Genomic DNA, 126,964 nt, shown 5'->3' on the forward strand with positions numbered 1-126,964 from the left:
GCATGCCTGGAAATCCTCCAACTGCATTGGCTTGTTCAACGAGTTCTTCTTGAAGTGTAGGACACATATCAGTTGAATGACCCATATTGTAACAAATGCCACAAGTCTTCACCTGTTGCACATTACCTATAACAAACTTTTCCACAAAAGAAGTAATTTTATCTAAACGTTGTTCAATAGAAGAAATATTTACCTCATTCACCTTCTTTGAAGTGAGATATTGCCTGCTGCCAAATTGTTGTGCGTTGGCATCCATATTTGATATCATCTCCCTTGCTTGAGTAGGGGTCTTGTTCACCAACATTCCTCCACTAGCAGCATCTATCATACTCCTACCCATCAATGACAGTCCTTCGTAAAAATATTGAATAAGAAGTTGATCAGAAATTTGATGCTAAGGACAGCTGGCACATAATTGTTGGAATCGGTCCCAATACTCATACAAAGTCTCCCCAGGAAGTTGTCTAATCCCACAAATGTCTTTTCTAATGTTGGCAGCTCTTGAAGCAGGAAAGTACTTTTCGAGGAACTGCTTCTTCAAATCATTCCACGTTGTAATCGATCCAGAAGGCAAGTAGTACAACCAATCTTTAGCTAACCCATCTAAAGAGAACGGAAAAGCACGCAGCTTAATCTGCTCTTCAGTCACGCCGTGTGGCATCATACTTGAACACACAACATGAAACTCCTTAAGATGTTTATGAGGATCTTCACCTGTAAAACCATGAAACTTGGGTAATAAATGAATAAGACCGGACTTTAATTCAAAATTTACCTCCAAGTCTACATATTGAATGCAGAGTGGTTGCTGATTCAAGTCTGGTTCAGCTAACTCTCTAAGAGTTCTTTCTACAGGTGCAGCTCTATCCATCACTTGTTCTTTCGAATCGCTAGATGATTCAACTAAATCAGGCACCGTATCTGTTTCAGAAAGCAAAGGTGACGAGGATCGTTACTTAGCTCGCTTCGTCTGCTGTCTCAGCTGGCGAGCTGTCTTCTCAATTTCAGGATCAAATGAAAGTGTACCTGTACGAGAAGAACGAACCATACACCAAGTAAAACGTAAAAATGATTAAATAAACGATACCAATCCCCGGCAACGACGCCAAAATTTGATGGTTGTCGAAGCCAACAAAAATAAATTCTTACTCTAAATAAATTGTGTATTGATTGAGCAGAGTCGTGTCCAAAGAGATCGGTAATTATTTAAATCCTTTTAAAATGCAAAACATAAAATGAGGGTTTTGTTGACAATAATAAAAATCAAATTAAAATAACAAGAATGCAAATTAAAGCTGTAATTCAAATTGGAAAAAGCTCTGGTTGAAGGAATTAACTCAGCTTGATTCGACTACTGATTATTGATTCAAATATAGATTATTATTACTCATGAATAGACCGGTTATAGCTACTGAGACCCTCTAATAGCCAATCTCTCCTTAACTAGTCGATAACCAAGGTACGACCGTTGGTTATTTCCCTAATCAATAGACAACCCTAGATACGATCATAGGATTTAATCAATTGACAGCCTGAAAAACCAGAGAGACCTAAATCCTAATCAACACATATGATGATTCATTTAAATTAGATTGTTTATTCTCACAACACAACTCTCTGCTATCTTATTTGTCACAAACATTAAATTTTTCATACGATGAATCCTTTAATTGACAATAGATTAAATTGATAATTAAATAGTGGTCAATTACCTAATTAACAAACATAATCATGAAAATAATTCAAAAAATAAATAAATACCCAAAAAGTAATAAAACAATTAACACACAAGAAATATCTCACAGTAGTGATGAATCAAAACTTCATTATCCTTCAACCAGAAAAATAAGTTTAGTTCTTCATAGAGAGAAGAGAAAAATTAGATCTAGGGTTTCTTTCTTTTCTCTAAAATCTCCCTCTTTCACAATAGATTCCTCCCTTAAATACTCTCTCTCTCTCTCTCCTCTTTTAGAGTTCTATTTAAAATAAAATACTAAATATTAAATTAGTAATTACAAAAATAGCCAAAAATACAAAACACGTTAAACTAAAAACTGCAGATTCGCAGTTGACAGCACGCGCCCACTCCTTATCAACAAAGTTCTTCTGTTGCTCATAATTTCTCCAAGAGAACAATCATCCTTAAACATCATATTGTAGCTCAATTTTATCACAAATCAATAGAATTGCACCTACAAAAGTAAAACACAAGTAAATCACTATTATTAAGTGCAAAATATCGATATTAAGATAAGTAAACAATGTAAAATTAGTGCATAAATTACACTCTAACAAATATCTATGATCTTGTCACCTAAATGAAATTACTTTTTTTCCACGTCACTGTTTAGAATATGATTAATTCCATTCATTGTCCCGTACTTGAATTGAGTCACAGCGAGCTGCCCGTGAGGTACCACAATCCTCAATTTCAGCATAAACCAAGAATTTTTTGAGAACAAGATTTAAGTCTAAAAATTTTAACTTTTGACCTGCAGACATTTCACATTTGACACTTGAGAGGGGCTCATATTCCGTCTGAAGTTTCAAAGCTTTGGAATGTCCATGTACTTGTCTTTCTATACTCATATTTATGCCATTATCGTGAAAATTCCTAAATTTAGCACACAAATGTAATTCCTTCACCATTGATTCAGTGCTATATGCAATGCACAAGCCACAAGCATCTTCTACTTATTCTGCTGCCAGCTAACGTGGACCTGGGAATGGCATCTTCCCATCGGTTGAGAAGATACAATTATTTAAATGGCAAGCTCTCACCTGCTACAAATTCTAAGTCTGTTAACACAGTTGAGCTCTCTTCATAATCATTTTTACACTCCTAATTTCACTAGAAAATAACAGAAAAGCCCCTCTAACTCTTACTTCCATATTCACCGTTAAATAACAGCAACCGTATGAATGTTTTTCATATACACATCAATTTGCTTGAATTTCATTGTCAAACATTGACTTCTTGATGGTTCTAGGTTAGAATGATCAATTAGTACAGAAACTCCTCCACATCATCCAGTTAAAAGAAGAAAAATAAGTCCACAAGAATGTGACTCTCCAACTACAGGGCATTATATTCCTGCGAGACATACAAGTACTACCCCTTTTGAGACTGTTGATAAGCTAATAGCACTTTTAGCATCCTAATGGCTATCTACAATAGCCAATTATCTGACTCACGCCTCAGGGGTAATTGAAGTTCACCTGTTCAAGCAAAACAAAATCGAATATCGATGACACTCAGCAGATATTGTAGAAAAAGCAAGCAGTAGCACTAAACATGTACAGGAATAGCTTGTCATACAGAATACCTGTAAAAAGATCAATGGCGAAGGCTTTTGGCAAGTAGCTAAATGCTCGTAGAAGATATGGGAGTATGCGACTATTTTGAGCACAGGATCAAGTGAACAATGACCCTTTTCCACCAACAAACCGTTCTTATGAGACTCTGCGAATCGAATTCACAGAAGAGCAATGATTTGCATTCTCATAGGTTTGAGCTTGTTCTATGAACCTGTGAAAGATTAATAATACTATAATTGCTATGAAAATAGAACATAGGAGCTACCCAACAAGCATATCAATCTGACTTTTGCAAAAAGGAAAATGAAACATTTGCCATACCGTAACTTTAACTACTATAAAATACGAAATATTAAAAAAAAAAGGTATACCTGTCAATAAATTGGACTAGCATGGGATAGAAGGATAACTCATCGGCAGCAACTGCCAAGTAATTACCATTAGATCACCAATCCAGCTGAATACCACTGGTTATCTAAAACATGAAATACAATATAATCACTTATAAAGTTTCAGATAAAGCGATTCAATATTTCATGGAAGGAATCAGGTACCCAAAAAAAATTTCAAGAAAAACTGCTTCACCTGCATGCCATTGCTTAGATATACGGCAGCTTGGGTGATGTGATTTTCTGATATATTGAACAAGCCACCCTGATAGCACTGAAAGCTATCTTAAAAACAATACTCTACCAATAATCACCACAAGAACATTGCCCATTTTTAAAATGGTGCAAGCACTTAGAGTCTGCCAGAAATATTTCACAGTGATGCATCTTTGAGACATATTTAGCAGTCTTGTGGCAATGCACACACATTCTAATGTTTTTCACAATTCTTATAGTATGAGGTGCTTGAGATGAGCCAATTAAGGCAAAAGCTAATGCAAGTTTTTCACTGTGGATGCCGCTAATTTCTTCCTTCTCTTCTTCCTCAATGCAAAGGCCACTGTGACTACTGCGTGCTGTTACATTTTCTGGCACGTTTTGTAACCAAGAATACAAAAGATCTGAGTAGGATTCAGACCAACCACCTGTAACAAACGTATACACTAGATTTTTAACTTCAATCCAGCTCTGCCCAAAAGAGTTTCTCCTCGTGTTCTCTTTTTCAAGCTTTCTCACTTTTAAAGCATCCTCAGGTTTACCACATATAGCATAAATCTGTAAGATTAACCTTTGAATCAATACATCCCCTGGTTCCAAGTCAAACAAACGTTCAATGGCAAGAACTGCTAAGTCAATATTCCCATGAATCCTGCAGGCAGTTAGCAATGCCTCCCAAATAGAGGAATCGGGTTCTATGGGCATATCTTCAATAAACTCCATGGCTTCTTCAAGCTTACCGGAGCAACCATATAAATCGATCATAGCTGAATAATGTTCTATCATTGGTATGATTTGATAGCATTCCGTAATGCTACAGAAAACTTGCTTTCCCAGGTCCACCATTCCAGCCAGACTGTGTGCAAGGATAATACTCAAGAAAGTTCCTCTATTTGGCTTAAGTCCAAAACTCTTCATCTGATCAAAGAGATCAAGTGCAGCATGCCAAAAACCATGTAAAACATAACCACAAATCAGTGAGTTCCAGGTAATGATGTCCTTGGATGACATTCCATCAAATATGGTCCTGGAATATACAATGTTTCCAGACTTGGCATAAGTGTCTATTAGTGAATTCATAACAGGGAGAGAAGACTCCAAACTCCTTCGCAATACACAACCATGTATCTCTTTGACCTTGTTTGATGCAACTAAATATGCACAAGCAGGTAAGACACTCAAAATTGTAACACAATTTGGATAAAAGCAGGAAGACTGCATTTTTCGAAATACCCCCAATGCGTTGTTTTTCTGTCCAAGTTGCTGGTAACCAGCAATAAGAGAGTTCCATGATGCCGTATTCCGCTTAACTTTATCATTCTTTCCCATCCTTTGAAAGAGATCCACGGCTTCATCCTCGTTTCCATTTTGTATATATCCCGAGATCAGTACATTCCATGTGATGACATTAGGTGGTACATCAGATTCCTGCATTTTTATGAAGAGTTCATAGGCCTTACCACAATAACCAGCTTGACAATATCCAGCAATCATTGAGTTCCATGAGTAAACATCTTTGTCCTTTATCATATCAAAAACTCTCTCAGCAGCTTCTAACTCCTCACACTTGGAGTACATGTTAATTAGTGAATTCCCAACCAGTACATCATCAGTGAAACCCATCTTAACAGCAAGGGAATGAATTTCCATCCCCATTGCTAAGGCTTTTAAATCCGTACAAGCAGAAATGGCACTTGTAATAGTAACCCCATTTGGCATAACACCAACAAAAGACATCTCCTTGAACAAATCTAGCGCCTGACTGGTCCTCCCGTTTTGTGCAAACCCTGAAATCATACAAGTCCAAGTGAATACATCAGGAGTAATCCCCAAACTCTCCATCCTCTTCACCATTTCCATTGCAACATCACATTGCCCTAATTGGTTATAACTACGAATCAAAATATTAAATGTTACCACGCCCAGTTTAATCTCTTCTCTGCACATCTTGTCGAACAGTCTATGAGCCTCATCATTCTCCCCAATTTGGAAATAACCTGATATCATCGAATTCCAAGCGACACCATCCTTCTCATCCATGCTTTCAAAAAACCTCCTTGCCCAGATCAATTTCCCACATTTGACATACACAGCCAAGACTGAATTTCTGACTCGTCTAACGCAACTCATCCCCAATTTTATCACCAAAGAATGCATCAATTTTCCAGCTTCAAAATCCCCACAGTTGCCACAAGCCTGCAAAATCTTAGGAAACAAGAAATCATCAGGAAACAGGCCATCTTGTACCATCAAAAAGAAAAGCTCAACGACTTCCCTCCACCTCTGATCTCTAGAATAAGCACCGATCATTGCCGACCACGTGTACAAGTTCCTCTCACGCATATCTTCAAACACCTCACGTGCATCATCTAAACAGCCGCATTTTGCATACACGGAAAGCAGCTTCGTTTTGACAAACACGTCTATTTCTGTGACTAAATTAAGAAAGGCGTGGAGTTTTCGAGCCAGATGAATAGAATTGGAGTCGATGCAAGCTTGGAGTAAGTTGATGTAAGTGTTGCGTCTTACCTTGGCGCCTTGTGTGGCAATGGAATCCAGAACTGTGATGGCTTCATTAAGACGTCCGTTTCCGCAGAGGAAGTCTAAATGAGTGTCTCTGAATCTTGGGTTACTTTTCTTGGTCAAAGAGCGAGTGTAGTTGTTGGAATGTGGTGAGAATCCAGATGAAGAATCTGGTTTATGTTTTTGCGGGATGATTACAGGAAGTTTTGATACAGACATGCAAGGCATCATCAAATTCTCCGTTCTTCTTCAACTTCAAATATATTGAATTTGTACATACACTTTGGGATGAGTGGACAAATTGAATTGTACAATATGTGTGTGTGGAAGTGGAAGCCAGACACAGTGCTAACGTTTGGATGTGAGGTGTAGGTGAAAACATCTACAACTACAACCGTACGATTGTACCAGTTTCGGCGTCTTTCCGATAACAGTAATAAAGCTGACAAAACAAACACAATTATAGATAATTTGAAGTGTGGCCCAATGTCTGAGCGTGACAACAATGCTCATGGGTAAAATAATGCGTGGGCTGGCGGGTTACGGGACAGCCCAACATCTTCGGCCCATATTAATGGAGTGACTTTTTCATTTTTCCCAGTGAGTAGGGACGGAATGACTGGTGATTGTTCTTCAAGTAACTTGCACACAAATCATTGTTGGAAAATTTACCTTAAACCTTAAGCTTTCATTGCCATACCAACGGATAATTTTTCGTTTTATCGTGTCAATGGATGATCTCTCACATCATATATCATCCTTACTTGATTACAAATACTTTTGACAATTACCATCAACGGTGCAGTTGCATATGGACACCAATGGCATTCAAGTAGCATCCACTCTTTCCATGGAACCCAACTATCTTCCCTTCAATCTTCGTCGAAGTAAAGAATGTTCCTGATTCCGCTCCAACCGGCCCATACTTGCCTTTATTCGTGAAGAACGTCAGAGATTTTATGACATTTGCACCTTCATCCCCCGTAAGCGATTCATAATAGCCACAGAAACTTGTAAGAACTTCAAGCGGATACTGAAAAATAATCTGCATCGGGTGAGTTGAATTAGAAATAATATTAACAGAAATGAAAATTTTCTAGTCTCCGAAGCACTATTAATTAGTAATTACCGTGTGAGAGCTTCCTTCGACGCCTCCTCCATGTCTAGCAGACACAACAGATAGGCCATTTCGGTCATACTCAATTTGTATAGAATATATGGCTTCTCCTTTGAACAAGAAAATTTTCTTCACACCGGAGAAGATTCCATCGTCCCAAAGCTTACCTCCATTCCCACCCCATGGTCATGAACTAAACCAAGCGGCAGGCTCCTTTACCATTCCCGGAAAAACCTGAACGCAGACATATTTTGTATTGTATACATTAAAATAAATATAATATGCACCAGAAAGTTCTCAGGTTCATACCTTCATTACTTACAGAATTAACTTGATACAGATGTCGGCAACGAAAAAAATAACTAAAATAATTACTCCAATTATATACTCAAGTAAGTGTAAAACATATATATAATGCGAACCTGAGAAGTTCTCCTGTCATTCTCATTCGTGTTAAATGAATCACTGAAAGGCTGAGAAATTTTCCTGCCATTCATGTTGTTGAATGAATCGTTGAGAGGCCGAGGAATAGGTGGTTTCTCTTCTATGAAATGGGGTCCAATACTATCAATAAAGCGTCCTTTTCTTGCCGGTAATCCTGCAATAATCCCATTGTTTGAGAAGAAAATCCCCTGCTCATCTCCAGCTCCAGACGGCCCATGCATTCTTCTGTTGGTGAGAAATGTGACAGACTTAACGACAGTAGTTGTAGTTCCCCTAAGAATCGCTGATCCAGAATAGCCACTTTTGTGAATCAAGATTTCAGGTTGGTAAATGCTGTCCTGCTTTTCTCTTGTAGTTGCCATTTCAAAGCCTCTAGATTTCTCAGGAATCTCATTGCTTACATAGTTCTGTGATGCACTACTTAAGTTAATGGGTGGATTTTGTATCAAGAGAGGCTTTAAATGCACTCCAATGGATTCCAGAAACCAACTGCTTCTGCCATGAAATCCAGCGATCATGCCACCAGCCATCGGTAATGAGAAATGGGTTCCCTGTTGAAGACCAAAGGGTCCATATTTTCTCTTATTGCTTTCGAACACAAGTGATCGAACAAGAACTGGGCCATAGTCAATGATACCACCATAGTATCCACCAACTGAGACTAGAAATTCTTCCGGATAATTAAACTTGACCTGCAATTTTAATTGATGAACTATTGTTGCAAAACGCAGGAGCAGCATGTGAAATGGCTGTAATGCACGTGCATGCTTATAAGCCGCAAGTGGCTGGTTTTCAAAAGCAACAGCAAGCGGTTTGCCTATCATGCTTGTTTGGAGCCGGTGGGCATATATAAAGTGAAGAATTGAAGCAGCTCCCTCGTTGTTTTCACAAGTTAAACCGAAACAGAGCAATTGAAAGAGAGAAGAAGAGGGAGAAACCGAGAGAAAAAGAGAACGAAACAAGAGCAAAGAAAAAAGGAAAAAGAGAACAAGGAGAAAAGAAAAGAGTTGAGAGTGAGGGAGAAGAAAAGGAAACAGGAAAATTAGGGGAAGTCGAGTTGAATACTCAAAGCTATATTGTGTGAATTAGTGTGTAATAGATTTTTGAAATTTAAGTACTTAAGTTATTTAATCATTTATGATTTTGTTCATATCATTTGTATAAGTTTTTCGCACAACGAATTTTAGAGTGAAACAAGATTTTTGAGTGAATTATTATTATTATTATTATTATTATTATTACTACTGCTGCTACTACTATTACGATGTATTTCATGAAGCATTATATTTGATAGTATGATTTAGGATCATATTATGATTATATGTATTCACAATTATAGAATTGATTAAGTTATAAGATGTGATTACCAGTCACATATGTGTACCTTTTTCCGTTAGGTGTTTTGGTTATGCATATTGAGAGTTAAATTATTTTGTTTGTGTGATATGTTAGTTCCTTAGGTATGAGAGGTTGTTATTGCTTTGCTCACACGATGATGATCTCGACATGTATGACTTTTATTTCTTCTGGGTATTATTTAGCGCAATTTGTCATGTATGCTTTGTATGATTTTACATTTGCTTATGTACTTTGATCAAAGTTATGTCATGTGATTATACATAAGCATTATTTTTATATAATTTTTTTTGTATATAAATTATATCCATTCATTGAACCGCAGGCTTATTATTTTTTCATCTATCATATTTCTCTCAAGTACCTGCAATATTTTGTGCAGTTTGAATTTTTCATCAATAAGGTTAGGCCACAATATGTATTATTGCACGACTTATATTTTGAGCATGTTTATATTCATATGTATATATTTAAGATGTATGTATGTATAGTGAGATATAAAATATGCATATTTGAAATATATTTTTGAAGAAGGCACTGAGCCTCTTTATATATTTGCAGTGAAGTTCTGAGGCCAATTTTATACCTATTAATGTATTCATGGATTAAATCATGTTATGAGCTTTAAACATATGCATAAAACATGTAACACAATGATTTTCCCACAATCCACCTCCAATCCAACAAAAGGGTCGGGGCGGGTCATGTCAATGGCAAACTTCAAACATTTTAATTGTACATGAATTGGTTGCTGACCTTATTTGTTTTGAAACCGCCCCTGCCGCCATGCTTGTCAGACCAAACAGAGGAACCCTTCTTGTCGTACTCAATTAGAATAGAATCAATGCCAGCTCCATAGCTGATCACAACTTGCCTTACGCTGCTGAAAACTCCATCGTCCCATCTCGCTCCATTTTGGCCTCCCCATGGTCCGACCGTGACGTGGTCATCCTCGACCTCGTATCTCTCATAACTCTACATGTATCACACCATGCCTATTAGTTTAGTTCTCAAACATCTTAAATGAATTTAAATTTGCAAACAAAAAGCAGAGCGTTATGTTTGTTACCATCATCGTTCAAGAGTGAGAAATGCTGCACTGAAGGGTGACTAGAGTCAGGGCATGTAATATGGAGAACTGAGCGGCAATGTTAAATGGTAGCCCCTTAGAATTTTATATACGAAAAGTGATTCAAAATTTGAGTGGTGATCACTTATTGTTCGAGGTTCTTTAACCGACAAAAATTAGCGAACCCAATCCATTAAGAACCTCAATAAAAAGTGACTTTATTTTTGCCGAAAATGCTCTACGCTAATATGATTACCCAAGGTCCAAACGCAACCTGATCCCGATGATTATTAACTTATTATCAACCATGGTGCTCAAAAAATCCTAATAGATTTCTTGGATTGGCATGAATCATCTTTTACTGTTTTGACGTTTTCTCTGGGTCGAGATAAAAATATAGGCCTCGGCCCAACTCTTTGTTGGGCTCGAAGTCTGATGTTCCATTGAAGCGATTGATTTTGTCCCAAAAACGGAATAATTTGATCTCGCAGGCAACGTAATCGGCAGCAATCACGCATTACAATCACATTTCGGACCGCTAAACCCGCTCACCGACGTAAACGGAACGAAGATCTAGCGTCACGGAAGTCGATGGCAATTTAAATTAACAAACAGAGAGACACAAACGGCAAGAACGGCGTCCCCTTGCTTTTTGGTCACTGCACATAATTAAAGGTTTTTAAGTAATTAAGAGCCGCTTTCTTAAAGAAGCCAAAAAAAAAAAGTAACTAACACGAGCCCACATATCTAATCCTCATTAAAAAAATTGGGAGAGTGGGTGCAACTTCGAGCTTTAGTTATTTATTAATAATTTTTTTTTTTTTGTCTAAAGTCTTTTTTCTTAATGAGCTTTTTACATATACGTCGATGGTTTAGTATTAACAAATAACAACAAGAGCAGTAACAATTTACTGTTATTCTTACCGTTGTTAAAATGTTAAAAGAAAGTTAGACACCTTAGAACATCTTCAAAAGAATCAATTAATCTTACTTTTTAAATATTTATTTACTTCCCTATGTGGCAAAAAAGATAGTGAAAAAATATATTATTCTTTTAAAAATTCTTCAAATAAAAATAAGTTAGTGTTATTTAATTAAATAAACATTTTTTCAAAGGAAAAATAAATGAGAATTAAAACACTTATTCCTCTTTCTTTTCAATAAAAAAGTGATAAATGTAAATTGAAGAAGAAGAAAATCACTCTACAAAATTAAAGAGAGATAATTATTTTTATTTGAATAATCTTAATTGGAACGAATTTAATTACTGATGTGACCCTTTAAATAAATAATAAAATCTTATTTAATTTTTTTTTAGATGCTCTGACAATAATATTTGAATGGCCTACATGAAAAAAAAAAAAAAAACCCTATGAGATGAGAGAGACTCTTGTGCATATTGTAGTTTCTTAATTGCAAAGGTAAAGAAGAGTGCACGACTTTGTACCATGCTTCTTCTTGCCAAAACCTTTATTAATTGGTATCACTTGTCTTTTGGCAGTGGGTTTGGGTTTGTCACCCTTCTTTCTTTAAACAATTTGGTGAAAAGCCCTTGGAAAATGATGTTTAACGCTTTCATTAATTACTATTACGTGCCATCATAAAACCACATGCGATGTCGATAAGTAACAACTCTTATGCCAATTAATATATCATTAATTTCAAATGGAAAATAATTTCTTGTGTAAAAATTTAGTTATTTTCACTAACACTAAAAAAGTTGATATGCCATCTTATAAAGATATTATTATCTAGAGTATTCTAGCTAACTTCTAATAATTATTACAAAAACTGTCATCCATCCACCTTAAGTTTGTCATTTTATGAAAAATACCATAAAGTTTTGAATTCATTCATTTTTTATATTATAAGTTTATAATTTGTATCAAACTCCTAGTCCTGATGGTTTTGGTTTAATTATTGAAGATTGTCAAGATTTAGCTGAGTTAGTTGGAGAAGTAAGATTCTCTTTTGTACGTTAATTTGCGAACATTGCTGTCCATTAAGTAGTTAGGGTGGAGGGTTTTATGTCAAGTCCTAGAGAGTGGAGAGTTGTTCCACCTTCATGGTTATGTCCAATGTCGACAATCTCTTATGATTAATAAAATTTCCATTCATAAAAAAAAAAGTTTATAATTTATATCAATCATTTATTAAAAAGACATAATCATTCATACAGAATGACAAATATAAAAATAAATACAAATTATAATAGTAGTTATTTTGTAAACATAATTATATTGTATTGGTAGACGATTGATTTACGCATTATAAATAATAGATGAAACATTAAACAAATTCAAAGTTCTATAGTATCTTTTATAATAATGATTATTAAGAAGTCGATTTATAATTTATTATATCCTGATATTAAATTTTAAATATAATAATAATGGTTTAAACAGGTTTTAGTAGATTATTGAGTATGCTACCAACCAATAATTGTGCGCACGCATAAACTTTATAATAGTGAGAAAGTACTTTCTAGGATATGAGGATGCTACTTTTTTTTTTCCCCGAATGAGTGTATGACAAGAGTTTTATTTTAGGACATGGGATTCGAAATTTGCACTGCAACTAATTATATAAAGTGTTTTTTTATAACAAATATTAAGAAAATATTATATATTATAATTCTAAAATCATTCACCTCGACCGTGGTTTTGTTTGTATATGATAAAATAGTATAATATTTATGTTTTTGATATATATATTATATATATTATTTATTTTACATTCAAATTTAGTAATATGTTTTTAGTTTTTAAAATTTAAAAAATAACTTAATACTTATTTTAAGGGATTCAAATAAAACATAAACTACTACTTAGATATAGATATTTAAATTATTCAAAATTTATAACAATTATGCTCTATTTAAATTTCAGATTGAAAAAATAAAAAATAAAAGGAAATCCCCCTTAGTGTGGAAAGCAAGAAAAGTTGTTGGCTTATCTCCGAAACGATTTCATCCATAAGTTCTTGCCGTGTGATTCCATAAGTGACACTTTCACGTGTGCTTGGATGGGATGGCCAATCCCCAATCATAATCTTCCACTTGTTGAGCCATTGCCACTATTATTTTTATTTTTCATTTATTAAGCTATAAGAGTCCACCGGTTCTTCATTCATGCCATAGCGTATTTTATATTTGTGCATGGCGCCGATGGTTCTCCGCAAAGCACCAAAATCCACCTGCCAAAGATGATAATGCATTTAATGAACTAAAAAATAGAAAAAGGGGAAAGGAAGAGCAACAAAATGGAACTTAATTAATTATAGACATATCACATGGTTACCAACGATCCATACACAAGTGCGCGAGACGATACAAAGGCCGCAGAGGATAGCGTTCTGTCGGTCATCGGACCCATTTCATTTTCGTTATCGCAAATTATTCGCAATCATAGTTCAAAAAAATTTAAGGGGAAGCAAGATTTGATGTGAGATGTGGGTGCCATGCCAGCCAGGCGAAGTTTCATTTGCAATCTCGTGGGGCCCTCATTAGGCCCACTATTTGTTAAAGCATGCAACGTAACCCTTGGCTTGGCTCCACTGTCATCTTCACCCTAGCTTTCTAAAGCTATTCACACACCGGTCTATTGTATACCACTAATATGCCGATGAAATAATATTAATCATGGCTGTTTTTGACAAATGTTATTGATAACAACTTCGTGCCAGCCAACGACGGATTTTGATATTTTTATCACCGACAGATTTTTCATGTGATATATGAAGACATAAAACAAACAGCGTGAGTGTGACTGCAGAAAAAAAAATTATTTTATGCCAAGTTTACCATCGTTGTCCACAACGCAAGTCTTCTTCTCCCATGTGGTCATTTTTTTTTTTTACAGCAATAATTCAAAACATACCAAAATATAAAGGGGCCGGCTTGCTCCATAGTAGTGCATTCACATCAATAACTTATTTTTCTATTGGTTATAAGACTATACTCTATGCTAAAATAATTCTACCGTAACTAATGTAAAATGAATAATAAAAAAAAAAATATACTTCCTAAAACAAACAATAAATTATGGTATAAAAAATTCCAACGTGTTGCGGTCGCAACCTGCTTTAAGTGAAAATCCACGTGTTCAGGTTAAAACTTTAAAAAATTCAAACAAAGTTGTTCAAATTCAAAATTTTTTGTTTTTCTAGCCTCAGATAAGAAAGATTAATAAAATAAAGCAATCAATCATTCGGGAAAGTGCAATTACATTACTATAATTAATTATTATAATCGTAAAATAAATCCAAATTCAATGAGCTTTCATCCTCTCTTTGATCACTTTAATAATTGAACACAGACATGGGCTCTATATAAATGGTGTGTGGCCAGCAGCTGTACTGATGAGTGACGGTGAACACAATCCAGTACAATGCTTGTTGTTGCTGCAGAGTTGCAGATCCAGTAACCCACAATCCACATTTCAGCTCCCTGTTTAAACTTCTCCCCCCAAATTAATTGTCACCCACCAAGCGGGAATATGGAAACTAGCTCAGTTTCCAGGCTACTCACATGGCTCTGGATGGCATTGTTACTGGGCACTGAACTGATTCAGTGCAGCACTGTAACATACGATAGGAAGGCCATTCTCATCAATGGCCAAAGGAGAATCCTCATCTCCGGTTCCATTCACTATCCCAGAAGCACCCCTGAGGTACTTGCTTCATATTAAGTTTCATTTTCACTTTCATATATACACTTTTTCGGGTTTCTGTGTTTTTGTTCTATTTGTAGTTTTCTATTTATGGTAATGTTGACAAAATTTATTTTTTTATTTTTTATTGTAGATGTGGGAAGATCTTATAAGGAAGGCTAAAGATGGAGGCTTAGATGTTATTGACACCTATGTTTTTTGGAATGGTCACGAACCTTCTCCTGGCCATGTACCATACTGGAACTTCATTTTTTTTTTTCCATTTAACAAAGCTTATACATTCTATTTCCTATTTGATTTTTATTCTTTTCGGGTGATTTTTTATTTTTCAGTATAATTTCGAGGGGAGTTACGACTTGGTGCGGTTCATTAAGACCGTACAGAGAGTAGGGCTGTATGCACATCTCCGCATTGGACCCTATGTTTGTGCTGAGTGGAATTTCGGGTACTTACTTTCCTAAATAGAAGATCATTTTTTTTTCTTTTTCTTTTATGTTTTTTGAATTAGCCTAGATCTATGTGTAATATATATATATATATATATATATTTATCACTAGAGGTGCTGTGCTAGTATGGTAATTTTGTGGCTTTTTTTTTTTTTGTGTGTGAAGGAAATTTTCCTTTTGTATTGAGTGGAGTTAATATTATGTTCGACTGGTTCACTTTGTTTTGTGCAGAGGATTTCCTGTTTGGTTGAAGTATGTTCCTGGTATTAGCTTTAGAACTGACAATGGACCTTTCAAGGTTTATTCTCTTTCTCTTTCATCTGCTCTGTGGAATTAATTACATGTAAAGGAAAAAAAAAACCTGAAAATTGTTTGATAGAAAATTTGGGAAAGTTGGAAATGCTGTTTTTGATTAAAAGCTAAATGTTTTATTGATTTTCTTGTTTCTGAAGGTGGCAATGCAAGGATTTACCCAGAAAATTGTCCAAATGATGAAGAATGAGAAGTTATTTGCCTCACAAGGTGGCCCCATCATCCTCTCTCAGGTGTGGGTTCTTGATATACAGCCTTTCTAGATTTTGAGTATGATGAATCATGTCTTTGTCTTGATTTGTTATGACATACATTTTTTTTTTTCAAGCTAAAATGCTTGATTTGAAATAAGACCCTGAAAGAGATTACCCTTGACCATACACACCTCTAACATGGACTGTATAAAGGGTGCATTTGGGGCAGCTGTGCTGTGCTTCACCCCTTATATTCTCATTTTAAACCCATTAGAATATCAGGGGTGGAGCCCCAAATGCATCCAAAGTAATGAGTTTTTTTTTTTCCCTGCATTTGATTTCTTCTTTAATTTGGTTTTATGTAGATTGAGAATGAGTATGGACCTGAGAGTAAGTCGCTTGGAGCTGCTGGTCATGCATACGTAAACTGGGCTGCAAAGATGGCTGTTGGATTGGATACAGGAGTTCCATGGGTGATGTGCAAGGAAGATGATGCCCCAGACCCAGTGGTTAGTTTTCTTCATTGAGTCTCTCTCAGTTCTGCTATTCACTTTGAAACTTGTCTTGATATGGGTCAAGAAACTTTTCTTACATTGGAAATTCTGAGTGTTGCTCTCACCAAATCTTGGGAACAGATAAATTCTTGCAATGGCTTTTATTGTGATGCTTTCTCTCCCAATAAACCTTACAAGCCTACTTTGTGGACAGAGGCTTGGAGTGGCTGGTAAATATCGGTTTAATTTATACCTTTAAGTTCCCTATGTGAATCAAGTTTACTCTGATTCCGTTAAATCTTTTTTCTCATATTGAAAAGGTTTACGGAATTTGGTGGAGCTGTTCACAGAAGACCGGTTCAAGATTTGGCATTTGCAGTCGCTCGTTTTATACAAAAGGGCGGCTCATTTTTTAATTACTACATGGTTGGTTACCGTACTTGATTTAGCACTCTGGTTAAATAGACTTCTTGTTGATTGCGTTAAACTCAACTTCTTAGTGTATGACATATGGCTTATGACAGTATCACGGAGGGACCAATTTTGGGCGCACTGCTGGGGGCCCTTTCATTACAACCAGTTATGACTACGATGCTCCACTTGATGAATATGGTAAGAAAAAAAAAAAACTCATTTATTTTGTGTTTGATGTCATTGAACATTGGATGTTTTCAGTATATCCACAACTTTGGCTTGCACAAAGCTTTGGGATTTAGATTCATGATCCAAAAATTATCGGGGTCATGATTATGTTTCAGGAATCTACAATTTGCATCTAACAACTACGCCTTATACAGGTTTGATGAGGCAGCCTAAATATGGTCATCTTAAGCAGCTACATGAGGCTATTAAGCTATGCGAATATGCTTTAGTTTCTTCAGATCCAACTGTTACTTCATTGGGAACCTATCAGCAGGTCAGCACTCAGCATTTTCTGATATCTGTAACAATTTTGTTTTGGTAGAAAGACTATCATAACTTACAAACTAGCCTTCCATGAAGAGATTCTGAATTCAGTTTGGTCATCTTTCAGGCTCATGTATTCTCTGCAGGGCAGCAAAAGTGTGCGGCTTTTCTTTCAAATTACAACACAAAGTCTGCTGCTAGGGTGACATTTAATGGCAGGCATTATAATTTGCCTCCATGGTCCATTAGCATTCTTCCTGATTGCAAGAACGACGTTTTTAACACTGCAAAAGTAAGTATAATCAGGCATTTGGTTGGCTATCCGTTTCAAAAAGTAATATTAACTTCCAGCTCAAAAACATATTCTGAGGGAAAATTTTGTTTTTCTTCTTAATTTTCTGATCAAGTTATCGCTATGGTTGTCTTGTGCCCATCTAGGTTGCAGTTCAACATACAAAGATGCAAATGTTACCAACCGGTTCTAAGTTGCTTTCATGGGAAACATATGATGAAGATATTTCTTCTCTGGGTGAAAGTTCAACATTGACAGCCATTGGACTCTTGGAACAGATAAATATCACTAGAGATACTAGTGACTATCTATGGTACATGACCAGGTAAGACTAATGTGTTATGAAATCCTCTGCTTATCTACTTTCTGATTTCCAAATAAAACTTGGTTTCTACAAAATAATATAAAAAGCTGTTGGATAATTATGTCGTTGGACTATGGTACATGTGTTTCCCGCCAATCTTACATTTGGCATTCTAATTTTAGCTTTTCTGGTTTGTTTTCCATCCCAGTGTTGAAATTAGTTCTTCAGAATCATTTCTGCGAGGTGGCCAAAAACCCACTCTCACCGTGGAATCAGCTGGCCATGCTGTTCATGTCTTCATCAATGGGCAGTTTTTGGGTATGCTTCTGGACTTTATTTTTCTGGAGCAGTTGAATTGGAGTGTGTCTAGCTGGTTAACTCTTCAATCATGTTCTCTCTTTGTGGCCAAGGAAAGAAAGATGTCCAATGATATTGTTTTATACTGAAATAACAGGGTCAGCGTTTGGGACAAGGGAGAACAGAAGGTTTACTTTTTCAGGACCAGCCAACCTACGTGCTGGAATAAATAAGATTGCACTCCTCAGCATAGCCGTTGGATTACCTGTTAGTTTACTGAACTTTTGTACAACTGAATTCAAGTGTAGCAATTTACTTTTCGTCAAAGAGCAGCTTGACTCTCTCCATTCCTTTACTCTTTAGGTCTGTTTGCACGGGACACAACTGAATCATTAATCATATATATTATGTAAGTCTATGGTATTATTGCAGAATGTTGGATTGCATTATGAGACATGGGAAACAGGAGTTCGGGGTGCAGTCGTGCTTCATGGTCTGGACCATGGAAATAAGGACTTAACATGGCAGAAGTGGTCATACCAGGTCAAGAAATATGCATAACTGTCCGCAGATTGCTTTCGATATTGTTTCCTACAATGCCAAAAGTTTTCACAGAGACTTTCTTGGGCAGGTTGGATTAAAAGGGGAGGCAATGAATTTAGTATCGCCAAGTGAAGCCACATCTGTTGATTGGACACGAGGCTCACTCGCTGCTCAAGGCCAGCAGTCTTTGAAATGGTACAAGGTAAAAAAGAAACTGGGAAACAGTTTTAACCAATGAAAACAAATGTTGCTTTGGTCTCTAGAAGCTAAATGCCAGCTTGGAATTTGCAGGCATATTTTGATGCACCTGCAGGAAATGAGCCTCTGGCTTTGGACTTGCGAAGTATGGGTAAGGGTCAAGTTTGGATCAATGGGCAGAGCATAGGGAGATACTGGATGGCTTATGCAAAAGGTGACTGCAAAACCTGCAGTTATGCTGGGACATTTCGCCCTATAAATTGCCAACGTCGATGTGGCCATCCAACCCAACGATGGTATTACCTTAAAACTAATGAATATTGCACAGATATTTGGATTGATGTTCTAGATGAGCCTTGTTCAAATAACGTCTTGGACCTTGCAGGTATCATGTTCCAAGGTCCTGGCTAAAGCCAACAAAAAATCTGTTGGTGGTTTTCGAAGAACTTGGTGGTGATGCATCAAGGATATCTCTTGTTAAGAGATCAGTGGCCAGAGTCTGTGCTGATGCACACGAACACCATCCCACCACTGATAATAATGATATAGAAAATAAGGGCAACAGTAATTCTACTGGCAATGCTAAAGTTCTTCTACAGTGTGCGCCAGGTCAATCTATTACAAGTATTGAATTCGCAAGTTTTGGGACTCCTTCTGGAACTTGTGGGAGTTTTCAGAAAGGAACTTGTCATGCTCCCAACTCTCATGCCATGTTAGAGAAGGCACTTCCTTAACTATCCTCTTTCTCTTCCATTATATTTCCTGCATCTGGTTGCATTTCTTGTAAACATGGAAATAGAAACTGTTTATGGAGTCATTTTGGTAAATTTTGTTTCCTTGACAGGAATGCATAGGGCAGGAGAGTTGTTCCATTTTCATATCCAGTGGTGTTTTTGGGACAGACCCGTGTCCTAATGTTTTGAAGAGGTTATCAGTCCAAGCTGTATGTTCAACAGCTGATGCTAACACTCAATCCTGATTCAATTCGTTGAATGATCCACTGCAGTCATCCTACACAGGCTTTCTTCAAGGTGACATTGGAAAACTTGTTATTACCACCAAATGCCCCAGGACAAACTACCAAGTAAGGGGATGAATGGGTATACATACAAAAAGTTGAAATTTGATTGTTTGAATACCATGCCGCCATTATTTATAAGTTATTATCTATGGGTATTAGATTTAGATTTTGTTGTAAAATTTTTATGGATGATCTGTATTTCGGTAAGGAGGTGAGATTTGCACAGCAATGCTTCCTCCAATGTAGTAAATGTGGAGTTGTGTGATGCTAGTCTAGTAACTTATGTTATGCTCAAGCCACAAATAATCAGTGTTCAAATACATGCTAGAATTGTGCAGGAGAAAGGAAAATAACCCAGTTGAACCTTTTTAAAGGGGTAATTGGTGGTTGTTGTGTAAAGAGGAGGTTATCGATTGAATTCAAGCTATATATTTGGAAGTTACTGTTGCTTCACCTAAATCAGTGATATCGGTTATTAGTACAGCCAATAATATAAATTTCATTTGCTACTACAAACATGCCTACGAAATAAACTTTCAGAAGCCAAAGACGGTGTGGTAGAAGATTGTCATTTATTCATATATACAGGCCTGTTAAACATGGTACCATATTCTTACATTAAGCAACCACAAACACACATCTTACAATAAAAGACCAGTGAGATTCATGTACGCATCAATCAAGCATTAGCAGTAGTTGCATTCTCAACAGTTGCGTGCTTTTCGACAGCCAGCTGCAGCTCATCTTTCTTCGCTCCCACAATCCTCTCCAGGACTTTGCCTTCTTTCGTCAGTACAAAGGTCGGCATGGCTTCCACAGCCCATTCCTCAGCGACAGACTGCCAAAAGAAAATACAAATTAATCAATCAACTCATGAGTCACGAATGAATGATTGCATGGCAATTATTAATTATGGTACCGAAATGTGGTAACAGATTCGGTTACCTTCAATTCATCAACATCCACCTTCAAGAATATGACAGCGGGCAGCTTCTTCGCCAATTCACTCAAAATTGGAGACATCAACTTGCATGGCGGGCACCATGAAGCCGTAAAATCCACCACTATCTGTGTGTTAAATAAAGAAAATGGGCATGCTTGTAATTGCTCTGCTTAATTTTGACAACACACAAAAATGAAGAATAAACAAAGTGAAATAAAAAATATATATATACCAGTTTCTTTGCCGCAATGCCCTTTTGGAGCTGCTCGTTCCAGGATTCAACAGTGTGGCAGCTGATCACTTGTCCCTCCTCGGCCATCTTAATTATGATCACAAGTTAAATTACTTCTCTGTTCTGATTTCTTTATATTTGTTTCTGTGTTTGGTGACGGAACTCTTGCAATCTTGGATCTCTATAAATAGCGAGCAGCACGCCGAATGTTCAATTTGATATATGTATCGGAAATATCTATTTCTTGGTTATGAAGGGAGAGAGTTCCAGAAATACGTGACGCATTCTCATATGTCAGTTGTGTTTTTTGTGTGTGAACATCATCGATAAGAACACGTTGGGTTTCCAGGTCAAGAAGGTCGGCGCAGCGCAAATGACACACGGTTTCTGAATTCTGATGATGAAGGAGGGCACGTAACTGTGATGCCAGAAGAATTCGGACTCTTGTTGATGGGTTCAGACGAGATGAGCATGTAGCTTTAATTGGGTCAATGCTTTGACAGTCCATTGACCGCTGTAAGCATAGCCGTTTGGTTGGGCTTCTCAAGAAATTGTTTCCAAGTTAATGTTAGATTACTGAAAACGGCTCGACAATATTCTGATTACACCATTTTTTTATTTTTTGGGTTTTAAACTACCCAACAGGATAGCAAATAAAATGACCCACAGACCCAGTGGCCCGAATCAAGTCTATCGCCCAGAATTTTCTTTTCTTTTTAATATCCCCCAAAATTTTACTTAAATTTTTGTTGTCATTAATTCCAGTAACCTCTCATGCTGAGAAGGTTGTGAGTAGAAGTACAAATTTCAAGTATAGTTTATTGGTAAAAGTTAGAGCAAACCTCACAGCAAATTGTTGAATTTATCACTCATTTTAACAATTCGCATTAATAATTTGCAAATTATTGAATTTGCATATCTACCCTTGTAACCAAGTGCCTCCTGTCCTACGAAGAACTAGATTGAGTCAATAATCGCAAGTCACCATAATCATATCATATAACAGCCAGGAATTTGAATCTTTGATTTGCAGCAAATTGCAAACGTTGTTTGCAGCTTTGAAACCTCTCAAATTACACGATATAAAATTTTATTTTATTTTTAAAAAATATATATTTAGAATTAGAAATTTGAAAAAGAGACTCTCACCAAAACGAATGCCAGTGCCAATGCCAATAGGACGAAGATCAAATGTACCACAAAATCACCAGATAACTGAATTCCCAGTCCCACGTGGCGAAATTTGAAACCACACCCCAAAATTCCTCCGCATATTATCCACATCCTCTTAGGCTTGGCCACTAGATTTGTCAAAATAAATAAATAAATAAATAATTTTTTTTTCAGTTATCAATCATTCAGTCGAGGAAACCACCAACACAACACCTAACGCTGCTAACACTTGATCATACTCACTGAAATGGCAATCAACAGCGGCTGTGCCCTTGACACACCTTATTAAATAAAATTCCATTAAGCATTTACAAAAAAAAAAATGGCTCTCCCTCAGCTCATTCACCATCACCCCCCTTCTACTTCGTCTTTACCTTCCTTAAACCCTAACACTACCTTAAATCTTAAATCATACAGACTCTTATCTAAATCATCATCCACTCTTTTTCACCGCCGTAAAAAACCTAACTACCTGCGCTGCTCAGCTTCCTCGTTCTCCGAAAAGCACCACACCAATTCCCCTAAATCAGACGACGTCGTCGAGCTCCCGCTTTTCCCGCTCCCCCTCGTCCTCTTCCCCGGTGCCATCCTCCCTCTCCAGATCTTCGAGTTCCGATACCGCATTATGATGCACACCCTCCTCCAAACCGACCTCCGTTTCGGCGTCATCTACTCTGATGCCGTTTCAGGAACCTCCGAAGTCGGCTGCGTCGGCGAAATCGTCAAGCACGAGTGCTTAGTCGACGATCGGTTCTTCCTCATTTGTAAAGGACAGGAGAGATTCCGCGTCACGAGTGTTGTCCGCACGAAGCCTTATCTTGTGGCGGAGGTCGCGTGGCTGGAGGACAGGCCGTCGGGGGAGGAAGATTTAGACGCCTTGGCGAATGACGTGGAGACTTACATGAAGGACGTGATTCGGTTGTCGAATCGGCTGAATGGAAAGCCGGAGAAAGAGGTTGTGGATCTGCGCAGGAATTTATTTCCGACGCCGTTTTCGTTTTTTGTTGGGAGCACTTTTGAAGGTGCGCCCAGAGAGCAACAAGCGTTGCTTGAGTTAGAAGATACGGCGGCGAGGCTGAAGAGGGAGAAGGAAACTTTGAGGAACACCCTTAATTACTTGACTGCTGCATCGGCTGTTAAAGATGTGTTCCCTTCGTCAAGTTAGTGACGAATTTTAAAATGGCCTGCTTTTTGTTTTTTTCCCCCCTTTTTCTTGTTCTATTGCATGATATTTGTACAAAGACGAGCTGCCAAAGTTGTAAATTTTCTTTTTTAGATGTGCAATGTCTTTTAGCAATTAGATGTTCATAGACAGGTTGAAATTAGCAAGCAATTGATAATTGATATATGCTTTATTTCTTTGATTAAGTTTGTAGTTTTTAGTTGTTCTTGTTTCTTGAACTTGATTGCAGCTGTTCTACATGTTCGATGTTAAGTTTCAGTTAATATCAGTTACCAGTTACATTTTATGATCAACTCATATAGCAAGAGCTCAGTGTTTCATCTGCATTAATTATATATGTGTGCTATGTGTGTATTAGAGAATTGACCTTGATGAATCGATTATTCTGGCTTCAGTTTTCTGAGTTGATCTCTGAAAGTCAAGTATTTGTCTCTGGCATCTACTGTGTTGATTCGATGATTGTAGAAAATCCTTGTGATCCATTGAGCCCTAATTCTGAGTTTGCGCAAGACGATATGATTACATGAACTTAACTCATTCGTCAATCAACTCTCTTTTAAAAGGTGAATGGATCATGTACCAAAAGTATGTGAAAGATGTGCTTTATCACGCAGGGTGGTGCATTTTCTTTCATTATCCACTTGGATGTTCTGAAAATTGTTTACTGCCTGCAAATATGTTTGACATTTCAGGTGAGAATTTTTTTTTTTTTTTTTAAACCATTTGTTCAACAACTTAGATTGAAATTAGACAATCTACATGAATTATCTTTTTCCCGTGGCAAGAAGTTATACTTGTTGCTCCACAATTGAATGTTTCTTTTTCTTATCTTTTTTTTTTTCCTAATGAATGATTGTGGTGCGTACTTGCCTTGCGGAGGTTGATGAATGCTACAATTTCTTTTTTGAGTGTTTCTTGCTTGTTTGTATTATTGTATACATTTGTAGTTTTTTTTATTTTTTTCCGGGTGCATCCGTCTTTTGATATGGCAGAACTTGGAACTCCTGCGCGGTTTAGTGATCGTGGGTCGTGGCCTGTTTCATAGCCTGAAAATGAATAATTGACTGGTGAATGAGAACTGATGTATACAAATGATTAAGGTCATCAAGCATGTTTACCCTGTGGGATGTGCTGCTGTGGCCTGTGCACCCCAGCGCTCGACATAATGCGAGAAAGAGTGAAGATTAATCCATATTTCGAAAAAAAGAAAAAGAGAAAATGCGCGGCATTGTTACTCAGGGTGTCGAAAGCCGGTGTCTGCCTGTGGATGATAAGAAAAACTGCTGGTACTTACTATCAGAAATAAAGTACCATTTGTTTCACAAACAAAAGATATGATCCATTTCATTCAATGACCACTAAGATCAAGATAAATGTTTCCTACTACCACCCACCAATTACAGTACTGAATACCTATTAAGGGGAAGCATAAATTTATAATTCAAACGGACCGCATGCTGCTGGACGCTGGTTACTCTTTGGATAATTGGAGGGGCAACATTAATCCATATTACAAGTTTACAACACACGGCAGAATGTAAATCCCAACAATCAGACGAAAGACATATTACGAGGGGTTAGGCTGTGGAAAAAAAATACTGACATGTTGTGTCTTTTAAGTATGTAATAAATATAAGGGAGCATTGTTTTTCACTTACGAGTTACAAATACTTCAATTACACTCCAGGTTACAGGGAATTACCGATGAAAATCATATTTATTTATTTGAATACAGGAAACTTATATTGTTGAGGCTGCCATAAGTAAAACAAGGGGCACTGCATTCTTTCAAGTTTCAACTTAAGCTTTGCGATGTCAATTGTCAAAGCCATATTGGATCCATTAACATTATTATGATTAACGACCACAACAACATGAAGTTCCATACTTTTCTGGTAAAATTTATTTGGAGGGGCATGGATGTGATTACTGATTATTGATCATTACACGAACGCGCGTCAATAATCATTACAATTGATTTAACATACCCTGTTCCAAGTGTTGGTACTTCTACAGTATTTAGGTGGCAATATCGAGTTCAAAACAATACCATTTTGTTTTATCAAAGTTGAACAAGCATTCCCATTGACAATTTGCGAAAGCGCCTAGCCCTCTTGCAGACATACTTTAATAGCCAATTTAACATAATATTTTCTCTACTCTATATATATAATCATTAAAAGAAACCTCGCTATCTTCGTTAAGTACAGAAAACCTTGGTTCTCCACTTATAATATGAAAACTGGAAAATCGTTGTCACAAATTATAATATGGACACTTAATACGGTTGGCCAATTCAACAAGCTAAAGAATTCTGTTTTTTAATTAAATATTTTGTGGTTGTTACGTTATTTATAACAAGATGAAGAAGAAACTGCAATATTGTAAGAGTAATGATATAGCCACAAACTCTTGTACAAATTTATTTTGTACAAACTGATGTGACATGATAAGATTGGTTGAATTAAATATCACTTGGCCCACATGATTTATTTTTATTAATTTATATTTTCATTCAACCAATGAATTAATGCCACGTCAGTTTGTACAAAATAAGTTTGTACAAGAGTTTATGGCTGTATCATTACTCATATTGTAAACAAAAAGGTAAACAATCAATTGCACACTTGTTACATTAACAATGAAAGAACTTAAAACATTTTTGTCTCACGACTTAAAAGAATTAATTCTTTCCTAACAAAAGAAAAATAAGAGTCCCACGCTATGTGACTCGGTGTGATGAAAATCAGTGACTAATTCATGAAATAGTCGATTTTAATGATTCAATGCATTAAGATTATGTCTTACTGAATCTTCAAGATCTGCCCATGAGGATAAAGCAAAGAGAAATTCAACAATACATATAGCAATACTGGGATTTTATCTAGGCTGTCCTTACAACACGTTCAACAACAGAGAATACAACTACAGTACTACTACAACATTCAGAATTGTTCTACACCAAGTGACCAACCAATTACAGTCATCAAGAAATAGGTTTTGATTGTACAGAACATGAACTTTAAGCTAACTTTATTTGGCATCACATATAACAAGTATGGTACTAATAATGACCATTAACACAGATCCAAGTTACTTTATACAAACCAAGCATCAATGAAGGAACTCCAACTGCCAAACTTCCATGATGAGCCTCTCATCTCAATTGCTTCAGCTGCAGTAACATTCCCTGTAAACCGCTGCAAGCATATTATGTTATATGTTAGACCATAGTAGCTAAACCTTGATGGCAGACTACCATAATTTTTCAAGTTAAAAGAGTTCACTATAATGTTTCAAATTAAAAGAGTTCACCATGTGTATTTGCAAATGGAGCTAATTCTATCATCATCAATTTTAGATAAAAGTTGGGCTGTCTAACTGGCAAGATCATACCTTGCCTAGCTTTACTATACCACAAAGAGCCTAATATTTAACGGTGAAAGAGAATTTTAAACTGACCGTAAGGCACTGGTGTCTGACAGAATCACAAATTGGATAGTTTGAGGGGCAGCAATAACGGTGATCCGAACAACACACAGCGGAACTGAACCCACAACATTTCCATGACAAGCATATTCCTAAAATGCTGCTCCCACAACAACAGGTTTCTCCTGCTGCACAATAAGTAAGAAGACTGCATCTTGTCGGACCAGGAGGAGGGGAGGGAGGTGGATTTTGGCCGGTCTTAGTCGGATATGAAGCTAGCATGTTGATACCACAGATGCCTAGTGAATTGCCAGTGTTACGTTGCATGTGCATATAACCATTCATTCCCCAACTTCTTCCCCACGAATTCTTAATAATCCAATAGTCTACTCCATTTTCTGAATCATATCCGACGATTAATACAGCATGATCTAAAGAAGTTGAACATGGTCCTGTGAATATCCCCTGTCACACAAGTACAAGACAATTTTAATTATAATGATGATGAATTAAAAGGAAATCTTATACATTTAAGATTGATGGTATGACTAACCGAGGAGTACAACTGAAATGCTCTCTCACTACCACATATGCCGACACTCACAGGCTGAGCTACTACAGCTTGAAGTAACTGTTTCTCATTATTTTCTGGCACATCTTTGTAACCATCAATTGTTACAATATGCCTATTCAACTGCAACACAAATGAAGTGAGGAAGTGAAGTACCTATCCGATCAAAGAGATTAAAACATACATAGTTTGTTATAATGAAGTCTACAACAGCCAAGTCCTAGATCCATGGGAGACTGTAAAAGAATTGATCTCCAGAAAAAAATTTAGATATATGGAAGTGATGGAGAAAGCTTAAGAAACTGAAACTAATCAACAATTTACCTTTTGCTTATTGCATTGCCCAGCCTGACCTCGATATGGGTAATCTTTTTCAGTGTCAATTCCATGGTTTTTTATGACAAACTGATATGCATAGTCCATGAGTCCACCCCCACAGCCACTATTATAAGATCTATCACAATCAATCAATTCTTGTTCGGAGAGGCTGACGAGAGAGCCAGTAACAATCTTGTTTATTCCTTCAATAGCACCTGTGGCTGAAAATGCCCAACAAGCACCTAGCAAATACAAACAACTTGATTTATTTCTAAATTGTATAAGAAGTATCATCTGCAACTTGTGCCCCGTAAAAGAAAGCAGAGCAAGATCTTCCAATACATAATTTGGAGGCATTAAACTGATGCAAGGGCACAAACCTTATATATATGTAAGCAAAAAATCTTCAATAAACTGAGCCACATCTTTGTATCTTCTTCTTCATTGGATACTAACTTGCTAACCAGTTTGATAATTAGAAACGAGAAACAGAACATATATAACCAAGTGAGGGGAAAACATACGGAAGTATAAATCCTAGGACTGAAGCCCATGAAGAATAAAAAAGCAAGACAAGTGAAAGTTATCAAGCTATATATGCAAGTTTTCATGCCACTGTTTTGCTCATAAAGCCAAATTAACGCATAGGAAATGGGTGAATATTCTTAGAGCTGAAAGATTCAAGCATGTCCAGTTTTCAAGAACATCAGAGAATACTTATAAAGCACTATTATTGCAGACAAAAAAACAATAAATAAGCCAGCCAGAGGGACATAAACCCAGGGGAAAGAAAGAAACTTGTATAAAGGTAAAAATGTCTAGGTACCATATTATTACTCATCTCTCAAGCTTTTTTTCAATCTAAAATGATCAAAAGTGAAACAATAATAGGGTCTTATTATGTCAAAAACCAAAAATGGATCAGATGCCGTCTTATGGTTAGAAGTCAAACTAATATATTGCACGTCAAACCAAAACTCAATCAGTCAAATACCTATAATGAAAACACAAGACAAGGTAATCGATGAAAGAAAGTTCAATAAACATACCGCAGCTCGCTTGATCTTTGACCTCAGTCACTGCTCCTTTCTTTCTCCAATCTATCGAAGCAGGAACATCGCGAAGGGTACCGGGCGATTGAACAGAAGCATTTCTCCTACGATCATGATCAATAGAAGCAGCAGAGAATCCTAAAAAGGATGCCTTGAACTCCTGGTGAGTGAGATCAGCAAAGGCATTGAGTGAAAGAGTAAAAGAAGAGTTGCCCATGTTGTTGTGTTGAGTAACAAAAGCGTAGTTGTCTTCGAAGATTTTGAGTCTTTGTTGCTTTTCTTGCTCTGATGAGTAGGCTTTGCCATGCTGCTTGCACCAAGTTTCAAAGAGTTCATTGATGTCTGAACAATAATTGAGAGGAAGGCTAGACAATAGGAGAATGGAGAGAAGAAAGAAAGCAAGGGAGTTCATTGGTGAACTTGAAACTCAAACTGAAACAGTGACAGACTGCAGTGATTACCGAAGGCAGAAGGGCTTTTGGGGCTTCTTTGGAATGGTTGCCATTTTACAAATAAAATGAATGCGAAGGGCCAAGATGGATGAGAACACGTGGCTTTAATTTTCTGAAATGTCTCAATGGCTTCGGCCTCTATGTTCTGGAAACGTAAAGTTGTATGACTCTCTTCTTTTTTTCTTTTCTTTTTTCCAAAAAATGAGGGCTGACGTGTCTCCACAATGTGGTTTGTTTGTTTGACAATCTGGTGAAGGATTAGTATATTTACACGAGACACGTGATATTATTATGGAAATTTTATATAAATGACTCGAAAATTTTTGTGTTTTTAAAATATTGGTCACCCTAACTTTGTGTTGGTTATATTTAGCCCAATATTTAATTTTTAGACCTAAATACCCTCAAACTTATCAACAAATTATCAAACAAACAACATTCTCAACAAAGCATTAAATCTCACTATTCTCAACAAATTACCGAAAGTGACCATCCTCTACAAATCACTAAAATCATGAAACAAATATAGTTATACATAATGAAAATAAAATCATCAATTGGAAAGTAAAAAGTTAATGTTAGTATTTATTCTTCACAAACATGAGTCTTTTTTACTTCAATTGTTTGAAAACTATGTAGGTATTTTGAGTAAAAACGAAATAGGAGATGAAACTAGCACTTATGTCACTTAATAACACTTTAATTCTTTTAATTATGAAATCATTATAGGTGTCTGTCACACCAAAATATAATCGGTACAGTGGCACAAGTATATGGTATGACACATGTCACGTCAATATATGAGTCCTATGAGTGTTTATTACATCTAATTAGAGACTCATTTTTTTAACTATATAATCATTACAGGTGCTTGTTACACCAAAATATAGTCAGTATGGTGGCACTAGTGTATAGTATGACAGACACATGTAATAATTACATGCTCATTTATTAATTGTGTAATTATTATTGGTGCTTGTTGTACAAAAAATACAGCATTGGTGTAATGGGTGCCACCCCCACATTATTTCCAATATTTTTCTGTGTACACCTATCGCATCAAATTCATGCAAGAATGTCATCCCTTCTAAATAAAAACACAAATTCACAACAACTAGACAAGATCATCAACACGACAACCACATAATACAAATAAATATTACAAGTCAAGATGCTTAATATGACATTTTATCAAACAAAAAATATTTTTGAGCAACAAATATTCAACTAATTGTTAAATTCTTAGAAATTTGATAAAAAAAATTAAAATACATCTTTTAAAAAGGCATTTCAACAAACACTTCATACACCATATTTATCAAATCTTAATTTCATTAAACATTTTTCACTCTCCATAGAAAATCAATCCTAATGCTCATTTGTGATCCACCGATTTTAGGAGAAAGAGAAGCTACTATTTTGACTGTTTGGAATGACAAGGGTATTTTGGTCCAAAAGATTATAATTGGCTAGATATGGTTGAAGATGTCAAGGTGGTTCGTTTTGAAAACACAAAAAATTTTAGGTTATTGGTGTAAATTTTCCTATTATTATGGGCTCGAAGGCTCGATGCCTGGCTTTTCTTTCCTATAATATCTTAAGTGGAGCCTGACATTTTGGAAATAGCTTTTGGGCTATACATCATCCGCAAATTTGTAATTGTTATTGGGCCTTGGATGTTAATCCCAACATTAACTAAAAGACAATTTTTTTTTTATAAATTATAATCAAAGAGTTATTGATATTTACAATCAGAAATTATTCGGGACTCTTGTTGACCCTGTGCTGGGACTTGAACCTTGAGGGTATGGGCGTACCAATAGGTTATGCACTCATTGGCTAACTGAAACACAACAATTGATTACAATAAAATTACAATAAATTAATCGTATTCGGACCATGAAAAATCTTTTGATTTAGTAAATATTAATATATCAATAATTATTAATTTATGAAGAAATATTTTATTGTTTGAGAAAAGTAATCATGTTGTAGTACTTATTTACCTTAATTTAGTATTCATTATGCTTAATTTAAACAGTAGTTAATTATCTTTGGTATTAATTAGATTATTTTAGAGTTTTATTTTTATTTTATATTAAAGATGATATAGAGAACCTGTCTCGCAATTGTTGCAAAGCAGAAATACAAAATAAAGTTTCACATTACAAAAGAGTTAAAGATGAGATTCAATTCCACATCAATTTCAAGAAGTAGCAAACAAAACTAAGAAAATATTTTATAGAAACCACATGAAATATCATATTGATTTGGTTTTAAATTAAGTAATAATTAATTTATATAGTAAGTGGGTCCTATAAGAAAATGTAATTTTTTAAAATAATATTATCCAATAAATTTATCGAATTACTAATTTAACATGTTAACCCCAAATCAGAACCAGTAAAATTTATTATTAAATAATTTTTTTAATTTATCAAAATTCTTCTGCATTTAAATTGGATACATTCTTTGAAGTGATTGTTTCTGTTTGATTGCATTATTAAATCATGGAATTGGACTGGCCTATGTTTGGACAATAGTAGAATAGGACAAAAATTAAAAATTAATTATGCACCCACCCTAAAGTGCTCAAATAATGCCACAGCTGCTTTGGGATAAGTTGGCAGTGGAAGAAGTAAGGTCTCAAATTAATTAATAGCTATCTATATTATAAATTAATATTATTAAGAAATTATTTTAATATTAAAATATTTTAAAGAAATTAGATAATTAAATTTTTATAATTAAAAATAACTAAACAGTTATTTATAAAAACTTAATTTTGATATTGTATTTTAGTTAATAATAACATAAAAATTTATCTTTTGCAGTATTAAAAAAAGGTATGTTATTAGATGTGAAAATTATATAAATATATATTACTTAAATTTAATAAGTTGTTGATAAAATTTAATTAATATTTTGAACAAATTTAGTTAAATTAGTCATTACTTTTTTTGTTAATAAATTAAAAATTATAATCATATTCAATGCTATGCCACACCAAACAAAGGACAAGTCATTAAGTAAAGTTAATTTGATGGTATAGCACTACTATGGGCGCTTTTGTAATATGATAAAGAATATTTAGAATTAAAGGGAGATCAATTAAGAATTAAGACAAGTTTATAAATAGTAGTATTAATGTGCGTTGTGCACTATTTATTATTAAATAAAGACTAATATTAAGAAAAAAAAGGAAAATTATCATTCGTATATCCTATATTTGCTCTGTTATAAAAAATACTACAACACTTTGAGGGTGTATCAATCGTCCACTTTTAGTTGACAAATGTATCAGTCGACCATCAAACCGTTAGTTGCCGTTTGAAAGTTAACAGAATTACAGTGAATTGACGATTTTACCCTTAAAAATTATCACTTGTATACCATTAAATTCTCTTTTTATCACTTGTATATCCTTAAATTATCACTTATATTATATGAAAAGACTAAATTACCCTTCTGACGTCATCATACTTAAACGGCAACTAACGATTTAGTGGTCAGCTGATATATTTTGTCAACTTAGGGTGGACGATTGATACACTTTTAAAATATTATAGTATTTTTTATAATAGAATAAACTAAGGGTATACAAATGATAATTTTCCTAAAAGGGGTTAAAATATGATTAATATCTATTACTAAGGCTCCGTTTGGTACAGTTTATTAAATAGAGCTTATAACAGTAGAGCTTATACCAATAGAATTTTTGGACAAAAAGTTATTGGGTGTTTGGTTGTTAATAAAAAAAGTACTTTTGAACCATTAAACTGTGTGATATTTTTTATATTATATATTTTTAAAAATGCTCTATAGCCTCTACTTCCAAAAACTCAAATTTTAGACTTTTACTAGTTGAGGTAAATTAACTTATTTAAGCTAAAAAAACTCTATTAAAAAAATAACTAAATAACATAAAAAAATTTAAAAAATACTTATACGATTAAATAAGTACTTATGGCTCTTAAATAAGCCATACCAAACATGCACTGATACCTGACGAGATTGAGGAAAGAGGAAGATATAAAGGCACGTGTGGAGGCGCAACGCAGACAGAGAAGAGAAGAGAAGAGAAGAGAAGCGGTTTGGGATCAAGATAGATAGATAGATAGATAATCTCCCAGTCGTTCCTTGTTCCTTTCTTTCAGATGCAAAATATCTTATTTGTACTAAAAAATCAAGATAGCCAAAACCTGGATGCAACCCCCGATCATCCACTTGATACAATTTGCAGAGACAGTAACGGCAGCCAGTCAGAATCCGCCACCTCTAAAAATCTTTATTGGTTTAAAAAATTAATTAATTAACTAACTAACTAAATTGTTTTCAATAATGGACGTTGATCCTCGTCAGTACGAACATATTGTAAGTCGTTACTTTTACTCTTTTTTTTTCAGCAATAATTTAATAAAATAATGAAGATTTTTGGGTTTATGATGGTCTAATTATTACTTTGTATTAATTTTAGTAATGTTTGTTCAAATCGCATGTGATGGTAAATTTGCTGACTTCTTGTTCTGGTTAATGATTGAAAGTTAGAATCCCTACTTTCGTGTTTATTGCTTTGCTTCAATTTGAAATACTGTTTACATTTTTATTTTGTTCTATCATCTGTGAATGTAGAGCTAGGGTCATGTTGCTGGTCGATGAAAATGGTTTATGTGGATTGCTATGTTATTTTGGCAAGTATTCGAAGCTTTTGAGAGGAATTTGTCGATATTTTTGAAACTTAGATAAGAGAAGTATGTATTTTGTGTAAATTCTGATAGTGGTTTATGTGGCTTACGGTAGATGAGCTTTGATGTCAGATACTTAGATTGAACATGGGACTTAAGAATTACCAATTGTGTAATTGAATCAATGTGTAACAAGACTTCTCAAAAAAAAAAAAAAAATACTTCAGATTATTTCTATCGATCAGTATTTGGTTGTGATTTACTGCTGCATTTGTGCCAGCGTAAGGCTTGGCCAATTATTGGAAAATGCCTTCTTGGTTTGGCAAGGGGAGTGTGCATAGGGAAACTCAGTGGAAATGTTCTTGGTACAGTCACTGACTTTTGCTCATGTCTATGTGCTGTTACCATGAAAAATTCCCATAAAGACACAGCTAAAATGCTTGTTAATGTATCCTTATAACCAGTTAATGTGGCATACTTTATCTCTTTGGGGTTTATCTGTACTTGTCACTTGCAGGCCATTAATGACAATGACATCCACAACATTGTCCTATCATATCTCGTGCATAATTGTTATAAAGAAACAGTGGATTCGTTCATTTCCTGCACTGGGATGAAGCAACCTGCTAATTGTCTTGAGGACATGGAAATGAGAAAAAGTAGGTGAAGCTTTTTCTTTTGCATTCAGTGCATTATACATTTATGGATTTGTCTGGCTCTGTCAGTTGTGACGCAATATTTCTTGCTGGGCTATGTGATTGTTATTCCTCACATGCTGCTACTGTATTGACAAATCAATTTACTTCTCCATGTGTATCATGTGTGCAGATATAGTGAGGTCTAGATCATTTCCTTAACAGATCTGTTCGACAGCTTATTAATTGTTAGTGCAAATTGCATTTGATTTGATCAGGAATTCTTCATTTTGCATTGGAGGGGAATGCACTCAAGGCCATTGAATTGACAGAAGAGCTGGCTCAGGATTTACTGGAGAAAAACAAGGACTTGCATTTTGATCTTCTGAGTCTTCATTTTGTTGAGCTTGTCTGCTCTAGAAAATGGTGAGTAAAAGTTAAAGGATATCTCCTGAAATATGAAAATTCAGACCGTTTCTTAATTTCATATCTTTTCTTAATGTCTATGGCAGCACAGAAGCTTTGGAATTTGCTCAGACCAAGTTGACTCCTTTTGGGAAGGTTCAAAAATATGTTGAAAAGCTTGAAGTATGTTTCTTTCTGATGCAAAATTTAAGTATAATTACTGTATTATTTATTTTTGTAGTTTTTCCAGATTCTTGTCAGAGAATGAACGTGGTTTATTTCACTGTAGGATTTTATGGCTCTGCTTGCTTATGAGGAACCAGAGAAATCCCCAATGTTTCATCTTCTTAGCCTGGAGTACCGGCAGCATGTTGCAGATAATTTGAACAGAGCTATTCTTGGTTTGTTATTTTAGCCAATTTTTGAATTTGCTGGTCATTCTTAAATTACATTGTAATACTCTATATTTAAATCTGCCCATTTCGTTTGGTTCCTATACATTGTCAGCACATGCAGAACGTCCAAGATATGCTGCAATGGAAAGGCTGATACAACAGACAACAGCAGTTAGACAATGTTTAAGTCAAGAGCTTGGCAAGGTATTGAAATGTTTTTAAACTGCATCTATTAACTCCATGTTTTGCTGATATCTTGACTGTTTTGAATACTTCCGGATGACTTTGCTCTTAAATAATATTGGACCTTTGATATTGTTTTGCCTTTGTATTCCTTGTGGTTGAGACCACAGATGAGTATGTTGGGATCAATGAAATGGAAGAATGACAAATAATGCTTTTCGTTGATGTGCGTGGGTGGATATCTCACTCTCTTGATTTGTGCTTCTGTAGGATGTGCATCCTCCATTCTCTCTGAAGGATTTTATGAAAAGCTAAATTGTTAGGCTTTTGTAACTTTGCTGGCTGAATGATCAAGGTCACTGAAGGTCTCGCTGCTGCTTATGATATTGTTGTACGGTCTAGTCAAGGATAGGCAGAATCATTAATGCCTGCATAAGTCTGAAAGTTGCAGTGTCAACCATATCTCATGTATTGGGCTGTTCCTGCACCTGGAGAGGAATGCTTCTTATCATCATAGGCCAAAGAAAAGTGCTCTCAGGTTATACTCAGATTGGCTCCGTTTTAGTGGTTTAATTGATCCAAAAGTGTGGCTTGTATATTTTTGCTTGATTATCTCAAAATGGGTAGTTATTCAAATTATTTTGTAGTGTGATCTCAGGTTTTGATTTCACCCAACCAAGGAATTATGTTTATCCAATGGTTTAGGGAGAGTTTGATCTTTATTGTGCTTGTGGTATTCCTTTGATGATGAAGCAAGGTTGAAATTGGGAGGGTATGGATCTGATTTTAGTCTTTCTCGTAAAAAAAAGTTGAGAAACTTGTAACATTTTCTCAGTGGACAAGTAGTTATGAGGATTGATAATACAAATGTGCACAATTCTACGTCAATTGATGATTGGTTTACTATTCTTCTCTTTGGTTTCTCAATACAATTATTTGCACTTCAATGGCGGCAAACATGTCCAGTCCACGTAAGCTTATCCTATCCAGCAAAAATACGCGCTGTGCCCGGCCCAAGATAAATGGCAGTATCCGACAACAGACCAAATGGACACTTGTCAACCGTTTGGTGCAAGCAAAATCCTGAATAAAAAATTTGAAGGGCTAAAGCAAGAGTGATGATTATTGGCCCTTCATTTAGGTAGCGTTTACTTTTTAGATTGGATTGGGAATCTTGAGGAGTGAGAATCCTAGGATTGGGAGTGTAGAGTGGGAGTGGGAGTAGGTTGTTTACTTACACTGGAATGGAAATATAGATTAGAGATCAGAATCCAATTTATGTGTTTACTTTGTCTTGGATTGGGAGTAAATAGTTTCAAATTACAATTTTATCCTTATTTAAAGAATTATAGTTTTTAATTACAAAACTAATAAAAAATATATTTAATGAATAATATTTATTTTATTATATTTGTAAATTTATTATAATTATTAATATTCTTAATTATGAACAATAAATTATTAATTTTAATACAAAATGAAACCTTATTTTATTTTATTTAATATAATTATATTAAATTTATTATTATATAAAATAATAATATAATATTATTTAGTACAAAATTAATATTTTCTTAGAATAAACTATTTATTATTATTATTATTAAATAAATATAATACTATTATTTTTAAAATAAATATAATAATATTACATTTATTAATTCTCTATTAATATAATAATATTATTTTAAAATAATTTTAACTTAGAATCAATGCAAATTATTATTTAGTTAAATATAATATTATTATTCAAATAAATATAATAATATTATTCAAATAAATATAATAATATTTATTTTATTTTATTAATTATAAAATATTAAATTAAATTAAATTAAAAAAAATAAAAGGGTAAAAAAGGGAGAGGTGGGAGTGGATTCCCACTCCCACCTCCCCCAATGGGAGTCCCACTCCCACTCCCCACTCCAAAAATGGGTGGGGCCCACGGAGTGGGATTCTCACTCCCTTCCCATTTAGAGCAAGTAAACGCTGGAGTGGGAGGAATCCACACTCCTCACTCTCACTCCAGCAAGTAAACGCTGGAGTGGGAGGAATCCACACTCCTTACTCACACTCCAGCAAGTAAACACAACATTAGTTCATCAGTCTCTATTTTTCAATCAACTCTATTAAAAAATTTAAATTATTTTTTCTCTCCCCTTACACTATGTCATGCTCAATATACCTAGAGATGGCAAAAGAGTTCACCAAATCAATTTTATATTGTATCAGGTTCGTGTCGATGGTGTCGTATCAAATTTAGATTTATCCAAACACGATTTATTAATAATTTTGTTAAAATATTTAGATCTTAATTCAACATGAAAAATAAACTGATTATTTAATAACCTATTTAATATTTATATATTTAATAAAGTTTACATAAAATATTTGCACAAGGTTTATATATATATATATATATATATAATATTATATATTGTGCAAACATTAGGATCTAACTATTTTAATATTATACATTGAATTAGAAATGGGTAATGACAAAGCTTACCCTGGAATGAGTGAAAATGAATATTCCAATGCACGGCATGACATTAGAATTTATGCACTTGATAAAACCGAAATTTCACTTGTGAAGTGAAGCCCACAGTTGACCCAACGGGACATGGACTCGGACTTAATAAACATCTGAACCAGTCCCGCCTAAATTAGGCTGTGTCTTCCGCCACATTTTGTCTCATTTGGCTCTAAGGTGAATGAAGATAATGCCGTCTCTAGCATATCCTCTGTCATCGTCATCTTCATCGTCATCTTCATCGTCATTTCTAACTCCGCACTCTTACAACAAAATACTATTCAACAATCAACTTATCTTTTTTTTTTTTTTTGAGAAGAACAATCAACTTATCTTAAAAAGGTATTCTCTTCAATTTCTCATTTCGCTCGTTTGTTCACATTTCTCTTTGCATTAACCGCTCATGGGCTTCTGGATGTTTTAAATTATCAATTCATTTGAATTTTTGTTTGGCTTTGTTTTATCTTTTGTCTTAGACGGCTAAGTCTTCTTATTGCAGTAATGTTCTCAAATATGAGAACTTGAGATATGATTCAATCAGCTGCAGACATACAAGAACCAGGGAGTCCAATTCCACAAGCCCAGCTACATTAGTTAAGGAACCACACAAATATTTTGATCGCGTGCTCATCACAGTTCGTTCAGGAGATGGTGGGCACGGTGCGGTCCTTCGCATGCCCACCCAAAGTGCTGTTGCTAAGTCGCATGGCAAACTTGCCAAGGAGAACCCGTGGAAAAAGAGCTCATTTAAGAGGGATTTTGATGGATCACTTATCCTTCCTATGGGTGGCCATGGAGGCGATGTTGTCATTTATGCGGATGAGGGAAAAGATACGTTATTGGAATTCCATAATAAACGTCGTTATAATGCAAAACGTGGCGGAAATGTTGATTCCGTGGGTGTTTTGTCCTCACAGCTGCGTGGTGGACTTGCTGCCCCAACTTTGCGAATACCTGTGCCCTTAGGTTTGTATGGTTCATGGTTACTATCATATAAGGCACCTGACTTGGAAATTTTACTGCCAGTTCTAGATAATATGCATGAATGGATCTGGCGAGTAAGCATGTTTTTATTCCTTTGTATATACTTTTCTCCATGCATATTCATGTGACAGGTACAGTTGTAAAACACAAGCGAGGGAAGTTGTTCTCTGATCTAGCACATCCGGGTGATGAAGTGCTTGTTGCAAGGGGTGGACGAGGAGGGGTAAGGCTTTGTTCACTCGCAATTGATGAAATTTAAGTCACACCTTTTCGGACTTTTATTACCTTGGTTATGGTAGATCACATGTCTTGTTCTGTTTAAATAAAAGCTGCCAGATTAACAAGCACACTGTTTAATACTTGATGTCTTGTTCGATACTTCTATTTTATTTTCTTATGTTTTCTTTTTGTGGCAGATTAGCTTGTTAGAGGTACCAGAGAATAGAAGGAAAAGGATGACGACTCTAACCACAAACATCATGAGGGATGACACTGATAAGGTGGTGATAGCACACTTAATTTTCTTCCTTTAGTTATTTGCATTTCAGTGGAATGAAACTCTGTTTAGAAATGGGACACAAATTATTCTTGTTGGTTGCAAGTGCAAGTGTAATTGTCTTTCACTAAAGTAATCCTTTTTGTTAGCATCTTTTTTGCATTGTTTATGTGAATTGACTATATAGTCGGATTCAATGACATAGGCCTTTTCTTCTTTTTGATAGAAAAGAACAAGCTGATCTCTTTCATATTGTTAGTTTGATTATACAACTTTCAAAATATCCTGTCAATAAAGTGATTATCAGATAATATATTCATCCTGTACTTGGTTGAGTAGAAATCTATATATTACCATGGAAAAAATATGGATGTGTGGCTGTCGAGATTTGTACCCTTTCTTGTGCTAAAAACTATTACGCATCTTTTGCATATTGCAGGTTTTAGTTCTTGGTCAGCATGGAGAGGAAGTCAGTTTGGAGTTGATCCTTCGAGTTGTTGCTGATGTTGGTCTAGTTGTAAGTTTTGATTCAACTTTCAATTAAGTCTTTATTGATTTGTGGGACACTGCCAAGATTAAAAAATTTCTGGAGACTAGTTGGCCTGTGTCAATCTGATCCTTATGGAGACTGGTTTGGCTTATACTTTCGACCCTAACTTGATTTATTTGAGCCCAATCTATTTGCCTACTGTAGCTCTTGAATGTTAAATCTGTCAATTACTATTTAGCTGAAGGATATCCACGGTATAGTTTTCAGCCTATCAATTGAGGTCCACTAAAATAGTATGCTTGGATCTGTCTGGTTAGGAGTTTAATTTAGATGGAAAAAGGGACACAAAAATGCTGTTGACATAGTTGGCTATTGACTTATGGCAAGTTGATCAAATGGGAGTGTTTTATTTGAGGGGCTTCCTCAGAGCACTTGCTTCTGTAACTAGCTTTCTCTACATTTGTTAAATACTTATTCGAAAGAAAGAGGAAGAACTAACTTTCACTTTTGTGTAGTGGAACCTACTACCAAGTGGTAATTGAGTTTTGTAATGTGTAGTTTTCAGATTACTAGATATTTACTTGCTTATGTAGGGACTTCCAAATGCTGGAAAATCAACACTTCTTGCTGCCATTACACATGCAAAACCTGATATTGCTGACTATCCTTTCACAACATTGATGCCAAACCTTGGACGCCTTGATGGTGACCCTACTCTTGGTGCAGAGAAGTATTCTTCTGAAGCAACACTAGCAGATTTGCCTGGTCTTATAGAGGGTGCTCATTTGGGGAAGGTATTATGTGATTTCTATCCCATTCAACTTGTCACTTTGACGTTTCATAGTTGTAAACCTGTTTGTTCTATTCGTCCAGGGTCTTGGTCGGAACTTTTTGCGGCACCTAAGGAGGACTCGTCTTTTGGTCCATGTCATTGATGCTGCTGCTGAGAACCCTGTCAATGACTACAGAACTGTCAAAGAGGTAATATTCCCTGAATCATACCCTCTTGCTTAATTATATTAATGTTCTCACAAACTGCCCCTGTTGGTTCTGTTTTCATTTTGGACATATAGGTTTGTTTTTTTTTTGTTTGGGGGGGTGGGGGGTTAACCACGACTCTTAAGAAGTTTTAACAAGTTGATCTGCATTAATTTCACGTACATCTTAATTCTGTTTATCTCAACATTACCACCTTTCTATAACAGCAGTTTGTGATTTTGTAGGAATTGCGGATGTACAATCCTGATTACCTTGAACGTCCTTTCATTGTGGTGCTCAACAAGATTGACCTTCCTGAGGTTTCTGGCACTGTTTTTTTTCTTTTTTATTTTTGAATTGTTTCTCTGTATTGGTACTTAGATCTCTGTCAGAATGTGTTAAGACTGTTCATATAAAATGTCTGATCTTATAAAATATTTCCTATATTTATGTTAAGATGTATGACGATTCCTCTTCCAGGCAAGGGATAGGCTTCAATCCTTGACTGAAGAAATGCTGAAAATTGGATGCGATAAGGTAACTTCTGAAACAGAGTTGAGTTCGGAGGACGCAGTTAAATCATTGTCGACTGAAGGTGGCGAAGCAGATCTTCTATCTTCTGTGACGTCTGTAAAAGATAAAAGGGATAAAGAACTTGAGGACTATCCACGCCCTCTGGCTGTTGTTGGTGTTAGTGTCTTGTAAGTTCAGTACTATTATTTTAATATTTCTTTGTGGAAATAATGTATATCTATGTCTTAGCAAATTACATACTCAATCTTGGCACTTTGCAAAGTTTTTAGCTTCTGTTACACTCAACTGCTGCTTTCACTTTCCTTTCTTTCTTTCTTTCTGAGGGCAATTTACTCCTATTTTTGCTAAAACCTATTAGATTCATTTTACAGCTTGTGTTTCTTGAATGAGAATGTTTTTCCCTGAGATTAGAAACAAACTTCGTGAAAATTATGTTGTGTTCTTTTTGCAGGAAAGGCATCATGATTCAAGAGATGCTGAAGGAGATTAGGGCAGCCTTAAGAAAATGCTGAGATTCCAATTTAGTGCCGGGGCTAAGTACGAGTCGATGGCTATGTCAAGAGTTGTAAAATGTTTTTAATCGTGGTCTGGCATGTGTGGTCACTAGTTCTCCATGTAAAGGATACCATGTTTCATTGTAACTAGAGCATGGTCATTTGAAACCATTTTAGCCCTTGCACCACTCCAAAGCTTTAGGGTGCTAGAGTGGAACATCTCTTCCGGGGTTTTAACCTGCAACCAACATAAGTGCATAAAATTATGGTGCTTACAATCCTTTTTTTTTTTTTTTAATCATTGTATGTTCAACACTTTTGAGATACACTGACGCCAAAATATTTCTTTTGCTTCATATGTAACCTTGTAAATATCTACCAGTTCCTGGTTGATAATGTATGTTTTTAAATTGATTACTTGTACCGTTACAAGAACTTTGGCGTGGATCCATGGTTGTCGACAACTGCGTGTGTGACTGCCTACAGGCCTTGTGTCAGTGGTCTCATGCTTCAAGCATACCGACAAAGGTAGAGATGGCCAACGGGCCGTGCTGTGCCGGTCCAGGCCCATCAAAGGAAGTCCATGCGTGTTCGTGCTCGTGCTCGTGCTGTGCCGTGTCCACTCGTGCCGTGCCCACACGTGCCGTGCCTAGGAAAAATAGCTATTTTCTTTTTTCTTTTTGTAAGAGCGCATGTCAAATTATCTTATTTTTTTCAAGCTTATGTATTTTTTATGAATCCATGTGCCTTTATTTAAATTTAATAAAATAAAAAATTCAAAATTCAAGTACATATTCAATAATAATAAATTAATAATAATAATAAGAGAATGTAATATGAGTTACTAAGTTTGACTCTATGGTATTAAAATTTTTTTTTAGTACTTAACAGTTAACAATAACAATAACAATAATTTTTTTAAAGGCTAACTTAATTGTTAACTTGGAATTACGTAGAGTCATATATTATAGTTTATAATAATATTAATACATATTTATAAAATCATGATATTTATAATTTTATTTATTGAAATCATGATATCAATTATTTATTTAATAAATTATAAACATAAATCAATTATAATTTTTTTGAAACTAAGAATTAAATAAATTTAAAAAACTTGAGCTAATAAAATATATTAAAAGATTCAATTTCAAGTTATTTATAAAATCATAAAATTTTAAGTTTACTTTCATTAAAAAATTGAAACGTGCTTATTGCGTGCTTTTTCGCGTGCCATGCTTTGGTTCATCTCTAATCGTGCCGTGCCGTGCTGTACGGACACGTGCTGTGTTCGTGCCGTGTCTCGTGCCGTCCAGCCTATTGGCCACCTCTAGACAAAGGTAAGGACTTGAGGTTATTTTGATTTTTGAAAGTAAAATATTCGGAGTCCTTTTAAATTTTACTATTAAATACAAATTACAAAAGAAAAGTAATTGGGGATTGCCACTTCTTCGTCCCTTTTTATGTGGGTCAAATTGCAAAAGCCATTCGAAAAATTTCTACTGAAATCGGCGGCTTGCAGTATTCAATTAGCATTGGTTGAACATTGGAATTCTATCCGCGCAGAAGTTTGTGCAAGCAAATCTCGGAGCTAAGCTTTCGCATTCACAGTAATTCAGCCTGGCTAATGTCAAAATTCATCATTTTAGAGTTTTGCTTTTAGTTCCGTTCAGTGAGTGCTACATGCATTGCATTGCAAATTCCACTTTGTTCTCCTACTCGAATCAGCATCCTGACACCTGAGAGATGTGATCAATTATGTAATGTGAGCAGCCGAGTTGGATATATGAGTCTATAAATCGGGGGGATTCAGAGTTCCTCGAAAGTCGTGTAAACTGTTAAGAGTGGGGTCCAAAACCATATAAAAGATTTTATGGTTCCCAGACCAGTTTTTTTTTTTTTTTTTGTGCAAAATTCCACGTACCCACGTATCAAAGTAATCTTGCTAGTTGTGATGTGCTCGTTTTGGAAACGCCCGATGTATATACATGTTCTTATCCCCAACCGATTGCATCCAAAACACAGTCACCGCCCCCAATAGTAAATGCCCATGGCCATTATCCAATTACTCTTTAAGAAGCAAAAAATTTTAATTTCCATATTTCGCCTTTGTCTTCGCCAGCTGAGCTTGTGTAAAAAGACAATTGTGTAAGCCAAGTGTGTCTTTGAGAAATAAACAGTGAGCTTTGCTGTGGACACGATTAAACTAGTTCTTCTCGCCAAGTATCAACGCACACTCATTCTGAAAGACACGTTTCAAAGTGTTTCTTATTATGCCACTTTTAAGCTCTTATCCCTCCGCGTTCTCACATATATACAGCCACCACCCCCCGTACAATGTACTTACTTGAACCACAAATACAAAGACGATCTTGTTTTCAGAGTCCTGTCTTAGGGAATGTCAAAAGCACTTATGGGTGGTATTGGAGAGAAAAAGCAGCTTAAGAAGCCTGCACAGGCTAGCTCAAGGAAAGGTTGCATGAGAGGCAAAGGAGGCCCTGAGAATGCTCTTTGTACTTACAAAGGTGTTCGACAGAGAACTTGGGGCAAATGGGTGGCCGAAATCCGTGAACCGAATCGCGGTGCACGTCTCTGGCTTGGGACATTTGACACTTCCCATGAAGCCGCCATGGCTTATGATGCTGCTGCTCGTAAACTTTACGGCCCAGATGCCAAACTCAATTTGCCAGAGCTTCCATCAGCTCAATCTCATCACTTGCCAGCTTCTTCAGTCAATTGTACCCAGCATGTTGCTCAAAGGCGAAATCAACCGCAAATGATCCACAATTCAGGTATCACTTGTTCATCAAACAGCCCGCTTCCCAGGAGTAGTAATAATGATGCAACACAAGTTTACAATTTCAATTACAATAACTCAGCCATGTCTTTTCTTGATAATGGGAGCGTTGGGTCTCATGGGAAGTTGGCTGAAAATGAAGTCAAATTCAGTCTGAATGAACAGGAGACGGATGGATTTTGGGAAAATTTGAACGTGAATTCGCCTGTATTTGATGAATCAATATGGGCAGAAGCAGCAATGTCCGTTGATTATCCAGTGATGGGCGAACAAGGACTTCTTAATGCCAACTTTGTTGATGCAAGTTGCTGTGGGTGGGATATGTTGCCGACTCCGTGGTGCGTTTGAGTATCTGACTTGGTGATTGTCCATTCCAAGTTAGATATGCCAGCCTCTTCTAGTCATTCACATGTAGATATCGTGTGTAGATGAGCTATATATAATTGCAGTCTATAATATACTACTTAGTCTCCCAAAAGAAGAAGAAATAGGATGTGTCCTTTTATATAATATACAAATCTGTAGTGTAACGCCCGCGACGCCACATGGGTTTACTGGGCTTGTCGTGGCTAGTTTATGGGCTTTGTAAATACTAAATAGCAGTCACGTGCTAGCGCTAGCTAGTAGCTTTGCCTAATTGTATCTGAAAAATACTACAATCTGATGTTTATACTCTATACAAGATGTGTAAAACATGGCATGCAAATGTTTGTGAAGCAGAGACCTATTTTTCTTTTTCTTTTTTCCATTTTTTTAATATCTGATAAGCAAGTTATATTCATTTTCGGTGTGCTATGAATGACTGGTATCATTTTCGGTGTGCTGTGACTGAACTCCCTTCCTTCCATCTAAAATTGAGTTCCCATGACGACCCCAGAGATATAATTAGTTGAACTTCAGATTATATAAATATAATTACTTTCTTTGGATTGGAAATCGTTTCTGTTTCAGAATCAAATATTATTTTCACACATGATTCACAAGCACAGAAAGTAATATCTGTTGGGCCCACCATCCGGTACCAAGACCTTATTCTGGATAAGTGATAATATGAAAGAAAGATTCCAGGTGACTACCTATCCAAATCCTCTGTCTGCCTAACAAGAGCGTTTACATGTTTCGTATCAACTTGGCGTAGAAATAACCCTGGCATTATATTGCAGCTCTGGGCAGTTCCCCTGAAGGTTTCCAGTATCTGTTATGCAGCCATACAGAATCAGCTTCTACTGCATAATCATCTTGATTGCGATGCCAGCCAAAGTAGGCATGAGTCCTGTTCTTTACATCAAGTATCCCGTGGCCGAAGCTAGCTTCACGATATGCTGAATATCTAGGCTGTGGCTCTGTCATTCTGCTCAATTACAAGAGACATTTGGAAAAAAAATTGTTAAAAAAATTTCCATTCACTGAAGCTCAATTCCTAGCTACTTAATGTTAATCATTGAACATACTCTTTTGCCAATCCTTCTTGATTTCCTCCATCTCCAATGGTTATGTAAACTGGAGCAGATTGATTGCTAACTGGGCTGCATAAGGCATTTGTCACATTGTATACAATGTTGGACATCCGTTCCTGCAATGCAAGTAATTAGGCTGTAATCTGACAATAAAATACAAATTTCTGTCTTTCAGTTATTGTCCTTTTTCCTGGGAAACCAAAATAATGTGGCAAAAAGGAGGCGATGTAAAGGAGAATAGCAGGTTTAGAGACTATAGATAGCAACAAGTAGTAATTCCACTTTCAACTGATGTGTGAAGATAAAATTCAATGAATATCCACAGCCAGCTGTAGCCAAGATTGGATAAAATAAATCAGTGGAAAACACGGCATTTGTAGATCAATATTTTGTATAGGAGCATTGAGGCATCCAACTGTGATTCCTATAGAAGAACAAGTTTGTATAAACTGAAGAAGTTGCTACTTCTTTAAAAGGAGAAATGTCAACTTACAGATCGCTCATAGGCATGAACATGAGCAGCAAAGACGACATCAACTTTGTACTCCACAAACCATGGCTCGTACAGTACTCTCATAGGTTCTCCTTCCATATAATGGTGTACATAACTATTGTATAGAGGACAATGCATGAGAACAATAAGCCATGGTGTCTCACTTCTGTTCACTTTTGGGAACTCCTTTTCCAGCCATTTGTATTGAGGCGTGTATTTCCCTACAAATAAGAATTTTAAGTAGATTTTGAGAGACCTCCAGGTTATTAAATCTACTACAATTAAACAATCATAAAAGAGAATTCTCAGTGACATTAAAAATCACTAAATCACCAAGCAAATTGAATTTACAAACCAACTTACCAGGCAATTTTCCTAAGATTGATGACGCTAAACATATGAGAGCCTAATGCCTATGATTATTTTTGTTTAACTTAAAACCACACAGGACCATAGGAAAGTATGGGCGAGAACTAATTTACTTACCAAAAGCAGAATAAGATGACATGACAATGATATGTACTGAAGCTCTTCTAATAGAGTACCAAAAAGGAGCAGTACTATATGATGCTCTGTATGGTAAATGAAAACAGTTTGCAAAGGGCTTGAAGGATATAGCTTCACCCTAAAACAAATTCAACACCATTCATTTTATACAGAAGTTGCATAACTGGCTGGAGCCTTCTCAAAAAAATGCAGGATCTTAACATAGGCAAAGAATAAGTGAAAACCATAAAGTCAAAACATCTAAATTTTAAGCTACAAATTAGCAAAAGTTCAAAATAAGATGCATACAAGTTGAGGAGCAAAATCAATTTCATGATTTCCTGCTGTCCATATCCATGGTTGATATGCAGCATTTCTCTCGATGAACCTTCCCCAAGTATCCCATCTGTTATTATCATGAAATGGATAATCATCTGCATAAGAGAGGTCTCCAACAAACAATACTGTCTGTCCTTTTATTGGGTTTAACTCATAATGGGTTAGAGTCCTATTTGAGTCATAAGTTTGCCCAAGATCCCCTGCTCAACATGCAAGATAAAGTGAGATCAAGATACAATTTTGCAGCAAGCAATATATATACAATTTGTTTATATGCTTTCAAGTAAAAGAGTGCTAGAAATGCGTACATTGGAAAATTACCAGCAAGTTGTTAGTCAAATTAAACCAACATGAAGAAGATGCATCGAAGAAATAATTTTCTCAAGCAAACACCTGAAACAAACTCCAAGCAAAAGAAATACCTGTGAGGCCGAAAGTATACGGGACATCAGGGCCAACTCCTGGAGGAGTTGTAAACGAAAACTATCGAGTTGTGTTTCCAACTCCAACCTCATAGTAGTACTTTGTGTCAAACTACAATAGTTACAAAATTGAGCAACTTAAGCATCGAATTGATTGTCAAATTTATCCCATAAAATTTTTAACTCTAACCATTAAACTAACACTGAAAACAAAAAGGTTAACAATGAATGAGTGAGACGACTGACAATGAGTACACTACGCACCTCTAGATCCTCAATGGTACAGTGATGAATGTAATTAGAAGTGTAATTGAAGTAGTTGTAGGTAAGAACAATGCCATGTGCCTGTTGTTTGAGTGTGGAATTCTCAGCCCAGTAAAGCACTGTGTTTGAACCGGGTTCGTCCGGAGTAACCCAAGAGACAATAACGCCCTTCCCCTCATGATCTCCTTGTGTTATGTGAACCTTCAGTCACGCAAGATAATTATTAAAAGATATATCAGTAAGCAAGCATGAATGATGAGCCCTCCTCAGTCAATAGACTAACGAGCAATTCGATGAAAACAAAGTAATCAGAGAACAATCAAGAATCATTTCTACAATAATTAAAAGATCAAGGAAAAAAGAAAAAGAAAAAACTCCATGACGTAAAATACGAGAAAGAATCAAACCTGTGAGGAGCATTATAGCCAGGAGGCACTTGAAACACATACTGTCCAGCGGCATATCAGGAGAAAAGCTGCTGCTTCTTACAAAACTACTTGTTCTTACAGCTGTAGAACTCGACGATATCATTATCAATCCCACAACAGCAACAGCAAGAACAAAAGAGTCCCACCGAGCTGCCATACTCACCGTTACCAACATATGTTCTATTGTTAATTAATCTGATAATGGCACTAGGAATATTCATTCACTTCCACGAGCCACGTTTCAAATAATGAAGTTATTGTTTTAACTTACTACTTGAACTGAACTCGATTGTTGTGGACGATGTGTAACAAGCAACGTGGCGGGGCTACGAGTTCTTGTGATTGAGAAAAAAGAGCAGAACTCTCGTTCAGTTGCTGCTTCTGGTAGTTTAGTTTCTGACGCGTGCTGCTAACCGTCGGGCGTCAGTCAAATGACCAAAAACACATGCCATTTGTCCATGCAATTTAATTATTTAAACCACTATTCTAAGACACATGGAATATTCAATATTCGATGCCTGCTTAAATCACTGCCAGATATACGCCCTCGATGCGGTTATGCGGGACTGGGATCTATAATTTCAACGGATTAACAAATAGAAATGAGTTTCTAATTATATATATATATATATATATTTGCTAGATTTTGGGTACAAATTTAGTTAATCTTTCTTTTCTTTCAGATTTTTATTGCTAGTGCTTTGCAATTCAGAAGCAATTAAAAAAGCAAAAATTCATTAATCGGCTGCTGTTGCGTAAAAATAATTGGACCGATGGGGTTACACTGTGTGCGCGCGCGCTTGCAGGGGGAAGAAAAGCTATTTGTTTGAGACATCAAATGGGCTAAACTAACGAAAATGAGATCCAATTAGGTTTGGGCTGACAGCATCCCCGAACCTCCGCAGGGCGACTAAATCACGAGTAGAGCTATTAACATTTAACACCCCTCTGTATTTTATTTCCTAAAATACCCCAGCTTAATTGATAAAATATAAATCTATAAACTAATATTAATATCATACTATAAAACTTCACCCTACAATTTTTTATGTCCTACTTGCAAACAAAAACTAAGGATCTTATAAGAACAACGACTTCACTTAAATGTTGGCTTACTTGCAAGTAAATTAAGGATCTTTTATGAAAAGAAAAATGGTAAACAACCAAAAGAATAAGAGAAGGACGACAGAAACGGCAACATATCTTTTCTTTTTTGTTATCATTCTCTCTCTTCCGTTAAGCCCACAATAAATATTAAAAAAAAAGTTAAATATTTTAAAAAAATAAAACTAATGTAAAAAAGAGAAGGAATCGATAGAATTGATGTATATCGCAAACGTTATCTCTTATCTCAAACTTTATCCTCTCCTTTGACCGCCACCATAAAACCGGCCATTTTTCAATCAGAGCAACCGATTTCTTATCGAAAAAAAAAAGGGAACAAAGTCACAACCTTACATATTACATGAAAATATCTTCATTTAAATGTTACTAATTACATCATCAAGAGAGCTCTTAATTAATATAACTTTATATACATGAGAAGGTATCTATAAGAGAGCTACTGCATCCATATATAATTGACCAATTGGGTGAATAATTCCTTTCATCCGCTGGCCCCCATGGACTGTACATTTGGAGGAAGCCGCGGGCAAATTAAAAGGGTTTAATATTGTTTTTGTAAAAATTATTAAATATTGCAATCTAATTGTGCGTGCTAGCTTGTTGTATCAATATTTTGATTTGACGTTTAATTTCTTAATTTCAGGAACTAAATTGTACCCGACATTTGTAACCAATCGCTATGTGGACTGCCGAGGGGAAATTGCGGATAAGCGAAAATCTGGAGCATCCAAGGCTCTTGTCGTTTCAAAGTTCAAATCAATCATTATTTTCTCTTACGTTGATTCAGTGGTAACTTTATATTATAATATAATATATTTACCGCGAATCAATCGGACTTTTTTTTTTTTGTTTAACAAAAAAACAAATCCATTGAAAAATTTAGTATAAAAAATATATACTTGTCAACGATTCGTTGACTAATAAATTATTTGCATGCAAATATGGTAACATCATGCCTCATTCAAAATAAAAAGAATATTCCATATCAGACAAATTAAATCTTCTTGTAGTAGGAAGAGAATCCTAAAACTATGTCATTATGTATTATCTGCCTTTCCAGCTTTTTTCTTTTTTAATTTCTTCTAAAACTTGAAAATTATAATATCACAGCTTCTTGCTGAGAGCTGCTGACCCATTTGATAAGTTGTTCTGCCATGGACACAAGAGAAGAAATGCAAATTAATGAGGTAAGTATAAGTATTGCTTTACTTGATTTTTCTATGCAATTAAACATTTCTCTCATTCAATTGCTAAGCAATTGTATCGATATTAAATTTGAATTTGATGATTTTTCTTGCAAGCAAGAAGCAAATATATCGACTTCGGTCAGCAATGGGTGCGTCGACTATCGAGGAAGAACTGCAGATAAGCGAACAACTGGAGGTTGGAAGGCCTCTCCATTCATCATAGGTTTTTAATAAAATCTAAAGCTGGCTATATTCATATGGATCCCGCTATGTTACGTTAATCGTAACGTACATCCACATACAGCAACAGTTCCCATGGTGAGACCCACCACTGTTGCTGTGTGTGGCGTACGTTACGATTAACGTAACGTAACATTGGCCTATTCATATATATATATATATATATATATATATATGCAAGATATGCAATTACTGATTTCGAGAATGATCTTAAAAATATTGCTTGCAGTGAATGAGGTGGCCGAAAGGTTAGCATTTTTCGCCATTACGGTGAACATGACGGCTTATTTGGTTCGTGAAATGCATCAATCGCTTCCAACTGCTGGTACTCACGTGACTGATTGGATTGGAGCTGCATATGTGCTAACAATTCTTGGAGCATTTCTCGCTGATGCTTATTTGGGTCGATTCAGAACACTCGTCGTCTTCTCTTGCATCTATTCAGTGGTGAGCACATATGCAGAATTACAATATTAATTATATGAAAAGTATCTTTTAAAATACCCAAATATTAAAAACAAGGTTTAATTTGATGACATAATTAAGTAACCCATTGATTAATTTGAATTTAGCTTTTAATTAAATACCTTATAAATCCTGATAATCATAATGTTTTCTCATATACATACCTTTGTTAGAATAAACAGGCGATTATATTATATATAACAAATTTTTATTTATTTATTGGTAAAGTATTGCAAAATTTTAAATAACAAAAATGACAGTAGAAATTTTATTGAAATATACTTTTTTATATTAATAAAAAGGGTAATGCAATATGTTTGAGAGAGTAAAATTTTATTATTATTATTTTGGTTTAATTTGTCTCGTGCTATATATTGATGATTAATGCTATAAATAAATGTCGTCAGGGAATGGTCCTGTTGACTGTATCAGGCTCCTTAGACAGCCTACGACCACCTGCATGCAAGGAAAGACCATGCGTCGAAGCAAATGGAGGCCAAAACGCGTTCCTACTGTGTGCATTGGGCCTTATTGCCCTGGGAACTGGAGGTATCAAACCATGCGTCTCATCTTTCGGGGCAGACCAATATGATGAAGCTGATGAAAAAGAAGCCATACAGAAATACGTATTCTTTAATTGGTTTTTCTTTGCAATAAACATGGGCGCCATCTTTGGTATCACTGTTTTGGTTTACATTCAAGAGCAGAAAGGTTGGAGTGTGGGTTTCGGAATCCCCACTGCCTTCACAATATGCTCCATTATAATAGTAGCCGCTGGATTTCCTTATTACCGCTATCAAAAGCCCATCGGAAGCCCCTTAACAAGATTTGTTCAGGTTATTGTTTCTTCTGTGAGGAACCATCTTGAGGGAGTGGAAGTGGAACATGAAGATGACCTCTATGAGGTTACGACTAAGGAGTCTGATATATTCGGTGCTCGTAAACTTTCTCATTCATCACAGTTCAGGTTCTTATAATTGTTAGTTGCTAATTAATTAGAGTTATAAAACCTCAGATCAGATGGTCAGGAGCTGGATAATCTTCGTACATACATATATATGCAAGCATTTATTTGTTTGTTTTTGCAGGTTTTTGGACAAAGCAGCGGTTATAACGGACCCGGAAACTGTGAGAAAGGACAGATGGAGGCTTTGTACACTGACTCAAGTAGAAGAATTGAAGTCATTCATTAGAATCCTCCCAATATGGGCATCAACCCTAGATCTCGCCATCTCATTCGCTCAATTATCAACATTCTTCCTCAGCCAAGCAGCCGTCATGGACCGAAACCTCGGTTCAAACTTCACTATCCCTACTGGCTGCGTCCCAATCTTCAGTGCCATCAACGCTCTCATTCTGGTACCAATTTATGAAAAAGTGATTGTCCCAATCCTTCGGAAACTAACCGGACAGACTCGTGGCCTCACATCTTTACAACGCATGGGAGTCGGTCTATTTGTGTCCATATTGGCCCTTGCCTTATCTGCCTTGGTGGAAAGAATGCGACGTCAAGACCATCCTAAGCCATTTAGTATGAGTGTGTTTTGGTTGTTTCCACAATTCTTTCTTATGGATAGTGGCATAGTGCTGAAGTCTTCACATACGTAGGGCAATTGGAATTTTTTTACAATGAAGCAACCGATGGAACAAGAAGCATAAGTACTGCAATTTTTCTAAGTGAGATTGGACTTGGAAGCTGTCTAAGCAATGCGCTTGTGAAGATTATTGAACGTGCCACTGGTGGCCAAGAGGAAGGGTGGCTGAGGAATGATCTAAACATGAGCAAGCTTGATTATTTTTATTGGATATTGGCGGGGATCAATGGTTTGAATTTCTTTGTGTACTTCTGGGTTGCTTGGCGATACAAGGGAAGGGTGATTGGAAATTAAATTGAAGATTATATTTTAGTCTAGAGATTCACAATCTTGAGTGGCCATTGTTCGATACGTGAGAAAATTTTTCATGGAATGCGGATTAGCTTAGAGAATTTTAAGGATTCGAAATCGATTTGACTAATTCAGTGTCACTCTGTTTTGCCAATAAATTAGCTTATATTTAGTTGGACACTAAATCAACAAAATAAGGATTATCTCTTTTAAAATTTGAGATATATTGGTTGGGTTCACTTGGAACTGATAAATCTTGATTAAGTCAATCACAATTGACAATGCAATAACATAAAAGTTTGATAAAAAAGAGAAACTGCATTTTTGAATTACAAAAAATCAATTAAGAAATTCTAAATGAACAAAATGAGAGTTTTGAGTCCCTTTTATACTAAACTCTAAATGTCATAAATCTATCAAAATAGGCGAATATAAAATATTCTTTTGTAATAAAATTCTTCTAATCTAAATAAGTAAATAAAAACAAATGACACCCAAATTCGATATATAAAAAAAGATAAAAATCCTGAAAGTAATAAAAAAAACAAGAAAATAACTGAAAATTAAAAAATGACTAGAAAAAAAAAGAAATTTGTAACTCGACCATGATCTAGTTGGGTTTGATTCATTTTGTTGCAAGCTTTTAAACAGTATATTATATGCCTAAAATAGATACATGTAACTTAAGTTGTGATGTCCATAATATATTTTGCTTATCCTACTTCAACAACCAATTAGAAATTGCACTTAAAAGGATCTTAATCTAAAAGGGGTCACTTAATTAAGTGGGTATCCCGTAAAAACACGAGGACATTGTTAATTAGTTTACATGAAGGATGAGGTGTACCACCATCCATGATACTTAAGCTAGTCGAGCAAACGCTCTTAGTTTTGATGTCAATTACAGGTATCATCATACCATAAGCTAACGAGAAATTTCTTGCTATCCATCGAAAGTACAAGTCTATCTTAAGTGATGTCGCGAGGACATGTTTCTTACTTTTGCGATGTGTTTGAATTGAGGGCATGAGTGTAGGAATGGATCTTTGACCTCGTTGGGATTTGAACCCCCTTTTTTGATTCTCTCACTACAAATATTTCCTTTCTTTAAATTCACTACAAATATTTCCTCTCTTTAAATATTATCACTTGTTACTTACAATTGTTGATGCAATCTTATGCATGAAATTTCTATTGGGGAGGCTTAGTTGACTTGAGTGTTGAAGGGTCATCGCTGGTAACCGTGTTGGCTCCAACTGACTTTGTTCAACTGTTCCACGAACTATCTCGGGAGTATCTCATCAAGGAGCTGTTCGTCAAACCTCATCAAGCAAGGGTGAAGGTCACTTGAAGATGAGGTGACCATTTGCTTTCCCACAAGCACATTATCAAAGACCCTTTCGTCAAGCACCATCTCAACAATGATCCTCTTATCCATGACCACCTCGACAAAGACCCACTCATCTATGACCATCTTGACAAAGATCCTCTCGTCGATGTCCATTTCGACAAGGACCCTTCTGTGAAGAAGCTGTCCGTCGAACCTCTTCAAGCAAGGGTGAAGTTCGCTTGGAGATGATCTGGTCGTTTGCTTCCATCAACTCCATCCAAATTCACCGGAATATTTTAACCATTATAACATCTAGGTCATTGGGCATAGTTAGCCATCGAGCCCTAAACCTGCTCTCACATAACAAATTCTTGAGTTTTTGTCCGAATCATTTTTTGGCATTAACATATTCAAACATTTCAAAAGATGAATGCCTCTCTTACAGTCTAATATTGAAGCAATAATTAAATTCTTTCCCAATATAAGCTTCTACCTTAACGAATTAATGTGGGCATGTGATTGGGATTTAATTCAAAATAACAATAATAAAAGATAAATTAGAATTCCATAAATGAATAAATGCCAACAACTCCAGTTGAGTTGTTGCCTTGTTGGACACTTTTTCTTACTTAAGGTCAATGATATAAGTTTTTATGTGTGTTCATGTATAACTAATAAAAAATCTCTTATTATAGTCGCAATTTTAGTAATAGACATATCAATTCACAAGAAGGGTAAAGATCAGCAGATAAGAAACGAAAGAAGAAAAGCAAAATGATATGGATCCCATTCACATTACTAAAAAGAAAAAAGCATCTCATAATAAAAGAATTTTTCTTCTTCAGAAAGAAAACTTGACCCTAATTATTGAATTATCTTTAATAATGCGATCTTGGGATCCGGTAATACAACTTTAAAATTTTACCTATAATTTTGTCCCCCTTCTATTGTCTTTGCACATAACACGTTGTAATAGCAGATTTGAATAGGGATCCGTAAAAATTTTCAAGTTAAAAAGTTTCATTTTAATGGGCACCGAATGTTCATTCTCCTGAAAAGATGATGTCTTTCATTTCATTTCTCTCATCCCTTCTGCAAATTTTGCCTATATTTAATGATTTCCCGATGGTGTCGTACAAAAACATGCTATTATTACATATCATGATCACATTCAAACAAAATATGTACATTTTGAAACTGGAGTGATTTTTGCCGACCAAATTAAATCTAAACGAGAATGGTTATCATGGCAAATTAAAAAAATCAGCATGCCTGGCCATCTCTAGCATTATAATTAAAATACTGAACAATTGTGCAATGCATATATGGGTCCATTGATTCACTTCAAATCATCCATAACGACACTGAGCATTAGCTTCATAATAATCATGTGCATATCTTTCTTCTCAAAAGTTTCAAACCATAAATTAACACATCAAGCATATGGGACGACGATGAATATCAGACTCATCCCCCTTGAAAAACTCTCTTTTTTCTTTTTCTGCTACTTAGAGAAACTGATCAAGTACTAGCCCATAAAGGGGAAAAAAAAAACCAAGAAAAAAAAAGTGAAAGCAACTTCATACACACACAAACTTTAATAGTTCATAGGGTAGTGCATTTTTTTTTTTTTTTTGGTGATTTCTTTTCCGGGTACATTTTGTTTACCAGCTGTTGCCAAATTTAGATGAAAGTTAGGGTCCTTTTTCTGATCAAACATTTTCAGTAGATGGAGGGAGGAGTGGCTGAGTGAGAGAGGTCTTGATGTGGCTTGCTGATCTGCTGTTGTTACCGTGGTCTTGAGTGGACTGAATCATAACCTTTTCCTTTGATGCAAACTTCTTTTCTTCACTTTTGCCCCACAGCACTAGGTACAATCCCACTACGATCAGCACTGCCCCGATGATCCTGTACATAAACAGACACAATAAATAATTGAAGTCGAGGGTAGCGTATGCACTCAACTTAAGAAACTATACATATTTGGGTAATACATATGTAAACTGCGGCCCACTGCATATGGCAGTCAAACAAACAAACATTTGAATCCAAAAGCTAAGCATGCATGTACTCATCCAACGGTTAGGAAGCAAAATGGACCGTGCAGGTGAAGTTGCAGGTACGTACCCGCCCAAGTAGAACTCTTCGCCTAAAGCAAAGGAGGCCATAATGGCGACAACGAGAGTCTGAACAGGTTGATACACAGCAACGAAGACAGGACCACCTCTGTCGATGCACCATATCTGTACAGCGAATGCTATCCCTGATGCCACCACTCCCTGCAGTTTAATAATTAAAAATTAGATCTCATTTCGTTTCCCAGGCCACCACTCTTCTACATTATTGCATATATAATATAACCACTTTTGTGCTATGACGATGTAACGTATAACAAACTAAAAGAGAAAGATATACAAATTTAATTTGTTGCACAGAAACTAAAAATTTTAAAAATAAAAAGAAATGCTAACGAATTAAGATTGATAATTAAGATATTGTAGATACTAACTGCGTAGAGGATGGAGAAGACTTCTCCACCATTGTGGAAAATCCATGCATCAAGGTTTCTCTCAAAGATGGCAGCGATGATCATGAACTGAATGAGTCCAAAGAAACATGTGTAAGCGGTGACTGAAAGGCGAGCCGGGTACTTCTTGAGTACCGGTGCTTGCATCACAAGCCAGCCGGACCAGGAAAGGCAGTGGCCAATCAGATAGACACAACCCAGGGTCCAGTTCTTGCCCTTTGCGTCTCCCAATGAAAGGAAAATTGTTGATGTTAGTGAATCGGGTTGGATTTGGTTCAGTGGGGGAGCTGGGCTGTATATTGTTGGACCCTTGTATAAGGTTATAACCGTGGCCCCGGCCACACAGAATAGAGTTCCTACTACTTTTGCAATCCCGTCTTTTCGGTCTAGCCTCACTTTCTCGATCCTGTAAAACGACAAATTTAAAAAAAAATCAAAATGTGATTAATTAAATAAACTTCTTCTTGCTATTAATCTAAGTGAGCGTAGACATGCCTGAATATGGCCGCCATGAGAAAGGTGATGGCGGGGACGGAATTCTGGATGGCTGAGGCGAACGTCGGCGACGTGTTTTCCAAGCCCAGCAAGTAGAATCCTTGGTTTGCTGTGATTCTGTCATGTGGGAATTAATTTAGAAAAATGATTTTAGTTTCTTGTCATTTAAAAAAAGAAAATGATTGTCGTTATATATTATATACATAGAGTCGTCATGAATCCAAGTTTGATCAGTACCCAACAAGCGCCAGTAGAATAAACTGAAGGGCAAAATTGAGAGTCATCGCTGGCCTCTCCTTCCTGAACAAATTAAAACAAGAATTTTAAAACTTGTTACTACTCGACTACATGCAACATAATGATCTTCTTAAAATCAATTAAGCTTAGAGTGTGTATGTGTGTGTCTGTGTGTCTGTGTGTGTACTACATAAATGAAGATGAAGAGAAGTAATAAGGGTTATTAGTGTGATGTATGTACTTTTCAAGGAAATATGCGAAAGGAAGGAGCAGAAGAAAAGCTATGATGTTCCTATAAACAGGGAACACAAGCTTGCTAATGCCCATGTTGAGGGCAGCTCTAGAGACCACATGGAAACCAGCATAGCCAAACTGCAAGGCCACCATAGCCAAGTGCAGCTGAAGCTTTTCGGGCACAGAACACATTCTCCTTGTAGAAACTGAACCAGCTGTATCAGCCATTGATTAACGATAGACAAAACCTTTAGATAAAATTAAACAAGGGATCAAGAATGGGGAAGTGTTGCGATGGTTTAGGGGAAAGCATAGGTGGTATAAATATAGTTAAGAGGAAAGGAAATGTAGTTGTGGAGGGCATGGCCCACAGGGGCCCAATATCAACTGTTGCTTGGGTCTAGCAATGTTTTTTGGCTGTCTCCCACATTCTTCTCTCCAATTTAATTTCCATTTCCACCCTCCGCCTCATCGCTCATCGGCTGACAAGACAACCCTAGTCGCACTGCTACTCTGCACTTCGACGAATACATGAACATGAACATGAACAGAGAAAGTTAAAAGAGGAAAAATAAAATAAAATAAAATAAAGAGAGAGATTTGAGATTATTATTATCGAACAAGTTCTGTTTTGGCACCATGCCATTAATGATGCTAATTGAAGGGAAAGAGAGTGAGTGACTAAGCCGCCATTGATAGAGATAGCGCGCACGAGGGGAGGGAGGTGGGAACCCCATGCGTTAACATCCCCACCAATTTTCTAAACCCCACCACCACCGCACACATTACTACACTTTTTTTTTTTAATTATGTTATACAAAAATTGTTAGTTACTGAGACCACCATCATATATTTACAATCGTACTAAACAACTGAGACCACCACTATATATTAATTCACTGAAGTATTTGTCTAAATACTTTAAATCATCTCTAATATTCAAAAGATGTCCACTCTACTCACATTTCGTAAAACTCAATTAGTTGATAATTGAGAAAGAATTGAAACTATCTTCCATAATGTTCTTATGGAGGTTCGAACCCTTACACTGAACATTGTAAGTGCAAGACTTCTCCCATTAGACTAAAGGCCCATTGGCCACATTACTAGACTTTACATACACGTCTTTGTGTTTTTAATTTCTCCCTACACCCCATTTTTATTCATTTCTTATTATAGAGATACTACTAGCTTCTTGCTTTTTTATTTCAGCATGGAATTGTCTAATACAATTAATTGCTTGTATAAAATTATTAATCTGACATCGATCGCCGTACAGGTACCACAAATTTCTTATAACAATCTCAACCATTCATTATTTATACAATCAATGACTTGTTGGGGGTATCCCTTAAATTATGTGTATATCCCATCCACTCAAATGACATTGATTTGCCATCTAATCTTACCACGATTATTGCTTTAGCTACCCTAACTACCTAAAGAAATAATAAATTAAACAGTTTTGTATCTTCATTCACGGGGTTGGATTTCACAAAAGGAAGATCTAATAAATTTAAAAGCAAGAAATTGTTTGTAAGCTAAACCTAAACAAAACAAAAAAATGGTTAAAGCTAATTTGATGAGAGCTAGCTAGAGTACTTTTTTTATTAGCTATAGTGTCCTCAGTTGCCCGGGAGAAAAGGTAAAAGAATATACACCACTTTAGTAGAGGAGGACCAATGGAGCATGGCCATCGTAATCGTATATTCCATTTTTTTTTCCTAATTAAAGGAAAACAAAAAAGTAGCAGCCAACACAAGGAATCGATCTTTTTTTTAGGCCTTTTATTTATTTATTTTCCTACTTAATTAGTAGTATAAATCAATTAATAAAGATGTTTAATTAATTGATGTACTACGCATATAGGTTCTCTTAATTAATTGAATTAAAGGGTCTTTATCTTTCAAGATTATGAGATGTCGATCCTCAGCTTAAAGAAACCTAATAAATTGTTTCCACTAATGTATCCCACCACTTCCAAAATTTTCCCAATTGTGGGTTGTGTTTTTGATATCAACTTCCCTTGCTTTAGCAGACATGCTGCCCCCCCTCAATTGAGACCACCATCATTCTGAAATTCAAAAAAAGAGGCCTGACCGAGAAGAATATGTATCAGCCTTTTGATCTTCAAAAGTGCTTTTTTTTTTTCCTTTCTTTTTTATGATTTTACCTGACAGCAATATTGCTTTAATAGATAGACTATTATTGTGATTATATATAATAATAACAATAAAGCGAGTGAGTCCTGGAAGAAATGAAGAACTTGGTCTGACCCGGCCTGCATGAACCGGTCGGAGACCACCCTGACCAATCCAGTTGTGATCTTAATTGCATTTTAGGTCACATAATAAGTACACGACTGACAGCTAGAATAGATTTTGTTTGCACGAGAGAATCTTCATAGCCAGTCTTTTGGTCGAGGTCTGATGAGTCCACTCGTTTACTCATCAATTTCAAAACCCCATGTTTGTTTTTTTTTTCTTGTTTTTTCATAACACTTAAATAAGTGGGTTTATATGCTTTACGGTAGTGATGACTATGGTATTGTTATTTTAATACGAGAAGTTAATTAAAGCTATAACAGTATAACTAGAAACATGGGAATGATCCTTTCTTTTCTTTTCTTGTAGGCTGACTTAGTCATTTATACGGAAAAGACATAAAATATTTTAAAAAGAACCATATTCTCAAAATTAATGGTTAAGGAGCTAAACGAATAGTGGGCTTCTATTTTTATCTATCCACGATTCTACCTTTAAAATGAAAATTGGAAAAGAGATACCTCCTTATTTGACTCAAAGGTGCTGTACATATTCAATTCAAAATTATATCATCGATACTTTATGAATTTGCCAATTTGGAGATGACGCCAACATTACATGTGCAAACAAGGGACGCGTGTCCCGCTGACAGCTAGGGTGTGGTCCAAATTCGTACGAGGTACCGGCCGGCGGCTCAAATCCGATGTTGCAGCCAACGTGATTCTGGTCTCAGTTCTCATGAAATTTCATCAGACTTTATTATATCTATAGTTGCTGAAAAAGAGAAGGTCCGAAGGAATTGAACCTGCAGGTGACTGGTAGATGAAGTTGGCTTTGATTCAAATTACAAGTTGAATTATAATAATGGAACTCGGTTTAATTAATTAAGGTGTACGTTTAAGTCGTGAAAATTCATACCACGCCTGAATAATTACGATTCGGAGCAAGCATGTTAATCCATATCGTTAGCAATAATAATGTTTATTTAGCCGTGACGTTAAGTGATTAAGCGTTGTTACTCGAATTACTAATCTCCCAACATGACGTATAAACATCCTTGATTGACGTTATTAGGTTGTCTGCTTTTGCTGGCAATGCTTTTTATGAGACTTTTGCTACCAAATTCAACTTTTTAAAAAAGATATCACCAAATTCATTAATTGTTTTGGCTGACGATGAGAATTAATCATATTAGTTAAAAAAAAAAAAGTCAGAATATAGTAATAGAATTAATGCGGCATGAGGCTAGTTAATTTGCATGGACATACTGCAGGGGCATATTGCGATTATATGTGCTATTTATTCATATCTCAAATGGGTGCTTATGTTGAATGTTGAGTCACCTTCAATGTGGGGATTCAATTATCTTTGAAATGAATCTCGCTATCACAATTCTGCTGATACATTTACGTATAAACATCTTAGATTCAATATTAATCAAATCCAACGAGGTCAAATCCAAGTTGCTGTCAGCTTTAAATGTGGTAGCATTGCCTCTTGCTAAGCATCCCGAATCACTTGCTTTGACTAACAAGTGGATCATTGCTTTTGATTGCAAAATTAAATTGCCGACCACTCTCATGATCATGAAACCAAATGTTTAAAGCATGGTTCGTAATTCATGAATTTACCTTAAATATTTTCAAATTTTGAAGAAATAAAACGAAAGGATAAACACAAAATAAAAGATTTAAACCTTGATTGGTATTGAGGTGTTGTGACTTAAAAGCCGCAATTACTATGGAAAAATAATTATAGATATGAAATAAGAATTAATAATATATGTTAAACATGACTTTAAATAATAATTTTAACAAGAATAGCAACGATATTATATGTTTTTTTTATCATACAATTGTATTCTTAAATCTATTTAACTTTCAAACCATAGTAAAAAAAATGTTTACCAAACACTTAAGTATTGTAGTTTAAAAACGACAATTGTCCAACCATGATATCTGATAGATCCATTTAATATATCAACAATTTTAGTAAATCATAGAAGAATAAATGCTTATTTAGTCTTTATATCTTGATTTAAGTGCTCTTTTAATTCTTATATTTTAAAAATTACCTCAAAACACACTTGTAATTAAATATGTTGTATTCTTGTCCTTGTTTTTTTCTTTTGCAATAATACCCTTACAATAATATTCTTAACGTGAATTAATTTATCTACGAAAATTTAATTAGCAAATTAGCCAATAAATGTTAGAATGAAAGAATTAGTAGGTTTTGAACCCGTCCAATAATGTTGCCAATAATCTATTTATAAATTAATTTAGTATCAACTAACTTAAAACAATATTTAATATCCTTGTAATATTATAACTCCTCAATAATCAGGACCGGTCTACTCATGCTTCGCCACAAATTTTTTCGTTGAATTGGATAATTTTTTGTAAAATTCACAAATTTCATTATTATAAGACATGTAACGGGAAAGCTGTAAAAGATAATGAAAATTTTATGGCAATGTAACATGGAGCTGATGCATGGCAGACATGGCATCATTCAGGTATATACATCAAGGGCCTAGTTGAAATGTTGCTGCAACATGCAATTTTCTTTCTTGATATAGATCAACATGCAAGCAGAATCTTACCCGAACGAGGCTATTTCTTTTGGTGGGTGGAAAATATTCTGTCGTATAGCTACCAAAAAACACAACGTATCACTAGGGATACTTATGCTTTCAGCTACATACGTTTGGCCATTTTCAACAAATCCAATTTCCCAATCAAGATAATACTGTTATCAACCTTTCCCAAATAGAAAATAGCAACAGATAATATTTTTATATGGAGTGGAATCACTGGCATCGTTGAATGGAGCTTGAGATTTGAAACCAAATTAACCAGCTCCCTTTGGAAAGATCCTTCTAGCTTTATGTGAGTTGGCTCTTTCTAGTTTTCACTTGCGAGCTGATGATAAAAACACAACACTGGTGATTCTTTATTGCATGCTTTTCTTTGGCTCTTTTGGCACATAAAGTGATTCCACCCACCTCACACAAGAAACACAAGGGCAAAGAGATGGATACTTGGTGAAATAGTTTCTTCTAAATGCTTTTGGTTATTAATTAGAAGACCCTACATGATTAGATGGGTTCATATAATTTTACAAATTGCGTGTGATATTGCTATTACTAAAGGTTTTATCTGTCCATATAATGCATTGATGGATGCCTATTGGTTTCTCTGATCCTTTTTGACTGAAACGTTACTTGATGATTACGGCTTTGGTATAATCAATAGTCATCAAATTTGACTACTTGCCAATTTTGCATGGCTTTACCATTTTGTAAGATAACTAATTGGGATTTCCAGACGATCTTAATAATTAATATATGATAATACAAGTTCAACACCACATGATATAGTGGAGTTACATTTTTATTTTGATTAATTATTGATGTCCACATCAGCTCTGACAACATCCATTATTGAGGACTAGATATTTGAAAGATCCTTTCTATGGAAATATAATTGCATAAAACATTATAATTAAAGGGGAAAAAAAATATAATCCTTGGGTGCTTTGATTAACATGCCCATTCAATTGCTAATTTGTTATATACATATAGAGTCTTTTTTATCAAATAAACTGAGATATGCGCAATGAAATTTTAAAAAATCGATAAATGTAAATATATCGACTTATGTAACGTAAATGTAAGCTATCCATTCCTGTTTATTAATTGATTCATACTTTGGATATGTTCAAATTATATCAAGTTGGTCATTTAGTGATAAAGCCTCTAAATTCTTGTTGACTGACCTATGCAAATAATTTTATTCTAATTGTATTTTCGTTCTTTTCTTCCCCCCCCCCCCCCAAAAAAAAGTGTAATGATAAAAATGTCAGCCCATTTTAGAATTTGAATCCGGGAATTAATTGTTAGATGTTAAGAAAAAGTTATGTCAATTTTTCATAGAAATATAAAACTCGTCATTTATTTGTATTAGATTAGCTGAACCTGATCAACGAGAAAAATTAATTGAAGAATAAATAAGTACTGATCTTCAATTTTTTTTTTTAAATCACTTAAATGGAATGCTATGATCATCTTGAAAATGTTGTTTTTGGGTCCAATTATTCATAGTTGCCCCCGGGGCCCGGGAATGTTCAATATCTCCGACCAAAACCATTTTGACTATTTCCCTTCGCAAAAAAGATACTATTTGATTATCTCTCTCTTCATTCATTGCTTTCATACTTTTAGCACCACGTTTGTGGGAATGACAAAGTATCAAATACCTTTGCTTTAAATTGCACCATTGTTGAGAAAAGGGACCCTCGAGCTCAACAAGGGCATCTCTCTAAGCCCACCAGCAGCAATACCATAAAAAAGTTGAAGTCCAGTTGATCCCATTGTTCAAGATCATGGAATATTTATCAATATTCGGTATCCCCCCTCATTCATTTTCATTGAGAAAATAGCAATGGAATCCTTTTGACAAAATTAAAGACGATGCGGTGATGGAATTAAATCGACCAAAGTTTGACAAAATTTAAGAAGATTCCGAGTTGGTCATTTTCAAGAACCTCACATATCGATCGTTGGTGCCTACTGAATCAAGTGGGTGACACTGACAGATCATGCATGCATACACAGGTGGCCATTCGCTCTCAACAAGAGCTATAGCTAACCAGCTAGTTCATTTCCACGAATCCACTTCAGTTGATACCTGACACATTACTTGTTGGAGGTTTTGGTAAAACGTCTTTTATAATTGGGTCAATTGGAGTTTCAAGTTGCTAGGGCACGATTAGTCTTATCATGGCCAAAACCCATGCAAATTAAAGCTGCTGAAGAGTGTAGATGTGTCCGTGCTCGTTAGAGTTAAGATACATTACATGTCAAGCAATCAAAGCACTTGCTTCAACAAATAAAGATGTAATAAAGTGCTTGGTAAGAATATATATTCACACTGTACCCATCAAGCTATTGTCTATAGTTAATAGCCTAATTAGAGCTCCTGTTACTCTTGATGCAAAAGTGATACCCTAGCTAACACGCTAGTCCAATTCTGACTTATTACTTGAAATTAATTCAATGAAAAAAAATTTATACCCACCGCTATTTCTATTTAGATCAAGAGAACAAAAAAACCAATAATATTCGCCTTTGTTATTATAAAAAAAAAAAAAAAGAATTCTCATACATGATGATAAATTAAACCCCATTATTAGTTGCATTTGAAGCTTATAGATCAGGCTATTAATTTTGGCATCAACAGCTTGATTCTCTAATCCATGACAAGCATATTCAGTGGAGATACCCACTCAAAAATTGTGACATGCCTCGAGGATTAACAAGTTGAATAATTTGAAAGATTCTAACGAATTGGTTGAGATGAAGGCGGCATTTTGGCATTGCAAATGCGGGTGATGATGATATTTGAGAAAGAGTATATAGAGGCACGTAGAATCGAGAGATATATATGTTGGTATAGTGGCCGACTGCCACAAATTCAAATCAACTAGGTCACAATCCATACACGTGGCTTCAATTTTTTTTTCCCATTTTTCTCTTCCGTTAAGAGTTGAAAAAGCCAAGGAACCTTGAATTTCATCATCCCATCTTATTTACGTATAAGTTGTTCAAGCTCATCTTGATCGTGATCCCCCATAATTTTTTGTGTCCCCTCTATTTTCCATGAAGTTGGCATTTTTAATGATGGCAATTGTTTCGCTTTGCCTTCTCTCAATCGGAAAACAAGCAATCATAACAAAGGAAAATAAAGACTTTTAGAAGGATTAACATTTAGTCCATAATGCTAATCCAATAAGGATGGACATCAAATAATAGCCACTAATTTCAATAATGTATTTCGTTATGCTTTTCTTACGTAACATTTGATAAAACTAATGTAAATTAGGTAATGAAAACCTTGAGGTGACGCAAATTATCAATGAGACTTATGCAAGTATCACCTTCACCAGTTCTTTTTCATTTTCCAGCCTGACAAAACTTTTACTTTCATTAGTAAAACATTATCTTCATGTCCCTAAAACACTTTATCGAAACTTGTTTTTATCAATAATATTATTTTTGAAAAATGAAAAATAGCGATTCAGAAAGAATACAAAACATCCTGTAATTTAAGCAACCGTAGTAATACTCAACTTAAGCAGTATAGCTATGCTAACTTTTGAAAGATGAACTTTATGAGGAGTTCATTCGACAGAAAGACTCGTTTTGCAAATGCAAAGCTTTGCTCTTCATCTTTCTATCAAAAAATGTAATCCTAAGAAGCTGTTACCTGCAGAATCTGTCTTTTTTTTTTTTTCTTTAAGTCCTTCCATTTTTAATGAAGGTAGATATAGTAGACACTAGACTATATTTTAAAAAAATGAATTGACACCCAAATAATGGTAGAAAGATTTCATTTAACTTTTTAATTTTTGTTGTTATTTTATCCTTTGAATATTGTTGACTTAATATGTAGTCCTAGTTAGCTAGTTGCTAAACTTATGATATTGAGACCCTTATAGATTGGTTATTACAAAAATACACATACTTTAGGATAAAAAATATCGGAAAGTATGAGAAATGAGGCATTCTCAATCACTATATAATCAAAGTTTGTTGTAGATAAATTTGGCGAGACATGTGTTGCTACAAATTACGTACAATTCTCTTATGTATATTTTGATAAAAGCACTAATGGGATAGTATTTATTACTTACTCATATACACTTTTTTTTTGGGGGTTTTTAAGCAACTATCTCCAACAATTTTAATATTTTTAAATTATTCAAAAAAATATTTATTGTGTTCTATTCTATTTAAAAATCAAAATCAGCACAACCAGAATAATATCATAGGTGAGTTTCAAAGATTAAAAAAAAAATTAAAAAAAAAAAAGAGATAGTGGTGCCGATTGCCAATCGCGTAAAATGATCAATTTATGTTCATTTATGAGACCAAACACATTTATGATTGGAAGCCAATTTCTCGTTTGAAATGGTTCCATGCGCTACCACAAATATACGTCACCAAAAAGTCAGGATCCTGCTACGATTACCACAGTGGTAAAATACCACACTTTTTTTGTCTTTTTTAGGTTAATTACACTGTAATCCCTGTTTTATCTTAAAATTAGAAATAACCAGATAATTATAAATTGTGACTCATTAGTCCTGCTTATTTTGATTTTTTAAAACTTAAATCAAAAGGTGGGGGTATTTTTTTAATTATTAAATCACACACCCATCATCAAAGTTTTGCAAAGAAAATTTACTCCATACACTTAACTAAATGTCAAATATATCCTTGATAAAACTAATTTTTTATTTGTACTAAATTAATTAATTAAAATGATATAAAAAACTAATTGAACTTTTTACATACCCACTAGTTTCAGTTCCATATCTCTAGCAATTAGCAACTAAATTCTATCACTAACTTAAAATTATTGAATATGAGATGTGAAAAAAGGTTCTCAAATAAAATGACTTTGCATCCAAATTCTTAGTAAAAACTTCTAAACTTATTCATTAAGCTCGTAGATGTAAGAATAAATGACGAGCAAGTTGCCACCCCCCGCTCACTTTTTGATACCTTCTTATTAAACAATAAAAAAATTATTAATTGGTAAATTCATATATTTTTATTGCATATTGAAATTATTTACTGTATATTGAATAAATATTATGAAAAAATTATCAACTACAAATTAAGAACAAGAGATCAAATTCATACTCATATTTATCATAAAATATGTTTTGTAATTAATACATGATTTTACTATATATTAAATTAATTAATTAATAAGAAAGAATATTAATTTAAATATATTAATTCAAATATAAGAATAAATTAATTTATCGGTGAAATTAACTAGGTCATTTGACACAATATATTGTATTACATTAGTTATATTGTATTACAGTGTGTGTCATTAAGGTGTATTAAACTGTAATACAGTATCATGTTTAGTACAACATGAACTGTGGTATATGTAATAATATTTTATATTCTTATTTAGATTACTATTAGTTTTAAATTAATATTATTCAAATTTATTAATATTTAAGTATTTATTATTTGTTATATTAAATATTTAAAAATAATTAAAATTTTATACTAATTATTATAATATAATTAAATAACGTAGTATTATATTATATTTTTATATATTAATAAGCATTTATTATTAGTTATATTAAATTGTTAAATAATAATCAATTTTTACTTATTAAATGTTATAATATAATTAAGTAATACATTATTTAATTATATTTTTAATATAATTAAAATATTCTGATATTATTGAATAATAAATTGTAAACTTATGGACTTATGTGTCAATATTTTAAACTTTGTTACTTTTGTGATTTTGTAGCAAACATTAGGAAGTTTAATGTTAATAACCAAGAGAAACATCTCAGCCATTGCAGTTAAATCTAGATTAGGAAAAGACAAAAGAATGTGCTATGTTACCACAGTAGTAACATAGCTGGACCCAGAAAGTCTAGGCTATAAGATAACAAAATTTTGCCAACTAAATCACAAATATTCAGCACAAATCTGAATTTAGCAAAATAATCCTACTGCAATTTGCTTTCAAGCTACAATAAAATTGCAAATATACATTGCACAAGCTTGTATATGAGACTTCTTATGAAGCAACATTCTAAAATACTTATTCCTGTAATACTTGTTTTTACCCAACACTCCGGTTAAATAACAAATAGTACATTGACCACAAAAATAGGGGGGAAAATTATTTAGAATTACACCTCGTGTATCTCAGTGCCTGCACCTTCTCCATCTCTTTCCCTCCATATTCTCCTCTCTGTATTGTTTTGCTATGGTCCTTTGCTAATGTTACACGTTTACTCCCCTTTAAAGGGTTCAATAGTTCCATCCAATACAAATTTTAATCAAATGGAAGTTGACTTAATCAGCACCTCCATCCTCAACAGATTTCTTATATTCCGGCTTTAGCTCATAAGTTCCTTGGTTGGTTCCTCTCTTGTTGTAGACACAGAGCTCGTTCAGTATCTCTTTCAAAAATTGCTGCAGCATAAGTGATGTAGATATTAGGTAGAGAAGCATCGTAAATTGATATGATGAAGTGGGATAAGAAAGATGAGGAACCATACCGCGGGTTGATCAGTCTCTTGGACTAGCTGCTTTAAGGCCCAATTTGGTTGCCTTTCAAATAGCTTGAACATTATATCCTCCAATTCCCCACGATCCCTTCTGGTTCTTTTCACTTCTGTCTGTTTAACTGGTTGTGCTTTCTTCTTATCCTGCATACAGATAATTGACAAAACAATATGAGATTTTCTTCTAAAAGAGGGCCAATATCAATCTTTAGACGAGCACACAAGCACTGGAAAAATATAAAAGACTATTTTATTTTTTCTGGAAGAATTCATTGGATGGTTCTATCAAACAATACAGCACATTATAAGCATTTTGAATACCATAGACAACAAAATTTTCCCAGAACTTGAACCTGACTGGAATTTTCATTATATCAACATGTAAACCCATCAAGACTAACCAAATCTGAGCAATTGCACATGCATACCTCCCAGAATAGAAACATGAGCATATCTCCCAGAACAGAACATGAGTCTCAGTTTCAGAATGCATAAGGTTTATCAAAAAAGTTGGTATGAAAGGAAAATCAGCATCACACTACTAGAGTTTTGAGACTAGTATGTATGATAAGCAAAACAAAAACCAATACCTTAGAGTTAGATGAAATTAGCCCAACCATCCCAGGCATGGGCCTCATATGCACTCCGTGGTCATTATCAATAACCTGTCAAAAAACAGTAAAGCAAGAATGGAAATTGTTCCATTAAGATGCTGAATGGAAAAAGAGAAAAAAAAAAAAAAACGCTGCCATCAAAGTGAATGGCGCATGAATGAATTACCTGTATTTGTCTATTCTTGATCATAGATTTATTTGTCCTTTCACGACACAATCTGCCATATTCCTCCATGTTTTTCTCATGAGGCTTCATGTCAAACTTATGTTCCACCTTCCCTTCCATCGCAACTTTACCTATACATCAATGCACCATCTAATTTGTATCTTAAAAGATACCAAATACAAATCACATTCAGAAGTCATGCCCATAGAACTTATCTTTTACCCTTATTATTTTGCCACCCAAAAGGGAATTTCCCAAATTTCACAACTTCTTGCCCTTTGCAAAATATTTCTAGTTGCTAAAGATAAAACTCATGCAGTAAGGGTGTATGTCATGTTTTAAAAGTAACACCTAGGCTATTTTTAACATGCCAGCTCAAAGGATCTTAAAAAATAAAATATTAAACTGAACCATAGAATTCAGCCATTGAACACACTTCAGCTAAAATTCGTCTACATAAGGGGATAGTTCTTTTATTAGACTAGTTTCTCAGGAACATCAAATGTGCAATGAAATCGGAAATTTTTAAAATGTATAAGTCAAAACCAAAAGAATTAAGTGAATCATTCATTTGTGTTGGCCATACATTATTCATTGAAAACTTCATTGTTACCCCAAATCCAACTTAATTTTTCAGCCTAATCTCTGGTTAACATCAAGAGTACACCATATCAAAATAACCAATCAAATAACTAATCAGACCAGTGAAGTAAACAATCATGAAAGTATTATATTTTCTTTGAACACTAGAATTGAAGCCAGCAGTTACATCAAACTATGATTATGAAGAGTTTGAAGAGTTCACAATCAGTTCTTCACATTCCAAGACACCATGTAAAAGCGAAGCAGTTAATAAAATAGCCATTAAGTCAATAGAATCGATCATTATAAATCACTAAACAGGACAACAGACATGATCTTGCCTTGATTTGACTCAGAGAAAACAGACATTGGAACAAAGTCTTTGAACATATTCAATGAATAGCTTTTCGGCCTGTTCAGACTATCATTGCTGACCGCCGTGGTCTCCATAGTAAACTGAAACGCATGAAAGCAAAAGATGATTTATAAAGAGAATCATGCTAATTATAAAGTGCGACTAAAGAAAGACAACCGTTAACATAAAAATAAATTGCAAATTAATCTGATAAATTGGTGGAACACATAGTAGAATCAGCAAATCAAATTCATAATTGCAAAGCTTTCGCACGCTATCATACTTTATACGAATCAATGAGCTAGGGTTTTGAAAAATTCACTCGGTTACTAAACTAATCAGAAAAAAATCAAGTAACATATACATGTATATAAATTTGGATGAAATTAAAAGGGACCTGCATGCTGTCGGATTGAAGAGGATCAAGAGAGAGAATGACTTTGGCTACAGGCTGAGAATCTTGAGAAGAAGCTTGATTTTGCCATGACTTAGCCACCACTAATGGGCACTTCATTAACCAAACCGATCTATCGGCTTTTGCAGTATCCAAATTACCCTTGCCGTTTCCGTGGTTACTTTGATCATCCTCCATCTCTTTAGTCTTTCCTTTTTCTTTCTTCTCTGGCTCTGCCTCTGCCTCTGAGTGGCTTTCCAGCTTCTTACTTCTATCTATCGGTGTTAATAATAATAATGTGATAATGTCCTGTGCTTTCCTTACAACGGTGGTGTCTGAAGACTCAAATTGAAATGCTGAGGAAGGGCTTGACCAAACCCGGCCGAACCGGAGTACAATTAATGCATATAATATATACATAAGACGGCGACGTATAGCCAGAACTCACGCTAGCTTGTATACGTGTCGAACTATGATTGCCTAGCTTCTGCCAGCAACCAATCAGAATCACGAGCGTCTTATGCCTGGGCACGCGTAATCATAAAATTGGAAGGGATACCAGAAAAAAAATGGGAACTTACGAGAAGCGGAATATCCCTTGAAAGTTGAAAGACGAACGTTCGGTCATGTTTCCTTTAGGCCAGAGGCCCACAGAATTGATTATCCGCATGGGTTTCGGCCTTTGGGCCTACGTAGCTGGACTGGTACGGAGCCCACAAACAAACTCTCTCCCGAAATTTTGAATTCATCTCCGGAATTGAGAAATACCAAGGCGAGGCAAGCAAGGGGCAGTCTAAACTAATCTTGAATTCTCTCTCTTTTCTTTGGTCTGAAATTTTCGACTCGTGCCGATTTTTTTTTTTTTTAAATTATCATTTCTTTAAATATTCTTTATTTAATATTATTTACATAGTACATAGTTCGCATCTCTTGTATTAATAATAAATAATAAATTTAATTTATAATTATATGTCATAATCCATAATTAATGATAAATTACTTTTCAAAAGTAATTTTTAATAAAATCTCATTCAACGTAATATATTTTATCATATAGTATATTAGAATTTATATTTTTTACCTTTTGGTTTATCTCTTATTTTAGTAAAAAAAAAAAGTAAATTAAACAATAAAACATAAATTAATAATATTTTATTTTATAATTATTAAAATATACTATTTTTTAACTTTTAATTTGTTTGTGCAATTCGAAAGAGTGAAAAAAAAAAAAAAAGAGTGTGTTCTTGGCTGGCCCGAGTTAATGAAATATCTTCTTTCGGTGGCGTAATGCTCATAAATTAGTCAAAAACACAGCTGTGTGGTAAATATTGAAACAAGAGAAAAGGCGAGTGATTTCCAAGAGTAAAAGAAAAGGACATTAAAATTAAAATTATCAAAGCCCCAATCAGAGGATGCCAGCAACAATTATGATGGGCCAGAACCAATGTCATTTTTCTTCCTCTCTTGCGTTATATTGTCGTTGCATCATGCATCATCCATCACCACATATAAATATTTTTCCCGTAGCAAATATGATAAGACTATTATCTTTATTTATGAACAAGTTTTCATATTGCAAAAAAGTGTAAATTATTTAATATAATAAAAAATTGTTACCAATAAATTAATAACCTAAAAAAAAAATATTCCAACGGATGTATGGTGAAGGTTAGTACGATCGATGCAGTCATCCGTGACGCCCGTTTCTTTTGTTTTATAGTTCCAATTTGCAGACTTATATGACTAATCAAATCCATCATGCAATGAGGAGAAATTAGGTGTCGAAATCTCATAAGCGGACCCAACCACAAGTTTCTTCTGTCTTTTTGGAAACATTTCTTATCTGCTTCATCCTTCTTCGCAGTCCACTGAAACAAATCAAAAATGGACCGCCGTATTCTCTCCTCTCTCCTCCTCCTCCTCCTATCTGCTGTGCTTGCGTCCGCCGTAGCTGTCAGCGGCGACGATGCTATGATCAGACAGGTCGTGCCATCAGACGGCGAACAATCCGAAGATCATCTCCTGAACGCGGAGCACCACTTCTCCCTCTTCAAGTCCAAATTCTCCAAGACTTACGCCACTCAGGAGGAGCACGATTACCGATTCCGCGTGTTCAAGGCTAACCTCCGCCGAGCAAAGCGACGCCAGCTCCTGGACCCCACTGCTGTCCACGGTGTCACCAAGTTCTCCGACTTAACGCCGTCTGAATTCCGCCGTCAGTTCCTTGGCTTGAATAGGCGGCTTCGGCTACCAGCTGACGCTCAAAAGGCTCCTATCCTCCCTACCAACGATCTTCCTACTGACTTTGACTGGCGTGATCACGGCGCCGTTACTGGCGTCAAAGACCAGGTACGTTAGAGAAAGTACTTTTTTTTTCAAAAATAAATTTGGAAAAAAAATTTGATTTTTGTTGATATTTTTTTTATTAATGTATGTAGGGCGCATGTGGATCGTGCTGGTCGTTTAGTGCAACCGGCGCTTTGGAGGGAGCGCACTTCTTATCGACGGGCGAGCTTGTCAGCCTCAGTGAGCAACAGCTTGTGGACTGTGATCACGAGGTTTGTTCAATTGGTTGTTATCTTTTTAACGTTAGTTAAATGATGAAAATTACAGATTTTGACTGATTTTGTTTGATAGCTAGGATGAGTTGTATAATTTCTAATCACAAACAGTTAGTTATGATGGTAAATCTCAAAGTTAGATTGGATTCTCACTCTCAGAATTTATGATAAAGAATTTATATGTCAGTTTCCTTTTTTCTTTTAATTTCTAATGTTGGTTCTTCATTATGTTAATCTCTTTTTTTTGTTGGTTTGATATTGTTGGATCCCATAATTTGAAGTTTTGTGGTGATATATAATATCATATAACTATCCACAATATGTTGGGCTTGTGCTTTTTGTATTCTCGATATTGACTGTTTGCATTCCTTTTGGATGTTTGAGTTGCTTGGACGGCTCCTTCTCAAGTCTGAACTCACATCTCACATGATCAAAGTGTATGATTTGACAAATATAATTATGTTTATTAATGCAAGGTTTGTTTCATTTTTCAGTGTGATCCAGAGGAATCTGGTTCATGTGACTCTGGGTGCAATGGTGGGCTAATGAACTCTGCCTTTGAGTACATACTCAAGGCTGGTGGGGTTGAGCGAGAGAAGGACTACCCTTACACTGGGACCGACGGTGGTTCCTGCAAATTTGACAAAAGCAAAATTGCTGCAGCTGTATCTAATTTCAGTGTTATTTCCTCTGATGAAGATCAAATGGCTGCAAATTTGGTGAAACATGGCCCTCTGGCAGGTAATGTAGCTTCGATAGAATTACCTCATATTTCGTTTTCTGTTTCTTGGCTTTTCTCTTCACTGTGAGCTCTCCAAAATAACATTTGGAAAAGTTAGTTAATTAATTAATTTCTTTTGAGATGTTGGTAATTTTTTTATTAAACGGAATGGATAGAATGATGACAGAATTTGTGCTGATCTTGCTGTTTGCTTTTGCAGTGGGTATCAATGCCGTTTGGATGCAAACATATATTGGAGGAGTTTCATGCCCATACATTTGCGGGAAGTATTTGGATCATGGAGTGCTTATCGTGGGCTATGGATCCTCAGGTTTCGCCCCGATCAGATTCAAGGAGAAGCCTTACTGGATCATAAAGAACTCCTGGGGAGAGAACTGGGGAGAGAATGGATATTATAAGATCTGCATGGGTCGCAATGTCTGTGGGGTCGACTCCATGGTCTCATCTGTAGCTGCTATCCATACAACCTCAAGCTAGACATTATGGAGGTTGTGCTAGGCAAGTGGAGCTTCTGTACCTAGATATTATAGGATATCCTTTTAAATATCCGTCTGCAATTATAACGATGCCTACATGCCTGGGCTGAGGCATGAACTTTCTATGCTCTTGTAATATTTAAGCATATGTCATGTCAGAATGTAATATTTATCTATTTTATAGTTAACCATGCTACAGAATTGTTATTGAAGATGGTATTAATATTTTCTTTTTTTATTGGGCAGGCTTGTAGAAATATTATAATGTTATATTTTCTTTTTATGTAACTCGAAATAGTAGAACTTCAAGTATGCTTAGACGCTTTTATTTTCTTATGATATTTGAATTTAGCTCTGTTCATATTAAGAAATTTCACACAACTGCCAAGTTTGTGACTGCCTGACCAGTGTCACTGGTTTAATAGTCTTAATATGCTTCTAAGTAGCCTAAGATTACTTAGACTTCTCTTTATAAACTGGTAAGCTTTGAGTAAACAATTGTGGTCACAAGTGGTTTATTGTTTGCCCTCTCCTTTTAACTTGTCGCGACTTCAAAATCTGCTCAGTTTAAACTTTTGGTTACAGGACTGGAAGCCCCTATGTTTACATATAATTACTGTACATTATACTGGAACATAGACTCTGCATCAGCAATACGATTCGCATCCACGAAAACGCAAAGTTTGTGTGAGGATACAGAAAATGTGTAATACGTTGGTGCGGTTATTTCACTCGCCATACAGCTGCATTTCGTGAACCCTCGGGTGCTTGCTCAATTATACACTCTTCATTCTTTGTTCCAAAAGGGGGGAAAATGACCACTTTCTGTACGACAACAAATTCAGTACACGAAATTCTGTTTCACTGTTTCCTATCTTCTAGCCTATACCTAGCTTTCGGTTAATCATTCATCATCCTCACCGAGCAAGGCAAATGAAAATGGAGGGAATTTATAACCATCTCCCTTGTAGAACTTATTCTGGAATTTCAACTAGTGAAGTCGGAAAAACATATAAGAATGCACTTAGGTAGTGTTTGGTTGGGAGGAGAGAATGGAGGAGAGAAAAGTAATTTAAATTCTATTTTTATTTTTATTATTTGGTTAGACAAAATATATAAGAATTTAATTGTCATTAGAATTTAAAGTTTACACCAATGAGTGAAGAATTTAAATTCCTCTTATGTTGGAAAGCAAAGCTTCTAAAATTACTCTTAAAACTTTTTAACTTGTTTAGTGGCATTAATAGTTATTATTTTATAATTTTCTTTTATCAATTTAATATTATAAATAATTTTATATTAATTAAATTTAATGAATGATTTAAGAAACTTAACAAAATAAATAAACTTACTTATTTATTTATTTATTTAATATGAAAATATAGAAATATAAATTAACCGAAAATACACTAGACAACTAGCAAGACTGAGCAAAGCAAAACCAGACAATCAGAAAGTAGTATGCATTTAAGAAAGATCTTCAATCAAGAATAAATGTAAGATGAAGCAAAGAAATCAAGAGATGCAGCATAATGCCAGCCATTTGTTGGATCCATTTATCAACGTCGCAGCAAATTGCATTATGTATTGAAAATTTTATTTCAGTTCATTCTAATACTCTCAGCAGTCCGGCCTAGAAGATTCAAGGCGGGAGATTCCCCTCAATCCTGTATGTGTAGGGCACAATTGGACAAAATATTTTTCCAGTGAAAAGGAAGAGAGATGATGCATATCTGTAGCAATATGTTTCCTTATATTTTTTTGGTTAATACACACCGTCCTTTAAGCATGGCATGTCCCTTTCTTTACCAGATGAAAAACAACTGACATATTTAGAGCCCACAGTCGAGCCAGAGCCAAGTAATCCAGACCAGCTCTGGTTAAAAGGCTTATACATGAAGTATCGTGTAGGACTGACCTCAGAACCTCTGAAGAAATGGTAGGGGATCAAAGAGATGAACAGAAAAAATTACAAAAGAACTTCAAAAACACAATTAATGTCCGAAATAATATAATTGATAACCAAGAAAATGATTTCAAGCATACTTCCTGATATTGCTTCTTCAAAAGAAAGGGCTTTGGAAACGGCATCCATGATACAGCTACAAGTGCCGATAGGAGCAGCAATATCTGATTATGGAACAAAAGAGCCACCGCCATTCTCAGGTAATGTAGAGTCAAACAAGTACCACATAATCAATATTGAAAAATTCATACCTGTAGGAATTTCTGGCCAACAAAAAGCTGATTTTCGCCCAGATCACCGGTTGGACTCAGGAACATGTATATCATCACATGGTACAGATCAGCTTGAGACCCAGTGCACAATTTCACAATTATGAGGATAGAAAGATACCCAAACAAGCTATTTAAAAATATCATCTGGGGAACAAATTAGTGCCTACAATAGTCCACAATTAGAAGGGTAACTGAGTCATCATCATGAAATCATATCACAACAGTCATATAAGCTTGAAAATAAGACTGATCAACAAAAGAGAGCCAGAATTGTCCAAGCCAAAAAGCATTCCGGACACACACGACAGATAAATGCCTCAAGAATTATTCTTCTTTAAAAGAGAATGAAAACAAAGCACAGTCACATTGCTGAGTAATCAATGTGATGCGTGACCTAACATGAAGGTATGCACACATGCAAGAATCAATCGTCTGAACATGCTGCACATGCAAGAATATGATTTAGCAAAGTAGTTTACCAGATATTTATCTTATTCCCAAAGAATTTTGCATTAAATTAGCTTAATATGATCCCGAGGTTCTTCCATGCTACCCCCAATGAGATTGACATCTTCATCTTCAAGGAGTTAAGCAATGGTAGCTCACTTCGGGTACCTGCCACCTGGGATCAACATTGAATGGATAAGTGGGCTGCACCTTTATTAAACCTACTGTAGTAGAATCGCTGCAACACAATAGATGCGTGTAAATTACATGAACAGACCATGTATGCCCATATATTCTAGAGTCTATCACACTGATTATGTACCTGCAGGAAGGGTCACAACATGCATAAGCAGAGGGCCCAAATAACTCAGATGGGACTGAGAAAAACTCATTATATATCAATCCTGTGTAGATCGAGAACAGCGCCATCATCATAATAACATAACGGCCACCAAAAGTCATTTCTACGATGTCTCCAAGCTTCTGTTGTTAGAAAAATAGAAGAAAAAAAATTCAAAAAGGCCGGAATCCAGAGCAACTACAGCCTACTGTAAATAACCAAGAAGCAAGGCACCAATTACCTGAGAGGAAAATTTATTTTCCCTCATTGCAAAATGCATATTATCTTTATTCGTGCATGTTTAAGAAATTGTTCTTAGACCAATTCACAATGATTGCGCTTTCCCAGCAAAGAAGGCAGACTGGTTCTATCTTCATAAATATTAAAAGTCAAAATAATCATAATGGAATGGAAATCTGCCAACCTCATATGCGTACTACATCATTGAATATTCCAGCTGATAAATGACATGGATAGAATATTCCAGCTGATGAAATGACACGGATTATCAAATCATTGTCAGAACAGTGGAAGAAATTTTCCAAATGAAGTGGAATATTTAGAATTCCAGAGTTAGCATATTAACATATGCATATCTTACTACCTATGCTTCTTGCAGTGATAATGAACTTTGGTACCATTCACATCACAAGAGTGAACATCCCCAGAAGCGACTCACCCATATGCATCCACAATTTCTTGAAAAGCAGAAGCAAAATTGTTTGTCCGGAAAATAGGTCGGCAGTGATCCTTTTATTTGCAAAACCTGGAATATGGCCCCAATTTGTGAATTGCTGTTGATGGTTGCTCGCTGCAGAGTATTTTCAATCTGCAAAATTCAAGCCCACAGTAGTTAAATATTTTATCCAACCATGAACTGAACTAGGATCTGATTTAAGCAAAGATAGAACAAAGAAAACCACACAGGACTAGTACAGGAAACTAACATAGATGAACAAGAAACCACTTTTTACTCTATCTCTTTCCTGATTTATCTACCAAAAAGATTAAAAAAGAAAAACCTGATTTGCTGCAGAAACAGGACACCAGCTTTCAGCAACAAGGCACTTCTTTGTCACATCCATGCTGAGCATATTTAGAGTGCGATAAATCACTTTTTCCTTCTACAACAAAGAAGCTATAGATTTTAATATTCTGATGGAAATGACCGAAGGATATTAAATTAAAAAACTGCTACAAACCAGAAGGTTCCATTGCTCAAATTGGTCAGCAATTGTCTGTAGGAGATTGCTCCGATGCACCAGTCCAACATCTATGGTAGTCCTCAGCTCTGAAATTCTTCCAGACACCTAGGAATTAGAGTAGTCAAAAAGATTCAGACTGCAGTTCAAGTAATTAACTACTTATAGCAGGACATGGAACAGTTAGAACACCCAGAACATGGATTTCCACCGAGTTTTATCCAGATGCCAGATATGAGCAATGGTAATTGGTAAACATTTCATATTCGTAAGACCAAAATAAAAGATATGTCATTGTGAGAATTACAATGCCTGCAATTGTACAGCCAACACCCATTTAGAATAATGCATGCCTCTGTAATCATCTGAAATTGTTTCCCCAAGTATTCTGTAAATGGGTAGCAGTTTGCTCCAAAAGCATCACATATTTTCACAATTTTTTTCTTCGCTCTATCACCAGAGTAAAAGACTACAAACACATTTTTCTCAACCTGTAATTGACACCTATAAGTTTTTCTGATAAATGGGCAAAATTATCAGTTGGGATACAAAGACACATGAAGAAACAATCTGGAAGAATAGGTATAAAATAAAATATGTAGCATAATTCCATTTTTATATAAAATAAATTGTGTAGATATGAAAATAAGAGAACGATAACGTCTCCTATTGCTTATGAGGGAACCAAGTTAAGAAATGAACACGTGCAAGTAACGATGAACACACGCTTATACCCTTCCAAGAAGTTAAAAAGTCCACAATCTCTCTCTCTCTCTCTATATATATATATATAGCATGACAGCATAAACAGATTCAGACAATCCACATCATATAGTAGAAGATTAAGGCTTCATTGAGTAAATTCGAAAATTTAAGCACTAACCTTCTCTCCAGACACAGGATCAGCGACAGGATCTTCAACCACAGATTGCTTCAGAAACACATTGCCCCTGGTTGCATGAAACAGAATCCTTTCAAAGCCATTGTCTTTTCTCTTGTAATAAGGCCACTGACAAATCCCAGGTTAACTTGCAGATGGATCAGTCACCATTTCCTAAACAACATCAACTTTATAACCAACACTAGAAAAATGAGAAAGAGAAGATATGAACTGATAGTAGGAAAATGGAATCTAGAAGCTAGAGAACCTTACTTGCTCCACTGACAATGGACTGTCAATGAATCCTTCACCAAGGTGATGTGATTCAAGTTCTTTCTGCTGAGCTGCAGCTCTACTTAGGGCAGATGAAAAGAACTCACCAGCCTGAAATGAGACAACAGTAACAGAATAACTTCACTGCTAAGACCATTTTCTGGGACAAAAAAAGGATACTATGCTACTTAGGGTAATACATGTAACATCATGGGGAATACTGTTCTCCATTTTCTCTGCCTAAGTGAATTACAATGAGATTATGACAATATGCAATAAGAATTTTCTTCCCTATTGTCAAAACATATGATAGTAAGAGAGATTGCAATTGTTCATAATCTAAGATATGAAAATTACTTATCATAAATCGGAAAATTCAAGTGCGACAGCTAGTACAGTAATGAGAAAGTGGAATTGCAATCTCAAAAGTTCTGCACCACACCAATAATGAAAATTTTAAAAAGCTCTAAAGGCAGAGAGGCATCAGCAGCTAAGAAAACCATGCCTTCTGCAGAATAGGCTTATACTGTTTAACAGTTAATTGTAAGCATGTTGCAACTTCTCATCATGTCCATTCACCTCTATCAGTTCAGCTTCAAGTTCTCCAAGTTTTACCTAGCCATGTCTATGAGAAATTTGTTTAATATGAAGCATCAAAAGCTTTACAAATCAAGAGACTAGAATCTAAGGAACTAACATACCTCCAAGCTGGCAAAATCAATATCCACACTGCCTGCAGACTGTGTTGAAGGAAGCAAACCTGCCTTTGACATTTCTTCCCTGATGAAGCGTAGCTTACTAGCCATTTCTCCACATCTTTTCATCTGAATAATAAAATGATAAACACAGACATAAAATACAAAAACACATGCATGCACGTGTGCGTGCGTACAAAGGTATATGTGGGTAAGATGTTATAAGTTCATACAAATTTTCCATGAATTACTAACAAAATATAAATACAGAACAACAATAATGCGTATGTGTGGTTATATAAAGACTTTCCAAAAGGACAATGACAACGTATCGTAACAAATCCGACTTAGGATCACAAACATTTCGAGTAACAAAATGGAAACATATCATAAGACTCGAGCAAAATATCCTATTCAATATGCTCACAAAAATTGAATAGGCAACCATTTTTCAGTCACTTAATAGAAAAATCAAATGCTACTTCAACAAACACTCACATTTTATGAGAATACAATTCTGTTGTAAGAATGAAAGCATTGACTAGAAATTTATATCAAAATGCAATTGAAAGCTACATAAAACGCACCTGAGCAGCAAATGTCTGCTGAAACAGGCTTTTTCCAGCATTGAGCTGGCAGACAAGAAAACACACTCTTATGTATTAAATCCACGAACGTTTAACTGGAAAAATATTTAAAACAACAAAAACCTAGAAAATAATCAACATAATTCTAAATTCGAGACCTGCTTCCGTTGAGTTGGTCAAGATTTCTAAACCAGCTAATAAATAAGAGTTATTCGTTTAATACATTTCATTGATAATATCTGCTGATCTAAAATTTGAACTAACAAAATGAAAATTTCACATAGTGTTCAAACTTTTATATATCGTGTCATTTAGACCATCATAATATTGATTTAAGAAGTTTACTCACATCTTTAAATTGGAAAAGGCCAAGGCCACCGAGATACGAGATCGTACAATGAGCTGATTCGATGGGAATGATCAATTGTGCATCGGCTCCGACCGCAGAAGATCCATCGTTGGGCAGCAACCACCAACGACCATTTTTTTTCCTTTTTTGATTAAACAATTCTGTCAATATCATGTTTACATCCGATCGCGGTCGGCGGGAATTCACCGGGCAATCGAGTTTACAGGCGTAAAAAATGAATTTAATTCAATATTCTTTTTGCGGGATTCGTCATATGGCGGGTGTTTATGCTGCCTGCTTCTTTGTCGTTTTGACGCCCACGTGATTGGTCGGACAAATTTAAATTTTGATCCTTCCTACGACGTCGTTTACAATAGCACTTGGCAACTGTCGTCACATGAAACGGATCGTTTTAGCTTCCCTAAAACGTTCGGAATGGGCCGAAATTCCCAGTTTCCCACCCATTATTTTTGGAAATTTAGGCCCGGCTCTCGCATCCAATCATCCATCCCACTTTTTTTTAAAAAAATAAAAACCGTAAAAGTTAAATCGGAAATACCAACTTATTACTTAACATTTTGCACTTGATAAAAAAAAAAAGCCAAAAATTTTAACAGCTTTTCTCTTGAAGTATACAAATTTCATCACTTTTTCGTTAACACTGTTAGAGGATTTAACAGAATATCATAAAAAAATAACTATTTTAATCATAATATAAAACGCCACTTATTAGTTGTTATTTTAGATGCTTTTGAAATATATTGTTTTGGACTGATAGGAATAAATTGTAAACTCTAAAATAAATTGTAAACTCTAAGTTCCTCTTAACCGATTTTATGTTGTTATCTTTTATTAATAGGAATAAATTATAATGTTCAAAGTTTTCCATAATTGGTTTTATGGTTATTTTGAATGTATTTTATACATTTATGATTGTTTCTATTTATTTTTTTGAAGATTTATTATTGTTAACGAAATTATGTTATTTAAAATGGATTATATGAGCAGCAGTTCTTAATTTATGTTGTAGATTAGCTAGAAATTAGTTAGTAAACTTATTTTAGTGATTTTATATATTTAAATTAACAAATCTGATGAGTTTATATAGCTAATTTTGTAGTTGTTATTGCTTCCAACAACTAGAAAATAAGTTTTTTTTTAATGTCATTTAAATAGGATAAAATAGTCATCTTTTTAATATTATGTTATATCATCTAGTGATGTTAGTGGAAAAGTGAAAATGCTAACCCACTTTGTAAACTTTAGATGGAAAGATGCAATAGAACAAATGTTTTGTATAATCTTTAATAAAGTACAAAACATTAGGTGATTGGTGGATATTTGTCCAAAGTTAAAACCCCTTTGCTTATGGATAAAACTACAAGGGAATATATGAAACTTTGAACTGTCAATTTCTTTTTTGCACCCTTTTTAATTAAAATTTTTATTAGGGTGGGGCTATTTGAACTCACCAATTTACTTAATAAATCTATTTACTAAATAAACCCACCTTTAAATTTTAAAATTTTAAATTTTACTCAATAAACCCACTAAAATACCTAATATACCCTTTCTAAACCCAGATTTTATAATAATAGTGATTTTACTCATTAAACCCATAATATTCATTTATAAACCCATTAGATTGGAAATTGATTATTAATTATAAATTTAATAATCAATTTTGAGTGAATGGCCCTCGTTCAAGGACAAATGAATCAAAACATTCTAAATGGAGAAAATAGTTGTCATCATGAAATTATTTTTTTGAGTTATATTATATTGGTGAGAAAAAATCTTGTATGATGGAATAACGTGGTGACCCGCCTGCATAATATGAAGAATATTATATATATTTCTAACGAATACTATGAAATTGTTTAGTTTAAAAATTGTAGCCAATCCCTCTCTTAAATTGCAAGCATTCAAGTGTGCAGTGAAAATTTATGCAATGAGACGAAAAGTCAAAGAACAGCCAACTTTGTTCATGATTCAAATAAAGGGAAAATTTGTCAACATAGTCTATCAATTTCGAATGGAAAAGGGAAAAAAACAAAAATCAAATATAAAAAAAAATCATAATTGTTCATGATTGTCAATATTATTTTGTTCCTCCATAAAATCAATATCCATCAAATCAATAACAACTAATTTTGTTACTTTGAATTAAATCACATGTGCCGATTTAACAAAATATATGGCTTGAGAGAAGAATCGCATCTCTTGATTGATTAGAGTTTAATGAAAATTTGATTAGGGTTCTATAAAACTATGTTGAATATAAAAATGGGTTTAAAGAGTTAAAATTTAATTTTTTAAAAAAAATTATATTCTAGTGTCCATAACTGTAATTTAATTTAGGGGTATTTTAATGATAAAAAAATATTTTTAAAAATAGGTTTATTGAGTAAATTAGTGGGTTCAAATAGCCCCACCCTTTTTATTATCTAAATAATTTTTAGCAAAATTACTAAAAGAGCCATATTCTATCTTCCATACTATTTCAATTTTGATTCTCTCAGCAAACCGGTGAATGAAATTGTAAAGGGATGAAGTTCTTTCTTCCAGAAATTTCAATTTCCGGTATTGTCACGATATGTTGCAAAATAAGAGGATCAAATTTTCTCACGAAAATTTTGAAGATTAAAAAATGATTGTACTACCCATAAACTCTGAGGATTTTCACCATTCCAATCTTTGAAATACATTTCAAATAAAATTGAAACAAGAACTTTAAAATGATCACAACAGAAAATATATGAAAAAGAGGATAAACAGTTAAGAAACTAAAATCTGAGAAAGAGAAGAAGTTAAGAAAATAGGGAAAAACAAAACCTACTTGCGGTGAAATGTACCAATGAAATAATGATCTTTATATTTAAATAATAATTTTAAATTTAAGTAAAAAGAAAAAATACGGGTTTAAAAAACTCATAATTAATCCTACTTGTAACTAAAACAAAAAATTAAAAAAATTAATCCTATTTTTAGAGAAACTTATGAGTAGTGATATTTGACCCCTTCATTTCTCTCACCAGTCCCTATTTTTTCAATTAATCCTATATAGTTTCAAAATTACTCTTATGAAAAAATAAAAAAAAATATATGACTAAAACAAAAACAATTCCAGAAACTTAGCCATCTTCCCACCACTGCCAGCTGACCAAAACCCTCATTATTTGGATAATTAGGAGAGTATTTTTAGACTGAAGATGGCAAACAAGTTTACGATTTTATTGGTGGTAGTAATAATAACTCCCATGTTTGAAAGCTTGTGGGATGAAAGAGCTTATTATAATTGTAAGTAACGAATCGAGTCAATTGGGAAGATTTGCGCAAACCGACCCAAAAGAAGGCAACATTCACATGCCAATATTAGACATTTGGTTTGCTCGTCACGTTAATTATTATGTTTCCATAATCAAATAATTGACGGGTTTTTTTATCAGTGGCTGCTGAAAAATTCCGTCAATCGGCGACGAAGGATTGGTGGTGGTGGAGGTGGGTTAGGATTTTGAAATTTTTTATTTTTAATGAGGGTAACTTTAAACATAATTGAAAAATAGGGCTTGATGAGAGTTTTTAGGGGTTAAAAATATCATCACTCATTTATTTTAAAAATAATACATATTCTTATAACACCCATTTTACAGGAAAATAAAAAAACGAAACATTTGGTATTATTCCGTTTTCCTTCAATCATATAAACTTTAAATTTTTAAATTTGTCTATAAAATCTCTCGTGCGCATGCAAATTAAAGGGAGGGGGGGGGGGATCAAACTGAAATTGGACCACATTGTACTGTAGCTAGCCGCCTATCTCCTCGGAAACAAAAGCCAATAATAAGAAGAAGACTTTCAGTTTATTTTGCATGCGGCTAAATACAACCTAGACCGCCTATTGTATGTAAGAAACCCTAGCCAGCAGCCACCACTACGCAATACTCAAGATAATTGGGGACCAATCAAACCATACCATGGCATGCATGCTGTCGTATCGCAAAAGAAGACTTGATCGGTTTAAGAACGGGACAATAGGGGCAAAGAAAAAAGTTTCTAGCTAGCTCACTCAATTTGGTTAAACATATTGACTTCACCGAATTTGTAGGGAACGGTCTCTACAGAGCAAAATGCCATGATAGCTTAGATTTATCTAGTCAGCTTGACGATGGCATTGCAACAAAGGATATGGATATTGATTATTATTCCTCACTCACAGGCGTACAGTGCGTGTGTGTGATATTATTAATGTATGCCTCGTCTGAATCATTTGAGGATTAGGCGTTCGTAATCTTTATGTGCATATATGGAACTTAGTAATGATTAGAGTCAAAGTCATGTTGACGAAGACTGGGAGAAGCAAAGCAACCAATCATTCTAGTCCTTGACTTGACTATTGACTCCCCTTAATTCTAGGATGGAATCACAGAAGCCATATATCCATAGCGTGAAATTAACATCACCGTTGAGCTTTTGTTTGTTTCTCTTGTATATTTGTTTCCTTTTACCCTACCCTTTTCTTGTTCCTTTGCCCCGCCGGAACCGTTAAAGCACCGCCAAATTAATTACTCATTGTGACTGGGGTGAAAGGGGAGAAATTCTGTTTCCAATCACCCCTTTATCAAGGACACGGAATCTTATTCTTGTGTAACGTCAAAGCATCGAATTGTTGAGTTACTCATTTGAAAAGGGTAGAGCTCTTGATATTATTAGAAATGCCCAGAAAATATCATATTTGTAAAGCAGAAACATAGCCAAACTCCTATGAATGTGGGAAATAAATCATGGCAAACATCAGATTTCTGGCTTGTCCAAAATTAGGTTGCTTATGGACACATTCTTGTAGTAAGTTTTTCACAGAAAACCGTTTCTACAGAAGCAATTAATTATAACTCTTTCTAGGTATATATCAAGTGTTTCTTCAAAAGGTACTTTAAGTGAATTATGGCAATAGTGATCATCACCATGATGCCATTAATAATGACCTAAGTCTACTTTGCTGATATATAAAGATAAATCAATCATGCAAACTAGTGGAAGAATGAATCGACTGATTTGAGGAAATGTATTGGGGACATGATAATACGTTGGCAAATAACTATATATATGTAATTAATTTAAAAGAATGAGGATCCTCCTCTAATTTAAACTTATTTAATCCTATTAAAAAAATGACATTGTCATTTTTATCATAAATTATTTTGAAAATTGTAAATTCACTTCATCGATGCCGCATCATATTCCACTCATTAGGGATACGTAACATTACTCTAATAATATATCTCCTATAATTTCAAATCCATTTTGCATCTGATACCTTAGCGATGTTCTTAGGCTAGAAAAATAATAGATTATATAACTCATAATAAAAACAATTCAAATCTACCCTTGTGCTTCGTAACAAGAGATTCAATCAAATGAATCACTACCTACAAATGTATGTATCCGTAAGCAATCTGCATGTAACTGGTGTTTCCATTCATCCCTTTAAGCATTGACACAGGTAAAATAACTCATGTCAGTGGAGGCGCTAATATTTTGAATATTTTCTTTGCAAATTTATCCTAATAGTACTTAAATTATATTTAAAAAATTACTTTTTACTTCTAGTGGCATATAGAAGTCCATAGAACTAACTCACACTCAAAAAAGTTAGTTCAAAAATTGAGAATTATCTCAATTATTTATATTAATAACCCAAGAGCTAATCTCAAATACTAAAAGACATATTTCCTATCACTTAAAGAGTTTGTAACTCTATTTTCTTGATAATGAAGAAGAAATTTTGCTTTTTGAAAAGAAAAAAAAATTGTTGACTGTTAAGATTAACAATGAACAATGCATTTGATGATGCATTCATGAAGATGACCGAAGAGTTATATATAAACCAAAATTTTCAATTCCAGGTGGTGGCTTGGGCAAATATCAATCCACAAACTCTGCCCAAAAAGACTTAAAATTTCTCTCACTGTAATGAAGATGAAGAGTACAACTCCTCAGTTAACAAAAGAGGACACTAAAGCGCCAAAATATAAAATTCTTAGAGTGGCTTCTTATTAGTACAAGAAGAACCTACAACAGTTTTGTTATATTATGACTCAATCCCATTGTCAGAGAGATAAATAAAGTACAGCAGAAAAAATCACAACTATAGTGTATGGATCTGTTATAAAGTGTAGTGTCTTAATCCACTGAACATAAGAGCACATGTTATGGGTCAGATTATTACAGAAGTAGGGAAAGTTTCACAAGCTTTTCTGCTTGTTTCCAATGTACTAAATCTAGGAGTCTATGGAAGCATCTTTAATCCCCTATTAAACTGTATGTACCATATCCTATATCATTAGTTCTAGACTACATATAACATAAATCACATGTGTGTAGTTGCAGGGAAGAGCATTAAACCTTATCAGCTAATGAGCTGTGACAAGCACTTTCCATTCTATTAAGAGGGTCACATCCATGCACGTCTGTTCAAGTAGCCAGCCAAATTTTATCGTCTTGCAGGCAAGTAGTTGATATAAATGCCTGTTGATGTAATCTATTTAAGTATATAAGTATTGTGTACAAACGTATGTAGACAGACACGCAGAGAGAGAAAGGAGAAGAAAGAGTAAAAAGAGAGCAGCTTGTAAGTCGTAACTTGTTCATTTTTGTGGTTTCACTTTTGGAGCTGTAATGAGGGAATTGCCATTTGACAACAATGCAAGAAAGGCTACTTGCAAGCAAAATGCAAAGCCTGCCCATGCGCTGCTTCTTTTATTTTATTCTTCTTCAGAGATTTAAAAAAACAAAAAAAAAAGCTTAAAAATTCTTTGGTTAACCAAACACGAAACCTATCTCGTCCCATTTTCATCCGGCAAGAAAACGGATAAGCAGGAAAAAGTGGTTTCTAGTTCAACACCAACCAGAAAGCAAACACAAAATCAACTCACGGAAAAAAAAAAAAACACATTATAAAGAAATTAAGCAAGATAACAAAAACAAATATACTGAAGAATTTAAAAAAGAAAAAAAAAAAACACGCATCCACATGCTGCAACCATTACATACACTAAGAACGAAAACAATATATCATGAATCATCGATAATATCAAAATTTAACTAAGCAAATCTCAATTGAAACTCGAAAAACAAAAACCAACATCCCCATATATATCATATGCATCATCATCAATATCCGCTTTGTACTTCATTGGATGTTAAAATCTACTAGAAAAACTACCCACATAGCAAAAAAAGCAACAATTAATTTTATAGTAGCTGCATGACAATTGACAAATGAAGTTTTGTAAAAGGGAATAAGGCAAGCTAGCTCGGAAGCTGCAGGCCTTTATATCATCAAGATTCAAGACCTTGGAGGTGGAAAGAATTGCGTACCAGCAATAAAAGCATTAAGAGGGGCTGGGTATAGTGAAGGGTCAATCAAATTGGCAGATGGGTTACTTGTACCAGCTGCTACTGTGCCTGTGGTGGTGGTCGTTGTTGCCGTCGCTGCTGTGATAAGATTCAGTTGTTGCGAATGCGAGCTCTCAGCTGCAGCGGTGTAACGATTTTCAGGGCCTTGATCGTAGAGAATTCCTTTGAAGACATGGCCTCCGATATGAACAGCCGTTTGATACGCAAACTCTTCATCTGGATCGTCAATGGCACTTACTCGTACACAACGAAAGACCGCTGATGAGCTCAATTCAGATGGGAACTGACTCACTTCCAACCCTAATCACAACACCAAAACAAAAAGAAAGAATAAAATCATAGCTAATAAGCTGAGCAATTTAGGAAAGAAAGATTTGTAGGCACTGCTAATTTTTACCAACTTTTTTCGTCAGTTTTACTAGGAAACAGTAGGAGGAAGAGAAATAATGGAGGTGGGTGGGGAAGGCAACTATGGAAGTAGACTTGCGCACACGCAAATGATACGATTTTGTTGTACAGAAAAAGCTTTTCTTTTAGAATTCTACAAGATCTCATAAAAATTGAACCCGAGATTTCTTTCACTCTTTTCAGTTTAGTTTGTTTGTATTGTATTGTATTGTATTGTAATATTGTACAGTAAAACAACATAGGGGAAAAAGAGAAGTAGTGGTGGTGGTGAGTATGACACACGCACCTTGATTCTCTCTCTGCCTTTTTGGATTCTCTCCTCGAAACTGTTGTTGCTGGTGGTGGTGGTGGTGGTGGTGTTGTGAATCTTGTTGATTCAGCTGTTGTTGTTCTTGCTGTTGTTGATGTCTTTGCAAAGCTGCGAGCTGCTGCTGGCGCTCTCGCCTTTTAGCAGCGGGGACCCAAGTACTCTTGACGTGAGTTTGGCACTGAAACCCTCGGCTCTTACAACAAGTTCTGCATCTCATGTGAGGACAATCTTTCTTAGCTTGGTTACCACAATCTTGACAGTTCATTCCTCCTCCTCCTCCTCCTCCTCCTCCACCAACTCCTTGCCTCATCACAAAACCACCCGATCTTGATGACTCATCAGAAGCTGCAGCAGCGTTGATGAAGTTTGATGATGATCTTCGACTAGGACCCACTCCAAACGACAGATAATTGCTCATATTTTCTTGTTGCTGGTGATAATATTGCGGCCATAATTCAAACCCTTTGGTGCTATTGTAGATCTCCTCGTTTGCTGATGATCTGTACAAATAAAGATTCTCTTCTTTCTCTTCTTCTTCTTCTTGTTTGCTTCTTGCTTCTTCTCTTCCTCCTAAGTAGAACCACCCTGCCATTTCTTGCACCTCAATTTAGACCAAAAATCCATAGCAGCATGAACTTAGTACTTATATCAATTACGGTGATCACTTCAGTACAACTACTACTGTGGATAGCTAGCTAACTGTGAATTATTTTCTGGGTTTGAATTATGGGGTTATTTGGCTAGGTTTTTAAAATTGTTTCTTTTTTTTTTCCCCCTTGGTGATCTTGGTCTGGTTCTGCAGCTTTTGAGGAAAAATAAATCGAGTAGTGAGACCGTGAGAGTATTTATTTTTAGGGCAAAATAGTAAAAGGAGGATGGTTGGTTGCTTTGATTGACTTAGCTCTTTCAATTTTCTTTCGTTGTTCGAAGCAATAATGACACAGAATTAGAGCTCTGCAAAGCCGCCATGGCAACTGCACCGCTCACTCTGCTACACAATCCTCATTTAAGACAAAAGCCAACCCCCCCTTTTTTCTCTCTCTCACTTGCAACTGTTTTAAGTTTTATTGTGTTTTTAATAAAAGGCAAAGAAAAATTAAAATCTGTACTTATGGATAGGAAAAATTTCTTTGGGCACTTCTCCACAGTTCTCTTGCAGTTTCAATGAATCTAATCGGCAATCAAACATAACACTATGATCTTTGCATGATCATCCGACGGTTAAAATTCTTCCACGTATCACGGCTTCAGCTTTTTGTCATTCGTCCTTTGCACCGGAAAACCCGCTGGTACTTTTTCTGACCCCTTCCTGTAATTAAGATTATTGATTTGATTTTTTTTTCCTCACATTTTTAATTTACGAAGCAATCTATTAAAAGAAAAAATTAAAAAGACAAATTATAACCTCACGTTTGTCTCCCATTCCTCAGTATCACAGACGCCCTCCCCACGTGACACGTAATATATAATTTTTTTGAACCAATTTTTTGATAATGGAAATGCCTGTCATGAGCATCAGTAAGGCTAGCTTTTCTCGTTATCGTGTGTTTTTCACTGACACATAATCATCTTATAAGTTTCCAAAGTTTTTTTTTCTTCTTTTTTTTAATTGTAAATCGAGTTTTTCGGAATTCTCGAGTGTTTTCTTCTAATCTGTCTTTAGCCTGTAATGCGATAAAAAGAATATTTAATTTTGCTCGTCAATGCCTCGTATCGGTTCTCATAGTTCTTTGTAATCATTTTTTCATTGACTCTAAAGTCCCCTCTCATATTACATGATCGAGATTCATTTCTTCTTAATAATTATTTACGAAATAAATACGACCCCCTTCATGCTAACGTTTAAAAATCTCTTACCAAGAGTGCATGAATAAGATTTAATTTTTTTTAACTACCAATTTGTACTCAAGTTATTTATTCAATACATATTCAGGTCAGAATTATTTATTTATTTTATTAAATATTAGCATTGACTCTTAAGTGCTAATGTGTTATATTGCTTGATCTGGATTCATTACCTCTTATACATAAGAAATATTTATTAAGAAAACATACAAGTATTATTAATTAGTTTTTGAAGAGTTAGAACGAACATTTGAAATTTTATTCAAAATTTCAACTTAAATTTAAAGTAAGTACAAATATGTTATTTCATCATTCACTTTATAAATATGAGACCATTTTACATAAAATTTTAAAATAAAAATTAGAAATAGTCAACGTTACTCCTTTTAAAAATATTTATATGAAAGCTAGTTAAAATTCTTTATAACTTTATTTGAAATCCTTTGCATGGTCTTGATAACATATTTTACTAGCTAAATCAATTGGTAAATATAAGATATGATATTAATTGTTTTTTGAGCTAGTAGATTGGCTAATGATCTCTGTCAGATATCTCTTGACTAAACACATAAATCCATAACAATAACTTGAATACTTGTCACTATTTCAAATACTTGAAACTCTGATGGTGCTTAGGTCTATGATTCTAAATGTCTGGATTTGAATTAAAATTGTATAATTATTTTAAAGTAGTATACAATTCTATTTATAGTTCAATCTAAATTTTACAAATTTTAGACTTCGGGCTTGAGCATGCACGACTCCTTAAAACTAACCATAGAAAGACAAATGGGGAAATATGTGTATATTAATCTTAATAAAGCTAAACAAAATCAAAATCTTAACCGGATTTTTTTTTTTTAAAAGAAAATTTGGGAGCACTTTTGATTTCATTTTTACTAGAATATCTAAATGGTGTCCTAACAATATTGTTTATTGAAACAATTAAAGTAATGATAAAATTTTTTTATTCCAGCATATACATCGTAATAAAGAAAATTTCCAAAAGAAAAAAATTGGGTCAACACCTTTGATGTTACATCATCAATTACTAAGCTAATTAAGTAAACAATGAAAGGAACCGCAAAGCCCCTCGAGCGGTGTTCGTATCACCGACTTTGAAGCTTTGCATAATGAAAAGCTTTAAAAAGTTGCTAAAAACAACTAATGTGGGATTTTTGAGTTGATTGAACTTAAAACCGTGACCTCACAGACGCTCTTCGGTTTTCACATTTATTATAAAATTTTTCCTTCGTGATTTGACTATCAGATTTTTCCATGCCTCACACGCTTTGATTTAAGACTAACTACGACCAATTATAAATTTCATAATCCTGATTTGATGTTACTAATGGCCCTTCTATTTTTAGTGGCCACCCATTCTCTTGTACAATCACTATTCTTAATTCAATTTTTTCGTTTCAATCACCAGTTGATCGAAGACTAAAACCGAGCATGCATGAGAAATTCAAAATCGTTGAATATTTTTGCCACTGTTGCTCCTCTTTTTCATTTTTTTTTTTACAACTGTTGTCCGTTTACTTTTAATTTAATAATCACACCTTTTCTTCGTGCCATTATTATATGTTCATTCATAATTGTAAGTTGTAACACAACTTTGAATAAATGTTTGAATTCATCTTTCTAGTAATAATAATAATAATAATTGTTTGATAATATAATTTGTAACAGATCGAGATTAAATTTTTTTTATGTAAATTAAATTTCTGCAGTCATAATTAATATATATTGGTTGATGCATTTAGGAAATAATTATAAATTACTGGATTTCAACGATTATGAAAGTTGTGCAATAGGGCTCGACTCCATAAAATTATCCCTTGCTAGTAGGAAAATGACTTTCTCAAATGTAGCTAGCCTCATAGCGAAGCAAAAGAAGAAAACAAAGGAACCTCTTTTATCAAACAATCACGTGAAACCGATTAAATTAGTGGGTAGTAATAATTGGAGTTAAACAATTCAATTCGGTTAAATGATACGAGTACGGACTCCGGCAGCCTCTGTCCCGCCGTACCAAAGCCGGCTAATTGAAAGTTATATTATAGAATAATGATGATAATAATACAAAGAAACTATATGTTAAGTACCCCAATTTTAGTGACATAATTGTGTCTTTAACGTTAAATGCCAGTTGTGATTAGGCAATTAGGGGCCCGAGGCAGTAGAGCCTTCTTTTTAATTTTCGTTGTTGTTGACTCTTGCTTCTTTGTCTCTAATCGATTGGCTTAATTTGTTTATTGCTAGCGGACACGGAGCTCCTAAATTTGATGAATTGGGCTTCACATGATTTGTTCTATATTGGTAAGCCGAAGTTACCCTTTTTGTGGATATTAATAAAGGCATCGATCTTCTTCCGAGGTACGATAGTGAGTCGTATGGGCAATTTATATAAAAGTTAAATGAGAAATAATGAAGTGTAACGATTACCGTTGCAGGTGATGTAATTTATGTGATGTCTTGTAAACAATTATATTCAAATACTAAATTAATTAAATAGTATTTTTTATATGTGTGTGTGATAGCAATTCCAAACCCTTAGACATCACAGAATGAATGATACGAGTAAGAGTAATGCTAGACATTTTAAATTATTTATTTAAAAAGTTATTTTGAATTATATAATATTCATTGATTGGTTATGAAGAATAATACAATTGATTCATTTAAATTTTATAAAGAATTATTAATCAAGAAATAAATGGCATACGACTTAACATAGAATTTAAGATTAAAAAAAAAGAAAATTTTGATTTTAAGAACGAGTTTTAAATTCGAAGGGAGAAAAAAAATCAGATTATTAAGCAGCTCTAACAGTAACTCTAGATGAGGATGCTATTCCTCAAATTTAGTGAAGTCGTGAGCAGAATTTTAATGAGGGTGTGTCATTAAGCAAAGTAAAAATTAATTGCTTAGGATTAAAATTTTGGGTACGTAAAGAAAGAGAGAGAGAGAGAGGAAGAATTGGGTGGTGAATGATGATTTGCGAGAGTCCCAATAATTGTGCGTCACTGTCTTTTCTTTCACTCTCGAGCCCTGTGCTTCGCTTTCTCCTGGTTGACTCGCTCTGTATCGCTCATTCATTTTCGCCCTGTCCCCGCCGATTATTATTACTACTAATACTACTCAATTTTCATTCAACATGTTTATCGGTGCAACTCGCTCCTCAAAATTGAGTCAAATTCCACATGGATTGGTGCCCCCTCAATCAAAAATATTTGGTACTGTTACTACTACCGGCTAAATAATATTATTTGATTTGACAATAATGATAATACGTGCAAGTTGTTTCACAAGACTGCTGCCAAGATCTTTGAATATTATTCTCTTAAAAAGAAGATTTTAAAAAAAGGAAAAAAAAAAACTCATTATTGTATACTCTATCAAGACGAAAACCTCCTCAGGTTCTTTTCCAATGAGCGTCGAGTGCATGCCCTAAAAGAAGAAAATGGGAAGCAATTTGATCTTCAAAGCCCATTGCAATTGTAACTTTTCTTATCTTCTCGTCATTCGTCAAATTGCCACTTTAGCATATGATTATTATTGTATTAGTATTAGTCCGTAACCCTAAGTCATCATGCAGATAAGATAATCACAGTGCCATCGGTTTGAAATCACATCCAGTCTGAGAATGTAAACATACGAAAGTACGTAATCCTTTCTTCTTGCAAGGGAGGGTGGAACTTTGTTCGGGCATAGGGTTTGAAATCACTAGACCAATTTCTTTTCTTTTCTTTTCTTGTCCCCTTTTTTTATTTTTTAAAAAAAAGAAAAGAAAGAAAGATACGGGTTTTCAAATTACATTTTAGCACCTGAAATTTTGTATTTTTTTTTAGTATAACTTGCTTAAAGTTGTTGTTTCTTTATTAAGGCACCGTCGAACCAAATCCGACAAAAAAGCAGCAGGTATACATCCTAGAAATAAATAGAGCGTTTACTTTAAAAGCGAACAGCCCTTTTAAGAGAAGCCTTTACTGTACCAGAATCAGATATATGAATAGTGAATTAATTAATAATAATGATAATAGGCGTAAATAATCCTGTCCACAACCAAACCAAGCGATTTCAATACGGATACGAGGATGATACGACACACGTGTCGCGTACAGATACGAATCCGGCGTTTGGTAGCTAAGACGGTGGGGGGGGGGGGGGGTTGGCAATGGCGATGTCATGGGAGATTTTATATGTAGGGGTGGGGTCCAGTTTCGAAGGTAGTGTGGGGTCACACTCACACTGGGGCTCGCATGTGCTGGACATGATGAGAATTTAGTTTTTATTATTGATAGACTGAAATGATAGAGCGTAGGTTTCCCTTTACGAATATTATTGGTGCATTGGCCGTTACATGACATAATTGTCTCAAGAAAGGCAACAGTACAGAGGTTACAGCGCTCCCTATCACGTGCCTACCACTAACTTTTAGCGTTTAGAGCTTAGGACACACCCAAGCTAAGAATATTGAACTAAAAGCAGCAAGTTATTTCCTTAATTTTTACTTTATACAATTGATTCGTTCAATTTCGAAATCCTAACCCAATTTCAAGGGAAGCTCGACTAAGGGGGACCCAAGGCTAGGAGCCAAAAGGGTGACAATGGCTGCAGTCAAATGTCTCGGCGCCAAATCTGATCGTGTGTGTAGTCAATCAGGCGAGCAGTCTCTGGAACTTGTACAGCGAACGCCGCAGACGGGACCATCGGGCTCACCGGATCCACGAATGAGCGTGCCCGGAGCTGGATCGCCTTGATCTTGAAGATGTGCCGAGAAAGATCTATCATCTCTGTGCCGTTTTACTGTACAACCCTCGCACATTTTTCACTTCCTTGATTGTATGATGATGGAATAAATAACCATCGTTATTAAAAGATTGCGAGCTTTGATGTCCACCAATTGGCCCAACTTGAGCCGAAAATTTTCATTTCTACTAAGTGGGCCTGCCATCCAAAAAAATTTAACAGCCCAATAAAAATAACCAAGCATTAGTTACAACACGTTATTCGTTCGCATTAATAAAAATAATTATTGCATGTACCCCTTGGAAAAAAAAAAATATTCATGTTTTTCATGCATCTGAATTTTTTTAAAATTTAATACACGTTTGAGTGCATTTGAAATTGAAGTTGGACAGTAGTACTAAAATGTTTGATAAACACTAACTGATGTAATTTAGAATCTATATTGACGTGATTTTTCACTTATATAATAAAAAATTTATTATATCTTTAATAATTTTATCAAAATTATTATTTAAAATTTATATTTACTACATATTATTAATTTTATTTTATAATTATAATTTTTTTTTCACAGCAACTATATCCTAAAAATTACAGCACCTTAATTCCAAACAAAACTTTTGTTTCTTATCTCACTCTCACTAACCTTGCCTGCACTTAAAATCTACATAATTATTTTTATAACCATGAAAGCGAGCATAAACTTAAGCTTGCATATAAACAATATATCAAAGCGTAATCCCATAATTAATCATGATGGGACTCCAAGGAATATCCCAACCCCAAAATCGAACTTGGACTTAATTGACGACACCCGAGTCCCACCCCCCATCAGAGCCTACTGCCGCGTAGCCTTTCAACTAATTGGCACCTTAATTAATTAACTGTACCGGTTGATGCTGCGTCCCACAACCAATTTACGACATGTGGTGCTTCAAGTGTTAGATTTGTTGTTAATTTGTCACACACACATTTCTTATTCGGGATTCGGTTCAAGTACTGTCAGATTTGTTTGTTAATTTGCATTTTCTTATTTCTTCATTAGTAATATTAGGTAAACACGTAAATTTTGAATAAATTATTTTATATAAATTAATCAACATAATATGATTATTCGAATAAAAATATATAATTTTATTATTCAACTATCTATATTATGTCACATCAATTTTTTTTTAAGGATAAAAGTAATATTTATAATAATTTGTGGTTATTTCATTATTTTTTCTTCGTAACGCTGATCTCTCACATTAATTTATAAAGATAAGATTTTATTTAATCAAATAAAATTGCTGAGTTTTGATAGAACATTTATTATTAGTCATTTCATCTTAAACCAGTGAACACCTCCACTTTATTTCTAAGACAGTGGTATATTTGGGAACATTTGAGCTACAAAGCTTCGGATATTATCTTTTATTAGCAAAATATTACCTAATATATTGCTATCATGGGCAAGGTATATGTCATTGTCTCCGAAAGTAATGTTACACCGCCCAACTAATATCCCAATCAATTATCATCTCATCTAACTTCACATTCACTAATTGGATGGTCCAATCAAGCAAAAAGTAATTTTATTAGTGATAAAATTCATATTCCAATAAGTAAATGTCACTTAACGATTGGAATGAAATCATGAAAAGTTTGAGACATTAATTTGGAGGTACAGTATTATTGTATAATAAATTCAAACTTGAAATATGTTTTGCATGCCCAAAAAAAGAAACATATTTAAACAATCACATAAGAAACAAATAGACATTTCAAAAGTCGATATATCCAACCTTTTGAATTATGTCGCATTATATCTTCATTATTACTCAAATTAGATACATAAGGAGATCAGTGGACTACAAAATAAAAAAAAAAAAAAAAAAAAGTACTCAAATGGAAAACAAGTGGTTAGCTTACGACAATAACATAAGCAACCCATGATGTGGGAAACAACTAAGAGCTGGGTTGTTTTTTATGATTACAAATGTACCAAAAGAGAAATGGAAATAATTAATAAATGTAGCACAATGACGGGCGAAACGCGGGGCAACGTTGAGTTTTAGAGTCAAAGGAACGCTACTGCAGTACTACTGCCACTAGAAGGAATTTTAAGCTAAATTGATACGAAGAAGATTGTCAAAATCAAAATGGTTAGGTAATTCATTTGGATGACTTTTTAATTTTGAATACGGACGGATGGCTAGGGCTTTCATTAGTTGCACATTGGACAGGACATATGTATATGAATTGAATGTCAAAATCAAAGGTTCAGTGCTATGACAAAAATACAAACTGGTATAAATTTGGCAAAATCTTCGAAAGTCGGTGACTGAATCGTTAACATATATAAAAAGTCAAGGATTACAAAACAAGTTTTCGTTTGAATTAGCCTAAACATGAGGGAATTAAAATCCAAATATATAGGGTAAGTAAATTAAATGTAATACAGTTGTCAAATCTCGAAGTTGGAAAAATCTCCAAAACAGTAACCAAGCCGGCAGCAAATAGCATCCAATTGAAGTCGAAGCTACAAACACTCGAAGCAACAAAACAGGTGTCGGGGCCCCTTAGCTTCAACGTCCATTGTTGATTAGTTGTCATTTGTTACCCCCTTGTTAATTTCCTGTAGCAGCTGTTTACACATTCTGTTAAATTCTGTGACGAAACTGTAGCCAGAGATTGGACCACCATGCTCGTCATGTAAGCCAAGAAATGGTTCTGGCCTCTTACTGTGGAAAGCATTGGACCTTTGCTTCATTGCTCGCTCTTGAATCTTTGATAGTTTAGTATTATGGTGTGTTTATTAAAGGATAATTGGAATAGACAAGAATCAAAATGGGTTGGAACGAGAATGATGAATGGAAATCAAAATACAGTTTACTCAATCTTAGACTGAATATGCTTCTATTGAATAATTACTACCCCTCTTGATCCACGATCCTAAAGGATTTTCTTAAAGTGATCGATGACAAATTTTCAATTCTTCAATTTTTCAATTCTCCAATGTCTAATGATCTAAGATCCACATAAACTCTCCACAGAGATGAAAATTGCAAGTATTAAAATCCTTGAATTCTTTCCAAATAAAAGTTTCTTTTCTCTTATAATTTATATGAGTAAATATGATATTCTTACCTTACTTGTCTCCCAAGAAATATCTAGAGCATTTAATAAACTTCATGTTTGAACCAACTTCTTATTCTAAATAGATCTTATGTGCCAATTATAGAATATCATCATTAATTGACTTTCTAAATTAGACATCTAATAAATCAAGAAATAAATATTCCTAATAAATTATAATCTCACTAAATTAGAGAATTAATAAATTAATCCCAGATATGCAATAAATAAAATTTCAATTTAACTAAACTTGCCATAAGATGCCAACTCTATAAATAATGGACTTAACAAAAATGAACTGGACTGTCATTAATGCGTTTACTTTGTATTGGAATCAAAATGAATTATTTTGTTATTTAAACGCCCTTAATTAATTATTGTTGTTATTTATTATAATAATTATGATGATGATGATTATTATTATTATTGTTATTATTATTGTCAACAACAACAACATTATTAATAACAATATATGCGACAAAAATAATAATAAAATATTATATTTATTATATTTATATTAATAAAATGAAAAATCATCATCATCATCATTATAACTACAAAATAAAAAATCACCGACAAGCGACGACAACAGTTTCTTCATCAATAAACAGCAGCGAAGTTTGGAGAGTGGCAACGACAATCGACGGGTAATGTAGACAACTGGCAACGATTAGCAGAGCAAGGATGATGATCTACTTCGCGTGGGACAGTGATGCACAACAATTGGCTCTATTGCATTTGACGATTGGCATGTGACAGTCATGGCCTTTGCTTCTCGTCGGTTGCAAATCGATCTTGCAAAAATCCAATCGCGTTTGACCTTTTTCTGAACTGAGGACAAAATGGATATTTTAGATTTTTTGGGGGTAAAATAATTATTCATGTGACTGGAAGACTGATTTCCACTCCCGTTGGGAATCAGTCTCTCATTTCCCATCCCCAACTACGGTGGGTCTCACGATTCCAATTCTAATTTCCAATTATATTTTGTGAAGTAAATGTTGTCAATAATTCTGATTCCTCAATCTGAGAAGTAAATGCACTATTAATGTATTGTATAGTACCATCTTAGTTAAAGAAAGATGAAAGAAAAAGCAAGCATGGATGGATGTCCAATTATTTGGGCTGAAATATGTCGTTCATATTTTTTGAAGTGTTTGTATTTGTGTATTTGTATTTTATTTTTAGATATTGCCTAACGTACTCTTGAGTTTAGTCTAAAGTTTTTAATTTTAAGTCTGATATAAGCCTGTAGTTACGCCCTAGTGACATTGTATTATTGATTATTGTTAGTCCTTTGAATGAAAGGTATACTATTCCTATCAAGGAAAAAAAAAAATTCATTTGACTGAATGTTGGAAGTTGCAATCTTCAATTCATTCTCGCCCCATGTGAGATTAAGATTGAATCCATTTCTCTTATACACAGTTAGAAAATTTTGCTGACTAATCTACACGACAGTCATAATTTTAACATTCTATTTAAATTAAATACATATTTACAAACGTCATGTCATATATTGATAATAATTTTGAATTATTTCTAGATTCTATCTGTTTCTAGCTAATCGCTTCCATTATGGTGAAAGAGGCATAATTTAACAAATACACCATTACCTATCAGCCTATGTGAATTTATTGGAATTTTGAAGTATATTTCATTATACTATGAATAAAAAAAAAATGCATAATTTATTCTTTAGATATTTGTGTTAAATCATCAATCATAAATACAGAATATTTAACGAGAAAGGTTGGCAGCATCTTTGGTTGGACTCTGACTCCATGCTTGTCGTGCAACTGTTTCGAAATTCATCCTTGCAGCCTCCTTAAGCCATTAATTAGAATCCTTTTTCGTGTTTCTCGTACATATGGTGAGGCCAATAGTGTTGCATATTGTATTTTCAGTTTAGATGTGGAGTTTTTTTTTCAGTTTACTTGGTTTTGGGAGCGGAGTCGCTGTTTTTCTAATAATGGTAATGAATTTCTTAATTATTATTTCATTTGTTTTCTTTATATATATTTTTCATCTTCGTTTTTTTTTTGGCTTTGCTATAATAGTTTCACGGCTATTTTTAAGGAATAAGGTTTCTTATATCTCCTAATTTGGTGCTTTTGATTTTGCTTAATAAAATTCTAGCTTAGTCGAGGTTATTAAAAAAAATTCACAATATTTTAACACATTATAGATAAATGATTAAATCATAATAAATTTTATATAACATTTTTAAAATATCAAGAGGTATCGGGAAAAAAAAAGAGAAAGTAAATAATATGAAGCTAGGAATACTTTTGATATTAAATGAGGATTGTGTAAAAATTAATACAATTTTTAAAGAATTTATGGGTTTGTACTACATGAAAAGTGGGGCATAACTAAGGTTTTGGTTCACCAAGGTTTATATATAATAAAGAAATTAAAATTTTAAGAGGTCAAAATCAAATCGTGTACGCTTGAACAGACGAATAATTAAGTGAAAATATCACTGCCTTATAATTAACATAAGATCGAAAATTCTGTCCTATCAGCAGAATTTTCATTTCAGTAAATACAACTATGTGGTTGACAATTAATAAATAAAAAATGAATCCAGACCATGCCGGGGGGTAAGAGAAAAAAAAAGAAAAAAAAATGCATCATAAGATTGTTCAAAATTCGTACAAGCTGAAATCATGAAATGAGCCTAATAATCCAAGCTCCAGCTAGAGATTACACGTACGTCAATAAATAAATATAATACTACATGCCCAGAAAACATCCATGCACACACAGTATTATATTAAAACGTCTCCCTTGTCTCCACTCTCACCTATCTTGCTCTATAAATTTACATAATTATAACCGAGAAAACCCAAACACACCAAAGCAATTTCTCGTAGTATACTACACCAGGATCAAAGAATCCCACCACTGATCATGGCAAAGTTAACCCAGGGATCACAATCCCAAATCGAACTCACGATCCTCCCAACACCCACCATCAGAACAATTGCCACAAAAAATAATCAACACAGCCTCCCAATCGTCGTTGCGCGGCGAATCAAGGAATCACTAAGATCTATCTTATCCAGATTCCATGCTGGTTATTTTAGAATAAGCTTGTCACTAGGTGGCCAAGCTTTATTATGGAAGACATTAATTGAACCAATTGATGTTGATGATACGGACACTGCACGTCATGTGCTTCGCATGTTCCATCCCACGGCTTTTCTCGCGCTTTGGTTTTTGGCTCTTGTTACTCTCATTTTACTTTCTTTTCTTTACATCTTAAGATGCTTATTTTTCACTAAGATGGTAAAAGTAGAGTTCTTGAACCATGTAGGAGTTAATTATCTATTTGCTCCCTGGATTTCATGGCTGCTTTTGCTTCAATCAGCACCATTCGTCGCTCCAAAAGAAGTATCATACCTAGTCCTATGGTGGATTTTCGCGGTTCCAGTGGTGGCACTTGATGTGAAGATTTATGGTCAGTGGTTCACGAAAGGAAAGAAATTTTTATCGACGGTGGCGAATCCAACAAGTCAGATATCAGTTATTGGGAACTTGGTCGGCGCACAAGCAGCGGCTAACATGGGGTGGAAAGAGTGCGCTGTTTGCTTGTTTTCACTAGGGATGGTGCATTATTTGGTGCTTTTTGTGACTCTTTATCAGCGTTTATCAGGTGGCAATCGGCTGCCGGCTATGCTAAGGCCTGTTTTCTTCTTGTTCTTTGCAGCACCGAGCGTGGCCAGCTTGGCTTGGGCGTCAATAGCCGGTGCTTTTGATACAGCCTCAAAGATGCTTTTCTTCCTTTCTCTTTTCTTCTTCACTTCACTGGTAATTTTATTATTAATCAAAAAATTATGTATTAATTAACTAAGGAATTAGAACTTTTAAATATTAGGTCTATCTGCACGTAATTTAAATTATTAAAATTAAATTGGAATTTAAAGACTCAATTAGAACAACTTTATTCGATTTGGTATCAGTTTCATCCACTATTAAAATACACATATAAGATGGCCATGGAAAATGAACGAACCTTTTAAATTGCGGGTAGTGACAAAATACACATGTAGTTATATATATATATATATATATGTGTGTATTACTGATTATGAAATCAATAAATCTAATTGCTTCCAAGTATATACAGGTTTGTAGACCAGCACTATTCAAGAGATCAATGAGAAGATTCAACGTGGCGTGGTGGGCTTATTCGTTTCCTCTCACAGTGCTCGCTCTTGCTTCAACTGAATATGCGCAAGAAGTGAAAGGTGGCATTGCAAACGTCTTAATGCTTCTTCTCTCGGCTCTTTCTGCCTTGGTTGCTATTTGTTTGACGGTCTTCAGTTTGCTCAACCCTAAAATGCTTTTACCCGACAACGATCCAATTGCAAGTCTACATATCGACTCCCCTATTTCTTAATTAGTTCCCTCATTCTAAGTAATTAATAGAGTGGTCATTAATTAGGGTTTCTAATTAAATTAAGAGAATATGTTAATAATAAATTTTGAGTGGTTCCACCAATTAATGTACTTGTTGGATTAAATTGTGAAAGAGAAATTTTTAATTAATTCTGTTGTACTTGTGCATTATCTGTAAGTTCACATCAATTTGTACATTTTTTTTTTTTTAATCTGGCAAGTGTTGATCGAGTGTTTACTGGAGCAGACTTATACAGCCAGGATTTTGTAATTTGGTTCAATTTTTTGATAGGCATTCTGAAGCTTCAAGGAAAAGAAAAGCGCAATTTGAGTTACGCAAAAGAAATTGACCAAACCACTGGCGATGCCAAGAAAAAAAAACATTGATGGTTTGGCTCCTTTAGATTAGCAACTTTCATTTTTATTATTGTTGTGGACGAACCAAAATACTACTTCCCGCTACTGTCTACATTACAACAACATCTCTTCGTGACTGGCTTTGCTGATTCCAACATTGATATGCATCCCTATCTTTAACTGACGAAACAATAAAATCTTGTAAATATATTGTATGGAATGAACTGGAGAGAATTTTAAATTACACTAGTGCGTTATAAGCAACTGAATAAATAATATCAGAGAGTAAGTGTTGGAATATGATTCGAATTCTTAATAGGACAATATATCGTTTTTACAACGTTATATATATTATTTATCATTCTTATTATTAATTAAACGGGCTTGTGTGGGGGCATAAAACATTATATATTTTCGTGTTCGGTGCTTTTGGTTGTTTGTATTCTTATATCTTCTTGGTTCTCATTGGCGCGCGACTTCTCTCTCGCTTTTTAATACCTAAATGATCCTTCAATTCCGTTGTCACCCATCTTTTTCATTCATAAATACAAATTTCTTTGTTTTCATTCAACAAAATTTTAGCATTTGATTTAATTGGCACCCATCTTATTCATTCGTAAATATAAAATTTTATCCAAACATCTTGATTTTTATTTGGTGATGTAATATTTACTATTTATTATTTGATTTAAATTCAATCACTTGACCTACACCGATTAAAAAAGACAATGATATATTCTGGAACATTGATTTTAGCTAGGTACGTAGTTTCTGACGTTATCTTTTATTAACCAAATATTACCTATATTTATGGTTGCCATAAGCAATGAAGTTAGATATAAACTAAAAAATAAAAAAATATATAAATTTGAATGCACTATATTTTGTTCGCATTGAAATTTGTGTTTTTTTTTTTTTAATCTTATCTCTTACCTTATTAAACTTAGGGGGCCCTAATTATGATATATAGTGTTAGATTTTCATGCAATGTCTCATGATGTGGATTTAAAATGATGTATATCTGCAATCACTTAATTCATTAAATGAAAAATAACGACCTAGATGTGTTGCAAATTTAATAGCTAGATCAAAATTATGAGATGGTATTTAAGAGGCCTAACATTAATTTATTTTTAAAAATAAACATAAACAACAAGAATGACTAAAGAAGCGATTAAACACAATAATGTTGACGTAAAGAAAATAGGTAAATAGATCACAACATTGGATTACACAATATATATATCATAAGGAATAAACATAAACAAATTACCAACAAGAATGATTCAAGGAGTGATTAAACACAATAATGTTGACATAAAGAAAATAGGTAAATAGATCACAGTATTGAATTACACACAAAAAATTAAACAAGTTGTTAACTAGCTTTTGAAAATAACGTAAGCTAGTCCATCATGTGGGAAACAACTAAGAGCTAGGTACGTACTTGATGATTATAAAATTAAGAAAAAGAAAACGGTGGTAACTAATGAATGTTTGAATTCGGAAAGAACAAACGCAGCACTATCAAATGAAGAGATAGATATCAGCATATCACAACAACGTGAAGATGATGGGCAAAACGCAGAGAATCGTTGAGTGTCGAAGGAGAACCCTACTACTACAAGGAAACCTTTATTGAGCAGATATAAACAAAGCTTGTCAACAAATTAAATCAATTGGATTAGGTATTGAATACGGATGAGCGAGGGCGTTTATAATAATTAGATATCTATTTATTTGCCAGGACAAGACATTTCACGTGTTGACATCAGATGTTGTCTGCTATGATAAAAATCAAGCTTAAGATTTGGTAAAATCTTGGAAAGTCAGAGAAGTGAATCGTTAGCGTATACAACAAGTCAAGGCTTACAAATTCCGACAAGATGGCGACTTTTGGTTGTCCAAACGAGATTCTTGCCTTGCTAGTTGCAGCCAGTACGTACCTTTCAAATTTCATTAGAAGAATCCTACAATTTGGTATGGTCGTTTAAAATTTTCCGCTTAGTTACTCTCGGTTATTTATTTCATTCATTTATTCTCGGTGAGAATATTAACCTACAAAGGTTGTAAATTCAATTAATGTACCAAAATACGGCATTCGTATGCAGTGACCGAATCGATATTTTAGTTAATTTGCCAAATGGGTAACATAAAAGCAACAAACGAAATATCTGATGTTTAAGAAGAATGAAGGCTTAACAACGTTAACTTAAACAAAACTTGTTCCAACCCCCAATTACTATAACAAAACTAGCTAAGTTCTCTGCTACTACTTTCACCTAGTACTGCCCCACAAAAGAACCGAAGGATATCTCATACCATAATTAAACAATGTCTTCTTTTACAAATCATACAAACAACTAGTTTCATGCGTGCTTGCCGTGAATGATTGATATATATAAAGAATCAATTCGCATACCTAAATGGCTGGTTTTCAGAAACCGAAGGAAATTGCCCTTTTGTTAGAAATGCAGGTCTTGATTAGATTGTGAAAGATTTGAAATGAATAATTACTTCAAGACCTAACAATATATGTTAACTCTTCTTCAAATTTTGTACCAGCCTTCAACTTTCAAAGAACTCATAAATTTAGGGGTGGCAATTTGGGTTAGGATTCGTTTATTTGATTCGATTCGAAGCGAATTAAATGGGTTTGGGTTTGAAAAAATTGATTCGTTTAATAAATGAGTGAATTCGATTCAATTCGTTAATTAAACAAATCGAATCCGAGTTTGAAGACATTGATTCGTTTATTCGTTTATGATTCGTTTAATAAATTGATTATAAATGAATCGAATAAAATCTATTCGTTTAAAATTCATTTATTATTCGTTTAATTAAATTACTTATTTATTATTAAATATTTATGAAAAATTTTACAAAATTGAAGGTTAATCTAGTAATTATAAATAATGATAAGATAATATATAAATAAGATGAAAAATTTTGTGGTTTGGATTGTTTATTTAATTTTTTGTAAACGAATTCATAATCAATTCGATTTGTTATGGATTTGTTTATTATTAGGATAACGAATAATAAATGAATTTGGTTTCGATTCGATTAGTTTATTAATTATATTAAATGAATTAAACGAATCGAATCCGAATCCTAAGATTTCAATTTGTTTAATAAACGAATCGAATCCGAATTCACAGAAATTTGACCCAATTTGTTTAGAATTCAATTCGAATTTGATTCAATAATTCGTTTTCCCATCCATACTCATAATAATTAATTAGCTCCCAGCTACTATGCTGTATCTTCAGCTATTAGTTTAATTTATGGCTCCACCGAAAAAACCTTTGAACATCTAGGAGCACATCAAAGCATGCAAAGACAGAAAGCAATGCTTCTAGTCTTCTCTTACAAATTGTCATTATAGTTCTTCTCATTTTAGGTTAGCTGCAACGAAGACAAGACAAAACTTAGTTTGGTGGGTATCAAAACTCAGTTTAATAAAAGCTCATTCAACTAGGATCCCATGAATCATTGTTCTTGCTCTGAAAAAATGTACTTTTTTTTCTACTTCTTTTAGTTCCCATTAATGATGCTTCCTTTCCCTTCAAATAAACAAACTAACAAATTTAATTATTCTACTAAACGCTGTCGTTTCCAGAGGGACTGATCAATAACGGGAAAACGGTGGTTCCTTAACGGAGAAGCACAACTACACAATTTGTTTCCCAAGGCCATGTTCAAGGTGTATCGATATTAGCAACATATTACCACATTTTATCATTCCATGATTCGCCTTTCACCATTATGGCAGTGCCCTTTCCATTTTAAGTATCAAAATATCAAATGCACTCTTTCTCTTATCTTCTTCTAGCTTCTACTTTAGATAACAAGCAAAGCAAAGAATAAAGAAGCCACAAAACTTACTGAAAACAAAAGGCAGTAACCATTGTTGGTTGATGAATATGGCTAGAGGAAAGATCCAGATCAAGAGGATTGAGAACGCAACAAACAGGCAGGTCACTTTCTCGAAGAGGCGAAATGGGCTTTTCAAGAAAGCTCAAGAACTCACCGTTCTCTGTGATGCTAAGGTTTCCATTATCATGTGTTCTAGCACTGGAAAGGTCCAGGAATACGTTAGCTCCTCCACTACGTATGCTTCTCTTAAACCCCCCCCCCCCCCCCTTCTTTTTTGGTGTTTGGGTAATATGATTTTTCTTTTTACTGATTTTATTTGTTTTGGGATTTTATCTTGCAGAACAAAGCAGTTGCTTGATGAGTATCAGAGGAGATTAAAGATCGATCTTTGGAGTTCTCAATATGAGGTTTGTTTGTCACATTCATAAACCCTTTGAAACCCTAACCATTGTAAATCTGGAAAGTCTTATTTGATAAAATAAAATCTTCTCAATGATTGTGCAGAAAATGCAAGAGAATCTGAAGAATCTGAAAGAAGTGAATATAAATCTGAAGAAGGAAATTAGGTAACCGGTGGAAAGGATAGATGCTGCTTGTGTTGGTTACTACTCTTTTTTTTTTTTTTTTTGTGTTAAACATAATTACCATGATGATGCACGTTTACTAGTTTAATTGATTTATTGATGTCGAATTTTTTTATTTTATTGTTATTATTTTTATTTTAGGCAAAGGTTGGGTGAAAGTTTGAATGATCTGAGCTTGAAGAAATTGTCTGATCTTGAGCAAGATGTGGATAATTGCTTGAGGATTATCCGTGAACGCAAGGTTTTCATACCTTTATCTTTCCTTCCTCTAGTACTACCAGCAGTAGTAATGTGTCAAACCTCAAACAATTACTTTTACTAATCAAAGAAATTTTATCAGTTGAACCAATTAGCACCTACTTAAATCGTGAACATGCTTTGTAAAATTTTCCAGTGTTGTGATTATTGTTGCAAACTTATTATAAATGGAACAGAGGGTTTTCTGGAAGAGTGTCAAATTTCTCAATAAAAAGAATTTGAGTCAAATTAAAGAGTACAGTTCTAACTATATAGAGTGCAAATTGACAATAATGCTTCATAATGAAGTCGAGATGAGATGATATGACCTTCTCCCAGAAAACGATTAATAAATAACATTAAATCTTACTTCCTTCGTGTATTTTGATTCACATCTAGGATTTGTTTATCTCGCTTTTCATTGACCTGCCTTTCTAATCTAGCAATATATATGATCCCTAACAATCATCTCTTTTTTTTTTACGTTGTCCAATTATATATATTGAACAACAGCTTCGAGCGATCTCGGGTCAGATTGTTACCCACAAGAAAAAGGTATGTTTTATGTGTATGATTATGCTTAAAACCTATGATTCTTCCCATTCTTTTATAGTATTATATATATTGTTGGAAATCTTCAGGTAAGAAGAGAGGAAGAGGAGAACAGAAAACTACGGAATGGATTTGTAAGTATTAGCTTTTCACTTGTATATTTTCTTGATTTGACAAAAGCAACTATCCAGGATTGTGAAGATTAAAATCTTATGAAAAAGTATATAACTTTTGGTTTGATTCAGATCATTAATGCAAAAGAGGAAGATCAACACTATGAGTTAGTTGATAATGAAGGGCATTATGATTCTGTTATCAGATTCCAGAATGGAGGTCCTGGCATATTTGCCTTACGCTTGCAGCCTAACGAACCCTTAAGTTCACAGTGGATGAGTATCCACGAGTAGTATGTCGGAATTGGATGAACTGTTTGAAAGATAGTGTCATTTTCTTTTATCATCAGTTTCCAAGGGTGATGTTCTAATTATACTGGTCTTGTGTTCTTAATTTATAGCCTTCCTTTTGAGACATGACAAGTTTTTTACTTTTGGATACTCCATGCCTAGCTAGCTAGAACTTCAAATATTTCATTTTAACATATGGATCCTTCTAAGTTACATGCATGTACCTTACAACCCTCTCACATGAATAGTGGGTGGACCCACATCATTCACTATTCATGTGAGAGGGTTGTAAGGTACATGCATGTAACTTAGCATTAGCCTTAACATATTCCTCTGTTTGTCGTAGTACTCTTGCATTGATACGATGGATTGCTTCAAATCATGATGTACACAACACCACCTACTAATGTCTAAGGTTCTGTTTGGTATTGAAGTATTCTATCTTTTAAGTTACAAATATTATGGAAAAAAATTATAATAATGAAATAAAAATTAATAGCACGTAATAAATATAATTTTTAAATGATAATATGGATAAAATTTAAAAAAATTAATAAATTTTTAATCATACAATTTTAAAATTAAATCGACTTAATTTTCAAGTCACAAAAATTAGTATTCATCGAACACTTTAATGTTGTATCTTTTAAATTATAACTGTTGAATCTCGATTCCAAGAGAAGAAAATTACAAGGGGCTTCGAATTTATATTTTAAAATATATAATAATTCACGAATTTCTCAGAAAGAATGAACGATGTCTCTCCCTATATTTAATTTTCTTAGTTGGGCCGGCCATCTTTGTACCTTTAGACGTCATTTTATTCTCTCTCGAGAATATTTTCTGTCCGTTATCAATAATTCTAAGAATTCAGAAGGCGCGTGTGCACGTAACATACCAAATTCTTTAATGATTACCATTATTCCACTGGGGCAGCAAACATGCTTCCATTTCTTGATTTAACAGTTGGTTAACGCATGATATCCTTTGTCAGCATCTTTGTCTGATACAATTGTTCTAAAAAATTAAATCATGTTAGCACACATATCATGCCTTTATTTTCTAAATAATTCTTTTAGAAGCATGGTGATGGGATTAGGTAACATCATTACATCGGTGTTGCTCCTAGTCGAGCAATAAAAAGAAGGAAAAATAAATATAATTGGTTCCCCCCCCAAATTTCAATTCCCCACTTATCGAAAATAAAAAAGAAAAAAAAACAAGAGTTTCTCACCCTTTTTTTATCAATCAATAATAAAAATTATAATCCATACATACTTTTCTTAAATCAATAAATAAATGCCTTAAACTTATAATATTTTTTATGAAATGTATGAAATTAGGGTTCAGCTACGGTGCAACGGTGGTATGGTACCACCGTTGCATCTAGCCGTTGAATTCACTTAAATGGATAGATTCATTTAGATCCAATGACTGAATGCAACTGTAACACGGTACCACCGTTGTACCATAGTTTTCTCCATGAAATTAATATAACATTTAATATTGAACAATAAGAAAGACACATCAAGACTACAGCGATTAAAAAGGAGTTTCTTGATAAAAAAAAAAAAAAAATTTCAATACGGCGAGATGGTTTTTCTTCCCGTGTTTTGTGAGGGTAATCCAATCAAATGTTTCAATTTTGTGGAAAACTTTTTAGCACATAAATACATAGCATTATTCAACAACAAAGTAGTTGATTATTGCCCTGATTAATAAGTCAACGGTCGACTGCAAGTACACCGACCGCAGCAACAACCTGCGAGTGCGTCAGCTCAATTCGAACTGAAAGAAGAATCGCATTCGCACGTGCCCTTTCCTGACGTTGATTTCACGGGAAAATTACTCGCACTGCGAACTCCGTTCAATCAAACGCCTTGTCAAGTGTCCAGGTTTCGAATCCCCTCACCCCCGTGTCCGAGCGAGCGTGCGTGTTAAGTTCAAGTAAAATTGCAAATTATTATTATTATTATTTTTAAACAAAAATTAATAAAAAGATTACAATATTATATTTTAGGTTTTTTACTTTCTTTTTTTTCTTTTCCTTTTGAACCCCAGTTAGTTTCTTGAATTGAATGTTGTTGTCTCACTCTCGCACAGAAACAAAAGCAAAAACAGGCGCTCTTTAAACAGAGAGACACAGTAGAAACAAAGAGGGTATTTAAAGATGGGCGCTTTAGCTCCCGTCTCTCCTTGGCTACCAGAAGATGACCTTTTGTTAAAGAACTCCATTGAGGTTATTCTTTTTTCTTTTCTGGTTATTTCTTTATTGCACATTATTTTTGTTCTCTTTTGTTTTAATTTCATTTTGGGGACCGTTGGAAAGAGTTGGTTTCTTTTGTGGTGTCGGTTTTGGGTTGCTTTTGCTGCTGTTTAATTGTATGCCTTTTGTGCTTCGCGTATCCGTTTGATATCTTGTATGGGTTTTGGAATTCTCGGTTTCTTGTATTGAAGTGAAGCGGGTGCATTTATTATTCTCGGTCTATAAAAGTGTGTTTCTGCATTTTGGTGCTTTTTATTTGCTTTATGCCGTGATTTCCGATTAAAAGATTTTTCTCATTTAGGCATACAATCAAAGAATTTAACTAATTTGTTGGGCTTTGCTAACACACGCGTGCTGTTACTTTTTTGTTGGTGTTAGAAAGTTGCCATTGTGAAACGAAGAAACCTTTTAATGTTCTTCGCTCTTGCATGGTTTCATTGCAGTTGTAACTGCCACATGTTTAGAGCATTGTTGTTGTCAGGATAATCAGGAAACTGTATTAGGAACAAGTTTTGTTTCGGGGTACATCAGAGTGTCAATTTGGGAAATTCAGTTGGTCTGGTGTGTTGACAGTGGATTGCCTCCATAAACTTCTATTTCTATTGGTGCAAGCCATGTGGCAGAAACAGAAATATTTTAAGTTTTTGGTTTGTTGAAACATAAGTTATGACCTATAACCTATGAGCTCAAATATAGTAGTCATATTTCGAGATCCCTCATCCAAGGATGTTGAAGACAATAGGCGGCTAATGTTTAATACCAATATCTTAAGGCCTTTTTTAAATTAGACACTGCATAAATTGTATACGACAGCTTTTAGAAAATAAAGACATTGTTTATTTTTCCTCTCTGTTATAACTTCTCAACTCTCGGTGCTTTCTGAGTGCAAGGTTTATTGGTTCCGGATGTTAGGTAATTTTAGTTTTTCATCAATTTTTTTGGAGATCTTTGACAAGCTATTCATTAGGATAAAAAAAAATTATGATGAGAAGCTTTGGGACCTACTAATAGCAGTGTATTTGTGTGATGTGTTGATACCCTTATTGATTATTCAGTTTAAATGGTGACATTCAAGGAAAGGTAGCGAGAGCTAGAGTGGATGTGTACTGTACTTTGTGTTGTTTCATTGGACAGTTGTGTGACGTGAACTGTAGTAATTGGGGTTTATGAACATGATGTCCAGTTGTTCTTTTCTCAATTGTGAACGCAACAAGCCATATAATCATGTTTTATCTGCATGCTTTGATTTGAAGAGCTCTCAGAAGATTCAGTTGGAACCTTGTCGCGAGCTCTCGAGGTTTTAAAAGTTCAGTAGTTGACTTGGGAGGCATTTGATCAAAGAGTGAAAATTATGTCAAAAGAGCTTTTGTATCTCTCCAGAATGCAGATGCCTCATAACCTGCTCTTTCATTCTTTTTTTAATTAAAAAGATCTCTTCTATAGTTCAAGTTTGTGATGCATTTCTGACAGTTTAGATTCTCCCTCTTATCTGTTTAAATAGTAATATTTTAAAAAGACTGGTTAAAGTCTTGAAAATAGCAGTAAAAGGGTTTCAATTTATTCTTGATTTGTTATATCTGTTTTTCTTCCTATGAAGGTATAAATAAGAAACAGTGAATCGTTGTATATCGAGTATTTAATATACAAATATTTTGGATGTTACTGCTTGAATTTATTTCTTCTTCTTTTGTTTGCAGAATGGTGCTTCATTGGAATCACTTGCTAAAGGTGCAGTGCAGTTTTCTCAAAAATTCAGCGTCCGTGAACTGCAAGATAGGTGGCATTCTCTCCTTTATGATCCAGTTGTTTCTGCAGAGGCTTCTTTTCGCATGTTTGAGTATGAGCGTTCTGCTCTTACTCTTCCAAAAGTATTCAGTAGAGCTGGAAATTCAAAAGAAATCAAACTTTCTTCTGGGAAGAGAAAAGCTGAAAGTGTCCGTAGTTGTTATTATGCGTTGCGTAAGAGAATTCATAATGAGCCATTTAATTCTATAGACCTGAGCTTTCTCAATGCTCCTGGCAATCGAAATTTCTATGGAAACGGAGATGAGCCTCCATCTAGAAACTGTATGTTGGGAGATCCAATGGCAAATCATTTTGGACTTCAAGACTCAAATTTGGATGTTATGCATCGTAAATTTCCTGATATTCCTATGGATGATGATGCATCTTGTAGGGATGGTCCTACACTCCATAGCTTTCATGGGGGATTTGATCACCCTGGTGAAGAAGATTTTTCAATGCAGCAGGGTGAAATGCATGAAGAAATTCCTCATATATTTGAAGAAAATCAGTCTTTTAGAGGTAATGGCGCTAGGGTTGTGGAATTGGGTCTACCAGGACAAGTACCCAACCTGTTTGAAGCAGATCATATGGAGGCAAATCCCCTATCTACATATGGTCAAACAAATGATGATGCAGGAAACATTTGCACTCTTGAAGGGAACCAAGTCTTTCGTTCACCAATTCCGGACTGTGGTGCACCATTTCAGGACTTGGAATTCTCATCTCCACTTCCTGAGATGCCTATATGGACAACAGTTGAGGATTCTTCATCACCAACTATTACTGTTGACGATAGTTTTAGAGAAAAAGATTTGCACTCTGGGGATAATTATGCACTTCCAGATGACAGTGGTGCCAAAGACAAAAGTGCACCGGGATATGACTTTGTACATGGAAATTCCAAGTTGAAGATGCAGATGTCATGTGATGAATTGAAAAATGAAGCTTCCAACACAGAAGGTTATCTGGAAGAATTATCCAACTCCCTTTTGAATTTTACAAACGATGAAGAGTTCCTCTTCATGGACGTTGATGGAAAAGAAATGATTGATAAGTCTTATTATGATGGCCTGTCACTTTTGTTGAATTCCCCAAATGAAGCAAAACATGATCATTTGCCCAGTCCAGAGCCAGAGACATCAGTAACTCCAGATTACCTAGCAAATGCATCTGTTGAGAATGTTCAATTGCCATCACCTGCAACTGTTTCGGACCCTCAATTTCCTGAGCAGAATGATGGTATTATGATTTGCACATTGAACACTGAAGATCCAGAAATTCCATGCAATGATGATGCTTTCCTACCTAATAATTTGCTGCCATCTTCAGTTTCCATTGCTAAACGACAGAATTTTAAAGATGCTGGAAATCCATTTTCTAGCTCTGTTAAGGATTTCTCAGGCAACCAAAAAGTTAGTGATCAAGTCCTGATGCAGGGAGGATCAACTCAAATGGTGGGATCACAGGTGATACCAGGAAGCCATAAACACCATCCAGTTGGTGATTCTGGGGTTAAATTTGAGTTACACAGTTGTAACTCCTCACAGTTGGCTGCTGGAACTTCTTGTCGTGATTCCATTCAGAATAATTCAATGAATACTAGCAAAGACAGTCTCCAATGTGCAAGACTGAAGCAAGAGAATAAGGAAATTGCAATGGTGAAGGATCTTGGTCATACGTTGACTGATTCTTCTGTGAAGAAACCAAATTTTGTCTCTAATGGATGCAAAAGTCATGAGAGGAATACCAATGGCGTTAAACAGGAGTTGGATTATCCAGCAATAACCCAAGAATCTCATGCTTTAAATGTAGAAGTAGGATCCCTGCATATCCCTGATGCAGAACCAGTTATGAATCCTTCAACGACAGAGCCAGAAGATCCATCTGTTGAGAGTGATGATGACGATGTACCTTATTTTTCTGATATTGAGGCAATGGTAAATCTGAAATATAACTTTTGTGATTGAGTCATGGTTATTTTATTTCTTTAGCTGATTCATTTGTTTCGGCTTCTTGACTCTTTTAATCAATTTAATTTATAATTTTTATTTTAAAACCAGATTCTTGATATGGACTTGGATCCAGATGACCAGGATATATATGAGCAGGAAGGTAATACTGTCTACTCTGTTTTGATTTAAAAGTTCCCAAGTAATATTTTATTCCTCTGTGCAGTCTCAAAATATCAGCATGAGGACACTAGGAGGGCAATCATCAGGCTGGAACAGGGTGCTCATTCTTATATGCAGAGAGCAATTTTATCTCATGGAGCATTTGCCATTTTGTATGGCCGCCATTCAAAGCATTATATTAAAAAACCTGAGGTATCTAAAAGCTTCTGCATCTCTTTACTTATTTTTATTGGCTACAACTGGCTTATCCTTGGTTTTTCTCTGTTTGCAGTGATGTCTTTTAAACTATAATTTGTTATCATGTTTCTGTTATTTTTCCAATCCATTAGGTTACGCTATAAGTATATAAAACAATCATTCAATGTCTATTAGTGATATGCTTGATTGGGAGAGGCTATTCCTTCAAAAGACCTATTTGCTGGCCATGACTTATTCTGGAATAGACACCTTTAAAATCGCAGTGGCCTCGTATAGATTATTTCAATCGTTCTGTAAAATGGGCATTGTTAATTGAATGCTTTTATAACACTGGTGTTTTCTAAACCCCTAACCAATTCCAATGCAAGTGTTGGCGTTCAATTTTGAAAGTTAACAGAGGTTCAATTTCATTCCAGTCAAGCATCAATATGTGATTTTTTTTAAAAAAAATTTTTGTCGCAATTTTTTTTTTTTTTTGAAATTTGGTATTTTGAATGTGTAGGTTTTACTTGGTAGAGCTACAGAGGAAGTTGTTGTTGACATTGACTTAGGAAGAGAGGGACGGACTAATAAAATATCTCGACGGCAGGTGAGATTTGCCTCCTATTCAATTCTTAAATGCATGTGCATTTATAAGTTCAACAAAGCCAAGGACCTTGGGGAGGAAGTCCCAAAACAGGTGTTAGTGCTGTTATTAATCAGTATCAACTAGCACTGTGTGTTTTACCTGCTTGTATTTAATGATTTTTCTGCATGTTTAACAGTAAAAACACATTTTCGGTTTTATCTTGGAACAGGTTTATAATGTATTTGTTAAATCCTTATTTATTAAAATAGGCCATGATAAACATGGATGAGGCTGGATCTTTCCATCTGAAAAATCTGGGCAAGTGCCCAATCTTGGTAAATAACAAGGAAGTACCTCCTAGACAGAGTCAGGGCCTTGGTTCCAGTTGCTTAATCGAGGTTTGTTCATACAAACTCGTCAATTACAAATTATCTAAATTCCTTTAATGCTTTAATGCTGCCTTGAGCTCCCTGAGTTTGTTTCTGGAATCTAGTTCTGTTCTATTACATTCTTCCTTGATTGACTTTCTGCAACTGGTGAATTTTCAGATAAGGGGGTTGGCATTCATATTTGAGACAAACCAAACTTGCGTTAAGCGGTATCTGGATAGCATCATGAAAGAAAACCGAACTCATGAGCACCAAAGTTGAATTATGGCAGAAATGTCATGAATTGGAGTGCAGTCGGAAGGTGCTTTTTTTTTTTTCCTTCTCTTTTTTTCCTCGCTGCACTTTCTGTGCCCCTTTTGAAAGTGATTGGAACCTGCTGTAGTATGCGTCTATTTCTATTTCTTTTAGATAAAAGCAGCCTAGGATTTGTTATTTCATAGAACATTTTCTTCCTTGTGAAGTTTCAGTGATATGTATAGTGTAATACCGGCAATGATTCCATCGTCAGTCCAACAGGAAACTAGTCATCTGTGTTGTCATATTTTTGGACAATAGCGATGAAGCACATGAGATGCTGTATTCTGGTTCTGGACTTTGAAATCATAGTATTCAAGAGCTTGAAATTGTTAAAATAATTGAAACGAGGCTTCAAAAACTGGAATTTGCTGGGAAATAGTTTGAAGTTTGAGAGGAGGGCCACTTGTATCCAATCCAAAGTAAACAATTCGATGTTGAATGATATGAGCTTCGAAGGCCGGTGTTTTGATGGTTACCTATTAGCGACAATTTTTTGAGCTGGAGATCTGTCTCACTAAGTCAGAACCATCTGAATCGGAAGGAAGGCCTTACTACGCTAGTTTCCAAAGGCAACGGTTGAGAAAGCAACTGATGGTCCCAGGCCCAAATCTCAAACTCAACTTGAGTTGATGCCCAGCATCAGCCTGAAAGGCGTAGTCGTTGAACAAGAAGTGAATGTTTCTGTACCACTCCTTGTTGATAAGTGTAAATTATTTGGTATGTAAGAATTAGAAAAGTAACTCTCCCCGACTATCACAGTCCTTTAAATCCTCGCAAAATCTCCCTTCATAAGACTCTTCAAACAGATCCAAAAGTGGACAGGAAGAAATCTCAATTGAAGGCAAAAATGTCAAGACACTCACGCAGACAACATTTCTCCTTACATTTTCTACTTGCGATATCTGCATTATCAAAGCTTTTCTTCGGCACTGTATATTCAAGAACCAAGCCAGGTGACATAAAAGTACTCGAAGATCTGAAAAATGCGCTAAACCCTTAGACCGTAGCTCCTGGATCCTGCTTAAGCTCATGGGATTTCTCGGTTGATCCATGCGACCACCTCTTCAGCGACCGGTTCACATGTGGGTTCAGATGCGACAGAATCGTCTCCGGCTCAGCCCGAGTCACCGAAATAACTCTCGACCCGTCGGTTATCCAGGCTCACTTATCTCCTCAAAATGGAACCTACCTCACTTACCAACTCTAGACATTTCTGACAACTAGTTCTCAGGCTCTGTCCCTGACTCCCTTTCCAAGCTAGTTCGACGTAAACGACTCGCCCTCTCCGGAAATTCTTTCAAATGTTTAATACATGCTTCTGTCGGTTCCCTCTCTCAGCTCGAAGAACTGTATCTCGACAACAACGACTTTCAGGGACCAGTACCATCAACTTTCAATGATCTGATCAGCTTAGAGACTTGAAATACGGCAAAATAGCATCTCCAGTGAGTTTCCTTACCTGGGTTCTCTCAAAAGCTTAAGTTTTCTTGATGCAAGTGATAATAACATCACTGGAAAAATCCCACCTACATTCCCGACTTCTCTCGTGGAGCTATCAGTTAGAAACAATAACTTGGTAGGAAATGTCCCAGAGAATTTCGGAGACATGGAGTTTTTACAAGTGCTTGATCTGAGTCACAACAAATTATCCGGAACTATATTCTCAGTGATCAAATCTCAGTTCTCTTTGATCACCCTTCATTACAACAAGTCACTCTCTCTTACAACAATTTCACGTCCTTACAAGTACCGGCTAACATGGGCTTAACAAGTAAGTTAGTAGCTCTTGAATTGAGTTACAACGAGCTTGGAGGTTTCTTACCGGCTTACCTGGCATCAATGCCGAACCTGTCAGCTCTTTCTCTGGAGCATAACAAGTTTATTGGAATGATACCGACACAGTTTGCTTTGAAAGTGGCTGCTCCTGGGGCTAATACACGTCGTTTGAGAGACTATTGTGGGGCGGTAATTATTTGTTTGGACCGATATCGGGTCATTTGATGGGAATGAAACCGGGTTTTGCTAATGTCAGTTTGGTCGATAATTGTTTGTATATGTGCCCTGAAATGTTCTTCTTCTGTCAAGGTGGGGATCAGAATTTTTTTTTTTTTTTTTACGAGGTATCCTGAGTAGGGCCCAACTGTAGGAGTTAACTTTAAGTCTGTACTATAATTTAGGCTATAAGTCTCCGCTTGAATCGGGAGGCACATGTTCTCTCAACAAATGTGACTTTCCTGCGATTCGAATTAGGGAGCAAATTCAGTCAAGCCATTTAAAGGGATTCCATTATCAGTGGAGCCAATACTTTATTGGTGGGATAAGAAACCTTTAATTGATTGTAAAAGCGCTTTAGGGCCTGTAATTCCATTAAGAAGTCAAATGAATTGACCACCCATTTTTGTGTATAATATCTTCTAGAAAGCGGTTTGTTTCTTTCCAGGGCTCAAAAGTTTTGTTTGATATTGGGATTTAGCATCAAAGTGTTTTTTTATAAATATTAATAATTGTGATTTAAAAATTAAATTAATTTAATCTATTATTTATATGATGAAAATTTTATAATATCTTCATTATTTTTGTTAAATTTATTATTTCAAATTTTTTTGTTAAATTTATTATTTCAAATTTTTTTGTTAAATTTATTATTTCAAAATCATATTTACAGTACATTATTAATTTTATTTTATAATTACAATTTTTAAATTACAACACTTTGATACCAAACAGCCTTAAATTTAATTTACCACTAATCCCCGATAATTCTATATTCTATATCCAAGATTCAAGAAGTTGATTCTTTTGATTTTGATCAACAATGATAATAAGAGAGAATAGGATGTGTAAAAAATTCACTGTAATAAGTAAAAACCAGACCATTTTCTTTTTACAGGCCCAAGGCCAGGCAAGTGGAAACAGACCAACAGAGCAGCGGAATCGATTTTTATGGTACTCTTTGCCGTTGCCCGTTCAATTTAGTCGGGCCACATTTGGATGATAGGATTAATTGTAAAATTAAATGTTTATCCTATTTTTGGTAAGTTTAATTGAATTAGATTAGAGTATCTCCAAAAGGCTTTATAAATTTTACTTTTCAAATATTTATTTGCTTACTTATGTGGCAAATAGAAAAGTGAAAAAATATATTATTCTTCAAAAGACTCTTTAAATAGAAATGAGTTAATATTATTTTAATTAACTAACTATTTTTTTTAAAGAAAAAATCAATAGTAATTAAAACACATATCTCTCTTTCTCCAATAAAAAATAATAAAATATAAATTGAAGAGGAAGAAAATAACTCTCTAAATTTGATGAAAGATTATTATTTCTTATTTGAAAAATTTTAATCGGAATGTCTTTTGGAACCTTAAATACTGATATGGCTCTTCAAATAAGTAATAAAATTTTATTTGAAAAGTCTATTGATGATGCTCTTAAGGGGAGCTAAATTTAAATTTAATATTAAAATAATGGGATTAGTAATTGTTTGCGGCTGATTTTGGGTCAATGAATAAAAAACCACAAAACCAACCCAAGAGCAATAAATTTATATTTTTGTGGGGGAGCGGGGTACCTCGCTTGTTCGGCACGTGCGGGCTGTTTAGGTTTTTTGTGGAGTGGAGGAGGATTGAGATGACAGTGGATATAGAGGGAGTCTGACTTCAGGTGCAGAGGGCTAGTGAAACTCGCTTTAAACCTGCGAAACAACAAAAAAAGAGGTCAGAGGTGGAGCCGGGGGTGGCCGGCGACCACACTCCGACGCTAAAGTCAGAGTCAGGTTATCTCAGGTTAGAGAGCTTGCAAGCTCTCGGTAATGGAGGTTTTGAGGTTGAAGAAACCCTCGTTTTTTCTGGTGAGTCTGTTCCCTTATTGATAAAAATTAAACCTGAGTATTTATATGGTGTACCCCGGTCATCGTGCCACCTGGCGCTATTTTAGTGGCGTTTCCTACTGTCATGTCAGGAATATTCTTATTTTCCTGCGTATGGTGGCTTAGACGTTTCAAAAATATGTGTGGAGAGCAAGTTTGTGGCGTATTCACGTGCTGGGCGTAGTGGAGTGGTCCCGCGTACCTCTGTAATTCCGTTGTAATTTTACAGGCGTAGCAGGAAAAGCTGGTGGTCCCAATTGTCACAATATCAAACTTTTGGCGGATTCGCAAGCGTGACAGGCGGCTGTCTCCTCTTTTGCGGCACGAGATTTCCTCACCGATTCCTTATTTTTTGACACGTATTCAATCGATCTTTTTGAGATTTGGAGCCCGTCTATCTCTTGATATTTTACGAATATTTTTCCTTACCTTTTTTGTCCTTGCTCGGTGTACCCCAGGTATCGAGTTTTGTGGGGTAGGTAGGGTACCTCGGGTACCGAGTTTATAATGTATGTCGAGTATCTTGGGTACCGAGTTTATTGTGTAGGCTGGGTATCTTGGGTACCGAGCTAATGGTGTAGGTCGGGTGCCTCGGGTATCGAGTTTATAGTATAGGCCGGCTATCTCGGGTACCGAGTTTATAATGTAGGTCTAATATCTCGAGCATCCCAGGTACCGAATTTTATGGGGTAGGTTGGATACCCCAGAGGATAACTAATAATTACATAACCTTTGCATCAACACGTGGCGCTTCATTTTCAATACTCTATTTATCCCCAAACAGTAATATTAATTTATACATGATTTTAGATGGGATAAGATTTAAAGAAAAAAAAATTGTCCGTTCATGAGACTTTTATTTATATCATTTTTTATTTACACCGAATATTAATTAATTAATTTTGATTTATGATTTACTTCAAATTCATTTTTATTTATTATCTATGATCTAATTAAATTGGTACTTTTACTTCTTCGACTAACCCTTGAGATTATATTTTCATTACTTGTATATTTAATAATTTATTAATAAAATCAACCATTTAATAAGTTATTGCATTATTGGATTGTACCGAATTTAATAATCAGTAATATACTATTAAAAATAATCATGAAAATTAATAATACCATTAATTAATTGATTTTATATAATATTTGAAAAAATTAGTTAAATATTTAGATTGTTTTATGTGTTTTTATTCGATTATTATATTATGACTACCAAATAACTTATTTAAAATATATTTAATTTTCTTATTAATTACTATTTAAATTTATTTATAAAATTTCATGAATAATTGATATTTATATTTAAATATCAACTTAAAATGCTATTTAATATTATCTACATATAATTTAATATAGTCTAATCCGGTACTGTACCAAATATAAGATTATATAATATAATACAGCTTAATACAATCTACTTTAATCCAGTTCAATTTTGATAATTAATTCAATCCAATCCTACGTGCTAAACGTAGCTTCAGAGAAGTAGTCGATTTCTGAGTGTGGCTCCACTGAGATTTTCCCTCTTAATTCTTTATGAACAACATGCTCCAAGTCCCATGATTCATGTAATTAATGTATTAATAAGAAATCGTTTTGTAAATACTTTAACCTGAAGTTCATGAACAAGAATTTAAGAAGTTTGGTTAAATAAATTAGAACCCAATTAATATGAAATCAAAATGTTGCTTAGTCAGAGTTGTGTTTGAAAAAGAAAGTTGCCCACTCATCACTGTACAGTGCACTGCCTCCAAAATCCAAATCGGTGTTGCTGCGCAATTCTCTAATTGCGCCTGCACAGGCATTTAAGAAGCGCAAAATGCATGATGGCCATCGATTAGGAAATTCTAGTTTCTGATTTTACATTTTGCAGATCTACAGATGCTGATGACGTTCCTCAACTGATTCTTCAAATTACAGCCATAATATAGATTATAAACGGCCGTGGGATCACTGAAAAGTCTAAACCATCGACCTTTTCTCAACTGCCTGCCCTGATCATCTCCAATATTGATTTTTTATTAAAGGATTCAGTAACAGTTTCAGTTTCTACGCTAGCTTTGGAATTCCCAGCAATTACTCTTCCATGTGATGAGTTTTTTTTTTTCTTTTTTTTTTCAAAAATTTATGCCATGATCACACTCAGGTGTTACTGGTTCTGTACTGTATCAGTCATTCCTTTCGGAAAAAAGAAAAAGAAAAAAAGTCGATGTTATATAATTTCAGGGTGAAAATTTTAAGCTCAATGGGCCCTGCATCATTTGATTATACCAATGATAGCCTCTTCAAGTTGGGCTCGGTGACTATTGTGACTTGACAATGAAGGGGCAAGAGCCAATCCTAATTCTACGACAAGGTAATCTCTAATTCTTTATTTTTGTAAAAAGCGCAAAGAAATGGAATGAATTTGTTAATATTATGCTTAAAATAGATTAATAATCTAGGAATGTCAAATTAGTGCTAACATTATATTTTTATTTTTATTTTGAACTGCAAGAGGCTGCAATTTAATACCCAGAAAATAGAAAGTGTGACCATCTTGTTGTCATGCGTTCAGTTTACGAAACAAGGTGGCTGCCAGTCGTTTCAAGTGCTACTGTTAAAATGAAATGACATTTGAAAGCCTGTGGTCCTCACAGACTTTGATCACCGGAGGTCGGTCCATCCATGCATTAAGAACAAACCAACCTTATTGGATGGATTGAGCTTCTTTAAGATAGATCAGGTACAGGAAGAATATGGGTTGTCATTACAATGATGTTTAGAATCCATGTATCTGCTTGCTTGCTGTCAAAAAGACATCAATGTCCGTTTCATTAAAAAATAATACGAGAAGAAAAAGGCTTGGTGGGAGTTTTATCCTGTCTTTCTTTCAATTAAGTAAGTTGTTACCTTGTTTCTTTCGGCGTTGTACTGCTAAACTAAGAGCCAAGCTCAATGCCTGTAGGTACTGTAACCATTTACTAAAATGCGGAAATCCAGGCAAGATTTTCGTTCTGGGCCCTAGATAAGGCAAAGAACAGTATAAAATTCAAAAGCCAAACAGCTCTTGTGTTGAGACAGGCAAATAGGCAGGGTGCTCGAGAACTAGAGCTAGTGTTGCCAAGTGGGAACCACGATTGTCGGCAGAAACCTCTTACTTCTGAGCAAGGATAAACCTTATCCAGCCCCATACAATGTTCAGTTCAATTATTAGTATTATTATCCAAGATAATGCTTTGGTAGCAGTAGCAGCTTTATTCTCCATACATTACAATATTATATATAGCAGTCAGTCAGTCCCACTTCCAGTCCCAGAAATTAATATTGTGATCTCTTCTCTCCCTTCCTCCTCCCCATACTCTGCCTCTGTCATCTGCTTAATTCAGTCAGAACTCCTCCTCAATTTTCGAAACTAACTAATTCTTCTCTACAGACAGACTACAATATCGTCATCTCATCTGTCTTAATTAGTTTCACTTTAAAAAAAAAAAAATAGAAATGATAAACAATCAAATTATTTACCATATACTACCCTATATTTCAGATAAGTCTAAACCAAATTGGTGCTCTTTGAATGGGTATATCAGTAAAATATAATTATTTATGTTCTGATAGTTAAGAGTGCATCTCTCTCAAGAGTCAACATCACGCCACCAATTACAAAAATTGCAACTGTTATTTTGTTATGGGACAGAAATGGCAGGAATATCTGATATTCCTGTACTATTTCTGCTTCAGAAAAAAGAAGGAAAAAAAAAAAACACCATGTAGTTTGCACATACATTGGCATTTGTTAATTACTTCTCTGCGTGGTGGTGGGAACAATACCCTCTAATCACAGCTATATTCTTCTTGTTCAAATTCCCGTTCGAGTGAATTGAATCGAATTGCATCCGAATCCAAAGCATCAGCTAAAAAATTATTCGAGTCTTATCATTATTTCACGATGATGCCGACTTATATTCGAAGCCATCTCGCGATCGATCTTTATCTTTCGAGATTCTCATGCCCTAAGTAATGACGTCATTATCTGATAAGCAAGAAAAAGTGTTGTTTGTCTCTTACTGTTAGCCAACGAATCCACTTGGTCCACCACTCTTCAGTGGATTGAATCCGGATTTATCTCTCTCATTTTTTTAAAAATTTTTTTTAATGCTGAATTAGTTGCCAGCCTATTATTATTACTTATTTTTATCCATCAGAAGTCCCCAA

General features: G+C 34.7%; 16 protein-coding genes and 3 pseudogenes across 30 annotated transcripts; 10 read left to right on the forward strand and 9 right to left on the reverse strand.

Moving 5' to 3' along the window:
• Positions 1-1,795: 1,795 nt before the first annotated feature.
• On the reverse strand, positions 1,796-6,980 carry LOC127898581 (pentatricopeptide repeat-containing protein At1g19720). Of its 4 annotated transcripts, none has more exons than XM_052441531.1 (5): positions 6,453-6,980; positions 3,904-6,119; positions 3,690-3,793; positions 3,327-3,529; positions 2,722-3,219 (listed from the first exon to the last, which is right to left on the reverse strand). In XM_052441531.1, the coding sequence occupies exons 1-2, from the start codon at positions 6,675-6,677 to the stop codon at positions 4,008-4,010; spliced, it is 2,337 nt and encodes a 778-aa protein (XP_052297491.1). In that variant the 5' UTR covers positions 6,678-6,980; the 3' UTR covers positions 2,722-3,219; positions 3,327-3,529; positions 3,690-3,793; positions 3,904-4,007. The 4 variants fall into 4 exon arrangements, with proteins under 4 accessions (XP_052297490.1, XP_052297491.1, XP_052297492.1 ...); XM_052441532.1 differs by having other exon boundaries at positions 3,904-6,358; positions 6,453-6,592; XM_052441530.1 differs by lacking the exon at positions 2,722-3,219 and adding an exon at positions 1,796-2,192 and having other exon boundaries at positions 3,904-6,980.
• A 133-nt stretch (positions 6,981-7,113) lies between these two features.
• LOC102623328 (jacalin-related lectin 3-like) lies at positions 7,114-10,557 on the reverse strand. The gene is made up of 5 exons (XM_052441370.1): positions 10,433-10,557; positions 10,120-10,338; positions 7,986-8,699; positions 7,576-7,749; positions 7,114-7,491 (listed from the first exon to the last, which is right to left on the reverse strand). Exons 1-5 carry the CDS (start codon positions 10,436-10,438, stop codon positions 7,240-7,242), a joined length of 1,365 nt encoding a protein of 454 aa, XP_052297330.1. The 5' UTR covers positions 10,439-10,557; the 3' UTR covers positions 7,114-7,239.
• Positions 10,558-14,683: 4,126 nt separating this feature from the next.
• Positions 14,684-20,375, forward strand: LOC102630131 (beta-galactosidase 5). Of its 2 annotated transcripts, none has more exons than XM_025096941.2 (19): positions 14,684-15,102; positions 15,236-15,331; positions 15,435-15,547; positions 15,781-15,847; positions 16,002-16,094; positions 16,421-16,564; positions 16,691-16,779; positions 16,870-16,975; positions 17,074-17,161; positions 17,347-17,465; positions 17,583-17,747; positions 17,894-18,072; positions 18,260-18,369; positions 18,506-18,615; positions 18,763-18,891; positions 18,980-19,093; positions 19,183-19,385; positions 19,475-19,811; positions 19,934-20,375. In XM_025096941.2, exons 1-19 carry the CDS (start codon positions 14,929-14,931, stop codon positions 20,066-20,068), a joined length of 2,571 nt encoding a protein of 856 aa, XP_024952709.2. In that variant the 5' UTR covers positions 14,684-14,928; the 3' UTR covers positions 20,069-20,375. The 2 variants fall into 2 exon arrangements, with proteins under 2 accessions (XP_024952709.2, XP_006473573.2); XM_006473510.4 differs by having other exon boundaries at positions 14,688-15,102; positions 18,781-18,891.
• A 290-nt stretch (positions 20,376-20,665) lies between these two features.
• LOC102630430 (thioredoxin H1) lies at positions 20,666-21,629 on the reverse strand. The gene is made up of 3 exons (XM_006473511.4): positions 21,286-21,629; positions 21,056-21,178; positions 20,666-20,948 (listed from the first exon to the last, which is right to left on the reverse strand). Exons 1-3 carry the CDS (start codon positions 21,370-21,372, stop codon positions 20,790-20,792), a joined length of 369 nt encoding a protein of 122 aa, XP_006473574.2. The 5' UTR covers positions 21,373-21,629; the 3' UTR covers positions 20,666-20,789.
• A 973-nt stretch (positions 21,630-22,602) lies between these two features.
• On the forward strand, positions 22,603-23,822 carry LOC102630738 (uncharacterized). The gene has a single exon (XM_006473512.4). It carries the CDS (start codon positions 22,781-22,783, stop codon positions 23,621-23,623), a length of 843 nt encoding a protein of 280 aa, XP_006473575.2. The 5' UTR covers positions 22,603-22,780; the 3' UTR covers positions 23,624-23,822.
• A 2,654-nt stretch (positions 23,823-26,476) lies between these two features.
• On the reverse strand, positions 26,477-29,586 carry LOC102631038 (cysteine proteinase COT44). 2 transcript variants are annotated; one of them, XM_015528804.3, is made up of 5 exons: positions 29,009-29,586; positions 27,966-28,201; positions 27,624-27,797; positions 27,104-27,535; positions 26,477-26,841 (listed from the first exon to the last, which is right to left on the reverse strand). In XM_015528804.3, exons 1-5 carry the CDS (start codon positions 29,421-29,423, stop codon positions 26,740-26,742), a joined length of 1,359 nt encoding a protein of 452 aa, XP_015384290.2. In that variant the 5' UTR covers positions 29,424-29,586; the 3' UTR covers positions 26,477-26,739. The 2 variants fall into 2 exon arrangements, with proteins under 2 accessions (XP_015384290.2, XP_006473576.2); XM_006473513.4 differs by having other exon boundaries at positions 27,624-27,764; positions 29,009-29,582.
• Positions 29,587-33,462: 3,876 nt separating this feature from the next.
• LOC102631345 (uncharacterized) lies at positions 33,463-36,654 on the forward strand. 3 transcript variants are annotated; one of them, XM_052442360.1, is made up of 8 exons: positions 33,464-33,837; positions 34,429-34,513; positions 34,666-34,807; positions 35,062-35,209; positions 35,296-35,371; positions 35,478-35,589; positions 35,696-35,787; positions 36,037-36,654. In XM_052442360.1, exons 2-8 carry the CDS (start codon positions 34,505-34,507, stop codon positions 36,079-36,081), a joined length of 624 nt encoding a protein of 207 aa, XP_052298320.1. In that variant the 5' UTR covers positions 33,464-33,837; positions 34,429-34,504; the 3' UTR covers positions 36,082-36,654. The 3 variants fall into 3 exon arrangements, with proteins under 3 accessions (XP_006473578.1, XP_052298320.1, XP_006473577.1); XM_006473515.4 differs by lacking the exon at positions 34,429-34,513 and having other exon boundaries at positions 33,463-33,837; positions 35,705-35,787; XM_006473514.4 differs by lacking the exon at positions 34,429-34,513 and having other exon boundaries at positions 33,465-33,837.
• A 1,736-nt stretch (positions 36,655-38,390) lies between these two features.
• LOC107176383 (probable GTP-binding protein OBGC2) lies at positions 38,391-43,062 on the forward strand. The gene is made up of 10 exons (XM_052442452.1): positions 38,391-38,641; positions 38,799-39,265; positions 39,415-39,506; positions 39,700-39,783; positions 40,219-40,296; positions 40,863-41,063; positions 41,143-41,250; positions 41,493-41,567; positions 41,728-41,948; positions 42,233-43,062. The coding sequence occupies exons 1-10, from the start codon at positions 38,481-38,483 to the stop codon at positions 42,291-42,293; spliced, it is 1,548 nt and encodes a 515-aa protein (XP_052298412.1). The 5' UTR covers positions 38,391-38,480; the 3' UTR covers positions 42,294-43,062.
• A 1,066-nt stretch (positions 43,063-44,128) lies between these two features.
• Positions 44,129-45,791, forward strand: LOC102607136 (dehydration-responsive element-binding protein 2D). Its single transcript, XM_006473517.4, has one exon. It carries the CDS (start codon positions 44,677-44,679, stop codon positions 45,421-45,423), a length of 747 nt encoding a protein of 248 aa, XP_006473580.2. The 5' UTR covers positions 44,129-44,676; the 3' UTR covers positions 45,424-45,791.
• Positions 45,792-45,938: 147 nt separating this feature from the next.
• On the reverse strand, positions 45,939-49,448 carry LOC102607430 (purple acid phosphatase 2-like; annotated as a pseudogene).
• Positions 49,449-51,243: 1,795 nt separating this feature from the next.
• Positions 51,244-53,870, forward strand: LOC102623923 (protein NRT1/ PTR FAMILY 8.3-like; annotated as a pseudogene).
• Positions 53,871-56,568: 2,698 nt separating this feature from the next.
• LOC102607931 (protein WALLS ARE THIN 1) lies at positions 56,569-59,167 on the reverse strand. The gene is made up of 6 exons (XM_006473519.4): positions 58,698-59,167; positions 58,457-58,519; positions 58,220-58,336; positions 57,707-58,130; positions 57,325-57,476; positions 56,569-57,105 (listed from the first exon to the last, which is right to left on the reverse strand). Exons 1-6 carry the CDS (start codon positions 58,916-58,918, stop codon positions 56,910-56,912), a joined length of 1,173 nt encoding a protein of 390 aa, XP_006473582.2. The 5' UTR covers positions 58,919-59,167; the 3' UTR covers positions 56,569-56,909.
• A 10,331-nt stretch (positions 59,168-69,498) lies between these two features.
• On the reverse strand, positions 69,499-72,568 carry LOC102608223 (transcription initiation factor IIF subunit beta). Its single transcript, XM_006473520.4, has 6 exons — positions 72,192-72,568; positions 71,781-71,895; positions 70,858-70,988; positions 70,668-70,742; positions 70,072-70,221; positions 69,499-69,985 (listed from the first exon to the last, which is right to left on the reverse strand). Exons 1-6 carry the CDS (start codon positions 72,384-72,386, stop codon positions 69,866-69,868), a joined length of 786 nt encoding a protein of 261 aa, XP_006473583.1. The 5' UTR covers positions 72,387-72,568; the 3' UTR covers positions 69,499-69,865.
• Positions 72,569-73,951: 1,383 nt separating this feature from the next.
• Positions 73,952-76,205, forward strand: LOC102608509 (cysteine proteinase 15A-like). The gene is made up of 4 exons (XM_006473521.3): positions 73,952-74,537; positions 74,627-74,746; positions 75,244-75,490; positions 75,691-76,205. Exons 1-4 carry the CDS (start codon positions 74,073-74,075, stop codon positions 75,966-75,968), a joined length of 1,110 nt encoding a protein of 369 aa, XP_006473584.2. The 5' UTR covers positions 73,952-74,072; the 3' UTR covers positions 75,969-76,205.
• Positions 76,206-77,414: 1,209 nt separating this feature from the next.
• LOC102624209 (V-type proton ATPase subunit a3-like) lies at positions 77,415-83,281 on the reverse strand (annotated as a pseudogene).
• A 5,787-nt stretch (positions 83,282-89,068) lies between these two features.
• On the reverse strand, positions 89,069-92,343 carry LOC102608794 (protein SHI RELATED SEQUENCE 5). 2 transcript variants are annotated; one of them, XM_025095881.2, is made up of 3 exons: positions 91,092-92,343; positions 90,359-90,697; positions 89,069-89,519 (listed from the first exon to the last, which is right to left on the reverse strand). In XM_025095881.2, exons 1-3 carry the CDS (start codon positions 91,705-91,707, stop codon positions 89,392-89,394), a joined length of 1,083 nt encoding a protein of 360 aa, XP_024951649.2. In that variant the 5' UTR covers positions 91,708-92,343; the 3' UTR covers positions 89,069-89,391. The 2 variants fall into 2 exon arrangements, with proteins under 2 accessions (XP_024951649.2, XP_006473585.2); XM_006473522.4 differs by having other exon boundaries at positions 89,069-89,506; positions 91,092-92,308.
• Positions 92,344-103,273: 10,930 nt separating this feature from the next.
• LOC102624487 (S-type anion channel SLAH1-like) lies at positions 103,274-105,362 on the forward strand. 2 transcript variants are annotated; one of them, XM_025096982.2, is made up of 3 exons: positions 103,940-104,056; positions 104,158-104,651; positions 104,971-105,362. In XM_025096982.2, the coding sequence occupies exons 1-3, from the start codon at positions 103,987-103,989 to the stop codon at positions 105,241-105,243; spliced, it is 837 nt and encodes a 278-aa protein (XP_024952750.2). In that variant the 5' UTR covers positions 103,940-103,986; the 3' UTR covers positions 105,244-105,362. The 2 variants fall into 2 exon arrangements, with proteins under 2 accessions (XP_024952749.2, XP_024952750.2); XM_025096981.2 differs by having other exon boundaries at positions 103,274-104,651.
• A 3,945-nt stretch (positions 105,363-109,307) lies between these two features.
• Positions 109,308-111,381, forward strand: LOC102609278 (agamous-like MADS-box protein AP3). The gene is made up of 7 exons (XM_006473524.4): positions 109,308-109,713; positions 109,819-109,885; positions 109,983-110,044; positions 110,204-110,303; positions 110,813-110,854; positions 110,941-110,985; positions 111,097-111,381. The coding sequence occupies exons 1-7, from the start codon at positions 109,520-109,522 to the stop codon at positions 111,256-111,258; spliced, it is 672 nt and encodes a 223-aa protein (XP_006473587.2). The 5' UTR covers positions 109,308-109,519; the 3' UTR covers positions 111,259-111,381.
• Positions 111,382-112,924: 1,543 nt separating this feature from the next.
• LOC102609555 (uncharacterized) lies at positions 112,925-119,630 on the forward strand. Of its 6 annotated transcripts, none has more exons than XM_052442296.1 (8): positions 112,925-113,202; positions 113,359-113,494; positions 115,219-117,243; positions 117,367-117,418; positions 117,482-117,630; positions 118,139-118,225; positions 118,474-118,602; positions 118,753-119,630. In XM_052442296.1, the coding sequence occupies exons 2-8, from the start codon at positions 113,426-113,428 to the stop codon at positions 118,852-118,854; spliced, it is 2,613 nt and encodes an 870-aa protein (XP_052298256.1). In that variant the 5' UTR covers positions 112,925-113,202; positions 113,359-113,425; the 3' UTR covers positions 118,855-119,630. The 6 variants fall into 6 exon arrangements, with proteins under 6 accessions (XP_052298256.1, XP_052298257.1, XP_052298258.1 ...); XM_052442297.1 differs by having other exon boundaries at positions 112,925-113,185; XM_052442298.1 differs by having other exon boundaries at positions 112,925-113,150.
• Positions 119,631-126,964: the final 7,334 nt, after the last annotated feature.

This window comes from Citrus sinensis, chromosome 5 (assembly GCF_022201045.2).
Source record: "Citrus sinensis cultivar Valencia sweet orange chromosome 5, DVS_A1.0, whole genome shotgun sequence".
NCBI classification, from domain to species: domain Eukaryota; kingdom Viridiplantae; phylum Streptophyta; class Magnoliopsida; order Sapindales; family Rutaceae; genus Citrus; species Citrus sinensis.

Bases quoted from the DNA above. Each gene is read 5' to 3' on its own strand.
- LOC102630738 (XM_006473512.4), top strand. From the start codon at position 22,781: ATGGCTCTCCCTCAGCTCATTCACCATCACCCCCCTTCTACTTCGTCT.
- LOC102630131 (XM_025096941.2), top strand. From the start codon at position 14,929: ATGGAAACTAGCTCAGTTTCCAGGCTACTCACATGGCTCTGGATGGCA. The intron at 17,162-17,346 runs GTAAGAAAAAAA...CGCCTTATACAG, and splicing joins TGCTCCACTTGATGAATATG to GTTTGATGAGGCAGCCTAAA. The intron at 17,748-17,893 runs GTAAGTATAATC...GTGCCCATCTAG, and splicing joins ACGTTTTTAACACTGCAAAA to GTTGCAGTTCAACATACAAA.
- LOC102607931 (XM_006473519.4), bottom strand. From the start codon at position 58,918: ATGGCTGATACAGCTGGTTCAGTTTCTACAAGGAGAATGTGTTCTGTG. The intron at 58,337-58,456 runs GTACTGATCAAA...CCCACATGACAG, and splicing joins ATTCTACTGGCGCTTGTTGG to AATCACAGCAAACCAAGGAT. The intron at 57,477-57,706 runs GTTAGTATCTAC...ATTAAACTGCAG, and splicing joins TCTTCTCCATCCTCTACGCA to GGAGTGGTGGCATCAGGGAT.
- LOC102608794 (XM_025095881.2), bottom strand. From the start codon at position 91,707: ATGGCAGGGTGGTTCTACTTAGGAGGAAGAGAAGAAGCAAGAAGCAAA. The intron at 90,698-91,091 runs GTGCGTGTGTCA...TGTTGTGATTAG, and splicing joins AAGGCAGAGAGAGAATCAAG to GGTTGGAAGTGAGTCAGTTC. The intron at 89,520-90,358 runs GTACGCAATTCT...ATACTTAAATAG, and splicing joins TCTTAATGCTTTTATTGCTG to ATTACATCAACAGGCATTTA.
- LOC102624487 (XM_025096981.2), top strand. From the start codon at position 103,752: ATGGCAAAGTTAACCCAGGGATCACAATCCCAAATCGAACTCACGATC. The intron at 104,652-104,970 runs GTAATTTTATTA...AAGTATATACAG, and splicing joins TTTTCTTCTTCACTTCACTG to GTTTGTAGACCAGCACTATT.
- LOC127898581 (XM_052441530.1), bottom strand. From the start codon at position 6,677: ATGATGCCTTGCATGTCTGTATCAAAACTTCCTGTAATCATCCCGCAA.
- LOC102630430 (XM_006473511.4), bottom strand. From the start codon at position 21,372: ATGGCCGAGGAGGGACAAGTGATCAGCTGCCACACTGTTGAATCCTGG. The intron at 21,179-21,285 runs GTATATATATAT...TTTAACACACAG, and splicing joins GCATTGCGGCAAAGAAACTG to ATAGTGGTGGATTTTACGGC. The intron at 20,949-21,055 runs GTAACCGAATCT...TTCTTTTGGCAG, and splicing joins TGGATGTTGATGAATTGAAG to TCTGTCGCTGAGGAATGGGC.
- LOC102608223 (XM_006473520.4), bottom strand. From the start codon at position 72,386: ATGGAGGATGATCAAAGTAACCACGGAAACGGCAAGGGTAATTTGGAT. The intron at 70,743-70,857 runs GTAATTCATTCA...GTTTTTTGACAG, and splicing joins TCAAGAATAGACAAATACAG to GTTATTGATAATGACCACGG. The intron at 69,986-70,071 runs GTATGGTTCCTC...CTTATGCTGCAG, and splicing joins AAGAGACTGATCAACCCGCG to CAATTTTTGAAAGAGATACT.
- LOC102609555 (XM_052442296.1), top strand. From the start codon at position 113,426: ATGGGCGCTTTAGCTCCCGTCTCTCCTTGGCTACCAGAAGATGACCTT. The intron at 113,495-115,218 runs GTTATTCTTTTT...TTTTGTTTGCAG, and splicing joins TGTTAAAGAACTCCATTGAG to AATGGTGCTTCATTGGAATC. The intron at 118,603-118,752 runs GTTTGTTCATAC...GTGAATTTTCAG, and splicing joins GTTCCAGTTGCTTAATCGAG to ATAAGGGGGTTGGCATTCAT.
- LOC107176383 (XM_052442452.1), top strand. From the start codon at position 38,481: ATGAAGATAATGCCGTCTCTAGCATATCCTCTGTCATCGTCATCTTCA. The intron at 41,251-41,492 runs GTAATATTCCCT...GTGATTTTGTAG, and splicing joins ACTACAGAACTGTCAAAGAG to GAATTGCGGATGTACAATCC. The intron at 41,949-42,232 runs GTAAGTTCAGTA...TTCTTTTTGCAG, and splicing joins GTTGTTGGTGTTAGTGTCTT to GAAAGGCATCATGATTCAAG.
- LOC102607136 (XM_006473517.4), top strand. From the start codon at position 44,677: ATGTCAAAAGCACTTATGGGTGGTATTGGAGAGAAAAAGCAGCTTAAG.
- LOC102609278 (XM_006473524.4), top strand. From the start codon at position 109,520: ATGAATATGGCTAGAGGAAAGATCCAGATCAAGAGGATTGAGAACGCA. The intron at 109,886-109,982 runs GTTTGTTTGTCA...ATGATTGTGCAG, and splicing joins TTTGGAGTTCTCAATATGAG to AAAATGCAAGAGAATCTGAA. The intron at 110,855-110,940 runs GTATGTTTTATG...GGAAATCTTCAG, and splicing joins TTGTTACCCACAAGAAAAAG to GTAAGAAGAGAGGAAGAGGA.
- LOC102608509 (XM_006473521.3), top strand. From the start codon at position 74,073: ATGGACCGCCGTATTCTCTCCTCTCTCCTCCTCCTCCTCCTATCTGCT. The intron at 74,747-75,243 runs GTTTGTTCAATT...TTCATTTTTCAG, and splicing joins TTGTGGACTGTGATCACGAG to TGTGATCCAGAGGAATCTGG. The intron at 75,491-75,690 runs GTAATGTAGCTT...TTGCTTTTGCAG, and splicing joins GAAACATGGCCCTCTGGCAG to TGGGTATCAATGCCGTTTGG.
- LOC102631038 (XM_015528804.3), bottom strand. From the start codon at position 29,423: ATGAACTCCCTTGCTTTCTTTCTTCTCTCCATTCTCCTATTGTCTAGC. The intron at 28,202-29,008 runs GTATGTTTATTG...TGTATTTGCTAG, and splicing joins CAAAGATCAAGCGAGCTGCG to GTGCTTGTTGGGCATTTTCA. The intron at 27,798-27,965 runs GTAAATTGTTGA...TTGATCGGATAG, and splicing joins GGCAATGCAATAAGCAAAAG to GTACTTCACTTCCTCACTTC.
- LOC102631345 (XM_006473514.4), top strand. From the start codon at position 33,805: ATGGACGTTGATCCTCGTCAGTACGAACATATT. The intron at 35,210-35,295 runs GTGAGTAAAAGT...TGTCTATGGCAG, and splicing joins CTTGTCTGCTCTAGAAAATG to CACAGAAGCTTTGGAATTTG. The intron at 35,372-35,477 runs GTATGTTTCTTT...ATTTCACTGTAG, and splicing joins AATATGTTGAAAAGCTTGAA to GATTTTATGGCTCTGCTTGC.
- LOC102623328 (XM_052441370.1), bottom strand. The intron at 8,700-10,119 runs GTCAGCAACCAA...TTAAAATTGCAG, and splicing joins GCGGTTTCAAAACAAATAAG to GTCAAGTTTAATTATCCGGA. The intron at 7,492-7,575 runs GTAATTACTAAT...CACCCGATGCAG, and splicing joins TCGAAGGAAGCTCTCACACG to ATTATTTTTCAGTATCCGCT.